The sequence below is a fragment of the Mustela nivalis genome (assembly GCF_964662115.1).
Source record: "Mustela nivalis genome assembly, chromosome: 3".
In the NCBI taxonomy this organism is placed as follows: domain Eukaryota; kingdom Metazoa; phylum Chordata; class Mammalia; order Carnivora; family Mustelidae; genus Mustela; species Mustela nivalis.
In genome coordinates this window covers 137,925,463-138,032,256 of record NC_139022.1, presented here as the reverse complement: position 1 = coordinate 138,032,256, position 106,794 = coordinate 137,925,463, and the positions used below count along the sequence as shown (strand labels likewise).

General features: G+C 45.5%; 1 protein-coding gene and 1 long non-coding RNA gene across 4 annotated transcripts; one reads left to right on the top strand and one right to left on the bottom strand.

The window, feature by feature from the left end:
* The first annotated feature begins 5,408 nt into the window (after positions 1-5,408).
* Positions 5,409-22,882, top strand: LOC309862378. The gene is made up of 5 exons (XR_014310489.1): positions 5,409-8,939; positions 11,829-11,942; positions 13,106-13,144; positions 14,366-14,457; positions 22,751-22,882. It is a non-coding gene; the product is annotated as an uncharacterized lncRNA (long non-coding RNA).
* On the bottom strand, positions 17,859-100,328 carry GLRA1 (glycine receptor alpha 1). 3 transcript variants are annotated; one of them, XM_082726174.1, is made up of 9 exons: positions 99,444-100,328; positions 68,033-68,160; positions 61,880-61,947; positions 41,294-41,517; positions 38,487-38,569; positions 36,781-36,918; positions 34,709-34,923; positions 24,590-24,736; positions 17,859-18,369 (listed from the first exon to the last, which is right to left on the bottom strand). In XM_082726174.1, the coding sequence occupies exons 1-9, from the start codon at positions 99,497-99,499 to the stop codon at positions 18,055-18,057; spliced, it is 1,374 nt and encodes a 457-aa protein (XP_082582300.1). In that variant the 5' UTR covers positions 99,500-100,328; the 3' UTR covers positions 17,859-18,054. The 3 variants fall into 3 exon arrangements, with proteins under 3 accessions (XP_082582300.1, XP_082582301.1, XP_082582302.1); XM_082726175.1 differs by having other exon boundaries at positions 17,859-18,345; XM_082726176.1 differs by lacking the exons at positions 68,033-68,160; positions 99,444-100,328 and having other exon boundaries at positions 61,880-61,981.
* Positions 100,329-106,794: the final 6,466 nt, after the last annotated feature.

Sequence of the window (106,794 nt, the reverse complement as noted above, 5' to 3'; positions counted from 1 at the left end):
TGTGGTTTTTAAAGAAATATTTGAAGAGGTAATAACAGTATGCTAGTTGCTTCTTGTAACTTGTTGCCCAAGCTTAGAAAACACAGGGTTGCTTCAAGTAATTTCAAGCCATCAGCATGGGATGATTGTGGAGTTTTAAATAGCATTGGACTTTATATGTCAGATTAAGCATCATGGTTAACACTGTGAAGAATCCTAGTATCATTGTTTACATTATTGCTGATAGAATAAACATGATACCCTAGATACTGTGTATTCACACATGGAGAAAGTGAAAACGGGTTAGGGCAAGATTTTTTATAGGCAGCGTCAGCTCATCACATTCAACCTTTTCAGGATTTTAAAATACAACTTTTTGTCTGTAAGAATGATGCAATGTGCAGTTACTTTCTGCTGAGTTTTAAACCCTTCACCCATGAGTATTTTAGCTAAGTAAGATTAGTTTGGGTCAATGGGTCTTCATCTTTTAAGATCTTGGGCCTTAATAAAACAATTTGTTTTCTTTTGTGGTGAGGTTGGGCTTTACTTGTCTATTCCTGTGTTCTCAACTTTGGAGCTATTGCTGGGAACAGTGAAATGGGTAATCCAAAAATCACTAAATGGCTTTGGGTTGTGGGTAGGTTACTACCACAGTATTGGTTGAACTGTGCTTTGGTTTTAGGTTGGAAAACTAATTTTCACAATTACCCTGTGGATTAGGTGCTATTTTTTCCCCCAAAGTAATAGGTGAGGAAATTGCATCAGAACAGTTAAATTTTAGGCCTTGAAGTGATCCATGTAGCAAGGAGCAGATTGGTCTCCAAAATTGACGATTTTTCTCTAGAACCCTAATGTGTACCTATTTATGTTTGAGTGATAATACTCAAGAATAGGACACGATCATAATAAGTTAATACAGTACAGAGACCGGAGGCTGTAAAACATTCAGAGGCAGGTTAATGTTACTCTTCTCCATTTCCTTTAAGGTAAACAAGATAAGGAAACAATGGATTTTGCAGGGCTCCTTTTGATTTGTATAGATGGTGGTAACACAGTAACAATGACTTGTTCTTAGGTTATTTTCTCGTGTTTTAATATGTGTAGTACAACCTTGAAATCTGGATGTAGAAGGTAACAATATTTTTATAATATCTTAATCCAGGTGGATTTATAGCAGTTGTGTTTTGTTCTTATAACTGCCATCCTTGATACTTTTTTCATCCCTTTATTTGAAAACCCTTGTAGAGTTTAATAGTTTAGTGGGAAACGTGGCACTTTATAGAAAACAGAATCTATATGGAAATAATCTTTCTATGATGTTTAAATTTATAGACCATTGTTTATGCTGAGTGGCTTGTTCCTTTTAAGTAAATAGTTGCATTTGTCAAATCTACTGATCTACAGATAACTTGAAGTTTCATTTTCATGCAAGAACTGCATACAAATGAGATGACTTTGTAATTTTGAACCTTGTAAAAAAGATAACTTCAACATTTATTTGAATATGGGATTCCAGATAACTGCCTAATATACCACAGATGGGTGGTGGACGATTAGAGTCTTCTGCAAATGTTTTAGAAATCTCAAAGAAAGTGTTAGAAATTTAGCAACATTTTGTGTGGGAAGTTGCTGATCAAGTAAAGGCCACATGGCACTAGATCAGTAAAGATTTCTGGTTTTAAGGTAGTAATACCTTTGGGATTTGTATTTGTTGACCGTGATATCGAGGTTCTGGGGACCATAGGTAGGCTTATGAACTCTTACAAGACTATATTAAAGGAGGAATGGTAGCACATGTGAGCGAAAACTTACTTAGTGAATATGTAGCTCAGGTTAATGCTGAAATTAGTCTGATTTGCTCATGCTTTATGAAACTCTCTCATTATGGCCTGAATGAGTAAAAAGTTGATTAGCAGTGGTCTAAAAAACCCATGGTTTTGGTTTTGGTTATATTTATATATTGACTTAGAATTAAGGTTGTTCACTTTCTGATCATATGACTTGCCCTGAAAACCTTGGACAGTCTCTGCTTCTCCAGTTTCCACTTGAACCTGGTAGTCTTTTGTTTGTTTTGTTTTGTATTGTTTTTAAGTTCCCTACAAGAGGAACATACTATGGGAAATCAGTTTCATAGTTACTTCCATAGACCATGTGACCTGGCTAGTTACAGAAAGCTGTACATGTGGAGTACTTCAGAATATGGCCAATGTCAGATTCCTAAGGGATTTATAGCCATTTAGTGTGTCTTCATCTTTTCAAAAAGCAAATTAAGGGATGTTTACCAAAAATTCACTATTGACTTTAGTAAGTATTTATTTTTCAGAAACCTGCTTATGGGATGTTTGCCTATATTTCTGGTAGTAATTAGAGAGATGGTTTTATCTCTTAATCTGGATGTAGGCAGTTTTAACTCTTGCTATAATTAACTACCTTAGTTACTGATTTTCCCCCCAAGCTTTGATGTCACCTGTTGGACTTTGGATATGGTATAAATTCTTAAATGTTTTTATGAAGTGTGTATACACTGATTTGGCTCTTTTAAATGAAGACAGTATACCAAAAAACTGGCATAAAGTAGTTAGGGGAGAAGATTCTTTAAAGATTCAGTGTATGCTTAAGTAGATTATGTAGAACGCATCATGTTACAAATAAGTTTATATAGGTAGATGTTAGATTTTGAAGAATGGGTGGAGGTGGAACTTGGCTGATGGGGGAACAATCGTTTGTGATTCATATGGGAAAAAATCATAATTCTAAGTGAGGAACATCAGATATTTAAAGTTTTTCTTCCCATTCTGATTATTAACCATAAGGGGCAGGAGAGACTCGTAGAATTCTTCGAATCCTAGAATGTTAGTGCTGGAAAGGAATAAAGAATTTTGTACATGCACTTCATTTTTCAAAAGATCGATGGCTCAGAGAATGGCTTATTAGCACAGAGTCCCAAATTGGCTTGTAGAAGTAACATAAAGCACCTTCAGGGTCACTACTCTGCCCTAGGTTCACTGTAGGAAGCCAGGACTGTTAAGAGGTCAGGATGTGGGAGAAAAGGGAAGGAGCCACATTTTATATGCTTATTCAGTTGCTTCTGTCGCTCAGTTTTCATACCCAGTTTTTCTCTGTTTTCTTAGAACTGTCTTAATGCCTAGTTCCACCAGGGCCTCTTGTCTAAGGACATTATGTTGTGCTCCCCTCAGGGATGGGTTTACTACTAGCTGTCAGAAAGCTATTGGGTATCCTAATGTGTTAATAGCTGAAACTCAGCTGTAATTTTCTCCTAAATCCTTCAGCATTTTGCATTCTGTACATTGTGGTGCTTTTCCCACCTTGTATTGTTATAACTGTAAGCTCCTAAGGGGCAACAATTTGGTCTTAGGCATGTACCCTGTTTAGTGCCTGGCAGCGCCATGTCCGTGTCAGGGTCCTAATCTTCCTTTCCAGTGATTTCTCCCGTTCTTCATGGAGTTGTGATGCTCCAGCCATGCTAAACTACTTAGAATTTTTCTAATACGCCCAGCTTTGCTGATTTTTGTGGCTTCAAGTGCCTTCTTTCTTCCCAGAAGATAGATTTGCATCTATATCCCCCCTTCACCAGATCTCTTGCCATCAAAATTACTTTTTTCAAGACCCAGTTCAAGAGTATTTTTCTTTTCGTAAGAGAAAAGATTTGCAGCAGGAGTGGGGAGCCCCCTTTTTGGGGTTGATTTGGCCAGAATTTGAAGTGGGGAGCAAATTCATTCTTGTCTACTTCCCTTCTACATTGTCCCTTCCTGTTTGAGATTCTTTCCCAACCTTCATTTTTTAAAGTATGTGTTTATAGAGCACCTTAATACCTTCTTCTAGCTCATCGTTTACCCCTTCAACCTACAACTAGAATGACCTGTATCTGTTTTACTACCTTATTAGACCCTAAGGTCCTAGAGGAAAAGGACGGGGGATCATCCCTCTATTTCACCAGAAGGTACAGTGACTTCCATGAAAGAGTCCTTAAAACATGACTCATTAGGTTGAATAAATGTATTTGTTTTCATTCTTATAAGTGAGGCATGTCTAGAGATAGGACTTAATAAATTGTAGGCGCTATGACAATTCATAGTGGAGGGATTTGTTGGGGAGTTTAGAGGGGTGGGCAGAGGAGGGAGGAAGTCACTGGTCTTTCCGAGGTACTTCCATCTTTGGTCTGGGTGATAGGCCATTTCTTTCTGTGCCCATTATATCCAGACACTTTGTTCTATGTGGAAGAATTTTATGTGCCAACTTTCTTTTCGCAAACCAAGTCCATTGTTCTCTCAGTTCATGTCATCACCATGCCACAAGTCTAAGTCCTCTGCTGCTTTTTTTTCTTACTCCAGCTAAGTCCTGTCAGTGCTACCTCAAGTCTTTCATATCTTTTTCCTCCTCACTCAGATAATCTCAACGGCCTCTCAACTTCCTTTACCTGTTCTGACCCCCACCCTACCTTAAACACAATATTAGATTCATCTTACTGAAACATAGCTCTGACCATGTATCCCATGTATGTGTTCTATCTCCCCTACTAGACTGTAAGCTCCTAATGGGCAGGATCTGTGTCGGAGTCATCTTTGTATCTCCCATAGTACCTATCAATAAATATTTCTTGAATGAACCAACATAAAGCCTTGTCTTAAGTGAAATGATGTTTTCCAGATTAAACGTAGGTTCCTCTCTGAGGTAATCACAGTACTTAAGAAGTTTTTTTCACATATAAAGTTGCTTAAACAGTAACAACTATGAGTTAACCACAGAGAAAATTTCAGAAAACTTTAATTTTTTTTCATTGGAATCAGCATGGATATATGTATATGGATGGTTCAATAAATATATATTTATATACATGTATCACAGAAATTTTACATTACATCTTCAAACTGCGGAAATAGATTTTTTTTAATAAGCCAAAAAATAACTGCCATAACTTTTTATGATTTCATGCAAAAGAGGGGGAAGAGTAAGGGGTACAAGGGAATTGGTTGCTTCAGGTGAAGAGTCCAGTAAGAAGTAAAAATGTTACATTAAGGAAGCGATTGCTTAACACGCTGCTTAAGGTGGTAGCCAAACAGATCCTTAACTGCAGCATTAAGGCCATACCAAGTTTATACATATATACAAAGAAATTTCCATATAAAAGACATACTATCACATTTTCTTGTGGGAAAGGATGAGGAGCTTTGTGAGTAATTCTGACCCAATTTTCCAGACCAATTAATTGTTTAAAACGTCCCGAGGCTCCTTCTAAATCTCTTCTACTTTGGCTATCTGACAGTTGCTTTTATGTGGGCTTGTGACTTTTGTAGTCTCTTACGTGGAAGTATGAGTCATCTTGAACCTCTTCCATTATGGGTGATGAAGCACTTTGTAGTTTAACTCACAGTGCCCAGCCCAACATATCTTTTTTTTTTTTTCCAACATATCTTTTTACATCTCCCAAAAGTATCGGAATCACAGTTGGAATTGTAACTTGGATTCGTCTTACCTGTAACAGGCTCTACAGCCAATGCTGGCATTGTGACCTGAAGAACTACACAGGGCCTGTTCTTCGGGGTTAAAATAACTTTCTGAGTAAAGTTTAATGAGCCAGATTGTGAGGTTTCAAGGTAACATCCCCTGGACCTGTTGAAAATTAACACTTTTATCCCCTATAGGTCATGACATACTTTGAAGTTCCTTTTTGGAAAAAAGGAAGTGTAAAATGACTTGCAGAAAAATAACGTGGTGTTTGCTCTTCAGTCTATCAAATCAGGCAGCTTTTAAGACAAAGGGTAGGTCTGTTGTGCAAATATTGAAATGCGTGAAATGGGGAAAATCTAAGGGCAAGTCCTTTGGAGATGACTTCTAGTTAGGCAGAAGTCATTTGCTTTGGCAAGGTTGGGGTATGACCCTCAAGAGTGCACACTCTGGTTCTCGGTAGAAATTGGCCCATCTGAGTGGATAAATCTTGAGTAAAAAGGTTACGAAGTCTAAGATAAGTTATGTAAATAAAATACCCTTTTTCCCAGTGACTGAGCCTTTATTTGATAATTTATAATTCCTTTAGAATGTTTTAAATCCGTCTACTACTGCTTTTTCATTAGTGTTATCTTTGTGAATTGGAAATCACTAGTAGTCCTTTTTGTTCCCATTTTTCAAGTATGGCTCCAGCATGTTTATAACAGTATGGCTGCAAGGTAATTTATTCTCCTCCTATGGGTTCCCTGGGCCCATCAAGTTTGAGAATGCGGTCTCTGGAAGTGGCCTATCTTGAGAGGACAAAAGACTCATTTGGAAGCCCTTTAGTGTGTTTGAACACTTACTTGGAAAGTGAGCACTCACTGTTCTCAATCATGCACCAGCCGCTCTTTACCCAAGATGATGGCTAGCGGTCAACACTGCAAGAATTGCATCAGTTCTAGATAAAGGGATTTCAGCCAACCAGTCCGTTGTGATGCTGATCTACACAATGAGTCTTGTTGGCAGTCTTGTTCTTACCTAGAGGGCTTAAAAGGGTTAAGCTTTTTGTCTTGGTCTTTTTGTGGTTTGCTTTGTACATTTCAAGGCTAATTATAGCAGTTCAAGACATATATTGTGTCCAGCTTTTAAAACTTACTTGGAGGCCTCTGAGGTACCTGCTGTTTTGAAAGTAGAACTTGGCTGTTTGCCTTTTTTTTCCCCCCTTAGGTATTTTATCTGTGTCCAATATGCTAAGTCTAAGTAGCAAGATGCACCCTTGGGGATTTACAGTCCTCTCATTTTAGCTCTCATTAGTGCTGAAAATACTATAGTGGATTAAGTACTGGAAGATTGGACCATGAAAGTATGAAATAGGAATTTCAAGTGCTCTGAAGTGCATTGTAGGAACATACCAGTTTTTTAGCTCTTAACATGCTGTTCAGGCCTGTTGAGCATGATACACCTTTAGATGAGGTAGAAATACACTAATATGGAAACAGTTTTTAGTAAACTGCTTATTTGATACTTACGTACTACTTTTAAGTAAGATTTGGGGAAGTCTTTCATTTACAGCATAGGTAATACCTATTGCCCCGTAATATTCTTTCTAAAGAATTTGCCTAAGAAAGTCAATTGTTCTGAAACAAAACAAAACAAAACAATTCTTTTTACATAATTCCAGTAGCAATGACTTGATTAAAAACCAGTGGCATTTCATCTGTATTTTTTTCTACCCTTCTCCCTTGCTTCCCATACCCTTTTTTTTTTTTTTTTTTTGTGGACATGATGATCTCATGGGTTGAATAGGGAAGTTCTCCCTGGGTTGGGAGGAGTCATTTCAGATGTAGCTAAGAAATAAAAAGAACATGTTAGACTGTAATTTCCTTCTAGGTCAGCTCTGTTTAATATTTCAGATCACAAAAGGTAATAGTATTTGGACCACAGCTCTCCTTTAGAAACATGTGCATTGTATTAAGTATTGGCTTGATAGTTGACAAAGCTGAAACTCGAGAAGTAACTTTTAAGAATCACTGTTGAATAGTGAGCTCACTGTAGAACCATGACTTTGCCATACCTCTCTACCCACTTTCTAGTGCCTACCTAACACAACTAAATGCCTAGTAATTACTTGGGTTGGGTCAATGCCCTTGAAGATGTGAATTTCTAGAGGGTACCATATCTGCTTCGTAGATGAAGGCAAAGATAAGTTCTGCCTAAATCAGTACAGGGAAATCTGAATTAGGCTGGAAGTGTCAGCTCATGGGAAGAAGATAGAATAAGCGGGTTCTGCCCATGAAGGGATACTGTGTTGATTGGTGTTTGAGAACTGCTGTGCTCCAGAGTCCTGATCCTTTATGCTATATGTAAGGTGGTTATGATATACATCGAATCCATCTTTCCAAGCATGCCTAGCATTCATTACACTTTAGCCAAACAGATAATCCCTGTACCTTGTATATGCCCCTTATTTTTTACCTCCATATTTTTACTCACATTCCTTTTGCTGAATAGGTTCCCCATCCATCAAAGCCTCCTCTTTAAGGTACCACTGCTCAGATGGCCTGTAAGCCTTGAAATGTTCCATGGCTTGTGTTCTGCCTGCTCTGTGGTACCCTCCTTTCTCTGTTAATACTTTCTGCATCACACATGAGTGATTATTTTGGCACTCCTATCATCCCCTCCTATATTGAAAGAAAAGAGGCTGGGTTTCATTCGGATGCCCTGCTTTTAAAGCATACTGCCTGGCCATAATAGATTAAATAGGTGCAAGGGAGGTTAAAAACAAAGCTGATAGACTGGAAGGAGCATACAGATTCTAGTCTTGACACTAGGTTTTAGGATCTGTTCCTTGAGCTTCCACTTATAACTCAGACCTTGAAATGCTGAACTGCATTCTCCAGGCTCTGGGACATTTCAAAAAGTCATCAGAAGGCAAGTCTACAGCAGCTACCTGGAGATTCACTGAATCTGACTTGAGGTCACTAAATAGGGTCCATGCCGAGTGCCCCTTTCCTCACCAGCATCCAGGGCTGCATGGAAGGAGCTGCCCCGGTCCTCAGAGAAGTAGCTAAGCCATTCCTGGTGTCACTGCTGTAGCTTCTGGATACAACTGAGGAGACATAGATGAAGGCAAGTGGGACCTAGGAAGTGTAGTAAGCAGAGGCCTTGGCTCATGACCTCCTGTCTGGCTAATTAGCTCACATCCAGTTACCCAGGGGATTAAGTCAGGAACAAATGGACTTGGAGACAAGCTGCAGTTTCTACTTAGAATAATTTTTTGTAGGGGAGGAAGATATATCCGTACATTTCCTGTAATTCCATTTTCCCACTCTATTTCCAGAGCCTGGGTGGAAGTAAAGGACCATTAGAAGGCCCTCCTTTACTGGAACATTTGGTCAGCCTGCCATTTCTAATACTCTTGTCGCAATGGTATCTCATATGAAGAGATGCTCCCACTTCACCTGAATACCTGCCTGAAGGAAGTGGTTTTACTTGTGTTAACCCTTTGAAAGGTGGGTGAGACCACAGTTAACGTAAATTTGGATAGCAAACTGCTGTGGAAAATAACCTTTTGTTTTAGCTTAGCTCTCATGTCTTGTTCTCCATGAGACCTTGGATAGTCCCTCTGAGACATCGTGTGTCTGAATTCTGTCTCTACTGCCTCCTCTGTTACTGTATCTTCCCTTGAATGAGTTATTCATATCCATGTCACATATCACTGCACTGAATTTTAAGTTCTTTAGTTAGGAATGATGTTTATCTTTCATTCCTGTGCCTTGGCATTGTTTGTAGTAGGTTCTTAGTCGAGTAGATGTTTTAAAGGAATTCTGAACTTGGGAAAGACTTCCAGAAAAAGTCTAGTCCTTCCTCTTGATGCTGACCAAATCCAAACCATTCCACGCACCAACTGCCCTCAGGCAGGACTACAAACCAGTGTTTTCTCTCCTACAAGTAGCAGGTTTTCTACCTGGCCTTCTTGCTTACTCATTTCATTCTTTCCACAATTTCACAGCCAGAAAATTGCCCCATATCAACTATAAATCCCTCATACGTGAAAACTAGATTAGTAGGCTCTCAACTTAAGGTGGGCTGGTATTGTTTATATCCAAGTTCTGAGAAGAGGAAAGCCACAGATTGTCTTGTTTGGTTCTTAAGAAGTAGTTGGATTTCTAGTCTAGTACAAGATAGTATTCCTTGGCATTTAACAGATTATACGAGCGTAAATTTTTGTGTAAGTAGAATGTACCAAGGCAAAAGTGTCCAGTTACAAGATTCAGTCAAGTTAAAGTGAACTAATAAACACCTATATACTTTTTAAAAAAATGATAGAATAAATTACCACATCAATCACTTAATTTTATAGTCAGTAGTTTGGGGAGATAAAGCTTTTACAGGGGGAGGGGTAACTGAGGTCACAGAGGGCCAAATCGTTTGTTAAAGGTCAGAAACAGGTAAGTGAAAGAGGTAAACACATACCATGCCTCTTTCCAAAACTTAGCTTCCTGCTGTCTATAGAATATCTGAACTTTGACAAGACTTTGACTTGAGCTAATAAACTCGCTGAGCCTGTTTCCTCTATAAATTGAGAAGATCAGGGCCACTGTGGGAATTAAATTATGTAATTTAAGAAATTGATATATATTAGGTGCCCAATAGCTGTATTGTGATATTCAGGGTTCATTCACAATCTTTTACTAGTTTCCATGTAGTAACTGCTGTTTTCAGAGCTATACGTGCTTTCTATATAGGTGGTAGTCAAAGGATACCTGGGCAAAAGAGGTGTAGATGCTTGCTAAGTGCAGTCAGGTCTCTTCAGTGCTTGTAGGAACTCTGAGGTAAGCACGGAGGGGCTTGTCCTGAAATGTCACCGAATAGGCTGCTCTGTAGGGCAGGTGGATTGGGCTTTTGGGGAGCCAGCCTACAATCTGAAAGCAAGGTATTGGATGACCTCTTCTGGCAAACAGAAGAAGACGTGGTAAGAATTTTGAGAGACAGATAATGACAATGCTTTACGTTGTTTACTGTGAGAGGGTGGGGTTAACACATATTGTGTAATTTAATCCAGACAGTGGACCTGTGATGTGGGCGTTACTGTCCCCAAATGCATAAAGAAGCTGATTGCTTGCCTAGAGTAGATGCATCTCTGCCTTCTTGGAAGCTGGTGCCCTTTCTGCTACCCTAGAAAACCACGAATGCGTGTAGAGAGGAAAACAGAGAGGGTAGCATGAGGAGTGGGTCCCCCTTAAGTTTTGGGGGAAGTGCTCTTGTTTTTTTTTTTTTTTTTTTCAGCAGCTAAAAGACAACTGGAGAAATAGCTTTAAAAGAAAACTTTTCTGCTAGGGGACCCCTTCAAGCTCAGTGAATTCAGTGATTTTGTACAGATAGGAAAGCTGAAGCTTGGAGGGGAAAATATATAAGAATTTTATGGAGACCAGGGACACCTGAGTGGCCCAGTGGGTTAAAGCCTCTGCCTTCAGCTCAGGTCATGATCTCAGGGTCCTGGGATGGAGCCCCGCATTGTGTTGTCGGGCTCTCTGCTCAGCGGGGAGCCGGCTTCCTCCTCTCTCTCTCTCTCTCTCTCTCTCTCTCTGCCTGCCTCTCTGCCTATTTGTGATCTCTGTCCAATAAATAAATAAAATCTTAACAACAACAACAATTTTACAGAGGCCATATAGAAACCACCTAGAAATTCAATCACTGTTTCACTGTAGCTGTGTCATCACATATGTATCCATGCTAGAGTAGGGTAGAAAATAACTGGTTTACAGTGTGGTTTCTATTTTATTATGGGAAATTTAAAAACTGCCTTTTTTTTTTTTAAGTCTATTAATTCTTAACCTTGGAAATAAGAAAAAAGTTTTAGTCTGCAATATTCTCATTAATTCCAGGGTCAGGTGAAGAGAGAGTGAAGACCATTTGTCATAATGTCAACCTATAAACATTTTGAAGAGATTCCATTGATGTAAAGCCTAAATATGTCCTTGCTGGGAAAGATAGGAGCAGTGTTTTCTGATTATAAGGAGTGTTTGTTGGAGCTAGAGGAGTGTGGAAGCAATTTCAGAGACATCATTGCCAGGGTGAGGTTTTGTTTGGCAGTACAGCATGGAGTGAGCAGGCCAGCCACAGTGGCTATAGTATTTTTTCTTTTTATTAGAATAGCCTAGCTAATGGTATGAATTTAGATGAATCTCTTGAGTGGTCTGGAGTCTCTGCCTATAACTGCAGCTAGCATAATGGACAAGTAGGGGAAAATATTCTTAAATCTTGCTGGAAGTTTCTAGTTACGATTAGTTGTATGTGGGGGGAAACAGGCTGGAGGGGGCTCGGAGTCCCTGTAAGCTACTTCTCTAGGGATATCTCACAAGTTCTGCTCTGATGTGTTTCATCTTTGATTCTTCCAGAGGCTCTGTCAGAGAGAACTCAGCTGCCATGGGAAGTGGGTTACAGCCTTCACAGGACATACATGCTAAAATACCAGAGTGGAATGTTGTCCTGGTGTTTGATGGGATTCTCAGGTGAGAAGCCAGTCTGAGAGGCAAGTCCATCAGTGCTGTGAAATACCTTCTCTTCCATGGCCAAAAAACCCACACCAAAACAAAGCTATTAAGATTGTAATCTTTGAGGGCCAAGATTCTCCTCTTTCTTAACCTCTCCCTACCTGGCCACCAAAAGGCCTGAGAGGGTTCCCAGCTTGACACTGAAACAGGGAATTACTGAAACCTTCTCTAACACATGGTATACCCTTTTCTTTAACCCATCAAAGTATCCAGGGTTTGCCTTTGAAAAATCTCCTTCAACTTCCTGTTTTTGTAGGGTAGTAAGCAGGCCAAGAAAGGCCAAGTAGCTTACCTGTGTTCCCATGGTGAGCCCGAGGGAGCACCAGAGCAAGAACTCACTTCCTATTGAACTCTGTCCACCCCAGAAGGCAGGTGTGGTTATATAGGATGCTGAGTCTCTGAAGCTGCTTAAGAAAGCTGGAATCTGAAGAAAGGCAGGCCAAGAACAAGGCCGTGCAGGGAACTGTGCAGCAGGGCAAGTGTGGGAATGGGGACCCATTATGTTTGCATCTGTACGAGACAGCAAATGTCTTTTGTCCCCATGTTAGTTAGCTGGTACTGCTCTGTAGCTGGTTAATGGCCTTACATAGTACATAATTTCCATCGCTGGGCTCTTGAAGGGTATATTTTTGGCTTGCCATTCTCTAGACTCTGACTTTTCGACCCAGTGTTCCAATGGAAATTTCCCAGAACAGTGAAATGTCAAAATGCAGAGGCAAGAGGAAGAATAGCCATTGCGGCCTTAAAACAAATGAGACAGGAGCTACTATGTCCATTCTAGTCCTCCCCCCACCCCCACCCCGAAATAAACCAGCATCTTCGGGAACTGTTTGGTTTCACAAAATGAGATGCACAAGCCTATGAGACAGGATATGCAGGCAGTGGGAGGAGGTCGGGGGAAAGCATAAGAGGGAGAAGTAATGATCTGGATGTTAGCTGAAGAAGCCTTAATGATCCTAAAAATTATTGGGCAATAATTTCTACTTTGGAACTCATTTTGCTGTTCGAAAGAATGATAAAGCACCTTAATTATTGCTTTAAATAACCACACAGCTCCATCAAAACAGCGTGTAATAGCACCATGTCTGAACAAACCTGTCTCCTGCCTTTCCTGTCTACAGCTGGATAAATCCTGAAGGAAGCAACAGGACCCGAATTTGGTAGTGTCATCATCTATTCTGGGCTCTCAAGATTTTAGGTTCCTTGGGTTGGGAGGGTGACAATTCAGGATTTTTCAAAGTTCTCTTACTTTTGCTGGGATTTTGACCTGTCCAAGGATATCTCCTTATTTATTGGGATTTCGGGATACTGTGAAACCAAAGCCTTTCCATCACGAGCTTTTCCTTACCCTGATACAGTAGTTTAAAAAGCCGGCTCAAACAAAACAAGGCGTATTTCTTTTACTCCTTCCTTTGGTCAGGATAAGCTCCTATTTCTGTAGGAAAATAGGAAGGTTCTCAATTCAAGTTTCTGGAGTTGGTTTCCGAGAGAAGGGGCTTCGTGGAGGGAGAAAAGATCAATGGTATTTTAAGAACATGCTGTTTAGAGAATTTTTGATCTGATTGGTTTCTGAATTAGAGAAGATTTATATCAGAGGGTAGAGGCCCATTCGACCTTCCTCAGCAGGCCTTACCAGCCCCTCTGAGTGCAAGCTTTCTAGTCAGTCTGAGAGACACAGCCCAGAGAAAACCCCATCTTGCCTGCCGCTTCAGCGTTGGGGTGGAGGGTGGGCAGACCGTACAGAAGGTGCCTGGGTGATACATCTGACAGCTTCCAGAATGGTACTCCTCATCCCTGGCCTGGGATTCCAGTCAGACTAATCGGGAAAAGTTGCCGATCTCCACTCTGGACCCCCGTCATCAAGCCGATACACATTATACCACCAGCAGGCCCCTTCCCCGCCAGCTGCTTCTACTCAGGGAGGCAGTCACTGCAGACATGACGAGAACTCAGCTCCCTTCAGGTTCAGTGTCATGCAGTTGACTAAGGACTCTCATTTGCACAGAAGACTGGCTTATCTGTGACGGTGGCACCGCAGCTGGGCCACTGGGCTCTGCGGTTTAGTATCGTGGAGCCTCACAAAACACAGTCTCTTTCTAATGATGCCTGTAACAGTGTGTCCTCTGTTTTGCATTTTTATTTTTTAATGTGTACTTTGAGGGGAAGGAAGCAGCTCCTGTCATAATTTGTTTTCTCCCTGGTATGAAAAATAGTCTATGAAAAGTATTGATAGTCCTCTTAGAGGGATGCATTTCTTATTTAGTGACAGCTTAGAAGAAGAAGTAGTTTGAATCCGATGACCTTCTTTTACCTTTTTTCTGCCTCTCTCACACATATTTGGCATCTTTCTAATCACTCCTGTCCTTGGTCACTCCCTGTAGCCTTAGCCAAGATTGGACTCTTGAATGTTTGAAAGGACCAGAGGGTGGCAGAGTGGAACCACTTATTGTGGCTGCTCTTGAAAGGAATCTAGGTAAGTTGTAAACTAAGGTGAGAAAGTATCGGTATTATTATCTGTCTGCTTAATTGATATTTCTTAAATCTGACTCCTAGGATTAGCTGTGGGTTTTGGAGGTGGATGAACTCACTATCTGCTCTCTCCCAGTAGCCTTCATGCATAAACACTGGCCTGGCCATGGAGAGAGTTTGAAAACCAGTAAACCACTCATCACCCCTCTGTCACGTCCCCCCGCCATAACATCTGGCATACTTGGTCCCCATGGGTGATAGGCTCTGCGCACAGACTAGAAGGGAAATGAAAGCATCCTCCGGTCTGTTGGAGCACTTAAGAAATGTTTTTGACCTAAATTGTGTAGTTTGATTTTTTTATAATGATAAAATCCATGTAATTCATGGCTAACTCCTTTCTACATTGTACAGTAATGATAATGCTTTCTGTTTGAGAATGCTCCGTTTCTAATTCATGATGGTATTTTTGACTTTATCACGACGTTCCTTATCATGACTGCTCATCTTTGAGAAAGTAGAGCAAAAAGAAGAACAAATCTGCAAAGATTCCAGAGAAGAAAGGCTGCTGATAGGGATTGTGTGGGTCCATGTACATGTGCATATATATATATATGCATGGCTATTGAGAAGGTTCGGAAAGCAAAAGTGACTTTCAACTTGTGAAACTGTGTGAACCTCCTATGTTCAAGCACAGGGGATAGTTAGAGCTGGAAGCCATTAGAGATCTGTACCACTCTCTTCATTGTGTTTTTAGAGGAACTGGAGCGAAATCATTTACCAAAGTTTCCCCAACGCATTAGTGGTAGGACTAAAACTCAGGTTCTTTTCTGCTATAATGTATTCACTCACGTTTATTTTCCATGAGGAATACCAAGTCTGGAATAATTGGAGTAAAGATATCAGTGACCTTCTCCCTCTCTGTGTCTCAAAAAGATGATTCTATTATCTGTCAGATACTGTTGACTAGACCTGGCAGCTCCCAATGGGCCCACAAGTTGAATATGGTGGCAGAAGTTCAACGACCCAGCAGAGGTTGGGCAAACGGCCCAGTGATTTCTCTATTTCGGAGCGATTCCAGACACCACATACAAGGAGCCTAGTTTGAAATCTGCAGATACTGCTGTTTGAGTGGAGACAGAATGTGCTGGAACAATTGGTACTGCCTTTAGTCCCTGACAGAGGCCTAACGCCTCTGCTGCCTGATCACCTAGACTTCAGACATTCCGAATTTAGTCCAGTAATGAGTAAACTAGAGAAAAGGGCTTCTTTAATTTTTTTTTTATTAAAAAACAATTTTCCCCTTAAAGTGAATAAAGTGCCAGTGAAAGGGGCAAATCGCCTCTCCAGTGACTCAGGCGCCACTGCAGGATTAAGGACTTCCTCCCTTAAATAAAGTGAATGTCGTGCTAATGGCAGTTCAGAGACCGATCCTCTAGTCCTGAACTGACGGTACTTGTTTAGATCTGTTTCGCTTCCTCCCTTAGACAGAGTTTGTGCTGGGGAAAAGGACAAAAGGATAGTCGGGGATGAGAGACTCCACTGGGGATTCTGGGTTCTACCCCGCATCATCCAAGGCTAGAATACAACTTAATTTTCTGGTCTACACAGGCCAAGAGAAGGGAAGACAATGACTTACTAACCTTGACCCTGGATGTAAACAGTTTTTTCATTCAAGCCTCAAAGCCAAATGCTTTTTTTGGCTGCACAGTGCATTTTCTTTACCCAAATCACTCTAGGTCCTTGTCTTGGTTTGGTGTTTTGGGCCTCTAGAGGTATTAGCTATTGTGCCACAGGGAACAGGAGAAATGTTCCTTGGGGAAGGCTTTAGGGAAGAGTTAGGCTCCTATTGTCTCCCTTCTCCCCTCCCCCATGCCGGGGGTACTCTAACACCGTGAAACCCAGGCCTCAGGACAAACCGACTGTCTGCTGTGTGCCACCATCTTATCACTACTTAGCTCCAGTGCCAAGACACTGGAGTGGAAAGGAAGACATGTAACCCAGTATACTGATCACAGGCCGCGGCAGGGAGCACGCCCCAGACGGCGGTGCCGTGATTCAGGCATGATGCTGTTGGCAGAGAGGACCGAGGCTACTGGAGACTACTCCGGTCTTTAGCGGTCCCCGTTGCAGACCCTCCCTCCATCAGTGAACATCCGTGTCCTTCAGCAGGGTCTCCCACCCCTCACCATGTTCTTCCTAGTCCTTCTCCTTTTTTCTGGAGCGCCCTAGCTAACCTGGGATAGTTCTGGCACATCAGAGTTGGAAGGAAAGAAATACCTGTCTAACTTCCCTAACTGTTAAAGCTAAGCAAAGCACCAGCAAGGAAAACAAACAAAGACTTATAAAAATATCATGGGGTCATCCCGCCCATGCTTTCCACATTATTTGTGGCATATGAAATGTCAAAATATAATGAACAGACTTTCTGAACATCACTATCTCCTTCTACCAATATGCATCTGATCTGCAGCAGCCTCATTACTACCCTTTTACCTCTTAAAACTTCCTCCGTCGAACCACTATATCATAAATCTACTTCATCCCACTGACCTCACCTTCCCAAATATATACCTACTTGCAATTCCAAAGACACTCTCCAAAAAAATAGACATTTGAAAAAAGTGCATCTGTTTATACTCAGTCTATCTGCATATTACTTCTTGAGATTATTACTTTTTTTTTTTTTTAAACCATAAAAAAGATTGCATATTGGCAATATAATGGGAAAACCATGGCGGCCATTTCTGGGTGGCAGTGGAAGGTAAGGGGGGAGGTGTCGAAGCACAGATGCGAGAGGGCTCAGAGAGGGGCCGGTGTGGTCCTTAGACTTGAGACCTGAGGATTGAGGTGGAGTTGTCTTGATTATCAATCCTTGGGCCTCTGAGATGTCCCATCTCCTTAGTCATTCCCTCTCTTATTTCCACCACCCATGGCCAGGCCGCATTACCCTCTTGAAGCAGAGGTGGGATGGCTTTTTGGCATGTGTCCTCCGGGCCGGTTTGAAGACAGGCATGGCATTTGGAGGGCTGTGATACAGGACACACACCAGAGCAAGCTTATTTGTGACTGTTTCCACTCTGGGAAAAATTGTCCATCACGTCTGTGACTTTAAAAATTTAAGCAGTTACTAGGCTGATAGGTTTAGAAACAAATCTTTTGTTCTTGTGGTTTTTGCATTAATATTAAGCATGAATATATATCATATATTACATTGCTTTCCTTCTGCTCTGGGGCAGACTGCACTCCTTCCAAATAGGAAAACTGCCCAGCCCATGGATTCAAATTTTTGAAAGCTGTTATTCCCTGACTCCCAACCCCCCGCCCCTAGCCCTCCCCTTCCTCCCGACCCCTCAGCTCCTATATTAGAAAAGCCCCCCCTCCCCCCCTCCCAGCAGCCCACCCGCGGTTAAATAGATAGTGCCACATTCTAAGATTCATGCATCACTGCATTTTGCTATTGCACGGAGCGCAGAGAGAGAGGGAGTTGTGTATGTGCGCCCCCGCCCTCTCTTCTCCTCCTCTTCCCTAGGCTTTCAGATTCCTGTGCTGTTCCCACTCGGCCCTCTCCCAGCCTCCCCCCTGCCCCTCCATCCCAGACCCGTCACTGGTTGTGGACATCCTCCCTGCGGACAATCTTGTAGATGATCCAGTAGAACATGTTGAAGATGAGGAAGGCCATGGGGAAGGCAATGCGGGATATTTTGTCGATCTTCTTGGCCCTCTGGATGAAGAGTTTTCGCATCTCCTCCGGGGACTTAGATGGTGCCGGAGGAGGGTTGGTGGTGTTGTTGTTGTTGGCGCCTTTGACAGAGATGCCGTCTTTGGCCTGCAGACAGGCTGGGCCCATCCCGTAGGCAGAGAAGTTGAAGCGGCCCTCTCCGGCCTCATCCTCCTGGAACAGATTCAGCATGGGGCTCTACTTAAAATAAGACAAGGGCTGGGCACCCTCCCTGCAAGGCACTCCCCTGGGGGCCAGGCCAGGCCCATCTGGTTCTCCCTGCCTCCTTGCCGCTACCATTCCAGGTTTCTGAAGGCTCTTAGGCTGGCTGGGGAGTGATGCCTTAGAGAGGGGCGCCACTTGCACGTGGACACAGATGCAAACCAGGGGATAGGAGTGGGGCCGAGAGTCTGCAGACCTGTGTTCAAGTTCGGCTCCGTCACTTCCTGGCCTTGTGGCCTTAGGCAAGTCCCTTCTCTATTTGAGTCTCCGGGTTTTTTTTACTTCGTATTTTCCTATAAGTGGGGAAAGATTCACCCCAGTACATCAAGACGTTCATCTGACCATCCGCGGTTATAGATGAGCAGACGTTCTGAATGCTGTTTTGTTAGAAACGACGGGGACAATTTGGAGAGATCCCCTGCTTTGCCTCTGTTGCCTCCTTGCCCTCTTCCCCCACCCCATTCCCCAGGGGGTGTGTTCTCGGGCATGGGTTGGGGGTGGTGGCGAACGGCCCCGGAGAGAGCAAACGCTGTGGGCCTTAGCTCTGCTTCACACGCTGCAGGGAAGCTAAAGCTGCTTTGTCCCTCCACGTTCCCACAGCCCTGGCACTTGTAACCTAAGATAGAGCTCATTCCAAGCCCTTGATCATATGGCTCCAACTTACCTTGACAGGCTTCTGCCCTTCCCCTTACCTTATGCTTGGCATACCTGCCAGTCGGTTGCACTTTGCCAGTCACCCCTTGTTTATTTCTCTGTCCCTGCCTTATGCTCACCACCAACAGGCCTGCTGCCTGTATTCTTCTAATTTCTCCCTTTCCCACTTCTTGGGGATCTTCTGATCTGACTCGTGGAGACACCATTGTCTGCTCTCATCACGTCTAGCTTTGTGATCTTCCCGTGTGAGCCCTGCAGTGGCACCGAGGGCCTCCGCTGAGCTGTGGAGGCATGTGTGGCTCTGGGGCATTTGGAGCAGCTCACATGGTCCTCCCACCTGTCTCCCGCCTGTTCCTGTGTCGGGCAGGGCTGACCGAGAGCAGGCGATATTGCGTAGGAGCCCCTTGCTAGCTCTGCTCCTGTCACCCTTGCTTGGGTCACCCCATGGCCTCGTGGTGACAACGTCCATCCCAGTCTTCCTACCGCCTCTGGGCCGGCCCCCTCGACCTAGCTGAGTTGTCACAACACACACCCAATTGGTCATTTTTTGCTTGGACTCTCTAACGGGCTGCTGCTGGCTGCAGGATAGTTAACATCCTTACGTGGTGAATGAGGCCCTGGATGACCGGAACTCTGCCTGCCTCTCCAGCTTCAGCTGTGCCATTCTCTCTCTGGCATTGTATGCACCAGGCGCCCTCAAATATTTACATATATTCAGAAGTGTCCTGCTCCTTCTGTTTTAACTGCAGGCTCTGCTCAAATTGTTCTCTCTTCCTGGATAGACTCCGAACCTCTGCTTCCAGCGCCTTCTCTTTCACTTAACTAACGTCTGATTCAGAAGCCATCCCCGAGGGTCAGGGTAGACAAGGTGCCCCTGCTGTGTGCTCCATGAGCTCCCTGTGCCTCCTTCTCTGTTGTCGTTTTAAAGCTCTTATCACATTATGTTTCTTTTAAAATATATTTTAATCTTTACTTCATGCAAACCTTTTTATTTTTTAGAGAGCAGGGTGGGGGAAGGGCAGAGGGAGAGGAAGAGAGAGAATCTTAAGCAGGTTCTAGGCCCAGTTCAGGGCCCGGTATGGGGCTCGATCTCAGGACCCTGAGATCGTGACCTGAGCTCAAGTCAAGAGTCAGACTCTTAACCGGCTGAGCCACCCAGGCTCCCCACATGGGTTTCAGATTAATGTCTGCTTCTCTCACTAGGCGCTAAGCTCCATGAAGGCACAGTCTTACTCATGTTCATTGCACTCTCAACACAGAACATATGAACAGGGTTTCTGGACATAAGCTCAAAGCTCAGAAAATAGTTACTGAATAAGTAAATGTTTACCAGTATATCTTCACTACTCCTAGCTTCCTTTTTCTTTTATTCTTTTTTTTTTTTTTTTTTTAAATGGGGTTATTTCCTGGTACCAGGAGGATTTGAGACGTGAAAAATGCTCAAGAAATCAAGGTGCAAGGGGCGCCTGGTTGGCTCAGTGGGTTAAAGCCTCTGCTTTAGGCTTGGGTCATGGTCTCAGGGTCCTGGGATCGAGCCCTGCATCGGGCTCTCTGCTCAGCAGGGAGCCTGCTTCCTCCTCTCTCTCTCTGTCTGCCTCCCTGCCTACTTGTGATCTCTCTCTGTCAAATAAATAAATAAAATCTTAAAAAAAAAAAAAAAAAAGAAATCATTGGCAAATTGTTGAATCCGGTCCAACAACCTCATTGCAGAAAGGGGGAAAGAACATGTGCTTGGCAAATACATTTCAATAAATAATTTGTCTGTGAGTAGGACAACAGTAGAGGGTTTGGAGGAATGGAGTTGGAGGCAACTGTTCAAATTACTGGACCCTGTGCCTGGGAGGGGGTCTGGGTCCAACACTCTTGTTTACCATTATAAATCTGTCCTTGCTGCAGGATGGGGTGCTTGAAAATGTTTTCTTACCAGGCTCTAGTTATGCAAGGGAAGCACCAAATTAATTTTATATACAGCTTTGGGCAAATTATTCTCTGCCTTTCTCATCAGTCAAACATGGGAGTAGAAGGGGTGGAGGTGTGGCCTGGAGGCCCCAACTGGTTAGATGATCATCAGTTTCACAGGGTAGCCTGGAGAAAGGAAATTCCTGAGAAATGATGGGAGAGAGGCATGCTATTCCTGTTCTCTCCAGCAGATGGCAGGAAATGAAAGCTTGGGGATGGAGCAGGGGCAATCTGGTAGTCTCCTCTAGAACCCAGGGAGGTTGGGAGTGTGCCTGCCCAGTATGGCTCGCAGATTTCCTAATAATCTGACTAATGAGGCCGGCCAGGGAATTTGAGGACCAGATGCTTTGTGCCCAACAAATGAGGTAACATGGGAGGATGGTGGGATTTGAGGAGCCCAGCCAAGATCACAGGCTCTGAGAAGCTCAGGCATGGAGGTAGCTCCTTTTCACTCACCATCTGGGTCTGAAAACCCCCTCTGCAAACTTCCTGCTGAAGGGAGGTTCTGCAGCCCAAGCTTATACGCTGCTGCTGTACAAGCCACATGCAGAGGGGTTTACTCCAAAGGAAGCACTGCTTTATGGTGAACCCCATCCTGTATCCTTGTAGTTTCTGACATTTGAGCCATTATCAGAGCTCTTAGGAACAAGGTCACACTGATTCAACCGCACATAAGGGGCCACGCAGGAGAAATGTGAGTGAAGAAATGAGCCAGGGCTGAAGAAATCTCTAGTCAGAAGGGACTCAGAGAATGCTTCCCCTATCTAAAGGCTCTTCCAGTGCCCCAGGATCAGGCAGGATGTGAATCCAATGGGATCGGAGAGCTGTGACTATTTGAAGATAAAAGTGTGATTTTTTTAAATGCTTGTACCTTATTCTAGATTTCTAAGACACTGCTAGTGAAATTAAAAAAGACAGTTGCATGCTGAATTTCATCTCTGGCTACTGGTTTTTGACCTCTGCCTGGGAGTAAGTCTCAGCTCTTATTTTTGATCTGATAAGCAGCAGGGTTATTTTTATCTGCTTCAGGACAGAAACACTGATGAAGAGGTAAGCAGCTGATGGTGTATGGTCAGTGGTAGCCATGGGACCTTGAGCACCTCCATTGCTTTTGCCACCAGCACCTCTGTGATCCTAGTAACTTGCTCCTCCTTGCTGTTGTCATTGGCATGGGAAGAGAGGACAGGATTCCCTGTATAGGGCTCTAACATGCTATGAGAGAGCCAGGTGGGAACTGAGCAGGGATATTTGATCAAATCCCATAGGGCTTTATTTACATTTCACCTGGAGAAGGTTTAGTTTTCTGCTGGTGTATAAACTGGTAGGGAGCTGGTGATGGTGGAGGCAGCCTTCGGAGGTACAGTAGGCCCACCATACTCTGTGTCTGCAAGGGCTCCATTTACATTTTAGTCTCTGCAAATAGTGCCCCCTCGAGTTGTGCAGTGCACAATCTAGTGTCCTGATGCTAGTCAAATATCATGGACATAGTCTCCCTAAGGAAGTGTCTCTTCAACAAATGTATTAACCCTCTTTTCATAGAGGAAAATGCAAAAAAGCAGCTAGCCGGTGGGAAAAGGCAAAATAATGAATTCCCAAGATTGTTATGTGTGGTCAGTTCCTTGCTTAGATTATTTTAATAGTCAGAGGCCAAGTATCCAATGGGCAGTGAGGACTAAAACTAGAAGTCTTCTGAGAAATCCTGTCTGGCTTGCTGTGCCTGAGATAGTTTTCTTTTTCAATGCAGATTTAGAAGGATGGTTATACCTGAACTCCCATGGACATTTTCTGTCTTGAAATGTCTGCCTCCTGCCTATGGTAAACTGTTAGAAGATAATTGAACCAGATTGCTGATGTTTAAGAAACTCACTGATGGAAATCTGTGCATGTGTAATCATTTGGTTCCTTGGCACTTCTGTGGCAGGAACAAAACTTAAAGCTACTTTGTAATCTGATTTAATCCTTACCACAGTCCCCCAGGGTGCCAATTTAGTCCACTTTACAGATGGAGAAACTGGGCCCAGAAAAAGGAGAGCTTGAAGTCACATACTAACCAGTGATAAAGAAACAGGGTCCATTGACATAGTACTTGGTAGCTGGGGTAGGGGGCTAGTGGAAGTAGGATGATCTAAAGCTTGTAGGACATGGTGTGTGGCAGGTATGAAGTATGGCCTGACAGGTCATAATATATGGGTTCTTGTTTGCCCTAATCTGTTGCTGGAAAAACTCCTGTGCAGGCTTTCTGACCGGAAAGGTTCCTCTGGGTTCCTAGAGCATATTCACTATGTGTCAGGCATTCTGTTAGGCACCAGAGACAGCACCAAGCAAAAGTAGGCATGGTCTCCACCTGTGTGGAGTTCATAATTCAGTGGGAGAGATAAGTACCAAACAGCTACATCATGAATGTACAATTACAAATCAAAATGAATGTTCAGAAGGAAGGAAGCTAAGCTTTAGTAGAGCATGACCTTTGCTAGCTCATACAGCATCCTTGGGCAGATTAGAAAAATGGCATCCCTCCTTTCTAGACATAGGAATTGGAATCCTGTCCTCTGGCTGATACAGTCCGTGCCGAGGCAGGACTTAGAGAAGAGTGCCTCACTGGCAAGGGGGCCTGTGTAGGATACAGTCTGCATGGCCATACTTGACAGCTGTGCATGAGAACCTCACTACAGGACCTCTCCCTCCACCCAGGTATCAGGGAAGATGCCTCAGCTGAGAATCAGAAAATGAGTGGTTGGTTAACACTAAACAAATTTCACTGGGAAGGCATTCCAGGAGAGAACAAGACATCTGAAGTCCTGTGTGTATGTTTGAGCAAAAGGAGAAAAAACTAGGGTGGTTGGTGCTCAGAGAGCAAAGGAGAAAGTGGTGTGGAGATGAGGTTGGAAAGAAAAGCAAATTCTCTGATCTCCAGGGGAGAAGTCTTTGGGGGAAATATTTACAGACCTAGGTGTGCAACCAGTTTGTTCCCACAGATGGCACTCTCCCCAGTGGCCTTTGCTGGTTGGAGCACAGCCTCTGAGTTAACAGATGTTGGTGACTTCGTATAGATGGTTGGCCAAGTAGTTCTTTATTCACACCCTCATAAAGTGAGAGAATTCACTCTGCAGGAGCATCTTGCATGATGCTCTTCTCTTGGAAGTGGGAAGCAAAGGCCTGGCTCTGGGGCATTCTACCCAAAGATCTTACCTTTTGTGACGTACTTCCTTTCTGGAACCAAACCCTTGGAAATAATGCAGCCTTGCAGAAAAACACCAATAACCACCTTTCAGCCTGCCAAGCTTCCAGGTCACAGCTAGTTATTATGGTAGCCCATCAGTGTTTGCTCCATCAGTTCTGTCTTCAGGTATAACCTGATCATTTCTATAAGTGTCATGGTTGGAAGAGTTCCTGCCTACAGACCCAACAAGGCATTATTTGTGGGAGAGGAAGTTAGGAGTTCTAGGACTTCATCCCTATTTTATGTCTGCCTTACCCACTGAGAAGGACGGTCCACAGAAACAAATATCACAATACAAGGCTGCCTGGATCTCTTCTGTTTACCCCCCACTGTCCCTCCCTGGGTAGCGATCCAAAGGCCTACCTTGTGATGTCTTCGCTTCCTCCTGAATCGGAGCAGCTCTTTGTGCTGCCGAGACACAAAGTTGACAGCAGCATACTCCAGTAGGGCTGAGAACACGAAGAGCAGGCACACTGCCATCCAAATGTCAATGGCTTTCACATAGGACACCTGGAGTGGGGGAGAGGAAGAGCGCAGGGGCGTGAGGGCAGGGGAGAATGAAATAGTTCAATATTTCTGCTCCTCAGTAACTTCCCCATCACCCACTGCTATTCACTCCTCAGCTGGGGTATTAGGAAAGTGCAGAGGAAAACAAAAAAAAAAGCACCAAGAAGACTATACAAAACACTGGAGAAAATAAGAATATGGTACTTAGAAGAGTAGCAAGGAGAGGAGGCATTGTTGAGTAAACAGAATGTTGTGCTTAGTCTAAGGGTGATAGGGAGTGATGTACCTAACACTGTAAGTAAACAGAGGATGTTAACAAAAGTAGCAGAGTAAGATTTTAAAAACTCTCTTGGCTGTAAGAACAATGAGGACAACAGCAAAAATGGTCAGAATAAATTTTCTCAGAAGCTCTGTTAACCAAAGGCTAACAGCAATCATGAAAGCATTTACTTAAAAAGTCAACTGAGGGTGCCGGGGTGGCTCAGTGGATTAAAGTCTCTGCCTTTGGCTCAGGTCATGATCCCAGGGTCCTGGGATCGAGTCCCACATCGGGCTCTCTGCTCAGCAGGGAGCCTGCTTCCTCCTCTCCCTCTGCCTGCCTCTCTGCCTACTTGTAATCTCTGTCAAATAAATAATCTCTGTCTGTCAAATAAAATCTTAAAAAAAGTCAGCTGGATGCCAGTAAGAGCATCAAACTTTGTGGTATTAAAAACAAAAACGAAAACAAAACCTAGCTTCATTGAGATAAAATTCATATGCTATACAATTCACAAAGCTAAAGCATTTCAGTAGTCGTTAATACATTCAAGATATATGCAACCATCATCACAGTCAATTTTGGAACGTTTTCATCACCCCCCAAAGAAATCCAGAAATGACTGTTAGCCATTATTCTTTTCTCTATTCTCCCAATTTCTGTCCCCCACCACCATCCCAAGCAACCATTAGTCTACATTCTGACTCTATAGATCCCCCATTCTGGGCATTTCCTGTGAATGGAATCATATACCATGTGGCCTCTTATGACTAGCTTCTTTCACTTAGGATAATGTGTTCAAGATTCGTTCATGTTGCAGTATATATCTGTATTTCATTCCTTTTTTTTTTTTTTTAAGATTTATTTATTGAGGAAGCATGCAAGCAGGAGAGGAGCAGAGGCAGAGGGAGAAAATCATAGGCAGTCTCTTTGCTGAGCATGGAGTCTGCTGCAGGGCAGGATCCCATGGCACTGTGATCATGATCTGAGTTGAAAGCAAGAGTTGGGGGGTGCCTGGGTGGCTCAGTGGTTAAAGCCTCTGCCTTCGGCTCAGGTCATGATCCCAGGGTCCTGGGATGGAGCCTCACATTGGGCTCTCTGCTCAGCAGGGAGCCTGCCTCCTCCTCCTCTCTCTTTCTTCCTGACTCTCTGCCTACTTGTGGTCTGTCTGTCAAATAAATAAAAATCTTAAAAAAAAAAAAAGAAACCAAGAGTTGTATGCTTAAGTGACTGAGCCACCCAGGTGCCCCATATTTCATTCTTTCTTATGGCCAAATAGTATTTCATTGTATGGATATACTACCTTTTGTTGACCTAGTCATCAGTTGATGGGTGTTTGGGTTGTTTCTACCATTGGCTATTATGAATAATGTTACTGTGAACATCTAAGATGTTCACAGATTTTTGTGTGGACATATGTTTTCATTTCTGTTGGGGCCTTGTGGTGTTTTAACTTGCCAAATTCCATTCTCCGGTCCCCACTTCTGTGCTAGCCTAGAAAACCAACAGCCTGCAAGCAGACTGAAGATCAGTAACCAGGCAGTTGGTAGATGGGGCAGAACAGAGGTGGAGCTTCTTTAAACCCCCTTTGCCAGAGAACTGTCATTATTTGGCCTGTTTTGTGGTTCGCTGAAAGACCTCACTCACAAGGAAGGCTGTCTTTATTTCACCTGCCTTGGAGCTGGGCCAGTGGAGCAGCCTTTTCCCTAGGGGCATCTGTTGAAAACAGTCAATGGCAACTCTAGAACATCAGGTCAGCCTGAGGCCTTAGGTAAAGTTGACACAAATAATAGGTTGATTAAAAAGCTTAAAACTAAAATCTAGGGGAATGAGATGTCCATAGGGAGCTTTAGGAAGCTCTGACATATTTCTGAGAATTGCTGTGTGTGCTTAGGCCTGGGTGCTACTCAGGAAAGGCCTGAGAAGGCCCCTTAGCTCTCAACTCCGCTAACCTTGACACATTGAGCAAGCTGCAAGTGAGGGGTGAGGCAACACTGTAAACTGCCTGGCTGAGTGTTGGAGGTGTGTCCTAATACATCTGTAGAGCTCTAGGAAAAGACTGGGAGATTTCTAGGTTCCATGCATTTAAGCAAATTTCTGTCCAATTTTAGCTAGCCACCCAGCTAACTGCGCAGACTTCAGTGACTCCACAAAACAAAGGATACAGAGCTTACAGAATTAGTTCACAAGAGTTATTAAACAAACAAACAAACAAAAAAAACCAACAACAACAAATCTTGAGGAGGGAGAATCTGACTTCCAGAGATGCCACATTACATTATGTAAAACGTGTAATTTTCAACCAAAAATTATAAGGTATGCAATGACATAAAGGATGGGCCTGCAACGGATTAAGTGTTTGTGTCCCTGCCACCCCCTTCCTCGGCTGAAATCCTAATTCCAGTGTGACGGTATTTGGAGGTGGGGTAGTTGGGATGTAATTAGATTTTAAGAGTGGAACCCTCTTGAAGGAATTAGCACCTTTATAAGAAGAGGCCAGCTACCTGGCTAACTCTCTTTCTACCCTGTAAGCATATAAGAAGAAGTTGGTAATTTGCAGCTGGAAGAGGGTCCTCACCAGAACCCTACTATGCTTCACCTCATCTCAGACTTCCAGTCTCCAGAACTGTGAAAAATAGATTTCTTTTATTTATAAGCCACCTGACCTCTGGTTACTTGGTTATAGCAGCCCAAATTCACTAAGACAGGCCCATATATAGAAGAAAAAAAAAAAAGCATTCCAAAGAAGCTTCCTCTGAGGAGGCCCAGATGTTGGACTTGATAAGGCTTTATTTTTTTGTTTTCAGATTTTTATTTTTTAAATTATTTTATTATCATTATTTTTTTAAAGATTTTAGTTATTTGTCAGAGAGAGATATATAGAGCAAAAGCAGGGGGAACAGCAGGCAGGGGGAGAAGCAGGCTCCCCGCTGAGCAAGGAACCCCATGAGGGACTCTATCCCAGGACCCTGGGATCATGTCCTGAGCTGAAGACAGATGCTTAACAACTGAGCCACCCAGGTGTTCCTTAATAAGGGCTTTAAATCAATTATTTTAAATGTTTTTAAAGAATTAAAGGAGACCTGCCTGTATAAACAACCAAAGGAAATGATGAGAACAAAGTCTCACCAAACTGAACCTAAGAAAGGAATGATAAAAAGAATAAAATAGAAATTTTGGAGTTGAAAAATAACTGAAGAGTTCACTAGAGAGGATAAATAGCATATTTGAGCAGACAGAAGAAAGAATCTGTGAAGTTAAAGAAGAATCAGTGAACTTGAGATTATCTTGTCAGAGGAACAGAATGAAGAAAAATGAACAGGGCCTCAGAGACCTGTGGGGAACTATCAAGTACACAAATATATGTTTAGTGAGTGTGCCTGAAGGAGAGGAGAGAAAAAAGCAGAAAGGGTAGTTGAAGAAATAATGGCCAAAATTTTTCCAGATTTGAAGAAAGACGCTAATGTACACACCTAAGAAGTTCATGAACTCCAAGCAATGCAAAAGAGCTCCACACCTACACACTTCATAATCAGACTGTCAGAAGACAAAGAGAGAATCTTAAAAGCTGCAAGAGAGAAGCAACCCATCATGTACCAGGGATCCTCAATAAGAATGACAACTGATTTGTCATTGGATTGATTATATATTTTAAAACTGAGGGGTAGGTAGAGATTATTAAATCCTAAGGAGAGGGCCTGTGACCATACAGAATGGTAGTGTGATTGTGAGGAGTGAGGTTTTGAGAATCCAAGCAGTCTAATACAAATGGCCAACAGACACATGAAAAAGTGCTCCATATCACTCGGCATCAGGGAAACACAAAACCACAACGAGATACCACCTCACTCCTGTCAGAAAGGCTAAAATTAACAAGTCAGGAAATGACAGATGTTGGCAAGTATGTGGAGAAAGGGGAACCCTCCTACACTGTTGGTGGGAATGAAAGCTGGTACAGCCACTCTGGAAAACAGCAGGGAGATTCCTCAGAAAGTTGAAAATAGAGCTACCTTATGACCCAGCAATCGTACTACTGGGTATTTATCCTAAAGATACAAAAATAATGATTCAAAGGGGCACCTGCACCCTAATATTTTTATCAGCACTATCAATAATGGCCAAACTATGGAAAGAGCCCAAATGTCCACCAACTGATGAATGGATAAAGAAGATGTGGTACACACACACACACACACACACACACACACACACACAGGAATATTACTCAGCCATCAAAAAGAATGAAATCTTGCCATTGGTAATGATGTGGATGGAACTAGAGGGTATTATGCTAAGCAAAATAAGTCAGAGAAAGACAAGTACCATATGATTTCACTCATATGTGGAATTTAAGAAAACAGAGGAACATAGAGGAAGAGAGGGAAACATAAAATAAAAAGATAGAGAGGCAAACCATAAGAGACTCTAAACTATAAAGAATAGACTGACAGTTGCTGGCAGGAGGTGGGTGAGGGGAATGGGTTAAATGGATGTTGGGCATTAAGGAGGGCGTTTAAATGAGCAATGGCTGTTACAGTTAAGTGATGAAACACTAACTTCTACTCCTGAAATCAATACTACACTATATATGTTAACTAACTTGAATTTAAATAAAATCTTGGAAGGAAAAAAAAAATAAACCAAGCAGTCTAGAAGGCAGAGGGATGGCTTATGTAAATGAGAAGACATCATGTGTTTATGGAATGGAAGACTTGATATCATTAATATGGTGACACTCTCCAAACTCATTAACAGACTCAGACTCAGTGCATTTTTACTCTAACTTCCTTTTTTATTGTTGTTGCAGAAATTGACAAACGAAACTTTAAATTCATATTCAGGTTCGAATAGAAATGCCAGGGACCCAGAATAGCCCAATCAATCTTTAAAAAGAACAAAGTTGGAGGCCTCATACTTTCCAATTTTATTTTTAATTTTAAAACTTACTTCAAAGCAACAGTAATCAAGAGTGTGGTACCGACATAAGAGTAAATGTGTAGATCAGTGGAACAGAACTGAGAGTCTAGAAATAATCCCATACGTTTGTGGCCAATTGATTTTTGACAAGGTTGTAAATTCAATGCTGGAGAAGGGTGGTCCTCTCAACCAGTGGTGCTGCCTTAACAGCATCCACATGCAAAAGAATGCTATCCTTCCCTTATACAGTATGCGAAATGCAAAATGGGTCAAAGCCCAGGTTTAGGGCTAAACCACAAAACTCTTAGAAAAGAATATAGGTATACTTTTTTGTGACTTTGGATTAAGCATTAGTTTTATAACTATGATACCAAAGGCCGAGCAACAAAAGAAAAAATAAATTTTACTTCATCAAAATTAAAAACTTTTGTGTATTAAAGGACACTATCAATCAAGATAGCCCACAAAATGGGAGGAAATATTTGTAAATCTTATCTTTGATAAGGGATTAAAATCCACAATGCACAAAGAACTATTACAACTCACCAATAAAAAGAGAAATACTTTTATTATAAATTGGGCAAAAAATTTGAAGGCACATTTCTCCAAAAAAGTCACAGAAATGGCTAATAAGCACATGAAAAGAATGCTCAACACTACCAATCACTAGGAAAATACAAACCCAAACCACAGTGAGATAGATACTACTTCACATCCACTAAGATGTTTATAATCAAAAAGACATCAGATGAGAAGCAGCATTGGTGAGGAAGTGGAAAAATTGGAACCCCAGTGAGATTATGAAGTGATGGAAAACAGTTTGTCAGTTCCTCACAAAGTTAAGCATATAGTTACCATATGACCCAACAATTTCACTCTTTGGTAAATACCTATGAGAGTTGAAAGCATATGTGCACACAAAAACTTGTACAGAGATGTTCATAGCAGTGTTATTTAAAATAGCCAAAAAGTGGAAATAACCCCAATGTCCCTCAACTGGTGAATAGATGAACAAATTGTGATAGATCCATGCAATGGAAATACTAATAAGCCACAAATGGGAATGAAGTATTGATATAGTGTATACCACAGGTGAATCTTAAAACCATTATGCTAAACAAAAGTGCGTCTATTATATGATTCCATTTATATGAGCTATGCAGAAGCAGCAAGTTCACGGAGGTGAAAAGTAGAGTAGGAGTTGCCAGAGGCTGGACAGAGTAGGGAATGTGGAATGACTGTTGATGAGTTATGGGGCTTTCTTTTCAGGGTGATGAAAATGTCCTGGAATTAGACAGTGGTGAGTGTGTGCAACTTTGCAAATATTATTACCTGCTACTGAATTTTATACTTTAAAAAAAGTGAATGGAGAAGAATGTGAGATTGAATATTAGTAGCATATGGAGCCAAATACTGAGTCTGGCGTTACCCATGAGTGGAGCAGAGTGTTGTCTGGCATCAGTCGTAAGCGAAAGAGAATGTGACACCAACTCTTAGTAGACAGTGGAGGAGGTTGTTGACTCTAACATCAGGAAAAGGAAGCAAGTACATCTGCTGTTACAATTGCACAGAGCAGGATGTGTTGTCAGGTGATAACAGTAGGTAGAATTTGGTCTCAAGCATTTATAGTGAATCCAGCAGAATGCAAAGTCTAGTGTTCATAGTGCAAAAGGCAGATTATTGAGTTTTGTGTAAGAGTGAATAGAGGAGAGAGTGGTGTCGAGTGTTGATGGCAGATGAAACCGAATGTCATCTCTCACATTAAAAGCTAATGGAATGTGAAATATCATGAAAATAAAAAACAGTGGAGAGACTCTTCTAGATTAAAAGAGTAACCATATACAGGGATGCCTGGGTGGCTCAGTTGGTTAAGTGGCTGACTTTTGCTTAGGTCATGATCCCAGGGTCTAGGGATGGAGCCCTGCATGGGACTCTCTGCTCAGTGGGCAGCCTGCCTCTCTCTCTCTCTCTCTCCCTCTGCAGCTCCCCCTGCTTGCGTGCATGTGCTCTCAAATAAATAAATAAACTCTTTTTTTTTTTTAAAGAGTTTATTTATTTATTTGACAGAGAGAGATCACAGTAGGAGAGAGGAAGGGAAGAGATCACAGAGAGAGAGGAAGGGAAGCAGGCCCCCGCTGAGCAGAGAGCCTGATGTGGTACTCGATCCCAGGACCCTGAGATCATGACCCGAGCCGAAGGCAGCGGCCCAACCCACTGAGCCACTCAGGCGCCCAAAATAAATAAAATCTTTAAAAAAGTTTTGAAAATAAAAGAGTAGCCATATATAGTATGAATCTTGATTGGATCCTTGATTGGATCCCTTGCCATATTTACTGATGATGTTTTTTGACATTGGGAAAACATGAAGTTTTTGTATTAGATGATATTATGGAATTACTTCTACTTCAATAATTATTGATATAAAATTGATATATAATAAATAAATAGAATTGATGTAAATATAATTATTATTGAATGTTAATTTATTTGGATAAATATCATTGGGGTCCTTCTTCCTTCTTTAGAGATGGCTTATCATGATGTCTGTAACCATCAAATGATTCAACAAAAATTGTGTCTATCTACTACCTACCTACTTAGCTACCCATCTACCTACCCACCTACTTATCTTTATAGAGAACTAAAGTGAATGTGGCAAGATGATTAACAGTTGGAATCCAGGTGAAGGATGTTAGAGTGATCATTGTATATTCTTCCAACTTTCCTATATCAAAGCAGAATGTTGAATGAGGCCTTAATTGGAAATGGTACAGAATGTGGGATTTAGCATAAGGCTCAAGGGAGCAGAATATGGAGTCTGGCGTTAACAGTAGGCTGAATGTTGTGTCTGTTGGTGAGTGATGAAAGCAGAATGGGGCTCAGACGGTAGTAGTGAGCGTAGTAGAATGCGGGGCCTAGAATTAAAAGAGAGTAGAGCAGAATGAGGCATCAAGCATTCACAGTGAAGGCAGCAGAATGTTGTACCTCACGTATAGGTGAATGGAGGAGTAGGGGGTGTCTGGCATTAATAGTAAATGAAGCAGAACATCGTGTCTGGTGTTAAAAGTGAATTAAGCAGAATGCAAGGTCTGGTGTTAACAGCGAAAGGAACAGAACGTCGCATTTATGGCAAGGGCAACTGGCGGAGAATTAGTGTCTGGTGTCGGTAATGACTGAAGTGGAATGCTGAGTCTGGTGTTTGAAGAATGGGGCAGAAATGTTGTGTCTAGCACAGAGTGAATGGAGCAGAATGTGTATCTGGCTTTAATAGTGCATGGAGTGAAATGCTGTGTCTGGTGTTAGTAGTGAATGGAGCAGAGAACGGTTCAAGAGAGAATAATGAAAGGAGCAGAACCTGGTGTTGAACGTTAGAAATGTGAAAGATGATCGAGGTGTGGGAAGAAAAGGGTTCACACACGACATTTGGGACGAGGCTGCTATCTTGCAAAGGAGCTGCTTGCGAGCCTGGCCCTTGATTGAGAGAAGGGAACCTGGATTTTGGGAATGTTCCCGCTTTCCCTAAGCGATAAGGATGCCTCACTGTGCCTAGACCGCCCATACAAACAACAGGGGCTGTGCCAAGTGTTTGCTTTCCTCCTGGGAGTCTGGAGTTTTGGTGTGTGCCAGGTGGAAGGGGCCTGTGTGGCCAGCGCCCAGTAAAAATCATCCATACTGAATCTTAAATGAACCTCAAAACAATGTCTCTATCTCCCTGGCCAGAAACATCCCACACGTGTGACTGCCTTTTTATTGTTAGGGTAGGAATGCGCTCTGTGTGGTCCTGCCCTGGGGGGCTGGGGGTAGAAAACAAGGAAGGCTGCAGATGGCTTCCTCCAGACCCTGCCTGTGTCTTTTTCCTTTATCACCTAGCTGTGTATTCTTTTAAAAAAATTTTTTTTATTTTTTAAGTTTTTTAGAGATTTTTATTTTTATTTTTTCAAGGATTTCTTTATTCATCTTAGAGAGAAAGAGAGAGAGAGAGTGGAGCAAGGAGCAGAGGGAGAGGAGGAAGCAGACCCCACGCTGAGCCGGTAGCCCAATGTGGGGCTCCACCCCAAGATCCTGAAATCTTGCCCTGGGTGAAATCAAGAGTCCCATGCTCCACCAACGGGGGCCCCCAGATGTCCCCGAGCTGTGTGTCCTTAATGCAACGCTATAAAAAGATCTTAGCTGTGGGGCACCTGGGTGGCTCAGTGGGTTAAGGCTCTGCCTTCAGCTCAGGTCATGATCTCAGGGTCCTGGGATCGAGTCCCGCATGGGGCTCTCTGCTCTGCAGGGAGCCTGCTTCCTCCTCTCTCTCTCTCTCTCTGCTTGCCTCTCTGCCCACTTGTGATCTCTCTCTGTCAAATAAATAAAATCTTAAAAAAAAAAAAAAGAAATCTTAGCGGTGAGAACAATGCTATGCTGAGTCCTGTGAGTCGTATCAAATCTCTGAACTTGGAGGTGGTCCTGGAGACCCTCCACCACAAAACATCGACTGTCAACGGTGCAAGGAGCAGGAGGTTGTGTTTAGCACTAAAAGTGAATGGAGGAGGAGGTGGAGTTGAGTGTGAATGACACGTGAGCAGGATGCGTGTGGAGTGCTGGTAGAGAACAGAGCAAACCGTGGGGTTTGGAAACTGTGCGCAACACAGGGTCCAGTCTGGAGGAGAGCTCTGATGCCCCAGAATGCTGGATCCTGCCAAGGACGGCCGGTGAAGAAACAGTGACTAATTCCTCGTGCTCCCTTCATCTCAGGCAGGGTAGAGAGATGGGAGTCCTTCTCTGTGCAGGTGTTTTGTGCTCTGGGCAGTAGGACTTACCTTGGGCAGGGATGCTCGCGAGCCAGAGCTCTGGGTGGTCATGGTGAGCACGGTGGTGATGCCCAGGCCCACGCGGGCTGGGGCGGCGTCCATGTTGATCCAGAAGGAGATCCACGAGAGGATGACGATGAGCAGGCTGGGAATGTACATCTGGATCAGGTAGTAGCCCATCTGTCGCTCCAGGTGGAACCGGGCCTCGATGCAGGTGAATTTACCTGCGGGAAGTTACGGTGAGAAGCTGAGTGTTCTCGGGAGGTCGGAACAGCCTCAGCTGGAGGCCTGGGTCAGCCTCACACTAGCTGTGTCCTGAGGCAAGCGCCGGAATCTGTGGGTCTCCATTCCCTCCTCTGTGGTAAATTAGGGGTCATGAGGGCGATGGTGCCCACCTCCTGTGGTCACCTGTGTGTTACTGTGCACTCCTCACACCTGTTGTGCTCACACCTGACTTAGGACTTAGCGCACTCCTCACACCTTTTGTGCTCACACCTGTGCTCAGGGGCCGTCACCCTTACCAGCCCTGTTTTGTTGCTAAGAGTGGGCCTCCGTGGACCTGTCCTTAGCCTTCCCCCAGGTACCGTCCCAAAACATGACTCGAGCCTGTTCCTTCCTGTTGTAAAAACGTTCCTTTCTTCCTCATACAGAAAAGTCCCCATTATCTACGGGGACAACCTCGAACTTCTCAGCCTGCTCTTCGTAGCCATGCTCTGGCCTGTTTTTCCGTCCCACTTCCCGTCTTTCCTCACCCTCATCGTGACCCCTTCCACTCTACCCTGGCCTTGGGAACTTTGACCCTTCGAGCTTTGGCCCTCACCAATCCCACTGCCTGGGCGCCAGGCCTCTTCCCTACAACCGGCGGAAGGACCCACCTACTCCCCACCCCGCTTCTGGTCATGCTGTCATCTAGCCTTAGGGCAGAAGGCAGCGAGGGCGGAGGCACCTCCGTCTGTCTGTCCTCTGCACTGGACTGCGGGCAGCTGGTCTCCCCCCAACTCTGTGCTTGCCTGGAGCCGGTCGGGACCCCTCATCCTCTCCCCCCGTCGGATCCACAGGGCCTAGCGCAGAACTCAGCTCTCACCCAAGTGGGAACAGGGAAGAGCAAATGAGATAATGAATGAGAAAACGCCGTGTGACCAGTTTTGGGCTGTGGTGTACGAGGCAGTGGGACTCCGTGAGTCACTGCTGTCACGGCTGCTAATGGGAGTATCGTCACGCCTCGCCGTGCCCAGGGACCAGGACAGTATCTCTGGAGGTGACCCGAAAAGGGGCCGCTGTGCCCAACACAGCAGAGCTCAGGCTGCCTGCCCTTGCTCTGAGAGATGAGAGCTAAGAAGAAATCTTAGAGCACACAGCAGAGCACGCAGCGATTTCTCTCAAGCCCCTGCTTCCACCGGGAAGGCCTCCTCCGCGGCCTACTTCGCGCGGCCCCTCTCCTCAGCTGGGCTCTAGCTGGCCTGACTGGAGGCCTTTCCTCCACTGCGCCTCCGCAAGCTCCTTCCCAGCCTGCGGTAGGGCAGACAAGGCTGGTCTTGGCCCAACCCCAGCTCGTTCCTGTGTCCCATCTTCCCACCAAGGCTGGCCTGTGCCTGGGAGACAGAGAGCTGGGCGCAACGGCCATGGGTCCTTCCCCTCTCCTGCAACTCGAAGTCTGGGGGACCCTTTCCAACTGCGTTGCCCACAGACCTCACATCACCTCTCAGCTCCCTCCTGCTGAGGCCTGAGGAGAGCAGCCTGGGTACTGCGTCCCGTCAGAAATGCCAGGTCCCCTGTGACAGACGCTGCAAGATGTCCTCATATCCACTCCCCGCTTCTGCCTTAGGGACAGGGTTCATTTTGAGCTGGGCTGCTGCTACCTGGAGCGAAGACTCTTCTCTCCTGGCCCCGTGGCAATGAGATGTGTGGCCTGAGCGTCACGTGCGTGCCCCAGGACATCCGGGGAAAAGATATCAGAGCACCACTTTCTTGGTTTCAAAGACTCTTTTCTTAAACACGAGGTGATCAACACAGAACCGTGTCCATCACGGGCATCTCGTAAGATCTGTTGAACCAGAAGTTGAACGAATGTTTGGACCTACCTGTGTTGTAATGCTTCGTGCAGTATCTCAGGTCCTTCTCCTCTTTCAGGATAAACTGCGGTAGAGTTAGTCCATCTGCCACCTGCACAGCTCCCTGCTCCTGCCACTCGAAGATCAGGTCATTCATGGTATAGCCAACTGGGGTGGGGGACCAGAAGAAGCAGCCGTCACCACCCAGAAGCACTCATTTGCAGCGGGTCGGAGCTGGTTTGGGTTAGAGACTGAGAGGCATCAGGCACGAGAGGGAATGCATGGGACCACGTTGCCTCTCCACCACCCCCTCTCCATTCTTCTTCCACCCTCCCCTCACCTCCCCTGCAGCTGAGGAAGTTAAAACTGGTCTAATTGTTTACATCGACCCCCTGCCTTCTACCTCGCTTGTCCCTTCGCCTCCACCTCTTACCCCTGTGGTCCTCGGCAGCTCACATCGGCTATGGGGCCTGTGTGCCAACCTTGCACGCTCCCTCCTCTGCTCACAGCACCTTTCCCTGGGGGAATGACTGTATAAAGCTGTTGGGGGACTGTCAGCCGGTGGCCGAGGTGTTAGGTAATGACACAACTAGACCCGTCAGATGCTCTGTCCCAGGACTTGAATCTTTTTTTTTTTTTTAAGATTTTATTTATTTATTTGATAGCGAGAGATCACAAGTAGACAGAGAGGCAGGCAGAGAGAGAGGAAGGGAAGCAAGCTTCCTGCTGAGCAGAGAGCCTGATGAGGGACTTGATCCCAGGACCCTGAGATCATGACCTGAGCTGAAGACAGCGGCTTAACCCACTGAGCCACCCAGGCGCCCCAGGACTTGAATCTTGAATCAAGCAACAGAAGGTCAGAGTTGGCTGGTGCCAGGTCCCCTCAGAGGTGGTGTTCCACCTATGTCTGCTTCCTAAATTCTCTGCCCTGGTTTCTGTACGTCTTTCAAGCCCATGAGGAAGCCCTGTCCTTCCATTGAATTCCACCTTTTTTTTTTTTTTTTTAAGGAAGTTTATTTATTTGACAGAGAGAGACACAGTGAGAGAGAGAACACAAGCAGGGGGAGTGCAAGAGGGAGAAGCAGGCTTCCCGCTGAGCACGGAGCGAGAAGCAGGGCTTGATCCCAGGACCCTGGGATCATGACTGGAGCCACCCAGTCACCCTAAATTCCACCTTTTAAATTAGATTGGTTTCCGTTTGCAGTCAAAGAGGTCGGCTCCCTCCTCCTGTAGGTTCCCTTGTGACCTGCGACATAAAGCCCTCTCCAGTGCCCCCTCTCTTTCCCAAGCAGAAGGAAACATTCTTTCTGCCCGGAGGCCACAGTGTTCAGCCTTCCAACAACACACTTACCACTTGCTGCCCTGTGTTAGAGTTCTTTGTGCCGCCAGCTGTCTATGTGTCCCCAGCTGCAGGGAGCAGCCCTGTGAGTTCAGGGACCCTGACTTATTCGAGCTCTTTCTCTTCCATTCCTGGAAAGTGTATCCACAAGGGACATGGAAGAGTGTCTCTTGGGAGAATACTGCTGACTCCGAAGCTGGGCCTCAGCCAGCCAGTAAGGGGGGCTTAGATTTCTAATGCATTTTCTAAAGCGGAGCCCCCCGTCTGGTATTTTGGGCTAGGACAGTTATCTCTTGGGGCCCAGCAGTTAGCTGCTGTTGCCGTATGGGAATTTCTGCAAGTCCCCTGGGTAAAGGGGAGTCCGGCTCTTTCTAAAGCCCTCATGCAAGTGACTCACAGCTTTCCAGTTGCATGATGCACGTCTGGACGTCCATGGGGAAATTCTTCAAGTCCATGGGGCAGGCCAGTGTTAGTGTGATTCTGAGAAGAGAAGGGAGTTGAATGATGCTAGAGCCACACACGGGGGAAGCTGTGCCTCCATTCCAGTCATTACCAGGAAATCAGTTATCTTGGAGAGGTCAAGGAGGTCAGGGAACTAGTGTGTATTGAGATAATATATGTGTATTTCTACATTCCAGATATGGAAATGGAGGCTCAGAGAGATACAGAATGTTGCCTGAAGTCACATAGTCAGTGGAACTTGTGGGTTTCTGTGGAGTCTGTCTGGCTTCTAAACATCTTGCCCTCAGCCATGGCCTGAAGGCCTGGAGGCCAGGTGCTGCCCTGATCCCTGCTCTTCCGTGGAGGCTCAATTCCAAGTCGAGCAGCCCCAAGCCTCAGGCATCCAGGGCCACCTGCAGCAGGGGCTTCGAGTGGTTCTTGGCTGCCTCCCTTCATACACTGGACTCATCAAATGCTATTTTAAAGAGGCCCTTGCCTTCTGGGTGACTGAACAGAGCTGACTCATACCTGTGGGCTCATGCTGGGGTTAGCTGGCAAGTGGTGGGTGCCCCCAGCTTCCGCGAGAGCTGTCTATTTTGGGTTGTTTCACCCTTGCAGAGGCCGAGCCTCAGAACCAGAGGGAGTGCCCCTAACAGAAGCAAAGTGCACAGTTCAGGCTACGATGCAAGGCTTCAGCTTCAAAAGCCTTGCCCGCATCGGAGCACCTGCTCCAGAGAATAGGGAAGAAAGGCTCCCAGAGCCCAGAGAGGCTTAGATCATCAGGCCGACTCCCTCACTGGACAGCTGGAGGAAACTGAGGTCCAGAGAAGGATTGGTCGGGACTCCTGCAAGGTCACCCACTGCGTGATGACTCAAAGGCAGGATTCAAAATTATGTCTCCTGGCCATTGGATTCTGAGCTCCTGTGTTTACTTTCAGACCCTGCTTTCCTGAAAAGAGCCTCATCGGTGGTGGTCTAGTGACACTTGGCCACCGGCACCTTACTGCACGTGATGAGGGCATGGCCCCGTGTCAGCTTCTCCCCTCCAGCTCATGCCCACTGCTCTGGATTTGGGCCTCATTGAAGCACAAGATAGAAGCAAGAGGGGGGAAAAGGGAAGGGAGAGGGAAAGTGAAGAGAAAGTGAACAGAGTTGAATTTTTGAAGATAAAAGCTCCAAAGTGGGGCAGCTGTCACACCAGGTTAATTTTCTGAAGCTGAATGACCTTGGGAACATCACTTTCTGCTGATCTGTCCTTCTGTCATGCTGCATGGGGCTTAGCTTTGTAGAGATACCAAACCCGCCTGGCAGCAGCAAAACCCAGCAGTGTAACCTCTTCTGCCCCAGCAGGCAGGGCACCGGCGGCCGTCCTGAGCCCATCAGCCTCCCATCTGGATGTGCACTGGCAGGACGCAGGGGGAGGAAGACCGTGTCTGCCTCTGGCTCCTCCCAGCAGTCCCCTGCTCGGGGCCTCCTTTCCCCACTGAGGTTCTTGAGTCCCCTCTCCTACCTGGCCTGCTCTCAGGAGTCACCCTGAGTCCAGCCATATCTGAAGGTTAGAACAACTATAGCCTCTCCTATGGGCCTGGATATTTAAAGCTCATCTCCTAATGGAAACAGAAAGATTGATTCCCCCAAAGAACTGGAGGGGGAGGAGGAGTCATTTAGGGCCAGTGTCCCTTAGAAGCTCTTTGAAATAAACACATACTCATTCATTCATCAAATGAGCGCCTATTGCATGCCAGGCACTTTCGGTTCGGCTCTCAGTGGGCATCAGATGGACACTAACAGATTGGAATCTGGGCTGTGCTACTAGGTGGCTGGTGGGAACTTTGGCAAGCTGCTTAAGTGTTCAGATCTTCACTTGTCTAATCTGCAAAATGGGCATACCAGAAATATTTCATGGAATTGTTAGGAGGATTACAAATAATATATGTAAAACACCCAGCCTAGTTAGTAAATTCTCCACGAATGCTACATATATAAGAATGTAGCACAGACATTGGTCATTTTCTCCATGACTTCGGGGAGGAAATAGGGAATTACGTGGGGAGAGTTGGCAGGAGACTCTTTTAAAGTTTGCTCCTAACCAGTATCTGTAGGATACCTCCCAGTTGGGAAAAGGATCCCAGCTTCCTAGACTCAGTGCAAAGTTTGGGGGATGGAAGGGGTTTATGGAAGGGAGGGAGCAGCCCTGGTTTGTACCTGTGAGTAGCCTAGCAGGCCCATTTTTGTTGAGGTTGCTGGGACTTTTCAGGCTTTGTGCCTTTGCTAGTGCTACTTTTTTTTTTTTTTTTTTTAAATTGTGGTAGGAACATTTAACATGAGATCTAGCCTTTTAACAAATATTTGTGTGTACAAAATAGTATTGTCAACTCTAGGCACAATGTTGAAGAGTAGCTCTCTAGAACTCACTCATCTTGAGAAACTGAACACCCCTGCTGCTGAGCACTGTCTTTAAATACTCTTTTCCCTTCTTGTTTTATTGAAATGGTGGCTAAGCTCAGGGGCCCAACCTTAACCCTTCTAAGATGCTTCTTCGGTTCCCCTAGGAACCACTCACCCCTAGGACTTTGCCTGATATGTTCTTCTTCCACCCTGACTATAATTTACAGAGCTGGCTCCGCACACCGTGCAAAGGTGTGGGGTTGCCCAGGCCTGTGCACCCCTGGCTGGCCCATCTCCTAGTGTCTGCTCCCAGAAGGCTAATGGGACCAGGTGCACTCTGAGGAGGATGGCAGGGTGAGCTTCTGTGGAACTCACCTGATGCTGTAGAGGACATTTCCGTTCCGGGAGATCCTCAGCAGTTTGTTGTCAGTGGTGATCTCGTGGAAGTGAGCCCCCTTCTCGTTGGCAAAGAACAGGTCGGGTTTCCAGATGGAATCCAACATGGATGGGTCCAGGTCCAGAGAGTCATCCGGGTATTCATTGTAGGCCAGCCGGGGGTCGTTCCACTGCTGCCGCAGGAAGATGTTGACCCTGTAGTCCTACAGCCAGGAGAGACAGAATAGTCAGGGTTAGGCCCCAGGAGGTCCGCTCTTGGAGGGCTCAGGGGCTTTCGTGCTCCCCAAAGTCCCTTTTGGAGAATTCGGAGTATGGCTGCATCTTATGGGGATGAGACATAAAGTCTGTGCCTCAGGAAGAAAGTCAGGGGAGTCACCCCTGAAGATCCTGTCAGCACGCTATCAAGTATATTCAGCTCTGAACTGATATTATTTAATGATACTCTTCTGAAAATTTTCAAAAATAAAGGTCCACCTGACGTAGTAAACACCTGATTTTATCCTGTTGCCATTTTGTCACATTTGCTTTGTTTTTTTGGATAAGAGAGAGCACATAACAGATAAAGCTGAAGTCCCCCTTTTACTTTTTTATTTTATTTTATTTTTTAATAAAATTTGACAAATTTTTTTTAAAGATTTTATTTATTTATTTGACAGAGAGAGATGACAAGCAGGCAGAGAGGCAGGCACAGAGAGAGGAGGAAGCAGGCTCCCTGCTGAGCAGAGAGCCCGGTGCGGGGCTCAATCCCAGGACCCTGAGATCATGACCTGAGCTGAAGGCAGCGGCTTAACCCACTGAGCCACCCAGGCGCCCCAAATTTGACAAATTTTTAATAAAAGTTGTCTCTACTTGACAGAGAGAGAGAGAGAGAGAGAGAGAGCGAGCACAAGTAGGCAGAGAGGCAGGCAGAGAGAGAGGGGGAAGCAGGCTCCCCGCTGAGCAGGGACCCCGATGCAGGACTCGATCCCAGGACTCTGGGATCATGATCGGAGCCAAAGGCAGCTGCTTACACGACTGAGCCACCCAGGCGCCCCTAAAGTCCCCTTTTATTATCGAGGCTGTCAGGGCAGTAATTCCCATGCACAGTAAAGTTCAAGTGTCACTCTTCCATAGATTGACGGAGCAAAAGGAGAGGCTAAAAGCTTCTGCCTGAGCATTCACGCTGTTCTGCTGAAGGGAACAATGAATTCCCAAGCAGTGAAGGAAGGACGGGTGAATTCTGAGGAGCTCCTGCTGGTCCTAGGGTTCATAACGCTCTGTTTCAGTCCCAGCCTCGCCAACCTTCTATCACACATGGTAATTTATTTGTTTGGGGAGGATTTTCTCTTTAATTTTTTTTTTTTTTTTCTAATGTAAGCTCTACACCCAATGTGGGGCTTGAACTCATGCCTTCAAGATCAAGAGTCACGTGCTCTACTGACTGAGCCAGCCTGGTGCCCCTGGGGAGGAGGAATAGTTTGTGGAGTCACATCTTACTGGATTCTGAACTCAGTGCTAAGTCTAATGCTTCTCAGATGGGACTTTGATGTAGTTATTCTGCTGGGAAAAAAAAAAAAATCACCATCAAGCCAATTAGGGAATGTTGGACTAAACCAAATGCAACTGATGTTTTACTGTGGGACTTCTTGGAGACCTTAGTATGCTAGTTATTTGTATGTATCTCCAAGAGGGGAAGTTTATTTTGGGCATTGAACTCTTGCATTTTGTGCATAATGATTGCCTTCTACTGAATATATGTTAAGAATTGCCGTCCTTGTCAAAACTCCCACCCCTCACCTCACCTTCATTTCTCTGCCAGATGGAGAAACTGAGGTCCAGAGAGTTAAGACTGACCCAGTATCACTCTGAAAGTCAGGTCAGAGCCCAAGAGTCCTGACTCCTAGCTGAGGATTTGTTCAGTTGGTCCTAGGATTGCTGAGAGAGCCCCATTCAGCAACCAATTGCAGCCTGAGAAGCAGTTATGGTATGGGTAGGTTTCCACGCCAGGAAAGTGGATCATGAAGTTAAGAAATATTTTCATGAAGAAGTGTTTTCAGTTTTGTTAGGGAGGCATTCTTAACCTGGGATCTAGGACTCTTATGATCCTGCAAGTGGAATTTGGGATTTATTTGTGTTTTCCCAGGAAGAAGAACTTGGTTGTCTGTGCTCGACTCTCAAAAGGGTCTACAGTTCCCCAAAAGATTAATAACCTCAGTTCAAGTCTGACTCTGAATTCGGTCCTTCCAGGAATAACCTCTACACGGGAGCACCTGCTGGGACTTTCCCCGAAGGTGCTGGAGAAACAAGCCCCTGCTACATTTTCTTTCCCTTTCACTCTTTTTTTTTTTTTTTAAGATTTTATTTATTTATTTGACAGGCAGAGATCACAGGTAGGCAGAGAGGCAGGCAGAGAGAGAGGAGGAAGCAGGCTCCCTGCTGAGCAGAGAGCCCGATGCGGGGCTCGATCCCAGGACCCTGGGATCATGACCTGAGCCGAAGGCGGAGGCTTTAACCCACTGAGCCACCCAGGCGCCCCTCCCTTTCACTCTTGATCTGTCATCAGCAGGGACGGACTAAAACAAAAGACCCTCCTCGCCACCCTTACCCTCACATCTGCTGGGTTCCCCCTCAGTACGGGTCTCATCCTGTTTGCCTCCGGAAATATCAATAGCTTCGTAAAGAGTTCCAAGGTATTTTATAGAATTTTCTATAATCTGATTGAAGCCTCTTCTCCCTCCAGCCCCATAGACAATGACATTTGATCTCATAATCTCATGTCTTATAAATCCCGTGGTGGAGGGAGAACTGTAGGCCAGACCTGGATGTTGATACTTCGTTTTTCCCACTGACAGTGATGGACAGCTCCCAATCTGGCTGCCTCTGATCGGGAAATTGGAAATAGCCTCACTTTCTCTCTTGAATTTTATGTGGAGTGTGTGTGTGTGTGTGCACACGTGTGTATGCTTGTGTGAGAGCGCACAGGGCAAATCATGTCAGAGGAAACAGACTGTGAGTGGTGGTGCAGGAAAAGCCTCCAGGCCCCAAACCCCAGCTTCACTTTGAGGTTCTTGCCAGTGACATGTGAGTCCTGTTTATGCGGCTGGAAGAGAAGGAAGTGGCATTTCTTAAAATGGTCTGTTAGACACCAGGCACTGTTCTAGATGCTGTCACACACACTCAGTCTTCACAAACCCCCTGCAAGCTGGACATTCAACTTCTCGTGGTGAGGGAAAGAGCACCAAGGTTTGGAAATGTTGTGAAACTTGTCCAGGGCCCAGGGCTAGTAAGTGGCGGAGCTGGGCTCTGAAGGCACGTCAGCCCCAACCGCTGTCCCCTCCCACAGGGGCGGATAGCCAGCTGCAAGTGGGGGACACTCCGCTCCCCTCCTCACGACCTCTGTGGATTCTGCCTGCTCAGCATAAGCACTGTCTCTTGCAGGAGTGTCGATGCCCCCAGGCTTCCATGGTCTCTTCCTTTTCTGATCTCCTAGCAAAACAGAATCACTGGAAACATGTCATTTAGCACTGTGTGTGTCTTATCTTCTCTACTTGACCAAGAACAGTTTGAGAGGCTGAATCTGACCTTACTTTTCTCCTGCACCATCTCACCCACCTGCCCAGTCAGTGCACCTGAGACCTACCCAATACCAGAGGGAGGAGGAGGCAAAGCCAGAAAAAGTTTGAGCAGGAAGAGCTTTCTTCATTTTAGAGTGGAGAGTCTCAGACCCAGAGAGAGAATGTGACTTCTGAGGTCACATAGTGATTCAGTAAAGGACCTACGATTGGAACCTGAATTTGCTTCTCTGTTGTTTAAAGTAATTAGGATAGATGGTCTCTAAGAGCCCTTCCAAATCAAATAGCTAATTGCTACTAGTTTAATTTTTTTCCGACAACATTTAACTGAGCATCTACTGAGTACTAGGCACTGTTCTAGGTACTGGAGAATCAGCCAAGAGCAAGAAAGACATATTCTTTCAGCCACAGAGCCCAAGTGTGATGTTGACATGACATAGGGATAAGGGCTCCCATAGGATTAAGTACAGGGTGCCAGGGAGGTGTAGAAGACAGGCCCTCCCGCTAGACTAGGGGCTGGTGGTCTGGGAAGGCTCCAGAAGAAGTGATATTTAAGATGAGACCAAATATGGTTGAGCCAAGAGAACAAGCCCTCTGGGGCAGTAGGAGCCGCATACTGGGAAGCCTAGAGGCACAGGAAGGCGTGGCCCACTCAAAGGAGCACAGGGAGATGAGTAAGACAAGGGTGCTTGCACGGCCTTGGGCCTTGCCAACTGTCCTAAGGAATTTGGGCTTCATCCTGAGACTCCTGTAGAGCCTTTGAAGAATTTTAATGAGGAGAGGGCATTATTACATTTGCATTTGATGACTGATGTTTAAAAAATATTTTTTCTGATTATAAAAGTAAATGCATGTTGATGGTAAAAATGAGGAAGGCACATCCCTTGAAAGGAGAAAAACAAAATTAAAGCCGTAGGGTCTTGTGATGAAATGCCTAATGAAAAGCCAGAGCAGGAGACCAGGAGAATGTACCCAGTGTCCTCAGGCAGCTTGGCTGCTCCTCCCAGCAACCCCCTACTCTGCCCCACAGCAGCTGCTGCCCAAACAAGCTGTTGCGTCGATTTTCTCCTCTCGGTTTGGGAAATAGCAGTAGGAAATGCAGTTTGGAGGTAGTCGATGTAATTGGTGTAATAGGCTGAAAGCTAAAAGCTGTTTTGCTTACTTGGCCCTATAATCACACTGGCCAGTGTTCGATACGCTGAGGGGCCTGGTTCAAGTTCAGGGGCTAGAGGAGCAACAGACAAGTTATGTACCCAAGAACCTCAAGTTCCAGCTCCGGTGGTGGGCTTCCAGGTCTCAAGCTGTCAAGGGTGGCCCATCTAAGTCTGCCGTGGGAGGGACTTCCAGAGCTCTCGCTCCGTCGTCTTTAGCACCAACTCACCCATCCTCACTGTGAGAGTCCCTGATGGTCTGCTTTCTGGTATCTGGGCAACCGCCTTGCTTCTAAGACCAAGGTAGAGCATTAATCCCTTCATTCACTCTTTCTGTCATTCAATAAACATTTATTGGCCACTTCCTGTGTGGGATGTATCCCCCCGCCTCCCCCCCCACCCCACTGCCTCTCCCACTGTGTCTAATTTCCGGTTCTAACCTTTTCCAGGAAACTCCTCTAAACTTGGTACTGAGGGAAAAGAGGAAGCATGAAGGGTTTTAGTAGGAAAGAGCCTGCTTGGGTGTGGTGGTGAGAAGGGGATGTGTCATTACCATTGCAGTCAGAGCCAAGGGACGGCGCCCAAGCCCTGGACGAAGATCCAGATTCTGAGATCTTCCTAGGTCTTGGCATTCCAGCTCTCAAGGGGTATCTCTTCTCTAAAGCCATTTCTGCTCTATAAACATGTCTTAAGCCTAGAATGGTGAGGATGGCAGCATATGGTCTTGCTTTCTGCCCTCGGACGGTTCAAATTATCTGGCAGGTGAGGCAAGATACAGACACAAATATCTCCCATACAAAACTGACAGGGGTTCTAAAAAAATTGCTATTAGATGTTGCTCTCGACCCACTGAGATAGTTTCCAGCCAGGTTGGATGAATCTGGAAAAGCTTCCAGAGAGAAGGTAACACTGGAAATAGCCCCTTTCGGTTTCCTCCGTCCTACTGAAGTTAACATCTCTAGGTCTGTGTTGCTCTGAGATGGGAACGCTATCTAATTTCGGCTGGAAAGGAGGCCAGGGGTGTGTGAGGAGGAAGTCCAGAGCTGAGGAGTCAGGCTTAGAGCAGAACGGGACGTGAGGCCTGGGATGGGGCGTCCTCAGAGTATTTGGACGAGGCTGGATACGGTTGCAGGTGAAAGGAATCTCGTGTAGAAGGAACAGCACAAGCAACCGCGTGGACGTAGCGCCCTTCAGACCGTTGAGCTTATCTCAACCACTGGCCGTATAAGTAATAAAAGGTCCCCCTTACTGAGGACCTTCTATGTTCTAGGCCTTGTGCTAAATCTGCCACACATTTTGTCTCCTTTTATCTTTAAAACAATCCTAGAACGTAGGTATTTTCAACCTACGTTATAGACAAAGATTCAGAGAGGTTAAGCAATTGGTCCAAAATACACAGTAATCAGTCGGGTTGGAATCTGGATGCGGTTTGTCGGATTATACAAGTTCATGCTCGCAACGACTCCGCTCTGACATAGCTGGAAAATGGATCGGTGTGAGCCTGTGGTGTCCTTAGCTGCCAAAGCAAGGGGTCTGGATTGTGCTGTAGAGTCTGCCGAGCACCACTGGGATCTTAAGCAGTGAGCACTCTCTCCGTTTGACTTCAGAAAGGTCAGTTTGGCAGGAATGACCAGAAGTCTTGGAAGTGAGAGAGTCAGGCACAGGGAGACCTGTTTTGAGGCATTTGAGGCAGTCCCCTCAGGGCTAGCGGAGCTGACAGCAGGAAGAGAGAGTGGCGTTGGTCAGAGAATCGTCACCTCCATCATTAAATACTAATTAAATACAGTGAGAAGGAGCCCTTGGAGAATTCTGTCTCAACTTTCGCATTTTACACACGGTCCAGAGAGGAAGATGGACTCTCCCTGGGCCACACAGCAATTCAGCAACTAAGGTGGGACTTGCATATAGATATCTTGACCCCATTCCACTTCTTCTCCTATCCGCACACTTTTGAGGGCAGGAGAAGGAGAACCAAGTTGAAGGTGCCATTGAGCCAGTCCTGCCCTCCTTGGAGAAGCTCAGATGTGAACTTGGCTCTGATGGGATTTGGGATTAGCCTGAGCGCTGAACCATTCTGCTGAAAGCCAGAGACCAGGGCCTCAGAGGAGAGGATGCCCAGGCTTGGTTTATGAGCTGCTGCTTCCTCTCCCACCTGCTGCCCTTCTTCCCTCAGACCTCTGAGATGCACTGTGGAGCTGAAGTCATAGCCTTTGTGAGACAAGCCAGGCCCAGCTCTCCCCAGGTCTGTGAGAGTGAGGACCTGGCTCATTGGTGCCTGAGGAGTTTCCTAAATCCTCACCAAGTGCCAGGTCCTGTGCTAAGAGCTGTAGTGAACTCTCCAAATTCTCACAGCGATGCTATTTTACAGATAAACTGAGGCCTGGGGATATCAAGGACTTTGTGTCAAGTTAGTGACAGAGCCAAAGCTTGAACGCATGACTGGCTGACTCCAAAATCTGCTTTTTAAAAAAAATTTGACAGAGATTGAGAGAGAGAGAGGGAGAGAGACCATAAACAAGGGAACTGACAGGCAAGGAAGAGGGAGAAACAGACTCTCCACCAAGCAGGGAGCCCGATGCTGGGCTTGATTCCAGGACCCTGGGATCATGACCCGAACTGAAAGCAGCGGATTAACCGACCGAACCACCCAGGTACCTCTCCAAAGTCTGCTTTTAAGTAGTACACAGCATTGGCTTCTTTTATTAACAATGCATTATATTTTGTTGCTGCTTATTACTTTTCAAAGCACCCTCACGGTAATTTTGTTCTATAACATTTGGCATGAAGGGAAGATTCTTCCTCCCACTGGACAGATGAGGAAATTAAATCCCTGAGATTTCAAGTTCCCACCATTAGTTACTGGTAGATGCAGAATTGATAACAACAGTGCAAATAATACTAATATTTAAGATTGAGACTTTGCCATAGGTAAGGAATGATGCCAAGAGCACGATGTGTGTTATCTTCACAATAGTCCTGTGATGTAGGTTTGATTATTACAGTTAGATAATTATTACAGTTAGATAATACATTTTACAGTTAGGTAAATCAAGGCACACAGAGGTGAAAGTACTATTTCTAATATCACACAGCGAGTAAGTGCTGAAGCGGTCATTCGGACCCGAGACGTTCACTCTAGAGCCCATGCACTTAAGTCCTAGACTACGCTGCCCAGGATCTCCTAGAATTGCCCCAAGTGAGAGTTCCATGACCCGTTAATGCCATTGGATACTGCCTCTGGCTGTAGTGATGCAGCCGTGGGTTTGTGGATACCTGCAATTATCAGGAAGTATTACGAGGGGCAGCAGACACAAAGCTTCTGCCCCAGGTCCAGCAGTCCACTAGTGCTCCTACCTCAGTCCTGATCTGACCCTTGAATATGACCCATCCTCTGCTCTGCACTCAAATCCAGTGCTGGCAGACTCCCCAGATCCCGACCCACTGACTCCTTGGCTCCAGATGCTGGCTTGAACCTCTCCCAAGTCACCACCCTGCCTGGTGCATTCTCATTCAGATCTCATGCATCCAGAGATACATTTGTTGTAGAGAACTGTAGATGGTTTGGACCAGTGGAGCTGAGCATCTTTGTTTGTCTTTAGGGGATCCCTAAAACACAGCGTGAGTTTAATAATTACATAAAAATGCTAATAGCAGCTACTTTTATTGGAAGTCTAGCATTTGCTAGAACTTTATGTGCATTGTATCTCTAAACCTTTCATCAACCTAGCACATTGGGTATTATTATCCTCATTTTACAGGGGAGGAACCTGAAATCTGGAGAGGTCAAATAGAGGTTAAATGTTAGGCCCAACCTCTCATCCTTAGTAGGAGCTAGAGCAGGGATGTGAATCCAGGACTGTGTGGCTGCCAATTTCATGTTCTTTTCACAACTGCATGCTGCTTCTCTCCTTCTAAAACCGAATTCCTACGTGATGGTGAAAGAGATGTAAGAGACGTAGTATACTGGGACCCCACAGAGCCCATGTGACAGGTCCATCCATTCATCTCCTTAGATCTAGTAGCAGGCGGAGAACACTGGACTGGTATGTTAAACAGTGAGGTGGCTTCATAACTGGTTGCCAAAGGGTGCAGATTGGGAGTGGATGTTAAGCCGGCAAGAGGGAAGAGGACAGTGTTGGCAGCACCGGGTGCAGTGGTGAGACACACCGCTCACACATTTGGAAATATGGAAATCAGGCTGCGCTGTGTGGGTTAAACTCACAATAGAGAAGAATTTCCAGTAGAGGAGTTTAGCGAGGCCTAGCATCGGTCACAATGCCCTATGTGTAATCCTGATGATTTAGAACAGGACTATCCTTGTGATTTAATAACTGGAACCCTAATTTACTCTACTGTATCTCATTTAGAGAACTCTTTTTTCCCCCAAGATTTTATTTATTTATTTGACAGACAGAGATCACAAGTAGGCAGAGAGGCAGGCAGAGAGAGAGAGGGGGAAGCAGGCTCCCCGCTGAGCAGAGAGCCCGATGCAGGGCTCGATTCCAAGACCCTGAGATTATGACCTGAGCTGAAGGCAGAGGCTTAACCCACTGAACCACCCAGAGCTCTTTTATAAACAGGGATATATTCGTTCAGTGGTATGGGAAAGGGTATTTTGAGGAGCAGGAATTTGGCAATTGGTGATCTAGCATCATCGGGGGGGAGGGGGGAACACCATATTTTCATTCCTACAGAGAGGACTTCTGTGTGGTGAGGCAGGGAGCCTTTCTTAGATCTCTCTCCGGCCTGAATGAAATATCCCTAAAGACGATCTGTCTTCTTTTCCTTCAGTTGCAGGTGTGTCTAATGTGAGTCCTGATTGGTGTCTCCGATATTCAGAGAGTGGCGAGGGAGTGCTTTCATGGAGGACATGAACATTCTTATTACTCGCATGGAAAACCCCATTGTAAATTCAATAACGTGGCAGTCTTATTTACCCACTTCAGTCCTCTGTGGGTTTGATTGTCATGAGTCAGCCTTTCTGAATCCAAAGATAGAGAGCCAACTCCAAGCTGTCACAAATCCCCGTTGTGATGCCTCCCTCGGTGGGGTGCCGGGAGAGAGACATCCAGCCCCGTTTTCTGTCTGTAACAGACTCTAATGGGATTTCTGAGCCTTCTCTCCTTGGCCTCCTTTTAGTGTTCATTTTACCAAGGCTTCGTGGGGTGTTGAGCTGTATCTAATTAGATGACATTTAATACACTTTCTCTTGGATCCCCCAAACCCAAGAGTATAAAAAAATGACCTCGCATTAGCCGTGTAGGAAGACCAAAAGTGTAATGGAAAACAACAACAACAACAAAAAGGATCTCATCTAAAATAGTAACCACCCTCACAAAATATCCACCAATAAACCGAGCAGGAAATATGTGATTTGTAGGTATTTAGGAAAACCCCTCAAAACTCTAAAACCTTACCGAAAGGCATAAAAGAGTGCCTAGATAAATGGAGAGACATACCATGTTTATATAATATTGTAAAGATGTCAATTAATTCCAAATTAATCTATAAACTCAATGCAATCCCAATAAAAACCTGAGGCGATTTTTTTCAGCCTCAACACGCTGATTTGGCAGGGAAGACGGGCTGGAAACATCGGGAATACCTCAGAAGAACATCAGAGAACTCTTTCTACCAGACACAGAAATATAACGTTAAGCCATAGTAATTAAAACAGGGTGGTACTGATGCAGAAACGGACAAAGAGCAACAGGACAACACACTGAGACTGGAAACAGACCTAGGAGTTTATGGGGATTTAGTTTATGAGACGGAGAGCATCTCACAGTGGAGAAATACCACTTAAGAATAATAATGGGACAATTGCCATCTAATTGGAGAAAAATAGAGTTGAGCCACCACCAAACATATTACAGAAAAATGAAACCCACTGTATTAAGAGGTCCATGTAAAAAGGGAAACCTGTACTATTATTGATAATGCCCAGCAAGCAAAGAATAGGTAAAGATGCTCAAATGTACTCGGGGGTCCGGAGTGAAAATGCAAAAATGACATGAGGCACCATTTAAAAAAAATCCCCCTTGGGAAAATCAACGGGCTTGATAATATCTTGGGTCAGCAAGGGTAAAGAAAGACAATGCTGCTGGGGGCACAGTGAATTAGAAGCTTCTTTGGAAGTGAGCTGGGCCATGCCTCTGTCAAAATCACAAAAAGTTGCATGTCCTTTGATGAAATCTTCTGCTTCTGGAACATATCCTGAGGAAACATGCAGAGTTATGTCCGAGAATATTCTTTGCGTCGTTGTTTGTAATAGTAAAAAGCTGCATAATCATAAAAGAGCCATCAGGAAAAGAACATTTAAAAAAATCTTATTTGTTTATTTGAGAGAGAGAGAGAGAGAGCACAAGCAGGGGGAGCAGCAGAGGCAGAGGGAGAAGCAGACTTCCCACTGAGCAGGGACCCCAATGTGGGGCTGGATCCCAGGACCCCTGGGACCATGACCTGAGCCGAAGGCAGATGCTTAAGGACTGAGCCACCCAGGCATCCCGAGAAGAGTGGTTCAATACCAGAGAATGATGGTCTGTCCTGAGCATGGGATTTTTTTTTTTTTTAAAGATTTATTTGTTTGTTTGAGAGAGAGAGAGAGAGAGAATGCAGGGGGAGGGGCAGAGGAAGAGAGAGAACGTGAAGCAGACTGCCCCTGCGCAGGGAACCTGACGTGACTCAGAGCTCCACCTCACGACCCTGAGATCATGACCAGACACAAAATCAAGAGTCGTGCACTTAACTGGCTGAGTCACCCAGGCGCTCCATGGAGCACGGGATTTTGCAGACAGGCCGTAAAGCTTGGAAACAGACTTAAAGTACTTGTCATCTCTGGCATGTGGAAATAATAAACCACCTCTTATATTCCAAGTTGGTGTTGTGCAGAGAGCGAAGAAGGAGTTAGACCCAGATGTAGTGACAGGCAGAGAGTCCAAGGCACAGTGGAAAGGGAAAGAACACAGACCTATTTACCCAGCGGTTGTGCCTATGTATGTAAGTGTTTGTGCGATCGAGTAAGGCAGTAGGACAGACATGATTTGTCTGTCTGTGGTGCTGAACTTGGGATAGGGCAGTGGGAGTAAGAGCAGAGTAGGAAGCGGGGGAATTCCTGTTTTCTTTCTCTCCCTTTTCTTTTTTTATTGGATATCTACAAAAGCTTGTTTTCACCTGTTACTTGTGTACTTAAAAGAATGTTCCAGAGTCTGTCTGTAGCACAGTGTGAGTCAACACTGGGACATGGCTACCTAATGGGGAATGTCTTGGGAGTGGCCAGCATAGGAGTGATTTTGGGAGTCTGAGGGGGTTCCCTGGGGTGGCCTTGGGGAGGCAGGGATTGAGAGAAAGACCAAGGGAATGAGATTCCTGGCCTCTCTCTGCTTCATCCAGAACGGCCTCGTTTTGTTTTCTTTAATCAGTTTGTCAAAGTGCTACATAAGATTTAGCATAAAGCTGAACAGAGCTGCTGTTAAAAGCAATGCTCTGAAGCCCACTAACCCAGGACTGGAATGGCAGTGGCCTCACCTTGCTCCACTCTGAGCACTCCTGGGGGCTGCGGTTCATTTTTTGGCCTTTCATCTCAAGATGGAAGTCAATGGCCCTGGATGTACTCAGCGAGCCCCATGATGGTAAAGGGTCTGGGCACCAGGGGGGATGGTTGAAGAGGCCAGGTGTGGACAGAAGGCAAGAGGACTGACCTCAGTTATTGGAAGGGCTGTCAGGTGAATATGTTGGTTCTCTATGGCTCTAGGAGCAGAATGAAATCCATGGGTAAATGGAGATTTCCGGGTCCAAAGGTGGAATGGGCTGCCTTGAGAGGTAGAGAGCTCTCTGTTTCTGGAGGTATACAAGCAGAAAGTACTTGGCCACAGTGTTTGTGGCAGAGATTCTGGCAACAGATGGCCATTCAACTAGAGGACCTGCAAGGTTAATTCTTTTCCAATACTGACTGAGCTCCTATGGTTCAGGCAGTGTGTCGGGCACTCGATCTATGGGGACGATTGAGAGAGATAGGAACCGTCTTCCAATAAAAAAGCAAACAAGACAACCAATAAGTGAATGTTTACATTTGAGATGTTGCTTCAAGGAATATAGTGATGTGATAGTGCCCACAAGGGGTATTATTTTTAGCTGGAGAGTCAGGGATGAGCGCTCTGAAGAGATAGCTTAGCCCTGCAGGATGGGAAGGAACCATTCATACAGAGATCTCCCTGGGCGGAGGGAACACACAGAACAGAGGAAGAGAAGCTGCCATGGGCTTGAAGCAGGAGAACCCTATGATTGGGTTTAGGGCTTCAAAAGATCCCTCTGGTCACTCTGGGAAGCAATAGTGGACAGGACAAGGCGAGGCATGAAGGCCAGGTAGGAGGTCGTTTTAGTCAGGTAGGAGAAAGATGATGTCACCTAGAGCTGACAGCCCCAGAGTTGGAAAAAGCAGATGGATTTAGTTTTATCTTCCATGGTTCGATGTATCTGCTTCATTCAATCCACTGACCCCAGAAGTAGGTTGGCCTTGTAAAGTACTGCTTCCCAAACAATATATTAACATTTAGGGTTGGGCTAAAGGGTATTTAATCTCCTTATGTAGTAGCTCTCTTTGTGTATCTTGAAGTCTTACTTGGGAATATCCAAAGAGAAGGATGAACAAGGTCTTGTTGTGATATAAATTCTGGTAGAATTGCACAAATAGATTAACCGGCCACAATGTAGAAGACCAGGATGAGGTCATGTCCTCCCATGTCCCACTGTCCCCTTGGCTCTGCTGCACAGGTGGGCCAGGCCAAGGGCAAGGCTTCAGAAGTTAGGCACCAGGAGATAGTAACTGGCAAGGACATTTATCGGCTGGAAAGGCTTGGGTGAATTAAGCCCCTCTGGGCTTCAGTTTCCTCATCTATAACATGGGATTGTTGGAGTACATGGAATAACCCCCATAATTTGCTAAGCACAGATACCTGGTTTTCAATAAAGTGGTCCATAAATGACAAACACTACCACCTCACCTTCTCTTCACAGCCAAGCTTTTTGGAAGAATTATCTTCCTACTATCTTTGCTTCAGTATGTCTTCTGCTTTCTCTGTGCTCCCAATGTTACATTCCCTAATTTCATACACACTCCCCTTCCCTCAGCCCCTACTGCCAAACCCATTAGATCCTATTGTCTTTTCGTACTTGAATTTCGGCCCCTTTAACACTCTTGAACACATACTGGTTTCTTAAAACCCTCTCACCATTGGGTCATTCCATGACATCATTCTCTGCTGGAAGGTTTTAACATGGAGGGTACCATGATCAGATTTCCATTTTAGAAAAATGACTCAAAGTCACGGCACCCAGCACATAAGAATGAATGCATGGAGTTAAGTGTTGGCCAATATTGCTCTGCATATTGCACTGTCACGGCACCCAGCACATAAGAATGAATGCATGGAGTTAAGTGTTGGCCAATATTGCTCAGGGTTATCATGATTTGCAATGTCCCATAGCATTCTGTGCAAACCTCTGTGACCGCTCTTATCACACTGTGTAGTCACCTTTGGTTTTGTTGTTTGCCGTCTCCAAGAGAGAAAGAAGATACCTACTATTCCCATTTACTTCTGGGATTTTTCTTGAGGCATGGCCACATGACTTCCTCTAGAGAGTGAGTTCTGAGCAGAAGCTGTCAATGTCACTTCCGGGAGGAAAGCAACATGTGAAATCACATGTTGATACAGAGATGCAGTGCTCAGCCAGGACATTGAGGACAGTAGTGTTGGAGCATCCCCTGGATCTGTAGCAGACTTGAGATGACTGATAAATCAATCTTTGTTGTTTTAAGACTTTGAGATTTAGTGGGTTGTCTGTAGTAGAAGGAAAGCCTAGACTAACATGAATAAAACAGAACTCTATCCCAAGAGCTTAATGCCATGTTCAGCACATATAGGACCTTAATAAATAGAGGTGAAAGGCATCAATGAATAAATAGGGAACAGCAGGGAAAAAACCCAAGAAGGCATCTCCTTAGGCTTGTGTATTGGAGTCCTTGGCTGGTTGGTTCAGTAGTTAAACAACCCTTTACCTTTCTGTAGCATTCATGAAGGGCTTTCATACCAATTACTCGTGTGTTCTACACACCATTCTTGGAGCCAGATACCTAGTGGGGACCAAGTCTCAGTAGCATGAAGTGGAGGCAGAGTTAGAACTAAGCTCCTGGTCTCTTAATTCCTGGGCCAGAACTTTGTTCATTGCTCCTTAATACTTAGAAATGAGGCTGAACTTGTGGACTATAGCTATATAGGCTGCTGCTAATCACTGGGGGTCCGGCACACAGTGTGTCTGTCTCTATGCCACATCAGCCCAAGACTTGGCAAGAGAGGCCAGAGCATGTGTTCTAATAATGGATACACTGGGATTCATGCCCAAAGGATGTCAATATACACACACACGCACGCACACACACACGCATACACTCTGTCTCTCTTGCATTTGTTTACACATAAATTCCAACTTTCAGTGTGTCCCCACACGTGCACACTCCCATGTGCTCCTGCACACATGCACACACGTATTTGTACCTACATACTGATACACACTTAAAAACTCTCACTTATTCACACGTAACTGTGTGTCCACACATTCACATGCATGTGCATACACACACATGTGTGCTCACCCAAATGCAGATGTATACTGAAATACGTGCTCATCTACTCACAAGCCCCTGCATATAATTACAGAACTGAAGATAAGAACTTCCTGTACATTCACTTTTAAGTACTTTTATGTATTCTTGCAAATATGTGTGCACACAGAAACATGCAACCCACACTTATTACTTATGCACTTACAACCACAGGAGCAAACATCCCTATGTTCATACTGTACTTGGTCATACACATGTCTTGTTGAGGTTACCTATTTCAGTATCTTTTTTTTTGTTTTGTTTTTTAAAGATTTTATTTACTTATTTGACAGATGGAGATCACAGAGAAGCAGGCAGAGAGAGAGGAGGAAGCAGGCTCCCTGCTGAGCAGAGAGCCCGATGCGGGGCTCGATCCCAAGACCCTGGGATGGGACATTGCAAATCACTGAGCCACTCAGGCGCCCCCCTATTTCAGTATCTTTAAGCCAGCACGCACTATGCCCATGCCTAGGTCCATACACATTCGCACAAGTGCATAGTCCCACAGTTTACACCTGTGTAAGTACTACACAGACACATAGATTCTGAGCACTTAAGGCACACTTCCATGTGTCCTGACAGGCTGGATGGATCCCCCTGGGTTCTAGCTCCAGATCTTTCTCTTATAGCCTGCCAAGGGAGCTGCTCTAGTTCAGGCCCACCCTTCCTTCTCTCTTTTCCATTCCTGTTCCAACCCTGCACTCATTTTCTGCCTTGCCTCAATGAAAGTCCCTAGAAAGGTCAGATGAAGGTCTGGCAGCTCCAGCGTTCCCCTCGTCAGGAATGGGTAGAGATCCCCGTTGCTTTTCTGGCTCCCTCTCTCTGCTCTCAGGTCTGTTAGCTCTGGTGAATAAAGCCAGGCCCTGGGAAGCAGACAGTTGGGCCTGGGGACTCCAGCTGTTTATAGAGCTGCTCTGCACTCCTGCTGCTCTGGGAGAACAAACACTGCCTGGAAAGTTTCTGCCACATGGCCCCAGGGGGTACCACCAGCTTTTTGCATGGTCGGCGAGGCCAGGTCCTAGGCTGGGAGTCTATTCAGTGAAGTTCTCCTTCATCTCTGATTTCCTTATGATAAAAGGAAACACAGGCCTGGGGAATTCCAAACATCCAGGAATGATATATTTATATTTGGCTCAGGAGAAGATGGGCTTTGGGGGGAGATCAGATCTGAATTCAAATTCTACCTCTGCCACTGATGAGCTGTGTGACTTTATGCAAGTAACTTAACCTTTCTGAGCCTCTGATTACTTATCTGTAAAATGGAGATAATATGGCATGCTTCATGAAGGTTGCCATGAGCTCTGAATGAGATGACACAGGCAGGAGTGCTCTGCTCACTGCCTGGCCCGCAGTAGCATTTAAGGTGTGGTTGCGGCTCCTGTCTTGCTCTCCAAGCATATTCTGAGTGACTAGGAAAGAGGCTCGAATGGGAAAATGGTCCAAACGGTTTGGTCGGTGGGGTCTAGGTGAGAAAGAAGCTGAGCGGGGGAGGGGAAGCCTTGGCCGCACAAACAGCATTCAACCTGGATTTCTGTACCATGGTTCGTGACCTTGCTCAAGTGATGTCCCCACTCCGGCGGTCAGATTCCTTCTCTGTAAAATGAAGGACTGCCTTCGACAATTTCTTAAGGCTTTTTTCTAGTTCTGAGATACTAGGTTATGTTCTTTTGAAATTATCTGCAAAGTAAATGAAATGCATATAGATAACTAAGGACCCAGTGGGGAGGAAAATGATAGTATCGTGGAATATATGAGCTGAACCTGGTTAACTCCTATTCTGGATTAACATTATTAAGGAGAAAACTATGTCACCAGTGGACCACTCCCAAGGAGGCGGGTCATTGCCAAGTCTTCATTCTTTGTGGATTTGGTTTCTCCCCTGCAGGGGGCCATGTCCCCCCAGGCTTCCCTTGTGGGCTAGCTCCAGTTTTAGTGTGTACGATTTTCCCCTGAGGCGTGCTGAGCCTGGCACAAGGTGAGGTTGGATTTCCACATTTGTGATGCTTAGGTGGTTGCTTAAGCCTGCTGTGCGGCTCTGTGGTCCCTCGATTTCCTGAGTCTTTGCACTTTGATGTGACTCAGTGTGGTGCACCGGGAACACCTTTTGTGGGTCAGGAGAACTGGGTCTTTAGCCCCCGCTGGTGTGTCCATATCTGCTTCCTCAGCTGCACACTGGGCGACAGAGTGTCGATTATGTCTACTGCATACAGAGTGCTTGGAAGACCGAGGGGTTAGTGCAAGCATCAGATGAGAGAGTGGGTGTGGAATGTGTTGAAAATTGTAAGTGCTATTTAATAATTATGGCTGATATCCACTGTGCTTGTACTTTGCGTCAAGCACTGTGCTTGGCATTTTCTATGCTTTGTTTCCTAATCCTCACAATAGGTCATAAGGAGGAGGCTACTGGTACCCCACTCTGCAGATGAGGAGGCTGACTCAGGCTACCCTGTCCAGGGTCATGGGGCTGAACCTCAAGTTTTGTCTGGGCCATGGAAGATTGTGTCTTAATTGCTATGCTGTCTCTAGAGAGAGCAAAAGGCACCAGGACAGAAGTCTGGAAAGGTAGACAGAAGACATGAGGGAGGGGAAATGGAGGGTCAAGGTCCTACACTGATCAGCGATAGCTTTGGGGGCTCCATTGTCATCATCGTCAACGTTAACATGGGAAACATTAAGAGCACTGACAAAAAGCATTTACTGTGATAAAAACTTTCTTGCACATAATTTCTACCCATGATACCTTGATGAAGTCAGTATGTTAGTCACCACTGGGATTTTACGAGGCTTAAAGACATGAAGCAAGTCAGCTCCTCATACACAGTGAGTGAGGTCGGGTCTGTGTGATGCCAGAGCCGAGCTTGTAACCCCCACACAAGATAAGGGCAAAACTGCTGTTCTTTTAGGAGGAACCTGTGTCTAGGAAATTGATCTCTGTGCAGCCATTGTAGGGAAACAAGTTGGAGAGTAGATGTCCTCCAAGAACCAAATTCTTCACAGAGCTGGGAGATCCTGACTTGATCTGATGACTATTTACCATTCCAGAAGAAGAGTGGAAGTGTCAACACTCACAGAGCATATGAATAATGTGCTTCTGATTTGGGAGGGATAAGAAGAAAAGCATTAGGAGCTCTCAAGACATCCATTTGAAGTATAGGAAAACTTGCCTTCTTGACCTGGATACCAATGAAAGGCAGCCATGTTTGTTCCTAGACAATAGGTGGGATCATCTCCGTTTGGAGATAATAGGCCTATTAAATTTTCGGGAGTTTGACCAGTTGTCCTTTGGATGCAGTCAGGGTCGACTTGACCCTATCAAGACAGGCCTCTTTGCAAAAGGACAGATTTTGGACCATTCGCCCCATGACCTAGAGAGCTCAGTGATTTTTGCCAGTCTGGGATTGAAAGATTAGATCTAATCTCCATAAACGTTTAGGACCAAATAATTGTGTGAATCAACAGACCCTACTTGATGTTTGGTTTATTTATCTTAAAAAGTCACTGAGCCCATGTTATTAAATCACTGTGCCAGCTGCTGAGGTTGCCACAGGAAATGAGACAAGATTGCAGCCCAGCACTAAGTTACGTGGTAGCGAGAGCAGGGATGAATAAGCAGACCATTAACTGAGTTCCATGTTACTTTCCAAGTGGTAAGTGCTACTACGGATACTGTAAAATGTGTCAGGAGAATGGGTGGAAAGAACTCATTGTAGCCTTGGGTCAAGAATGCAGGTGAGCTCACACATGTACACAGGTGTGAAAGTATGCCAGCTGCTTCTGCTTCCAACTTAGAGGAGAATAGGAAGGAGTCAGTAGGGGAAGGAGGGCTGGTGTGGTGCTCTAGGCAGAGTCCTCCATGGCATCAGCACAGAGACATGCCTGACTGGAGAACTCTAGGCCTTTCCATTATCCAGAAGAGGATGTGAGAGAGAGAAGTGAGGCAGGGCAGAATCACTGAGGGCCTTCTAAGAATTGCAAAGGAATTGGGGCTTAATGAAAGTGATGGGGAGACACCAGGGAGACGCTGAACAGGACAATGGTGTGGTTGAATGTGTATATCAGGAAGACCAATGTGTGAGAAAGAGGGCTCAGAGAGGGGCCGGATGAGATTTAAGATTCTTTTGCAGTAACGTGAGCAAGTCCCAAGGAAGCCTGAACTTGACTAGGGGTAGTGGGATGTCCAGAAATGGGTGGATGTCCAGAAATGGACTTCCTGGTAGTAACATCTGTCTGGTGACAGTAACAAGGACTTGGTGATTAGCTGCCGGCTCTCACTTGGCTCATAAAGCGATGACTTTAGGCAGCTCTAATTACTTTCTCACAAGTTCGATCACTCCTTTCAAAACCAGTACAATTGATTTTTTGTAGTTCCTTTGTTTTCAAGGATTGGGAAAAGATTTTAAAGTAGTAAAGTATTTATAATCACAAATGCAATATTTGCTCCTTGCAGAAACTCAAAAAATAGAGAAAGAATGAAGGAAGAAAATTAAAAATTATCTGTAAGTCTGCAGTCCAGGGATAATTGCTATTAATGTTTTTGTATTTTTCCCTTCTGGTCTTTTTTTCCAGTATAGTGATTTATTTTAAACTTTTTATAATGAGAATGTTGAAATACACACAAAAGCATAGAGAGGACTCGAATCAACCCAATAGACCCACTGAGGCTTCTAGAAGCAGTCTTCCGCTCTTGCACAGTTGAATTATAAACTTATAAGTAGCTCTTTGCATTTTCTTTTTTCCATTTTTTAAAAAAGATTTTATTAATTTATTTGTCAGAGAGAGAGAGCATAAGCAAAGGGAGCAGCAGGCAGAGGGAGAAGCAGACTCCCCGCTGAGCAGGGAGCCTGACGTGAGAGTCCATCCTAGGACCCTGATCATGACCTGAGCCGAAGGCAGACACTTAACCGACTGAGCCACCCAGCGTCCCAACATTTTCTTTTCATATAAAACTTCAGCCTGTTGCCTTAATTTTATGTCTGTGGTCCTGGGTGTTGGCGTGCACTAGCCCTGCTGGCTCTTTGGCCGTTTGCAGATGGATGTCTTTACCCAGAACACTGAATAAGACAGTAACAATACCCAAGTCGCACGGTACGCACTGGAGATCTGAAAAAAATACCACATTCCCTACCTCCTCAGGGGAGCCCAGTGCAGAGGGGACATACTTTTGGGAGTGAGACGTCCCCAGCCTATATTTTGACTCACTCACCATAGTTGTCTCTGCAATGGAACCGAAGCTGTTGATGAAAATGTTGCAGCTCACATTCACCGGGGGACCTGCCAATCAAGAGAGATTTCCTGCTTAGCTCCACGACCAGGAAGAAACCCACAGGACAGGACCCTTCTTGGAACACTGACTTCAGGGATGGCTCCCTCTTGGTGGAGGAGATCCTTGCTTGCCCTCCACCCCACCCCTGAGCAGTAGGGGACTCCCAGCCACATGACTGTGCCAGATTCCCTGGTCCCCAAGTGAGCATCAGGTACAGAACACCAGAGGCTGAGCTAGGATGTACTTTCATTAACATAGGATGATTCATCGTCCTGCCATATGGCCGAAATCCCTTCCCCAAAACCCCATCGGCTGCCTTCTAATTTGTGGCTGAAATGTATTTATGGCTCCAGCATTTGGAGGCCATCTTGGGAATCGCAAGGAACAGCAAGTTCCTTGCCTTGAACTTATGAACCAAGAAAGATTGCCTGAAAGGGCATGGATGGGGATTACCAGCTGAGGAATCCAGAGGGAACCTCAAGGGAAGTCCATAAGTCTTTATCAAATACTTTCCAGGCAAGCTATTTGAATTCTACTGCAAAAGGTAGGAAAGACATGGAGGAATATTTGCTCTTTGGGATCTCATTGTTAGGGGACCTCTGTCCAGTTGAAACCCAATCTCTTCATTTTTATTAATGGTAGCAGTTACCTACTACTGAGCCTTACAGGGTTTGCTGCTATCCTGAGAGTGTTACCGACACTATCTCATATCCTCTCTACAACTCCAGAAGAAGATACAGTTATTACCTCCATTTTGTCGATGAGCAAACAAAGGCTCCGAGAGATTATTTGCTCAAGACCACACAGCTACTAGTAAGTGCTTGAGCCAGAGTTGGAGTTCAGATTTCTCTAATTCCAAAGCTGATGACTGGCTGTACTTGGAAGAAAGAGATTCAGAAAGAGGAAGGGACATGCTCAAGGTCACAGAGTGGTAGAATGCGGGATTTTAAGCACTGGGCTTTCCCATGAGCTAACAAGGGGTCCAGTATAAAATAACCAGAGAGGGCTGGGGTTCCTGGGTGGCTCAGTGTAATAAGCCTCTCCCTTTGGCTCAGGTCATGATCTCAGGGTCCTGGAATCGAGCCCCGCATCTGGCTCTCTGTTCGGCAGGGAGCCTCCTTCCTCCTCTCTCTGCTTGCCTCTCTGCCTACCTGTGGTCTTTCTCTGTCAAATAAATAAATAAAATCTTAAAAAAAAAAAAAAAAAGTAACCAGAGAGGGGTGTGAGACTATGGGTAAGATTGCTATGAACAGTAGGAGTCTAGGTCTAAGAGAGGTTCTGGAGAGCAAGGCATAAGGAAAGATCTCCTGAAGGTAATAAACCTTGAGCTGACCTTGAAGGCAGGTAAGACTTGGATAACAGCTCATAATCCTTCCCATGGAGATTGCAATATGCAATCTGTGAAATTTTTCAGGCCTGCTTTCTTGTTGATCCTCATGAGGTCCTGAGGGGGCCAGAGCGAAATCACTATCTCTGCTGCGGAGCTGAGAGTTTTAATAACTTGCTTAGGCTTATTTAGCCAGCAGGTGGTGGAGCCAGGACTCACACCCAAGTTTTCTGACTGTGTAGAGAAGGAAGCAGATGTCTTTGTGTCCTCTGTGATCCGCTCCTCTCTGCCCCTCTTTAAAGAGGAGCCCAAACATTTGACCCAAACTCAGTCAAAGTTTCCTTCTTTTCAGAAATCTTGGTGTGTAGAAACGGACCCAGTCTTGTGGTGGGAATCCAGGCTTTCTCTCCAAGGGAGTGCCAGGCACCATGGGTTTTCGACACAGCTCCGATATTCACGGGCAGTCCCATTCAGGCACGCCCCTTCCCACTTCTAGGTCACAACTTCCCCATCAGTCTGGGAGACTAGCTCTGGATCTAGGTAGACACTCTGAGCTCCTTTGGGAATTCCGTTTGGAATTCCCTTATGGAAGCCATTCATGTGAACTACGAGGTTACAGGATTTGGGGACTGAAGGATTTCTTAAGGGTCTACCTCATCAATTTCTTCCCAAACTGCTGTAGAATATGTAGTATCTATCTACTTATTTTAGTAGTATCTATTTATTTATATAGTATTTATGTAGTCTCTATCTACTTATTTTAAAGATTTTATGTATTTATTTGACAGACAGAGATCACAAGTAGGCAGAGAGGCAGGCAGAGAGAGAGAGGCGGGGAAACAGGCTCCCTGCAGAGCAGATAGGGGCTCGAACCCAGGACCCTGAGATCATGACCTGAGCCAAAGGCAGAGGCTTAACCCACTGAGCCACCCAGGCACCCCTGGGTAACCATTTAAACTGCAGATTCGTCAGCCCGATCCCAGACCCAATGAACCTGAATCATGGGAGCTTAGCCCAGAATGGGACCACTGCTAGAATGGCTCAAGCTCCTGTTCAAGGCTGAGTGCTTGAACACCTCCGGCAGCTGGGAACTCATTTCATCGTCCGCAGCTCTTGCCATAGCTGGTTACTTCTGTTCTGCTAAAAAATTTCCCTTATGCTGAGTGGAAATCTGCTTCCTCGTCACTTCCACCTAAACAAAGACCCATTAAAGAACCGCCCCCCCCCTCATTTAGACTCAGACCCAGGCTTTTCTTTTCATTTGGTCTCATACCATTAAGATGCCCCAAAGAGTTACTGCCCTTGCCTCGAAATGATGCACTCAGAGTTCCCACCCAGGCCCTGCAAGTGTCTGTTGCTGTGACTCTCATATAAATTAGATCCTGATTTATGTGTGTGAGAGGGCGCCAGCGAAAGGGACCCCATGGGGAGGTGCGGTTCATTGATATAAATCTGAAATTAAATTATCCTCGAGAAAATTACAATCTGGCTGCCTTTGGCAGTGGGATAATGTATATATTTCATTAAATATTAAAGTTTAATTTTGCTTTTGTGTATGTGTTGGTATTAGGCTGTGTCCCTGATCCTGGGAGCCATTATCCTACACAAAGTCTTAAGAAAGATACAGACTATCAGTGCTAGAAGGGCCTACGTCCTACTGGATTGTTTTATAGATGCAGAAACAGAGGCCCAGGTATGTCAAGGGATGGCCTTCGGGTCGCACTGTCTGGTCAGTTGTGCGAGGACTGGACTCCAGTTTTCCCGCGCTTTCCTTCCGTGTTCTGATTTTTATTGCCACTGTGCTCTGCAGACTGAGGCTGCTGTTCCTGCCCCTCTGTCTTCAGGAGAGTCAAGAGCAGGCAAGTTTTCTGGTGCTTGAAGGGAACTGCTGAGTGATTAATCACTCCGTGGAGTTTTCAAACAACGCAGGCCTCTTCCTCTGTGTTAGGGTCACAGGGCCTTATCTACACGGCCTTTTTGGGAGCTCTGTGGTTTGTAGGGGGCTTTTGGAAATCCCACTTGTGCTTTGAGTGGAAGTGTGAAGGGACCAGAGGACTCAGGGGCGGGAGAACCCTCGTGCCGACATTTCAGCTCTTACCATGAGGGAGAACAGAGAAACCTTGCTTCCCATTTCCTGGGCAGTGAGGTCGGGTGGGGGCGGTGGAGGGTCTTCCAGAAAGATGTGCCTTGCTCAGAGCCTGCCTTGGAGGGCACCGAACTGGGTAGAGACACGGCAGGTTTGGGAAAAGTCTAAGACATTATCTAGGCCTGTAGATTTGGGGCCCAGGTGTTCAAAGTAAGTGTCTCAGATTGGGGAGGAGAAGGGCCCTAATTCAATAATTTTATAGTCTGGGTGCAAGCTTCTATCTTAAAACTGTCCACTGCTAAGCAAGTAAGTAAGTAAATAAATGAACGATTAAATAAATCAACAAATCACTAGCATTAGACAAATAAGTGAATGTGGTTAACTGAGTGAAAATCCCTAGTCTTGATGGCATCCCTTGGGAAAGTCACTTAACTGTTCTAAGCCTTAGCATATATTTTGGTTCATTTGTTCATTCATTCCATGTTGAAAGGTTTACTGAGGGCCATCTATGTGCCAAGTGCAGTGCTGTGCATAAAGGATGACGAATACATGAGCCCTGGATGCCTATGCACACAATCGAGTTCCACTCTCCTTTCTCCGGAGAGCTGGACTGCGGCAGTCACATGGAGTTCCGAGAGAGCCCACCAGGGGGCGAGGTGGGCCGGAATTTCGGAAAATTGCCAGCAGTGCCGGAGGTAACCTGGCGGTCAGGTCTTGAATGTGTTGGATTTGGCCAATGGTGTTTCTAAAAGATATCATTTAGCTGCCAACTTGGAAGATTTCACAGAAAACCCCAGACTCAAGTCTTATCTCGGAAGGCGTGCTGCCCGGGGCCTGCATTCCTGCCTGGCAGCTACCTTAGGACCTGACAGGTGGCTGCCCTTGGCTGAGCCTATGCTTTCTGTTTTTCCCTTATCCCCATCCTGCATCACTCAGGTGTCCTACCTGATCCTTCTGGGTGTCTGAGATTGTGACCCTGGTGAAGGGCTGGAGTCCAGACAGCAACCTTGGTCCTTACCTGTCCTTGAGGGAACCAGGGTCATGCTAAGGATGCTGGAAGATAGGGTTTCAGGAGAAGGGACCAGGGGAGCCTGGAGGTAAACAGGAGTGGGAGGTGGGCCCCCAAGAATCGACCCCAGTGCATCTCACAGACCACTCTCCATTTGCAGAGCACTCTGAGAAGGGTACTTAGGGAACGGGGAGCAAGGTAAGCAAATATTAGGAAGCTGTTACCAGCTGTCACATCCCTTATTTGGTCTTGGACTTGAGCCAAAAGGAACAGTGAGGAAGGGCATCTGGAATCAAGAATTGATTCGGAGGCTAGCAGTCCTCGCAGTCTTCAGAGGCTAGGCTAGTCCTTGAAATCAGATTTCTGCAGGGGTCCTGGGGGGAATGTCAGAGTATGCAGGGTCCCAGGAGCACCCCAAGACCATACCTGCAGAAGTCTGTTCTGCTTGAGATCACTGCAACTTTGGGGCATCCACGGACAAAGGGGACCCATCTCCTCTAGTAACAGACATCGGGATCTTGTAGGACTCTGAGCTAGAAGAAGCTTTTCAGATCACTCCGGTGAGGATTTGTAAATTGGTCACCCACAGGGCGTATCTGGCTCACAAACGTGTTTTGTTTAAGTTTATATGTTTTTGGCATCAGGAAATTTTGCATAAATCTTGATTTCTGGCTCATCTTAGAATACCGGATGATCTGGAAATATGGGGCCCTGATTCCTGCAGGGTAACTGTGGGCTGGGGCTAAGGAGAGGCTGTCCCCTTTCAAGGGGTCCGCACCTCTATTTCTCCACAGTCCCTACAACCCCCTTTGGCCTTACTTTTGGCTCACCTCACTCAATAAAGTGACCTGCCTAATCTCTGTAGCCATTTGAAATCATGACTCTGAGAATAGGACGTTTCAAAATTATATATTAATCCCTGGGAACTTCCAGCAGATGAATTTTTGCTGGAAGTTTCTTCTCTAAAACAAATAAAAGTAGGACGGCTTGGGGGAGAAATGAGGGTGAGTTTGCTCCTTATTCCCTCGACTCCCTTTTTGGGCACATAGTGGAAGGCTGAGAGCTCCATGAAGCATAGTTTAAAGCCCACAGGTACAGCCCACTCAATCCCTGCAGAGATGAGGAACTGACTCCCAGAGCAGGGAAGTGACTTATCAGAGTTCAGAGCGTACGAAACAAAATGTGGACCTGTTTCCTCACATTCCATGTTTGTCTATCTGTCTGTTATGCCAGAGGGAGTCAGTAGGTTTTAAGACTCTTTTTTTTTTTTTTTAACAGAGAGAGATCATAAGTAGGCAGAGAGAGAAGGGAAGCAGGCTCCCTGCTGAGCAGAGAGCCCGATGTGGGGGCTCGATCCGAGGACTCTGAGATCTTAACCTGAGCCAAAGGCAGAGGCTTAACCCACTGAGCCACCCAGGCGCCCCCCCCAGTAGGTTTTAATTCACCTACTGACAACTGGCAACCAGAGGTACGGCTGAGGGCAATTCTCTGAGAACTTGTTTGGACTTGGTGGGGAGGAGACAGAACTGACTAGCAATGTCTGCCTCTGGGGGAGGGAAGAGTCATGGCATTCATTGCAGGAGTTTATCATCTGCATACAATACCACGCTGCCTGCTTCTGTAATCTAGGAAAGCAGATCCCGGAGGGTCTGGAAGGCAAGTTTTCTCTACCTTTAAAGTTGGGCCTGATCCTGGCGTCATATCCAGAGGTTCTCCCCATTAGCTTATCCAGGAAATCCGAGGGTGACATAGGCTTGGGCGCGGAGCGGGCAGCTTCAGCCTCCTTGGACGCAGCAAGGCTAAGAAAGGAGAGAGGAAAGCAGAGGGTTAATGATGACCCTGAACTCACAGACCAGCCTCACCCACACCCAAGAACCACCAGAGTGTTCTCAGCCTGAGAAATAGGCAGTGTGTGTCCTTAATGAGGAAAGACCAGGTTCAGCTGTTAACTTGGCCAGCTGTTGGCCAACACGGGACCCTGGCAGGCAGCTGTGGGTCTGAGGCTGCTGAGAAGCCTCTGCCTCCTCAGACTTTGTCTCTGGGGTTTTCTGCAATCACACTCGGCTGCTGGGCCTCCCTGGGGAGGAGGTTGAAGGGTTAGCTTCCCAGGAGGCGCTGCACTCTCACGGGTCTGGGGGAAAACTCATCCAGAGACTCTCAGAGATCTCATAGTCTAGCCTTTCCCTGAAGCTGCTCTTCAGAATCAGCCACTAATTAAAAAAAAAAGGTTGCCCGAGTCAAATACTTTCGGGAACAGAAATTTAATCAGGCATCTTTACTTCGAGTCTTCTCAGAAGCTTTAACAAGCTTGGAGGCCTATACTTAGGGGACCACCGTCTCACGAAACATACGCTTTTGAAAATGCTCAGGTGGGAACATTGAAGCACAGTTAGTGGAAGACACGGAGGGACGTCCCCGAGTAAACCAGCCTGCCTCTGTGCCTCCAGACCGGGGGATCTGACAGTGGCCTGAGGAGGTGCTCCACACCGTCTCTGTCACCAGCCCCCAGCGACAAAGCGGTTTCAGGTCCTCACTCATGCCGTAGCGTGAATTACTGATGTCTATGAACAGTGGCTGTCCCCCTGCCATGAGGTGCGCAGACCCCCGAGAAGGGTCAAGATTGGAAGCCGAAAGGTTCGAGAACAGTCGTTTGCATTGCTTTGGGCCAGAGAGCTTTCCTAGTCCTGAAATGATAGCCGGAGAGATGGCTGGGAGCAGGCGCCGCCGAGGCGTGCAGCCCTGTCAGGAGCTTGTACACTGCGGGACGGCCATGCGTAGGGGGATGAGTGTGTGCACGCACGTGTGTGTGTGTGTGTGTGTGTGTGTGTGTGTGTGTGTTGCATAAGATGGGAGCTTCTGTCACCTAGCCAAGTAGGACATTGCGTTCCCCAAAGATCCACACTCAACCGCTCTTGTTTTTCGCCTTTGCTTGTTTCTGATCTCACAGTTGTAACGGTTTAAGTGATCCCCCCTAAGGGACGACTCTCAAGTCTGTCTCCTCCTGGCTGCCGCAGAAGCCCCCTTTACTCATTGGCAAACCTGCCCGGGCTTCAAATTCATCTCGTGAATGGGATGCCCCAGTTTCCTCTCTGAACTTGCTCCTGCAGATCCCACTTCCCCAGACAGCGCCCGAGTTTGGCCACTGTCTAGGTCTACAAGCTCCAGAGCCGTCTTGTCTCCTCATCCCCCTTTCCCGTCACATCCCTCGCTCACCAGGCCCTGGACCATGCTACCCGGTAATATAGTTGTGCTTGTGTTTGAAGACCAGGAATCATGGTCTTGTTTACTTGTTCTTTCAGTCCCCTGCTGTGTCTACGACGGTGTCTCAGGCATAATTGATACTCGGCGACTGCACAGTGAATGAATGAATGAATACGATGCTACTTTAATTAATCAAATATTCTGGTTAGTAGGATCTTCATAAATATTCATGTATGGATTAACAATTTTTAAAGTAATTAGACTATTATTTCCAGTAATGAAGAATACCGAAAGTGACCTGTTATTCCCGTGCAGGTCCAGAAGGCACTTGAGGATTATTAAACCCTCACGTTACCTAACCTGAAGATCCCTTATCCACATACTCAGGAGCTCCTATGATTGTCAAGATGAGGGACAATGCATTTTACTGTTTGTGTGTGTGTGTGTGAGCCTGGATGTTTGTGAGAGGGTGTGATGTGGACAGGTTTCTAGGTGTGATATGTACAAGTGAGTGGATGGGTACAGATGTGTGTGACGACTGGGATGTGATGGGGTGTTTGTGGATATGCGATGGATTGTGTTACACAGATACGTATGTGCAAACATGTGAATACCTCTGTTCATGTGAAAGTGTGTTGTTACATGTGGCATCTGTATGTGTACATGTGGGGTAGATGTACGTGTTGGGTATAGGGTGTGAGTGTGTGGAAGGCTTGTGTGGATGTGTGGATGTGGTATGTGCATTACCTGTATGTGCTTCTGAAATGTACCGTGAAATGTAATGTAAGATAGCGCAAAAACAGTGAGAACACATGTCTGGAATTTATCCTGTCTCACTTACTTATAAGCTGTGTGACCTTGGGAAAGTTACTCAACTTCTCTGAACTTGAGTTGTCCCATAGGTCACATTAGTTTTACATGAGTGGTAACTGAGGTAGCACAGCTAAAAAACAACCAAGGACAGTTCTTGGGACATAGCGGGCCCTCAGTATATTGTCTTGCTCTTGCCTTGTTCTGTTTGTGTACATGTGTACGTGTGTGCATGTGTGTGTGCATGTGTGTGTGTGTATTTGAAGCACTTCAGAGCACGTCTGGGGGCATCTTCTGGTCTCACGGCTGCTTTCCGCTGCACCACTGGCCCTAGTGACTGGGAGGTCTCTCCAGATGCCTGCTGTGGGCCCAAGTTAGTACCGTAGTCCCAGGCTTTTCCCCATTCACCGCCAGACTCATGGCTGCTTCATGGCTCTGGCATGAGCCAAAGGGACCACAGGCGTCCAACTGCTGATTTACGACTTTTTTGCTGCTATAATTCACTTCTAGAGCCTTTCTAGGAGTGGTGGTTATGAAGCTTTCATAAGCTCCTGTTCTCTCTCCAGCCCCTCCTCTCAGATAATAAGATTTGGGAACATGGTACTCCCTCCCAGCAGCTAGGAGAGCACCAGCCATCTCTTGGCCCTTAGGCCTCTTTCATAAGCCCGAATCCCATTATGCCGTACTGGGAGAGAATGAATTCGCCCCAAATTACCCTCTACCATTTGCTATTAGTGAAATGTGCCATTTAATACCAGAATCCTCCCCAAGCCGAGGAGTCCTCTGGTCACCCAGCTCCCAAGTCTGCTGCATTTGCGGTCCGGTTACCTGGCCACTGACTCCCTATAAGCTCTGGCACAGGGAGCTGAATTGAGGCCATGGAGATTCTGAGACGTTAAGTAACTGGCCTCAGGTCACACAGCACTTTCACGACAGAAGGGTTTAGAACTCAAATTTTAAAGCGCTGCTTCATCCAAAAGCTGCAACATATGGGAAAGCCTTGTAAACTGTGAAGAGTATCCACAACTTCGCTGCTACTGTTAACTATTTGTGGTGGAAGCTTATGGTTTCCCGTGACATCTGGGAGCATCAGAGCAGGAGTCTGACTCGACAGTTTTGATCCCGCAGCTGCACTCCCCACCCTGAAACGTGGAGAAGAAAGGGTTGTGGGTCGCCCCATGATCTGTGTCCTCAAGGGATTCACAGAAGAATTCTTTGAAATTCTGACATTCGCTAGTCCCAGCTGGTATCTCGTACCTGTGGGTTTTCTGGGGATCACTTTCACATTTTTGATTCTGTGTTTCTGCACCACCTGTCCTCGTCAGTTACAATGTTTCCTTAAATCACCTCACTTCTTTCAAACTTACTCTTTTTAAACACCGGACTCGGTATTTCACAACTTAAAAATGAAAAAGCACCATTGTTTCTCGGAATAGACATAACCCCCAAGAGGGAAAGCGGTGAAAACAAAACAAAAAGAGAAACCTAAAATTCTAGTTGCCCACTATTGATTACCAACATTCACAATGGACAAGGCCTGCCCAGAGTCCCAGGGGAAGACCAGCAAGGATTGCGAAAAGGTTGGAGACACATTAACACCTGTCTGAGACTTTAATGAGAGCTGAAAAGGAAAGAGCTCAATCATAATTCACTGATACTCTGTGTGAACTACCCCATTTCTTACTGCCCAAGACCAAAATCTCTCTAATTCTTTTCTACATGCAGAGTCTTTATTTGAATGTCAAAATAGCCATGCCCCTCCACTTGATAATCATTGTACATTTCCGTCTATATTTAGAAAGCACAGTTCACAGGGAATTAGTTCACGGGCCCCCTATAGTAAATCTGTGCTCTGTGCTTTTGTGCAGAGTACATATGCATCAAGGAGCCCTTGGTGTACATTTAGAACCACTACCTCTGGTGAACTTGAACATTTGCTTATAGACCGTGAGCTACTGAACAGAGTAGCTGGGGATGAACCTGAGAAATGAGACCTTTGATTGTGAGGATTTGCTAACCCTATGAAAGTATTTGGAAATGATGCAAATTGTTTCAGGGATTACTGCAATGTAATGGAGTGAATCAGACTCGGTTGAGACAGATTTGATTAATAGTAATTTCAGAAAGACAGTGAGGTCTTCTGGGACCAAGTGTGCTGTCTGTCCCTCACTGGGAAGGCTTTATGGCAAAAGCTGCAGTGACTGGACAGAGTCACCTTAGTGTCTGGAGATTTGTCACACAGGGAGACTTTGGTACTTAAAGGACCTCAGTTTTGACTCCTAATAAAAGAGACCGTGGAAAGATCCAGGAGTGGGTTTCCAAGCAGGAGGTGGGGGTGGAAGCAGGGGGACACTGTGAAGTGGGGGATGTGTGATCTTCAGAGAGTCACTCCCCTTTGTGGCTTTCAGTTTCCCAAGCTACAAAATAAGGGGGTTAGAAAAGTCTCTAAGAGTCCTTCTGGCCCTAAACTATCATTTTATAAGTCCGTAATACTCCCTCTCCCCCCAACCCCCTTTACACGCATTTGTTCTTGGCATCTAAATTTGTCTGGAATCTTTTGAGGGAACATGAGCATGTCTGTGACGTGGTTTTTCCCAATCCAGTCTCGAGATTTCTGTCCAGTGGAACAGCTCATGTTTCAGGGATTTGTTGGAAGAAAGGCCAGATCAATGCTCAGGTTCTCATTCTCCTGTTGCAACATCAATTGGAAATAGGGAATCGATATGGAGCTGTCAATCCGAATTTCAAATGAGCTGGGATTGGCACCATGTGGGTGAGAAACGGTTTTCAATTATACCCTGCATGGCCCCACACCACCAAGAGCCATTCTGGGTTATCAGAGGAAGTCCCCCTGACAGATGCCATCTCCATGGCTCAATATAGCTGATAAGTCAGGAGGTCCAGGGTGGGAAACAGGGAGGGTAAGGTGAGGGGCAGGAGAGAGACGAACAGGCAGAGGGTAACCTAGGGAGAGGCAGGCAGGGCTGGAGGAGAAGCTGCAGGTGCGGGCTGAGAAGGGGAGGGCGGTGGAGCTGGGAGAGGAGAATGTGAGCGGGAAGGTGCCTCAGGTGTGGCCAGTCCTATAATCGAAGGGTTCAGTGAGCACAAGGGACGGGCGCTCGACTGCACTTAGTGGGACGGTGGGGGCTTTCCAAGAGGCTGTGCGGGGAAAGCGATTTTTTATAGTAGAGCTTGAAGGTGGGGTGTGGGGTTGGCCTGGAAGAAATAGGGGAGGAGGAGGAGCGCTTTGGGTAGAAGGGACAGCGCGTGTTCAGTCTAGAGGGGAGACAGGGCTTGGAGAACTGAAGGATGTTTAGCGTGTGTGAGGGAAGGAAAGGGTGGCGGAGGAAGAGAGAGAGAGAGAGAGAACAATGATAAGCGGTGAAGATGAAACATTGAGTCTGTGAGATTGGGAGTAGCAGGGACTTGTCCCCTGGGTCTCTGTCCTTACAGTGAGTCCAAAAGTTAAGGTAAAATTACCCCTTGCTAATCCCTTTACAGTAAAATGAATCCATCTTGAGTGCTCAGCTGTTTCGGGTTATACTGAATCGTGGTCTGGCCAGGCTTGAGGAATGGGCCCTCCCAAAACATCTCCCAGTGAGGGGTGTCCAACTTGGCTTCCAGGCAACTTGTCCTCTGACTTGGGCCAGAATATCTCCCCGCTCTGTCTTGGCAAGGAAGTGATCCAATGAGAGAGTATTTATTCTGGGCAGAAAGTACCTGGTCAACTAGTCCGAGATTGTCTTAAAGTCTGCTAGCTGCTTGCATGGGCATTTACTTACGACACAGTTTTGAAGGTCACTATGGAACAGAAGAAAACACATTAAGGTGGGAACTGGGGAACAGGAGTGTAGTTGCAGCTCTAGCTCTAACTTCCTGGGTGGTCTCAGGCTAATTCTGTCTCCTAGATGGGCCTCAGCTTTCTCATTGAATTGGCCAGTTGGCATTAGGTCAGGCACAATGGCCTGTTCTGTGTTGAGTGCCCACTTCCGTTCAGCAGGGGCTGGTTGCTCGGAGATGGGTTCTGGGACTTGACCCAGCAGGGAAGGTACCAGGACGGCTCATCAGTCTGTCCAGGGACTAGACTGTGGAGTTCCAGCTTGTCTTCATTTTGCAGGCCCTCTTGCTATGAAATCTTCTGCTTTGATCCTTCTGACTTATTAAGCACCCACTAAACATGTAAGGCACTATGGGGGAGATGCAGATGAACATGTCATTGCCTACCGTGTGGGTAGGGTTTGTGTCTGTCTCCTTCGGGGCTTGGTGTGTGGTAGCAATCAATAATCATTTGTTGATGAAGGACCTTTGCCCTCTTGTTGTTGATAGTGGATCAGATAGAACAGATCAGGGACATAAACGACCATCAGAGGTCGCCACCCAGCTTAGGAGGTATCATCGGATGGCTATGGTGGTTCAGAGAAGGCAGGCAGTGTTTAGGGGAAGGTGGAGACATGAATCAGAGAATTTTTCCGAGTTTTAATTTTAGCTTCTGCACTTTCAGAGAGAAACAACATTTGCTGTTGTCTATGTTGTGCATTTTAGAGGGAAAACTTTCTTTCTTTTGCCTGTGGGCTGTCCTGGGGAAAGGTAGGGGGAGAGGTGCTGGGGAGGGCTCATGTCCTAGGCTCCTGGGAAGAGGTGCGGCTGTTACTCTCTGGCCTTCTGAATTTGACCAGTTTTCTGGGCCCTGGCCCTGGCATTCGGGAACCTCGGGGTTGCTGTGCAGTGCAGGCCCTGCAGGTCGCCCTTACCTTGGCTTGGGTTGCCGCCTGAGGTCAACATCTGGCTTTTCATGGCCAGCTGTGCAATTCCAATTTTATTTGATTGCAGTAGGGGCTTAAGCTGGCCAGGGAGGGCCTGACAACTTATTACTCTCGCTTCGTGACCTGCTAAGCATCCCTGGGGGCAGAATGTCCCAGTTGGCATGCTTGGAGCCCAGTTGTCCCCAGGGACTTACGGAACAACACCTACTTCCCCCTTCCTGGCTCACCTCCCCCAGCTATATCTGCTCCCTGTAAGAAAACCTTATCTGTATCAGAAAGCACATGTATTTGAATATGTGTAGGAAGATAAAATCTTGGATCCTTGGAGCTGGAAGGAACCTTGAGACTCCATCTGGTTCTTCCTCTGCCCCTAGGGCAGTGGAATCTTTAGGGATCTTTCATATGCCTTATCATTGCTTCTGGTCTGTTCTGGATAACCTTCTATCTAATAACTCTTCTGCTTTATGTTCTGTATCTCCACAAAGCAGGCTGGCAGGAGAGGGTGGGGAGGAGGCTCCTTGGGAAACTGAAGGAGGCACTCACTCACCTTGCAGGTGCCCGAGAGTGAGCCCCTCTTTAAATGCAGTGTCGTAGGCGCCTCACTTGCCTCACCCTAGTCCTGGCCCTGCTGTGGCATCACAGAGCCACCAACCCAGTCCATCGAAGATAAAATTTCCTGTCGGTCATCAAATGCTGTAGGCAATCTCCTATAGGAGAGGGAGTCTAGACCTCCTGCAACCTCTCATTTCATTTCCAGAAAGCTGTGTTTTGTTTTTTCTTGTTTAGTGGCAAGAAACAGCATTATGTATTCTGCCTCATTGTGTCCTGCCAACCGCCTGAGCAGTAAGAAGTCTGTCCCATTTTACAAGTAAGAGAATTAAGGCTTAAGACTCGCGTGGCGACCTAGCCGTGGCACACCACACTGTATTTGCCTAAATGATGTCAAGGTTTTCCTTCCTCCAGCCTCTCTCCTCCTCACCCCATGTGTCGGTTCCAAGGCTGGAATCACAGCAGCTCTTGGTGTTTTATGGTTTAAGCTCAGCCTTCCACTCCGTAGCCTCCCTTTTCTCTGGGGTCTGGGGCACTCAAGGGGTTACGTAGGCGAGAATGGTGTTTGCGTGCTTCCTTCCAGGCTCTTAGTAAGTATGGTTCCATGAGGCACAGAGCCTGGGCCACGGTCAGGGCTCAATAGTTACTTGTTAAGCGGGTGATAAGCACCTGGCATTCCAGGGGAAGCAGAATTTAGCTGTGCAGGTACTAGGCCTCTGTGATGTGATTTGACTGGAGTCAAGAAGTCCCCAATTCTGGCCCTGATACCTTTAGTCAGTCCCTGGGGAAAATACTTGATGTCTTCTGGGAAAATCCAAGGCTGGAAAATAGGAGAAGCTATCCTTTTGTTTCAGCAGCATCCACAACCCTCCCACAGGTTGACCTAGGCCGGTGGCCTAGGTCAAACCCATGTCTATGCATAAGCCTCACATTTCTCCCCACTGAGGTCCCTAATTACAATTCTACAACAGCCCTCTCACTTTGTCAGTTCTACAACAACCATCTCACTGACTGTCCCTGTATGTCTCACCTGGGGGAATTTTCCCATGCCTTTGAGTGCATGTCATTCCGCAATGAGTCACAGTGTGGGGAATCCAGGGGACCCTTCAGAGACTTGAGTGCTGAAGAACAGGCCTATGGGGTTTGCTCTGCCAGAATCGAAGCTCTTAGCAGGCCCTACGTAATCAGCATGCAACCCACAAGCTGGACAAGAGAGCAAATGGCTCTCATTACCTTCAATGCAGCTTTCTTTTTAATCAGATAAATCTCACTGGAAAAGTATATCTTTGCAGAGAATGGAGCTTGAGGCTTCTGGACAAAAAGTTTTGGGAGGAAAAATTGCACTGATCAGTAGGGATTGATCATTTGAGGTTGCCAAGACCTGGGAGTGTCACTATTGAGGAGAAATAATAATAGGATAAAAGCAGATAAAGTCATGGTATTAGCTCATGGTAGGGAGAGCCTCCAATCACTTAACACCTACTATGGGCAGAGTTCTTTACAGGTGTCCCTGGATTTAATCTTCTCAACAGTCCCATAGAGATGACATCATTACCTCCGTTTTATAGATGAGGAAGTGGACGCTTGCATTGTCAGGGATGTAGCCTCGCTTATATAGGGCTCTGCCCTCAGTCAGCTGGCCTGTGAAGTCCACGCTATTATCTGCTACACTCTGGTGATTCTTCCAAGGGACAGAGATTGCAAAGTCCCTCTGAGGAGCCACTGTGGTTCATGATAAACTGCCGGCATGACTCTTGGACCTACTGGTGGGAATTCCTGGAACTCTGGGAATCAGGAAGGATGGGTTGAGAACAATATGTTGATCACTCTCAGACAGAGAACACTTTCCGTGTATATGGCACTTCCAAATTGGTCGCTACATTTGCTCCTTGTCCCACGCCCATGACAGCCTCTCTGTGTGCAGGTGATGGCCTGGAGGCCCCACCGGAAGGCTGAGAGAGCTGCTCAGGGCCTCCACTGGCAAAGCCATAATGTGACCGGGATCTCAGATGTGGTCTGGGTCATCCTGACAATTTGGCCCTTCCCAAAAGACAAGAAGGGGATGGGCGAACACTTCTTGGCTGTTCATTAAGTTGTTTCTCGGAATTTCCCTGGCATTAGCTTGACTTCCATTTAGTTTTTCCATCTCAGTTGACTCATCTTTAAAATACAACCTGCCTTTACCAACTGCCGGTGTTGTTCGACTGGCCGAAGACCCTGTGTTTTTACAGATGCTGTGGAAACATGCTCTTTCCCCTCAGAGGGCGGTCAACCTTTTTCATTCTCTTGGCACTTTGAGGTCCTCCTCATCTCCTTTGAGTTAGGATTAATTTATCAGTTCATTTGTTTACTTATTTATCCCAACTATCTAAGCAGTACCTACTAGAAGTCAGAGATTGTACCAGGTGATTGAGCAAAATATGAATAATATAGTTATAACTGCAGGCCCATGTTGAGTAGTTATAAAGTACTAGGTTTCAGTATTTAGTCCTTAATATAATCCTATGGGTTGGGGAGTCATAATTTCCATTTTACTCATGAGGAAACTGAGGTTCACAGAGGTTAAATAACTTTTCTAGGTAGACCTGACCTGGTGCACTCTCCCTTAACTTTGTCAGTAGTGAATATGCCTTAGCCCTCACTTTGCACAAACTCCCAAACTTCCTACTGCCAAACACATAGGAGGACCTACATGAAGACATGTGAGTGTTTGAATACCTGGGCCTATTAGAAAAAAACGTATCACTTTTCCCTCCAAGTCTATACCAGCTGAGGCCTGTAGTGGAAAGTAAGCCACATTGCAATGGAGCCTAGGAAATGCATCAACAAAAAGGGATATTTATCTCAGAGAAAACAGGTTTTCATGAGGGGAGCCTGGATGTGTGTGGTCCTCAGACATCCAGGAGACTGATTTCAAAGGAGGATGTTGAGAAAATAAACCATCCTCGCTGGGCTTGGAGGAAGGATGACCTTAAATTGTAGAAAGAGCAACTTGGATTCAAATGTGAAGCTGCCTTTAATCAACAGAGAGCTGGGGCTTTGGAAAGAGGAGCTTAACTGTGAGTTGAGAGGGTTGGGTTTAGCTGAGGTGGGTATTTGTATGTAAATACAGAGTTTTCCAGAAGCTCCAGAGCTCTAATCCTTCTCTAAATAGCCCTTGTTCCTTCTCTTGAATCCTCTAAGACAGAGAGCTGCAGCTCTGCTCACTGGGGTGGAACTTCTTTGTCTCACTCAGCGGGTTCCAAAGTCTTGGGGAAGACCAAAGGGAGAGAAGATATAGAATTATGAACCTGGTCATCTTGTGCATTTAAAAAAAGAGGCATTTATTGAACACCTGCTATGAGTTAATGACCGTATATTCTGGTATTACAAAATCAGTAGAGTAGATCGCCGCCATCTTAGAGAGAAGGAAACAGACTCAGAGGTTAGCTGACAATGATAGCAATTGCCATCTGTGCTCAAACACTTCCTAGGTGCTACGTACTGAGCTGAGAACTTTCACATCGGTGCTTTCTAAGCCATCCAGCGACTCTGAGATAGGACCACTTTCTCCTCCATTTTACAGGTAAGGAAACGAAGGCTTGGAGAGCTTACAGACCTCATCAAGGTGCTCTGATGGCAGAATTGGTACGTGGCTGTAACTGAGGTGGAATTTGGGCCCAGGTTTTGGAGCAGCTGTTTACAGGTGTTACAACAGCTCACTCAACTGGACTGTGCATCGTGTTGACTTTCCGTTCCTCTGTGGTTTAGTGTAAGCCTCTGTGAGAAACATTGCTTGAGGAGAATTCAGGGGAAGACATGTCAGGGAAACCTGTGGGACCCAATGAGACAAAAGGAAGACAGATGGACGATGAGGGAACGACTAGGTGCCCCTTCCTGGTTTGAGGATGAAGGAAGGCTAATAGCAGAAGGAATGCAGGGTCAAGGCTGCTTTGTCTTTCTTTTCCTTCTGGGGTTTCTTTCCTTTCTACTCTGTGGGATCCTCCAGCAGGGTCACCTCTTCATAACTCACAGGGGGACTACCCAGGAGGCCAAATTCCTTTGCCTTCTGCTTCTTGCTGCAGGTGTCAGAGGCAAAGAGAAATAGCCAGGGGTACAGGGCAAGCTGCTGATGTGGAGTCAGAAATCCCTGTTTGACTCCTGCCTGATCCTTTCTTGTGTGTCCTTGGGCTAGCCCTTTACCATAATTAAGCATCCGTTTCTTCATCCATAGGGTGTAGATATCTTCTGTGCTAATTTATGAATGACTATTTGAAACCATGTTGAAGAAAGCATAAGGTGCTACCCAAGTAAGAATGCCCTTCTGGCCTGGAACCCGGGCGTGCTCTACAGACTCTGCCATCAGACTCAGGTTCTGCCATTTCCTACTTGTGTGGCCTTGGACACACCACTTATCCTCTCTCTGTCTCTGTATCTGTAGATGGGGGTGATAGAAGTTGCTTATGGGGTTGTTGTAATGAGTAAGTCCATCTTTTGTAATGCTTGGTTTGATTCTCAGCACATCGTGAATGCCCAATACATTTTCTATCGATTCAGAGAGAATTGATGGATCTAGGCTCTTTGATGAGGGATAAATAGATGGGCTTCTAGAGCTTTCTTTGGGCTTTGCACTTGGATGCTCAAGGACCACCCGCTGCCACACCTCCAGGAGTTCTCTGGGGGATCCTTCTCCTGTGCTCCTGGTAATTTATCGGGTAGGTAGTCAATGAATAGCATTACTTTGGCATTTCAGTCAATAGGATTAAGATGATCTGATGGTAACAGAGTAGTAACTGCTGCTGCACAGATGGAAACTGTCCAGTGGCAAAAACTGTTCCTCACAAGCTGGCTAGCTGCCCTCAGACCAGACTCTTATAGTCCTTTTAAAAAAATAACATTTTCCTCTGACGATTAAAACAATAAATGCACATTGGAAAAATACAACAACAACAACAACAACAAAAGAAAAAAAAGAAAAATTCAAAGAAAAAAAATAAAACCCTTCTGGAAATCCCATCATCTAGATACCAACTGTTACCATATTAGTAAATTTCTTCTGGGTTTTCTTTTTGCCTCTGTAGATTATAAATTGGTTTTGTTTCCTGCCTTTTTTAAAATTTTAACTGAAGATTCTAAATGAGCATTTTTCTCTTGTTATTAAACCTTTAGAAACACAATTATAAATGACTGCCTAGGCCAATGTGTGGCTGTATTAGCATTCACTTAGCTATCCCTCTCCTGATAGGCATTTGTATTATTTTCAAGTTTTAGCTATTATAAATGATGCTGTGAAAACCTCCCTTGGTCACAAACCTCTGTTCATATCCTAGAAGCAAAATTGCTGAGTCAAAGAGTATGACTATTTCTAAGGCAGAACAACTAAACCAGTGCAAAGGAGCTCCCGTCTCCTTCAACGCCAGGACCAGCAGGCTCCTCATTGAAAATTCTTTATAATGTGGAGTCTGCTTAGGGCAAGGGTTGAAGGAAATGGTGGGACAGTGAAAGTTAATAGAGATGACCACATTTATCTTTTTTCTCTTTCTCCATTAACTCAGATTGCCCAAGAGCCCATAGACATCAGTGTATGCTACAGGGGAGAAAGAGAGACCTTTGTGACAGTGTAGTTCAGAATACAATGTTGCAGATGCCAGACATTTCTTTTTATATATTAAGTCCCCCCCCCGCCCATGTCTTCTGCCTGCATCATATCCAATTTTTTATCCCTGAAAGTACTTAGATACAGTAAATACTTGGTTTGAGAGGGGGGATGGTGTAGCAGGCTCAAATCTGTCACAGAGCTGTTGATCTTGGGCAATTCACTTAGCCTCTTCAAATCTATTTCTTTATCAGAAAAAGGAGGCCATGGAGCAAAAACGTGCTCCTGGGATTGCTGGGGTTGAGGACAAAATTCATCCCAGATACTGATGTGGTACCCAACACACAGAAACCACTCGGCCTATTCGCTATTATTGCAAATAAAACTTAAAGTCTTTGTGAGATTCAAACATTCTTCACTCAAGTTCTATGCCAGTCTAGCTTACACCTAATAATTCTGAAGAACTTCAGAAAAATAGAAAGGCTAAGAGAGGCAGGTACGGCAGGAAATAAGGGATGTGGGCTGTGCTTCAAATCTTGGCTAATTTATTATGTTCTGGTGTAAGCCCTGCATTTTAAGAGGAACATTAACAGGTTGGAGCAGGTCCAGAAAGGAACAACTGGGCTGGTAAACAAACTTGAAATTGACCTGTAAGGAATAATTAAAGACTCTGTGGGTGTTTGGCTCAGCGAAGATTTAGGCAGGGAGATCATTTTTTACAAATCTCTGTCGGGTTGTCGTGGGGAAGAGGGAATCTGTAAAATAACGTTCTTGAATATTTACTGTTTGCCAGGCACGGAGTTCAGCCCCGTGCAAATATTATTTATTTTTTCCTCTCCCAGACACTAGATGAGGAATATATGTGTGTTCCTGTTGCACAGATGAAGAGACCCGAGGTGCAGATGGCAGAAGATGGCAAAAACGCCTTGGTTGAAAGTGACATGGCTGGGTAGGTGGTAGGTGGGACTAGATACAGATTTTTCTGATTCCATATCTGAGGTACCTTTTCCAGCCCAGTGATTTGTGCCAGGTGGCCAGGGAAGGCAGAGGGGACTTTAAGAGTGTTGGTGGGGGCGGGGGGGGGGGCTGCCTGATACATGGGAGGAAAGAACGGATTGACCAGGAGGGTTCCCCAGTAATGGAAGGGGCATCATCAGGAGGTGGCATGTTTCTTGTTGCCGTAAGTGTTCACGGATTAGGCGGAATCCTGAGCGACATGCTGTAAGGATGAGTCAGCCGAGAGTGGACAAGAACTGTGACCTTACTACTTACTCGATGACCTTGAGAGTTGGTTAACATTTCTGAGCCTCAGTTTCTTCTTCTGTAAGCTAGGAATGCTTGATTCTAATTTTAGGATTGTTGGGAAGAATAAAAAATTCAGATCAATTTCCTAGCCAAGAACCTGGCATACTAAAGTTGCTCATTGTATGTTAAGTGAACAATTTTATCTCTGGTCTTTTCGGGATGTCACCTGCAGAATGGGTATTCTCCCTCACTTGTACAGAGGCCTGTATCTGCCAGGCTCTGTCCTCTCAGGGAAATGACAGTTTGGACTTTGAAACAGGGGTAGTGGAATAAACAAAAGGAAGAATGTTGAGATGGAAATGTTAAACAGCAGAGTAGACATTATTGGGAGAGAGAGGAGAGCCATTTCACCTACTGATCAATTATCAGAGAGCCCACTGTGTGCCCAGCACCGTGTCCTGTACATTAAGGGCGTACTCCATCAGTCCGAGGTACTGTCTTTGCCTCAAGGCCTGGGACGGCTCAGACAACTCTGAAAACTGGAGAACAGGACTGGGTGTCACTTGTGCTAACTCCCTTGCACAGGACTATTACGAAAGGGATGCTTAAAGGCAGGAGGTTGGAGAAGATGACCTTGGAAGATCTTTTGCAGGCCTGGGCTTGTGTCTTTCGGGTGGCTCCCAGGATGACATCCTTGCAGGCACAGTGGGATAATGTTGTGTATCTAGCTCCCTTGGGCATGGCCTCTAGTTTTCCCAGGACATCCCTCAGACCTGGGAATATGCCAGTCATCGTTGTCTGTCGTCAGGCCCAGAGGAGGAGGGGTTGCCCTCCTTCCTAGGCAGGGAGAACCAGGCATTCCTGCCAGCCTCCCAGGGCTGTTTCAGGCCCCTGTTCCTCAGACATCAGCCCTGGCCCCCACCACACTCAACCATGGTCCCCACTAGGGGGAGGCATGGAGCTGACTGCCCAAGGGTAAAGCTTTTATTGCTGTAAATTCTTCTCTTTCAACCAGAAGGCAGACTCCAGCTGATTTGGGAAATACGTCTTTTCTTTCTCCTCTGGTTTCCTCCCCGGTGGTTCGGTTCATCCTTCCTCCTTAGCATTTGCCTCTTCCCGCCTGTACCTCTCTCCCCTTCTCCTTCAGTTGTTTCTGAATCCTAGAATGACGGAGCTGAGAGAGACCTTAAAAGTCAGCTAGTCCAGTCCACCCACCCATTTTACACAGGAGAATACTGTGGTCCTGAGAGCGAGGGAGACTCACACAGAATGGTCTTGGCTGAACCCAGAGGAGACGCTTCCTTCTTGATTACTCTGCTTATCTCCCCTTTTGTCTATCCCCTCATCTTGCCTCCCCCCCACCCTTTATGTCCGGCCCTATATTATTTCTTATTCTCTTTCGTCTCTTCATGAATCCATGGGGACAGATGGAAAGGAAATCAGGACTTTGGGTGGCAGAACTGAAGGCAGTATATCGTCCAGTCCTCCCCACCTGCGTTCCTCCCTAGGAAGGGCTGTGATTTGGGGTGAGTCTCGCCATTTTCTTCCTCAGAGACTCCACTCCCTCCACTCTGCCCCAACACATCTCTGGATGTGAGGTTTGTGCACGTCTTTCTGCCTATGAAGACTTTGAATGGGATTGGCCTGAAGGTGTCCCAGATAGTAAAGTCACCGCTTTGGCACAAGCTGGCATCTTCCACAAAGTGGGGATGATACTAGGACGTATTTCATTGAGTTGCTTTAAAGACCCAATGGTTAAGCATATGGAACTTTCAGAAAAGTTTCTGGCATATAGTAGATTCTAAATACATGTTATCTGATAATATTATAAATATTATTTAGAGGAATTTCTGTTCATAGGCAAAGGATTGGGAGTCACAAATGTTTTAACATGAGAAGGGAACAGAAAACTACGAATAGTTTCAATAGATACTTCTTGGTGACCGTGTCCCCACTGTGGTCTATTTGTGAATGCGCCTACTTTTTACCCAAATGTACCATTTTTTTTCCCAACTATTTGAGTTCATAGAGCATCCCATGTCCATGATTCACACTGAGAAGCCATTTGAGACTTAGAGGTACAGTTAGGCTTTACTCAAAACTGAGTTTCACAAGTCCTTCTGGTATTTTCCATTCAATCCAATGGCCGTGTCTAAGATGGGATGGTAGAGTACAGCATTCTTCAAACCCAAATTGCCTATATAGCATATGACAAATTTTGCCCAGTTTATATACTATTACTTAATTTACCCTTAATTTGATATTTTAGCTTAACAGAGATTACTAGTATTAAAATGAAATTGGTAAATTCCAGTACCCAGTAAAATAAAATTCATGATAAGTAAAATAAAATAAAATTATTCTGTACCATTGAAATTTGTCTTGCACACTACCAGAAGAACAATCTTTAGTTTTAAGGGAAAACTGTCATGGTGATAAGAGACCTAGAGTCCTTAGTCCTTGTCTGGGCTGAGCATTAATTCACTGCTGACTTTCAACAAATCCCTTTCCCTCTGGTCTCTGTTCCCCCTGGGAATTGAAAGGATTGGGTCAGATGATTCTTTCCATCTCTAACTTTTTTTTGATGACCAAGATTTTATGAAATTACAAAAAAGAATGTGTAGGGCTTCCTTTACCCTAATGAAAATACATCTATCACTGGTTCTAAAAACCCAAGTATATATAACATAACTCTGGCCTTCCGCTTTCCAATGACATCTCACATCTAGCACAGTGACTTCAGTGGGGAGAGCAACTTCCATTTGCTCAGAAAATTCCTCCAAACACACCATACAGTCTGAGCCTCTATGCTCATTTTTACTTGGAGAAACCAATCAATGGGGCACTGGTTCAGACCACCCCAAATGTCTCTTTTCCCTAGCTGGTGCATGTTCTTTTATTTAGGTGGGCTCCACATTTTATTGTGTTCTCATGCTCTCTGACACCCTCTTTTGGAAAAAATCTGTTTTTTCAGCTTTCAAAAGTAATACATATTGTGAAACATTCAAGCATTACCAAAATATTTAATGTAGGAAATAAAAGTCCCCCATAGTCTCATTCTTAAGAGATAAAACAACTATAAGCAGTTTTGGGTCCATTTCTCTAGACTTCTTTTTCCCCATAGAAAAACAATAAAACATTAAAAAAATAGAAATGAGATTTTACTGTACATCCTGTTTTGTTACTCGCTCTCTACATTCCCCCTCCATTTTAATCTTTTGTCCTGGATATTTTTTACTTTTCTGCATGGAATGAGGTCACCTGCCTGTGGCACTTCTTGGCCATGAGATTTTGGATGAATCATTTCTCCTCTCAGGATTTCAGTTTCCTCATCAGTAAAAAGAAAGGGACTTTCCTCACCGGCCCATCTCCCTATGCTAAGTCTTTTTTTGGTAAGATTTTATTTATTTATTTTAGAGAGAGCAAGCAAGTGTGGGTTGGGCGAGGGGCAGAGGGAGTGGGAGGGAGAGAATCTCCACTGAGTGCAGAGCCCAATGCAGAGCTCGAGCTCATGACCCTGAGATCATGACCTGAGCTGAAATCAAAGAGTTGGATGCTTAACCATCTGAGCCACCCAGGCCCCCCGCAACCCCATGATACAAGTCTTAAAGGAGCTGATGTGTGCATGTGCAAGGGTAGGCAGCCTGGGGTGGGCTCCAGTGGACCAGTATCTGTCCCATCATCGGATTTCCTGGGTTTGTAGTGGTGTCCATGACCTGAAAATACATAGTTTCCCAAGTTGACCCTTTAGAAGTTAAGCTGTATGAGAGCAGGGACTAAATCTGTTCTGTTCATCACTGTGTCTGTCCCCAGAACTTAGAACAATTACTGCCTTATAGTAGGAATTCAATAGATACTTTGGGGGTAGTGAGCAAATTGTCTACTCTCAGGTGGGCTTCCAGTTGGTAAAAGGCCCATTGGGAGGGAACAGGGCAGAGCAGGACTAGGCTGAGCCTGGGTGACAGTGGATGGCTGGCCCCTCCAGTGTCCTTGACCTCCCCATCCTCCAGCTTGCCTGTTCTGCAGGCCTTCCCCCTCTGTTTGCAACATTCTCTCTTGGCACTCATTGCCACTGGGTGAATTAGTCATTCTTTGTGGCCCAGTTGAAGTGTCCTGGCTCCTTCAACTTTGTTCTGTCTCCTTACCTCCAGACAGAGTTAAACAGACTCTTCTTGATGCTCCCAAAGTGCTCTGCACATATCCCTTTTTAATAAGAGTCCTCATGGTTTTCCTGCTTTGCACAATTTCTTTGTGCCACGTGTATGCCCAACACTCTATACACCTTCTCCTATTGAAAACTTAGGGTGATTTTTTTGGGGGTAGGGGAGTGGATACTAATGATTGCTATTTTACAGATGAGGAAAACTGAGGCTTAGGAATCTTTTTTTTTTTTTTTTTTTTTTTTTTTTTTTTTATTTATTTGTCAGAGAGAGAGAGAGAGAGAGCGTGAACACAGGCAGACAGAATGGCAGGCAGAGGCAGAGGGAGAAGCAGACTCCCTGCTGAGCAAGGAGCCCGATGTGGGACTCGATCCCAGGACGCTGGGATCATGACCTGAGCCGAAGGCAGCTGCTTAACCAACTGAGCCACCCAGGCGTCCCGAGGCTTAGGAATCTTAAGAACAGTCTTTGTCCCGGCCCTACAGGTGTCAATTAAGTGGTATATCCTGGATTCTGGAATATATCTGACTGATTCATCAGAGTTTTTAGCTGCTGGGTCTTCTGTGAGCCAACTTAATTCAGGAATTATGCAATGACAGCTGGAAAGACCTATAGTCTTTACACAGTCCAGTCTTATTATAGGGGTAGAAGACTCAGTTATAAAGTCAGAACAGGAATTGCAGGGGGAGGGAAATCCTGTTCTCATCTTCAGGATGTACAATCTCGAGGCAGGGTGGGGGTTACACCTTTAATTGAAACTCGTCACCCTCTTTTCCAGGAAGCATGGCTTTTTATATTCCAAGGGAGAGTCCACAAAGTCCTCCAAGCCCCTTCTCTCTAGAGATGATTTCATCTTTTCTTGGCCTCTGTCAGGAGTTTCTCTTTTCTGCTAAATGTTTTAGGTCACACCAAGAAAATGATCTCTAATGAAGTTCATGCTTTCCGCCCAATTAAAAACCACTGTAGGAAGATTGCCTTGCCCTCCGGAAGGGGCCTCTCTTTAGACCCAGGTCGTGGTGGGAAGGAGCTTTATCTGTGATGGTGCAGGTGCGTTGAAAGGCCCAGAGTTTGAACATGCTCAGCCAGACGGCAAGGATGAAGCTGAGCTGCTCACCTCGCTGGCTACTGACCCCGGGCTGAGCTGCCCTGTCCAGCAGACTCTCACTGTGACTCATGTCTTGGAGCAGAAAAGGGTCACAGTGAGACACAGCAGTGTTTTGGGGTTGGCTGGTTGGAAGCCTTCTGGTCATGGGCTTCTGCAGAGCCAATAAGAAGATGATGGAGGAGCAGGCCTGTGGGGACCGAGTAGTTCAACTTAATAGGCCCTGAATACCTAATACACATGGTCACAGGGACGATGCTCTGTGTGAGGAAGAAGTAGAACAAGCTGAAAACTCTGGGAAGCGCCTGGGGGTATGTCTTAATCTTCTTGTTCCCCTTCCGCATGTCCCACAAGGTTCATCATGTTCCTGGCCTTGGAAGGGCTTACAGTCCAGTAGGGCAGGAAGTAGGGCACGCAAATGCACGTAAGGCCTCCGTGAGTGACTTGAGTGCCGAGAGGCATGCCTATACCTCCAAGGGGATTTAGGAAGGAGAGTCTCTGACCAGTTGGGAGATGGGGGCGTCCAGGGGCTGCCTCGCAGAGGAAGTGAGGCTAGAGCTGGACCCTGAGGCAGGGATAGGATCTCAGAGAATGGAAAAGAAATTGCGGCTCGTTAAGGGCTTATGCTCTGTGCAGAAAAAGTGCATGAAAAGTCCCTCCGTTGATTTATTGGTGAAGCTTTTATCTTCGGTTTTTAAGATGAGTGAACTGCCAAGATCCTACAGCAAGGACGTGACCAAGGCAGGATTCAGTCAACGAGCTTGAATCCAGAGCTCGTTTCTGCCTTTCCGGCCAGAAACGAAGGGGAGGGTTTTTTCTGGGTTTATGGAGAGATAGGGAACAGCGTGAAAACAGTACAGGGATGAGAATACTGCGCCTACTACAGGGACTGATGAGAAGTTCAGTTTAGGCTGGAATTTGGTTTGTGCAAAGGAGAGCCTGACGTGGAGGCGGGGGCTGTGGGGTGGCAAGTGCAGTTTTGTCCTGCTGAAATCTGGAACGCTCAGCGAAGGGCACCACGAAAGCAGACGGGTGAGAGAAATCTGCACACATACTGACAATGTATTGCTGAGTGAAAAAAGGAAGTTGCACAACATGGTGTTTCGTATAATCCCATCTCTGTAAAACAGAAAGCGCTTGCTCCCGTAGCCCAGCGGTTCAAGGCTCTCTGAAGCCAGACTGCTTGTATTTCAGTCCAGCCCTGCCATTTCCAAGGTGGGTAACCTGAGGAAAATGACTTACCCTCTCCGATTCCTCATCTGTAACCTCATCTCTACAATGGTATGGACGATGCTCTATAGGATTGTTCTGAAGCTTACGTAGCTTAATACACAGCTTGTAGAAAGATGTGAGGCACATAGTAAGCACTCATGTTTTTGTCATTACGTTATTAAAATCGTCTGGAAGGCTGAATATCAAACTGTTAAGTGATTTGCCCCATGGGGTAAGATTTCTGTGGATTTTAGTTTGAATCCCATTTCCCTATGTGGTTTACATATTTTATAGCTAACCTGTAATGCTAATAATGTAAACAAACCAGCAAGTTTGTTTCCAGAGTTGATATTAGGAGACTTTGTTTATATTGTAATTGTTGTTCTAGTAGCAGCAGGCCTGCTATGGAAACACTTGGAGAGGTCTCTGGTGTCGCTCAGAGAGCTATTGAAAACAGGTGTCTGAAACATCATCGTTTGGGCTTCCCTCGGGCCAGGTGGGGAGTGCCGCTCGTGACTATGCAGGAGAGCTGGCCTGGTCCTTGCTCCCTGTCCCCATTCTGCTCCCGCCACCCTTGGCAGGCCTGGGAGTGGTTTCTCGGATTAGAGATGTTTTGAGAAGCCCTTTGGCCGTGCTTCGGGAGTGGCAGATCTGGAACCCGTGGCAAGACCACCAATGCTGGAGCTTGCCTGCCTTTGGGAGACCAAGGGAAACCATATTCTCAGTCTTGTGTGTTTGTGGGTTAGGATGTGATGCTTTGGTGGGAGGACTAAGAACTGGCAATTAAAATTTTTTAGGAACACCTGGATGGCTCAGTCATGATTTTGGGCTCAGGTCATGATCTCAGGGTTGTGAGATGGAGCCCCTCACCCGGCTCCGTGCTGAGCGTGGAGCCTGCTTAAGATTCTCTCTCTCCCTCTACCCCTCCCTGCTCCTACTCACACACACACACTCTCTCTCTTTAAAAAAAATTTATTTTTTAATGGGCTACATATTATGCTGCCTTTCTTTCTGGACCCCAGCCCAAGAAGGAATTGTCCTCCAGAACCTTCAACAGCTCTTTGAATCGAGCACTTTTCAGGTGAGATGAAGAGGAAAGGTACTGTAGTGACTGGTCTGCCCTTCGAGCCCTGACCATATCTGTCTGTGATGGGGGCGGGAGGCAGTGCCATTCCCCTCCTCTGTGAAGGGTGGAGATTGAAAACACATTTATTTACCGATGTATATTAACTTTCTGATGATCTAGAACCATCCGAAAGAGATTAGCCCTTGGTTATTGAGGGAGGGAAATTAATCTGCTTTCTACTTCTGTCTTCCTCATCCACTTTGGTCTCTTCTCTCCTCCTCTCTGGTTCTTTCTTGGAGTAACAATATCAATGCAATTAAAAGAATGTTCTCTGGAGTCAGCCTGGTTTTGAGTCCCGACTTTGCCTCTTACTAGTTGTCTTACCTTGGGCAAATGACATAGCCTCTTTATACCTCAATTTTATTACCTGTAAATGGGAATAGAATAGTATTTATGTCCAAGGATTTTTGTGGGGTTATGAGACGAGGCACAGGACCTGACATTCGATAAATGCTCAAGAAATAGTAACAGTTATTCTTAGTGCATTTGTTGCGGTCCAGGTTAAGAGAAGCATCATGAGGCAGTAAGAGAAGCTTTGGGAAGAAAGGAACATTAGCTTGCGGCATCTATTAGCATAAAGACGTACATACTCCATGCCCCAGCAATTCCATTTCTTGCTCTTTTTAATCCACCTGGAAAAACGTCACCCGTGTTCAAAAAGATGTAGGTGCACTGTGACTGTTGCTGCACCGATATCAGTGGAAGATTGAGAAGGAAGTATAAATGCCCCTCAGTAGGGGGATGGCTGGAAAATGATGGGATATACGGAACATGAAATGCTCTGTGATAGTTAAAAGAATGAGGTGAAGCTCTGTGCCTCCATGGGTAAATCTTCCAAGACAGATTCCTCAAAATGATAGTATGTGTATACTCCAATAGTTAACACACGCGTGTGTATCCATATACACACGCACATACATAGATGAATAAGAACTATCAAGTACAATACCCCTTAAAGACACAAAAGCTGGGATGGACCTGGAGATCCTATCAAAGGGGATTTTTAGGCTGGAGTCTAGTATACGATTTTTGAAAAAGGAATATATGCATATATTGTATAACTAAAAATGATCAAGAACAGAGAAAGGAATACCTATCTGGCTAGGAATCAGAAGAATATGGCTGTTAGACCAAAGGCCTGAGGGAGAATTCCCAGATCTTCTCTCATAGGCTTCTTTCCATCCTCCCACTGAGGCCCACTGGAATGCAGGGAGGGGGCACTCTTAGCCTGAGAAGTGCACCAGCTCACCGGACCTCCAGCTTTAGGAGTGTGTGTGTGTGTGTGTGTGTGTATAGTCTTAGGCAAGTCACTTCCCCAAACCTCAGTTTTCTCAACTCTAAAATGGGGATAGCAACCACGGTCTTGTATCTATTTTTTTAGAAGACTGGGAAGCTCATATGGGATCGTGAGTGTGAGACACTCGATCAGGTGTCAAGTGCTCGTGGAAGGGAGTGCGGCAAGTCTGCCTGGCCGCCAGGGTTGCTGCGGCCGTGCTGCATCCCCCCCCTACCCCGAGCCAGGCAATGTTGCAGAACTGAGCACACGGCAATAAACATGCAGCTCTCCAAGGCCAAAGATCATAGCGGTTACTTTATTTGATGTCTAAGATGATAATGTGCTTTGCGGAAAGGATAATAGGTTGAAGGGAGTAAAGAAGAAGGAAGGACTTGGTCCCGAGATCAGACAGATGGGAGCAGGGGGCAAGACCCTCTGACCATCTGGGTGTCCGAAATGGGACCCCAGTTATGTGGAGCTGAGAGTGCGATGTGCACAGGGGGACTGTCAGTGAGGTCATCCTTGGAGCGATAAACCACAGATTTCCTCCTTCTGAACACTGTGATCTATGATCTCTCTCCTCCATCGGTCCCGACAGACTCTCACCGCAGTGTCCTCGGGCCCCACAGGGCTGGGATTCATAGCCCATTCCTCAGGTGCCCTTTCTCCTTATCCAACTTCGTATGGTCAGAGTTCCCAGCTTCTCTAGAACTCCGGAGCCCAGACCACCAGTTTGGGAATGGGGATAGCTCTCTGGGGAAGACTTCTTGAGGTGTGTGTCTCTACTTATGAGGGAGGACAATGTGTGAGAATGCCAAAGGAAGAAAAGGCAGTGGCAGAGTCGCAGGCACACCATCCTTAGAGATGCCACGCAGGCAAATCAGTTTGGGGGTGAACAGAATTGTGCAGGACCTGGGGAGTTCTGCCATTCACTCTATAACCTTAAGGAAGTCATTTATCCTTTCCTCATCTGCAGAATCAAAGGGTTTAATCTGTGTCAGGGGTCCCCAGGCAGAGTAACTTAGAGCCCTACTACCCAAACCTTGGGTCCAAGGAAGCATCAGCACCCCCCCTCCCGCCCCCCGCCACGGGGCTGTTAGAAGCGCAGCCTCTCTGGCCCTGCCCCAGACCTCCTGAGTCTGAATCAGCATCAGTGAGATTCTCAGGTGATTCACACACGCTGAAGTTTGAAAAGCACTGATTTAGAGACTCCGGCTAACATTACAGGCTTCTGGATCCCCCTCCTGAGAGATTCTTATTCAGTAGTCTAGTACGGTGGCAAACCCCCTTACAGCTAGATTTGAGAGCTGCTGAATTACAGAACTGCCTAAGTCTCCGCGATTCTGTTGGTACTTAAAACACTCTGAAGGAATGTGTGATTCTCTGGGGGTGAACGGGTGGGAAGTCTCCGGGAAGGGAGCAGAGGCTTATTCCCTAGGTGCCCGTGGGTTGCCCAATGTGCAAGGCAAGAGAGAGAACGCTGCCCATTTCACGGCTGCGATTAATGACTGTCAGCGGCTCCCTGTTAAGATGGTAAACTCATTTAGCAATGGATACTGAGAAACAGCCGAATCCAAAGGCAGAGAGTGGTAATCTAATTGCACTGAATTAGCCTCAGGAGACTCGGACAATATCAACTTCAAAAAACCACAAAGGGATCCTTTATAAGGAGTTTCAAAAGCTTTGGGGCCTCAGCACCTCTCATCAGGGCTTGAGTTACAAAGCAGAGACGCTGGGCTAAGCCCCTCTCCTCAGCATCTCAGACCATTGTTCCCTTCCAGTGTGCTTTCTGCATGAATTTGCTGGCTGGCCCCATGGTGTTTTCAGATATGTGTTAGGCTTAGCGGGGAGGTTCGTTCAGGAGGGACAGCTGGGGTTCAGGGCTAAGAGGCCTCCAGCCATACCGGCCACAGGTCCTGTGAACACTGTCCATGTCTATGGACTTGTCTGGAGACCAGTGCACTTTCGAAGGGGTCTTTTTGGCTGGCTCTGGCATTTTCTTATGTCGAGGTCCTTCTCATTTCTTAATACCAGCCTCTTACATAACCAGGTGATTTCCTTTTCGTAATCCTTTGTTGCATCTTGTATGTGTGTGCACATGCACGTGCGCACATGCTCGTGTTCATTGCCGGTTTTATCCGTCACCGATCCATTTTACCGAAGGAATGAAAGTGTGTTTTGGTGCAACCCAGAGTGCTTACAAGGATGGGATGGTCATTTGGGAGTCAGGAAAGGAGGGAATAGAAGTATCGTGAAGATTTGTTTCTGACCTGCATTCATTTACTTTAATGCAGTAAATTATAAATCTCAACCCACAAAAGCAGCTTGGATTTCTTCTACAGCCTTCCTGGGAGGTGGATTTCTCTGGCTTCATACCTCCAGTGGCAGGGACCCTTACTACCACGGAGGCAGCCCATTGCAACACTTAGCAGGTCTGCTAGAAAGTTCCAAATTAATTGAACTAGAATGTGTGTGTGTGTGTGTGTGTGTACATTAAAATGATTATCTATCAGTTTGCTCTAGTTCTTCTCTTGGAGCTATGTAGAATAAATCAAATTTAATGTTTCCCAAATAGGGGTCCCTGGATATCTAGGGAGTTCATGAAATAGTAATGAAGATCCAGAATCCATCTTAAACATTTTAGAGACTCTAACAAATTGCATATTTACTTCTGACAAAGCTCTATGGACTCACTAAAATCATCACGTGTCTTTACTTCTGTTTTCTTTTAGGTCAACTCAGTGTGATGACATCGCTTATACTGTAACATTCAGTATTTCTGGCAGTTATGCATGCCTCTGAATAACAAAGAAGGGGGAAATAAGTTAATGATGAATGGGATTTGGCAAACAAAAATTTAAAAACATAGCTTTTATGGGGAAGGAAAAACCCAAACAGAATCCCTGGTGTAAGTACAGCACCTTTGGGTCTCTTTCTCATGCCACTGCCCAGCTCTATGGGGATCGTGACCAAGCACCATGTTTTCTCATCATCCAAAGTGCTTCCTGGGGAAACAGACATATTTATGCGATTTGTCAGTAATCTAGGGTATCACTGTCTAGGGTGGGATAACCCACCAGAGTGAAGTTGCTTAAAGAGGTCCTCAATTCTTTCAAATTTTTGAGCCCGAATATAATGCAATGTTGCTATTTCTTAGAATGATTGAAATACGCAGCAGAATTTGTAACCAAAACTATTCTATCATGGAGGAGATTGGAAGAAGATAATCTTTAACTGGCACGGTTTTATCTACGTTATCACGTGATTATCACGGTTAAAAGTGATTTTAGAGAGAGTGATTTGTTGAGTCCCTTCATTTTACAGCTGGGGAAAGTGAGGGCCAGAGAAGTCACATAACCCTCTCAAGGTCATGGGACTAGCTAAATTCTGGATCCTGGGTCTCCTGCCCTTTGGGCCAAGGCCTCTTTGCCTAAAGCAGCAGAAAACCTGCAGAGCAGCATCAAGATGGCCAGGCAGGAGACAACGCCATCCATCTTAAACATCATTCTGGCTTCTGCCAGCTGATGAAGGAAATAAAGTTAATGACGCCCACATAAATGTGATGCTGTCGCAAGGCGTGTACACAGGCTGTCTGGAGAGGAGCTCTGCGGGCCCCCTGAAGAAGGAAAAAGGTTTTTAATGTAGCTTTAAAGGGGGCAGTGTCTCCCTTTTCTGCAAGGACAGGGACTCTGGCATCTTTTGCTGTGTTCCCTCCGCAGAGAGCCTGGTTTTGGACCGGACACATCCACACGTAATAAATAGATGCCTGGTGAAGAAAGGGAAGCAGTGTCGGCACTGAAGCAGATTCATTTCGAGCCCTTGTAGGTATGGGCCTCTGAAGACCTTATCCCAGGGTGGAGGGAACTTAGAGGTGTTGGAATCAGTCATTTGAATTAATGGGTGAGCACAATGAGTCCCCATGACGCAAAGAGTCTTGTCAAAGCCATGCTGCGGGACGGGGGCAGTGCTGATTTTAGAATGGGACTTTTCACATCACAGCCCAACTGCTCCCTCCACTGCGCCACATGTTTGCAATCTCTTTCATAACAAGTTGGCCTCAAGAATAAATATTCTAAATGTCCCCTAATAGGTCATCACCAGATTTGCGAATATGCAGAAGTTACATGCCCATTCATAACTCTGTTTACCAGCCTAGGGTCCTTGGGAATAAAAAACACGATGCTTTCTTTTCTTCTACTCAAGCTTCCTAAGCTCCCAGAAGAGGGTAGACCAACATTTTGATTGGCCCCTGTGCAAACTTGCCCAGGAAACTTCTTTCCTTAGGAAAAGAATCCTTGGTCCATTTTAGAGGCTCCTAGACACTCTGCAGTGCCCACAATGCAGCAGGAAAAATTTGAGGGGAAATACATTTATGCTACCAGGAGGAAAAGATTGAGGTGGTCATCCACGCCCCCTTGGGCAGGTTGGAGACTGAGAAGCCAGGGGGGTCACCTCAAAAGAAAACTCATTCACCTGGCTTTCCAGGACGATGTGAAGCAGTCTATTTGCCATGTTTCTTTTGACCTGAGTGTGAATAGAAACATCTTTCCTTCAAGGTTTTAGTGACCTTTCTTAGTAAATGTGTGCCATATTCAGCACAAAACCCTGTGCAAGGAAGCATCTACTGGGCTGGCAGGTGGAAGTGGCACATAAAGAGAAGCTGATCATCTTCTGGTGAAACCAGCCAGAGATTAGACTTGGTATATCTCCTCAACCTTTATTCCCTTTGCAGGCATGAGCTAGGTCTCTTTTTGCTTCATTGGGGGTGCCTTGTGTATTTCTTGAGCATTTTCTTAAGGAAACTAGACTTTTTTCTTCATTATAATTAGTATATCAAAAGAGCAGATTAAATATTTGGTCATTCTATAGTGGTGGTTGTCAACTGCAGATGATTTTTGCACCCCAACCCCTACTGCAGGATTTTTGGCAGGGTCTGGAGATATTTTGGGTTGTCATGACTCGGGGTGGAGGGTTGCCACTGGGCCACAGTACTGCTGAACATGCACAGGACAACCGTCCTAACAAAGACGATCTGGTTCACAATGTCAATAGGGCTGAGACCGAGAAACACGTTATATGTTATGAGTCTATCTGAATTTCTCAGAAGATAAGACATTTGGGGGTCTTCCTGGGCCCGTCTAGCCATAAGGCACTGTAAAGGCTCTGGGAATCAAAGCAAGTTCCCTTTGGTTTGAAAAGCACGTTTGAAAGGAATGTGATTCTACCATAAAAAAAAAAAAAACAAAAAACCCATATCTATTATTTTTTACCAGTCTGGATATAAAGCCTCATCTCCAACTGAAAATAAAGAGACAAAATTTAGGTTATTGAATCCTAGAATGTCACTCATGGAATTTCAGAACCATAGGCTTTTAAAATACCAGAGCAGGAACTTCAGCCAAATCACCTCATTTTCCTTATGGGGTCACAGTTGAGGAGCACTGCAATGCTGTGTGCCTCCCAGAACCCTATGTCTCTCTCCCCTCAGCTCTGTCTAAGTCCTCGATTCGTTCTCTCTGTTGGCACCATCTGAGATTTCTGGCTCACTTCGATTGTTGTTTTGTGGTACCGTCATTGTTGCCATTTTGCTGGTTAGGTACTGATGCAGCGGTACTTCTATTATTGATGGCCTTTCCTTTTCTAGCCCCCAGATTTCCCCCAACAAGATGAGCAGCTGGCATCATTTAATCTAAGGAGTACCTGGGTGCCTGAGATGATTGGACCGGCTCCTTCCAACGTGAGTGCCTGCCTGTCCCTTGGGGGAGAAAGGGTTATTCACATGGAACCTGCTAGGGAGCTGCCCCTCTTCATTTACCCCCACATACAATTCTATTGAGTCCCCAGATTTTAATGCTTCTGCATTTTCACCTAAAATTTAAAAAATGAGAGAGTTAGAAATGAAAGTGCCAATTACACAAAGACAATACTTTCCCTCCTTTTGACCGCCCCCCCATCTCTCTGAAAAATTTCTGAGTGTATTTCCCTAGTTCAATTCCTAGTTTTATTATTTTATGTTTCAGAACATTTCTGAAACCACATTTACTCCTCAGATGATGTAGCCATTCCTGTATCTTGAAAGTGCAACAGTACCAATCTCTTCCCAGCTCTCCAGAGTTATGACTCTTCTTTCTTTATAAACACAGAATCCCATACACATTTGTAGTTTAGATATGCCTTGACACATGTAGGGGAAGAAGATGTAGAGTGAGGCTTCCTAACGGGCCACTACCAGTTTACGTAAAGAATTAGCATGGTGGATTCATAATGTTACCAAAATGATTACAATGCAAACCTTTTAAACTGTGTCTCCCTTTTGTGAAATACCATGTCAGGGAGAAGAAAATCAAACATGAGGAAAAAAGCAATCGGGTGTGTGTATGGAGGGTGATGTGCTTGGTCCTATTAATTTGCTCTTTAATCTTTCTGGTTCAGTTCTGTCTCGGTAAGCCAAACAGAGAACCAATTTGCATACAAATGTTACCAAGTACCCCACCTCCACAGGATGTTACAGTTCTATATGTATGTAGAGGAGAAAGGATTTGATACTGTTAAGAGGATACTTCCTGTCCTTTCCCCCATAAAGTAGCTACATTTCACTACAATTCATGAGGCCCTGGATTGTTGCACTTTTTTGATTCTATCGGACTCCCTGACTATTTGAATTCTGAGCTGCGGGCAGGACTATGGCCTATCAAATAATTATTTGAACTGGAGATTAGAAGCTTTAGCATTGGGTATCTCAGGAAAGGAAGGGGTCTTTTCTTTATCTCAAGAGAAAGATATGAAGAGTGGTTCACATATAAACCCTTACAATCTGGGGTCTGGGGGAGGTGTCATTCATTTAATAAACCAATCGACAGGTTAGTCAAACCAACAATTCATATGCAGAATTCTCTACAATGTTAAAAGAAAACCAAGAATTAGTTGCTGGTTTATGATGGGAGAGGGTAATATTTGGTGATTACTTATTTTTAAAAATAACCTAGAGTGGGATTTTCAAATGGCTGTTAATACAATGCCATGGTAAAACACGAGAGGCAGGTATCTAAAATGAGGAAGATTAATGATTCCTGCGGGTTATGGAAGAAGAAAAATTTTTTTCAATTCATATAAATGGAATTTATCATAACCATCTCTGATGATGGCTGATTCACCGACTTACAAAAGGACTATCTATTTCAATGCTTCCTGAAGAGGTGATTTTTCACTTTTCACTTGTACTAACATGGAATGCTAAGCCTGTAGGCAGAAAATCTTAACCTGGGAGATAACGAGTGAGGGAACTCAGCTCCAGACTGAGGGACAGACATAAATCAAACAAAACAAACAAGAATTGTCCAACGGTTCAGGATCTGCAGATAACAAAGTAGAGTTTGAAAAGGTGAGAGGGTGAGAAGAGGGAGTCAAAGTTTCAAAAGGGAAATGTTTCCCAAGATCTGTTCCTAAGTAGATCCACTCTGCACCCAATTCAGGGCTTTACAATCAGAGGTCATAACACTATTGTTTCCAAGCACTAAACCTCAGCACTTGCCCCCCCCCCCGCAACGCAGAAAAAGAAAACAACAACAAAACAACAAAAAAGGAGAAAAAATAAAATGTTCTGTGTCCAGCAAGTTCTAGTGCAACCTTCCCCGTCACCGCTAGTTGTCACTTGGCTCCCAGACGGGAGAGCTGAGGTTTTCGGCACTGCGGTTAGAGAGAATGCAGTCCTAATTAAACTGAGTAACTCCTAAAGCTTCCCCTTAAAGTCCTCAGCCCAGTGAGAGCCAATATGCAGAGGGGCTGGGGGCCAGTGATGGGATGGGAGTATAGCAGGTGGAAGGACAAACAAATCACAAAAAACGCAAACAGCTGCCAGAGCAGCGACTGTCTCAGACCTCCACGCACAAGCCAGACACCCTGCGGGCGGGGTGGGGTGGGGGAGCGGGGAATGGAAAGACCCGATTGCAGCGGTATACAACAACCCCCTCCCCCACAAGTGAGGGGGTCACGGACAGAGTCAGCCTCAGTGCTCCTTTCCCCCGTTTCCATTACAGCGATGTGGTCAGTAGAAAATTGCATACCTGAAGAATACAATGGTCTCCCAAAGGTAGAGTCGAAGAGTATTGAAGCTGTACATTTTTCAGGTCCTTGTGCTTTGTAGTCCACGAGTTATGGGGGCAAAAATGTTTCAAATTGGCACTTACAAAACCAGCGAGTGCTATTGAAAAAATAATCCAGATGCTAAGAGGAGGTGGAAAACTGGAGCGCGGAGGAAGAGCCCCAGGGGAAATTGGAAAGAGGGGTCTGTAGGTACCACGGACAGAGGCAGCCGCGAAGCGTTTCAGCACCACGGAGAGCGTCCAGCCCTGCTTTTCAGGAGTGCGAAGAGTATTGCTGTTTGTTAAACTCCAGCTTGTCTGTTGGCTCCCTGCGGCGCTGGGGAGGCACGTTTGGGGGTGGGTATATTTTCTTTTTTACCCCTGTTTTTCTGTTTAAACGGCTAGCTCCATGCAAAGAAAAAAAAATCTTCTGAGGCGATCAGAACGCTGGCCTCGGACTGTTAGGTTCGGCGAGCATCTTGGGTAGAGAGAGCTGGGCTTTATGCCCCTGGGCTGGCCTGAGGGGGTTAGGGGCGAGGGGAAGGGATTGACGGTGCTGCCTTCAGTTAAATCCCGGAGAATGTGCCAGGCTGGCGCATCGCGACCGAGTCCCGGAATCTCGTTTCCCTGTCTGCGTGCCGGTCGGCTGTCGCCTTGCGATCCGTGTTCTCTGGTCCCCGCCGAATAAGTTATGATCGCTGCAGGAAAGGTGTCCCATTGCTCGGGGCTGCAGGCGTGAGAGAGCTCAGGGCAAGTTTCAGGGGCTGCCGGGGTCCATGGCGACCCCGCGGGGCTCAGTAGCCCAAGGCTTCAGATGCATCTCGATTTTCTCAGCTCGCCCATCTTCCTCTGGCCAGGACTCCTTCAGATCTTCAGACTTTCTTACTGCATTAATTTAACAAACTGGCGGTATGGGGGTTGGAGGCGGGATGGGAGGGGGCGGTCGAAGGCCGATGGGAGGGGGTGAAGAGGAAAAAAGGGGGGGAAAAACTCCTTAGTATCTTCAAACCCTCCCACTCGAGGTGCTCATTGGCCCGCGGCTGCAAAAACCAGATCTTTTCTCAGTGTTTGGCCAATTGCGTATAAGGCTCTGGGTTGAGTTTAACGCTTAAAGTGCTGGACGAGATCCCTGTATCTCTTCTCCTTTGCAAGCCGGCAGTGAGGTGGGGGAGTTTATGGAGTTAATCTCTTGAATGCTGTCAAAATATTGCCACGATATTTAAAGAATGTACTTATATGTGAGTAAAACAAACACCACGGGTCCCAGTTCAAACCTGTGTCCGGGCTCAGTAGATCTTCTTTAAAGGGAAGAGCTGAACCACAATCCTGACTTTCTTTAGCGCTCTGAAGTTATAATATTTGATACAGAAGTGAAGGGGAGGTTTCAGGAAAAAGCCCGGTCCATAAAAGCCACCTCCTGTTCCCCTGGGCCACTGCAGGAGAATTTCCTTGAGCACTGTACAGGGTCAAGAGAGAGCAGCCCTGGCCTCACTGCTGGGCCCCCTGGGGGAGATAATTATGGAAGATATACCCCTTCCAACTGGACAGGAGACACTTTTATTTACGTGTCACAAGCTAGGGCAACAGAGCCTAAGAGAACTGTGGCTTGTTCCCAAATGATTGAGCCAAGCTGTATACATAGGTATTTAGTACTTAGCCACTCCTACTCTTCTTTCCCCCCAGCCTCCTGCTTCTCTGTTTCCCACCTTAGCTGAGTCTCAGAAACCAGCTATACATTTCACTCTAGAGCCCAGCTGGGGAGGTGGAGTTAATCAGATTTTCCCCAAGCTACCAGACTTTAGTGGATTAATAGCCTCTGCAGGATTTTCTGGCTGATTTGAACTGGCTGGGACTCTGTGGTTTCTCTCTCCTAGCCTAGTGAGTGGGGTCAACACTTCCCTCTTTCTCAGCAGTTAGGAACTTCTTCTTTTGAGGTTTTGGAGGTTGGTTCTCCCTCCAATAGTTCTTAACAGCTCAGCTGTCTTCAAGCCCAGGCCTTTTCCCAAAGAAGTCTGGAAAGCATTGTTCACCAGTCTCCTACCAGCAGGGATCTCCCCACCTCCAATCTCCATGCCACTGTTATGGCCCAGTCGACATTACTCTCTTTTATTGGCTTCCACACACCAGAACAGTGATGGGCTGCTTAGAATTTCCAGGAGTTTCGAGTAGTGACTGAAAAGGGCTTTGAAGGTGGTTATTCATGAGTCTTATACACATTTATGTTATCTGTCTATCTATATCTATTGCTAACCTTTATTAGCATGCCTTTTATCGATCAAGTACTAATATGAACTTCACACAATCTCATTTACTTCCCACGTAATACCTTGAGGTAAATATTATCTTTGTGCATGTGTTTTGTATATGTGTGTGTACATTTGTGAGTAGCTTGGGCAAGACAAACATGTATATTTCTGTATATACAAATTGATTTGTGATTTGGTGTCCACCCCAAATTCTGAAGCAAATGGACAGTGCACGTGTGTATTTGTACATTTGTGCTTATAAATGGGTCTCTGTCCACATGGACATATATATATGCATCTCCTTGTGTCATTGTTATACTCCTGAAGATTCTAAAACAAACTGTGATGTCACAACTTTGTCTTTGTTCCTTACCTGGCTAGGAAGCAAGTGGATAAAGTGTGTGGAAATTACCTTTTCTTTTCCTTCAAGGGACATGGTGTGTGTGTGTGTGTGTGTGTGTGTGTACGCGCGCACGTATTGTTGTTGTTGTTGTTGCTGATGTAGGCGTGACTGGCTCCAAGGCTTTGAGCTGTGCAGGAGAGGAGAATATTTATTACCTGGGGGCCCTGTTTTCTAGTAGGCTTCTGTTTACACTGAGTCTGCTACTTTTACTTAATAAGCATGCATGAAGTAAGAGTGTGCCAAGCATTGGGGATCCGCCAATACGTAAGATGAACAATAATCTGAACCTCCTTGACACGAAATCACTTTAGAGATTCAGTGGGAAAATTCCTCATCATTGGGAATCTACAATTTTTACCCCAGATCTCATACATTTCTTATGTCTATAAGAAAGTATACTTGGATGTTTCAGCCTTGTGTAGGTCACTTTTGAAATACCTGTGGGCTTGGAGGTCAGAGATTTATGTTCTTATTTTATCTCTGCCTCAAAAAGGTAGGATGATGTTGGATAAATGACCAAATCTCTTTGGGTGTAAGTCACACAGGGAGAGTAGCATCCATTCTCCTCATCACAAGAAGCTGCGTAGGAGATATGGCATTCCGGTCTAATCTTATTATGACTACCAAGCTTTGAAATAGAAATCCAATGGAATGGAATGGATTGGCTCCAGCAGATGGTCCATTTTGTAAGAGTAAGTATTCTGGGTAGCTTAATTCCAATACTTGGGTGGCCTCCTATAGATAGTCAGATTTGAGCTCTTCTAATTATGAATACATTTTGACCTGCACCAAGACTTAGTTTATTCCTAGAGATGATTCATGCTTTAATTTCATTCATTCATTCATTCATTCAGCATTTACTCTGTGTCAATCATTATTCTAGTCACTGAGGATATAGCAGGCAACAAGACAGGTAAAGATCCCTATTCTAATGGAGTTTATCTTCCAGCGGAGGGGAGAGAAGACAAAAAGGTAAATTATGATGTATTAGGTAATCATAAGGTGTAAAGGGAAGAAAGCAGTCTAAGGGGAGAAAGTGATATAGAGGTACTATTTAATATAGGGTGGTCAGAGCAGAGAGTGCTTTCTGAAAAGAAGACATTGGAACAGAGGAAAGAAGGAAGTGAGGGAATGAGCCATGTGAACCTCAGGGAGGGGAAGAAGAGCTTTCCCGGTGTCGAGGGAGCAAACATAAAGACCCTGAGAGGGGAATATGTTTTGAGTGTGCAGGGAACAGCAAGGAGGCCAGTATGCCTGGGTGGAATGAATGAAGGTGAGAGTGCTGGCCAAGGAGGTTAGCGAGTTCTTGGGGGAGAGGCCAGGCCCTGTCTCCAGAGCACAATAAGGACTTTGGGTTTTATTTTGAGTGAAATATTTTTGGAAGGTTTTAAGTAACAAGATCTGGCTTAATATTTTAACAAGATTCGTCTGGCTACTGTGTTTAGAGTAAGATGTGTAGGGACGGGAGGGGAAAATGAAAACAAGGAGAATAGTTAGAAATACTGAAAAAAGTCCATTTGAGAGATTCTTAGAGACGGTTCTTGTTCCACAATTTATTTACAGAAGAGGAGAATGATATCCAGAGAGGTTGAGTGACTTACCCCTTAGACTAGTAGTAGAGTTGGGATAAGAATGCAGGTACCTAATTATAGCTAATGAGTCTTTCCACCATTTTTTGCTCCAACTAAAATGAAGGGCATGGAGAGAGAAGGTAAAGGAAATCTACAAAGGAAGAGACTTCACCTGGCTTGTTACCAATACATGTCTAGCAGCATGTAGAGTGCCCAGCACATTGGAGGAGCTTGTAAATATTTCTTGCAAGGATGAATGAGTGAATAAATGAATAAATGAAGGAAGAACAGAAAGATGCAGGCAGCGGGCCTGAAGAGAGAAAGAGGAAGGCTAGTGTTAATCAGGTGAGATTATGCAGGCCTGAACACGCTAATGTAATTAACACAATGCCAAGCCTCTGACCATAATGACATTCACAGAGGAGGGTGCTGGATGTTTCAATACTGCTTTGACAGGCTTCAGTGCTACTTTGTAAAGAGAGATGGATATTCTGAGGAATTGAGCAGCTTGCCTAATTGGGCTGAAGTATTTTGATGAATACAGGTCTTCAAATGGTACTATGGAAGAACCTTTCCTCCAAGGGGTGGGAGGCTTACTGCCAGCCTTTCCTAACCCAATTTAGAGAATGAACTTGCTACCATTTTTTTTTTTTTAAGATTTTGTTTGACAGAGAGAGATCACAAGTAGTCAAAGAGGCAAGCAGAGAGAGAGAGAGAGAGAGAGAGAGAGAGAGAGAGAGGAGGAAGCAGGCTCCTTGCCTAGCAGAGAACCCGATGTGGGACTCGATCCCAGGACTCTCAGATCATGACCTGAGCTAAAGGCAGAGGCTTAACCCACTGAGGCACCCAGGCAGCCCCCATTTTTTTTTTTCAGAGCAATAGTATGCCCTTCGTGCTTTAAAGATGGGACCTCAGAACTACTTGGGAAATCTCAGTGGCACTAGGAGAATTTTATTTTTTATTTTTTTTAAAGATTTTACTTATTTATTTGTAAGAGAGAGAGAGTGAGAGCGAGCACAGGCAGACAGAGTGGAAGGCAGAGTCAGAGGGAGAAGCAGGCTCCCTGCGGAGCAAGGAGCCCGATGTGGGACTCGATCCCAGGACGCTGGGATCATGACCTGAGCCGAAGGCAGTTGCTTAACCAACTGAGCCACCCAGGCGTCCCTAGGAGAATTTTAAATGATAAGCAGTGGATGCTTAAAATATCGAGGGACCTTTTCTCCTATTTTTCACCAAGAAGTCCAGGAATTGGGGTGCCTGGGTGGCTCAGTGGGTTAAGCCTCTGCCTTCAGCTCAAGTCATGATCCCAGGGTCCTGGGATCGAGCCCCGCATCGGGCTCTCTGCTCAGCGGGAAGCCTGCTTCCTCCTCTCTCTCTCTGCCTGCCTCTCTGCCTACTGCCTACTTGTGATCTCTCTCTCTGTCAAATAAATAAAAAAAATCTTTTAATTAAAAAAAAAAAAGAAATCCAGGAATTGGAATGAACTGGCTTAATAAGATATCCCTACAATAAGATATCCCTATAAAGCTGAGTCTAGAACGCAGGACTCTTGTCTCTCAAGTCCTGGTTCCCAACACCTTCATTTGGAGACCTAAAATAAGAAGAGGCGGGATCAGTGAAGAAGAAATGCCTCATATCAGGACTGATCAGGCCCTGGCTTTCTGCCCAGAGACTCCCCCAAGTTAGTTCTGTAGCCAAATCAATAGGTGTACACTGGGCTCTAGTGGCTTGACGCCCATGTGAGATTTTAGGATCCCCTGTGCTGCTTTTCCATCTTCCCATCACACCATCTTTGTCTCTTTTTTCCTCCTTTCTTCTTAGCCTATCCTTAACTCTTATTTCACGTTTATTAAATCAGTTCCTCTTATTGGGTCTCTCACTGCCTCACAAGGCGTTTTGGCATTAAGAAGTTTTGGCAGAAGATATGTGTTTTGTTTTTTTTTTTTTCTTTCTTTCTCTTCTGAGTTTTCACTCAGTGGTTCATTCATTTAAAAAGTATATGTATTTTGGGGGCACCCGAGTGGCTCAGTAGGTTAAAGCCTCTGCCTTCAGCTCACTCATGATCCCAGGGTCCTGGGATTGAGCCCTGCATTGGGCTCTCTGCTCAGTGGGGAGCCTGCTTCCCCCTCTCTCTCTGCCTGCCTCTCTTCCTTCTTGTGATCTCTGCCTGTCAAATAAATAAATAAAATCTTAAAAAAAATAAAAAATAAAAGTAAAAAGTACATGTATTTTGAACACCGGCTGTGTGTCTGACACTGTGCTGAGGTTTTACATCTCTGAGAAAAGAGTTGTTCATTTGTTTGTTTTTTTAAAGATTTTATTTATTTATTTGACAGACAGAGATCACAAGTTTGCAGAGAGGCAGGCAGAGAGAGAGGGGGAAGCAGGCTACCCGCAGAGCAGAAAGCCCAATGCGGGGCTCAATCCCAGGACTCTAGGATCATGACCTGAGCTGAAGGCAGAGGCTTTAACCCACTGAGCCACCCAGGTGCCCCTGTTCATTTGGTTTTTAACAAATGTTTATTAGCTACCTTCTCTGTGCTAGGAGCTATGGCAAATGGGTCACAATCAGTGTTGGTTGAAGGAAGGAAGAGGTGATGCAGAGAGATTCTTGTACTGCATATTTAAATATCATTTAAATTGGAAATACACCTATATAAAGTACGTAAGTTTTGTTATGTTACTGACAAAATGGATGCTATCTATATCATGAAACAGAGCATGGCCAGCACTTCCAGAAGGCTGCCTCATACCCCCTCCAGTCATTTTATGCCAAAGATATCGACAATTCTAATTTCTATTACTTCCATTTTGCTTGTATTTTGGCAAAATGAAATAATCTTCACTCATGAGAGGGATTAACCTAGAACTTAAAAATGTCTTTTTCAGGTTTTGGTAGAAAGATTGTGGTGGCCTCATCACAGATGTTTTCTCTTTTCTATTCTTTAGAAACATCTATTTAAGGTTGATGTTACTTGTTTTTTAAATGTTTAGAAGTGTTCATTGGTGAAGTGATTTGGGCCTGGAGCTTTCTTAGAGGAAAGTTTTAATTTATGGATTCAATTTATTTAATAGATATAAAACTGTTAAGATTGTATATTTCTTCTTGGGTA

What these genes read in the sequence shown, in the direction of transcription:
- GLRA1 (XM_082726174.1), bottom strand. Translation starts at nt 99,499, where the DNA reads ATGTACAGCTTCAATACTCTTCGACTCTACCTTTGGGAGACCATTGTA. An exon ending in CCATTGCAGAGACAACTATG is followed by an intron (nt 41,518 to 61,879) that starts GTGAGTGAGTCA and finishes TCCTGGCTGTAG; the next exon opens with GACTACAGGGTCAACATCTT. An exon ending in GGAAGCGAAGACATCACAAG is followed by an intron (nt 18,370 to 24,589) that starts GTAGGCCTTTGG and finishes TATTTTAAGTAG; the next exon opens with AGCCCCATGCTGAATCTGTT.